Source organism: Colius striatus, chromosome 1 (genome assembly GCF_028858725.1).
Source record: "Colius striatus isolate bColStr4 chromosome 1, bColStr4.1.hap1, whole genome shotgun sequence".
NCBI lineage: Eukaryota > Metazoa > Chordata > Aves > Coliiformes > Coliidae > Colius > Colius striatus.
Window position 1 is genome coordinate 181,005,361 of NC_084759.1, and position 119,830 is coordinate 181,125,190.

At 40.5% G+C, this 119,830-nt stretch overlaps 1 protein-coding gene across 7 annotated transcripts; it reads left to right on the top strand.

The window, feature by feature from the left end:
• The first annotated feature begins 27,199 nt into the window (after window positions 1–27,199).
• MET (MET proto-oncogene, receptor tyrosine kinase) lies at window positions 27,200–119,385 on the top strand. 7 transcript variants are annotated; one of them, XM_062017643.1, is made up of 22 exons: window positions 27,223–27,297; window positions 28,694–28,829; window positions 46,771–47,985; window positions 61,865–62,056; window positions 74,895–75,029; window positions 76,440–76,613; window positions 81,852–82,012; window positions 83,161–83,263; window positions 83,633–83,769; window positions 86,413–86,577; window positions 87,435–87,534; window positions 96,112–96,330; window positions 102,049–102,195; window positions 104,170–104,326; window positions 105,143–105,283; window positions 107,401–107,631; window positions 110,017–110,097; window positions 110,747–110,928; window positions 112,462–112,571; window positions 115,727–115,892; window positions 116,774–116,910; window positions 117,049–119,385. In XM_062017643.1, the coding sequence occupies exons 3-22, from the start codon at window positions 46,786–46,788 to the stop codon at window positions 117,257–117,259; spliced, it is 4,149 nt and encodes a 1,382-aa protein (XP_061873627.1). In that variant the 5' UTR covers window positions 27,223–27,297; window positions 28,694–28,829; window positions 46,771–46,785; the 3' UTR covers window positions 117,260–119,385. The 7 variants fall into 7 exon arrangements, with proteins under 7 accessions (XP_061873677.1, XP_061873652.1, XP_061873627.1 ...); XM_062017652.1 differs by lacking the exon at window positions 27,223–27,297 and adding an exon at window positions 27,495–27,584; XM_062017693.1 differs by lacking the exon at window positions 28,694–28,829 and having other exon boundaries at window positions 27,200–27,297.
• Window positions 119,386–119,830: the final 445 nt, after the last annotated feature.

The following is a 119,830-nucleotide window of genomic DNA, read 5'->3' on the forward strand; positions in this document are numbered from 1 at the left end:
GAAGGAAACTTCCTCCCGACTTGTTCTTTTTAGCATTCCAAAACCTGATGAGGTAGCCCTTTGCAATAAAAAGAGGAGAAAAGTCATCAGAGATGAACTCAGACAATTTGGAGACCTGTGTTGTGACAAAGTGCACAAATGCACGAGAAAGCTCCACTTGTACAAACAGCAACATGGGGGACCTGAAGAGGCAGCTAAAATAGCAAGAGGAAGGTGTCTAGGAATATAGCATCAGGACCTACCTACTGCCATAGGGCAGCCCAAAAAACATGGAAAGTTCTGAGTTGAAAAGACTTTTAAAAACACCCCAAACTTAAGACTAGATGGCAGTAATGAGAATAGATGAAAATAGATGAGGTTCAAGAGGCTCTCATGACAAACCGCAACAAAATAATACCCCAGCAAGTTAAAAAACTGCCAAAATGTGAAAAAAAAAGAGGACAACTTGGTTAGGAATGCTGTAAGAACAGTGATTACACTTGAAACAATTCACTATTGTGTATGCATGTCAAAAGCAGAAAACTGGATAGGATTAATGGGAAGTAGAGTTGAGAGACTGCAACCAACCACCTGTATCTGCAAAACGATGAAGAAACTAGTTGGAAGTTAATTCCCTCATGGGGAGATGAAGACCACTGACTCACAAAGGATCAACATAAACCACTGAAGGACTTCTTAGAGCATGAGTAGAAGACAGTTAGAATGACACAGCAATATTATAATTGTATGCAAATTACTAACCACTTATTTTAAATGGGATTGGATAATCTTGTAACTGTTTTTGTATAGATACAGCACAGAGTTGCATCAGGTGTGCTTGATGTGTGGAGTTACCACCAAGCACCTGGGCTTGTGCAAACCTGAAATAAATCAGCATTTTCTCCTCTTCTGGCTTCTTCTTAAAAAGTGATCATGGAGGCATCTAATTGGCTCAGCCCTAGAAGTGGGTCTGGCTCAGAGCTGGTGGGACTTGTGAGCAACTTCCTACTGAAGCCATCTTTACAGACCCTTCCCCATTACCAGAAATGGCTGTCATGTCAAATCATGACAGTCTCTCCTGAGTGTGTGATCACTGGTAAGTTGCACATCAGGTAACAAATCTACTTTTCAGACAACACTCCCATGCAAGACCTTCTGATCCAAATATAAGGAAAATCAGCCTGAAATTGTATGAAAACAGTCGTAGTTAATGTAAAATGCTTGGTATTTTCTGGCAGTAACGTGCTTATCCTACAGGCTCGTTACACAGCAGAAGAGTTTGATAACCCTAGTGCAGGTGGCCAGTTCACGTTTTCCAGTTTCCATTGTGTTCAGCACTTTCTATGTGCAGCCATTTATGCTTTCATCAAGTGTGAGTCTTATAAACCTTCTTTTGGTGCAGCACAAATCATCTCTCTGACAGAATTATTATTATGCCTTAAAAAAACAAAGCCAGCTAATGACATGAAAACTCTTTCTATCAAGTCATTTTCTGACGAGTTTTCAGCCAAATTCACTTCTGGGTGAGAACTATCCATTTACTGGGCAAAATCTCATGTTTTTCAAAAAGCAGATTACCAGAAATCTAAACTTTATTTTTTTTCCTTAAAAACCCAAAACATTTCAGGATTGTCCCCATGGTGGTTTATGAAAGCTGTAGCTGTCTGCAGTCCCCTCTGCTGCCAGGTTTTCTAGCTGGACTAGATATCCTATAATGAGTCCTACAGACGGGAACTCATACAGCAGGTCAAGGGAGGAGCGGTTTGTTTAAGCCCACACAGCTGAAGGCTTTGGAGTATGAGGCATGCAGACTACTGCTCCCATGAGACACTTGAGGTATCAAAACAAAACCATTTTCAACTGAAAACATGAGCTTCATTTTTCATCATAAGGCATAATTTTCATTAAGAAAAATAATTTCCGAGCAGCTCCAAAAACAACAGTCCAGTGGCATACACAGTTCAATGGCTTATTAAAACTGAAGTGGGGAATTTGCATCTTATGAAACTGGGGCACGGCCAGGATATTCCCGGAAAAAAAGAACCAAGGGACCTTTGCTAATCATTAACAGTCACAGATGCCAGTGATAACACCTCGTCCAAAACCTGTTACCTCCAAAGTGCTGCATCTCCCTAAGACCCTGTGAAGGAGGTAATCAGGAAGGTTTCAGGGGAAACTTAGCAAGGGATAAATGCCTGTTTTTGACAAAGATGAGCAGAACTCCCAAAACCTGTTACCTCCAAAGTGCTGCATCTCCCTAAGACCCTGTGAAGGAGGTAATCAGGAAGGTTTCAGGGGAAACTTAGCAAGGGATAAATGCCTGTTTTTGACAAAGATGAGCAGAACTCCTTTCGTTTGCCAACAGCAAATGATTCAACATGTCTTTCTCCCACTATATTAAGATGGAACAGTCATCCCTACATTTAATTGCTGGTATTATTAGAAATACTGAATCAACAGACAAGATGCATATTAGCAAGAAAAGCATTCAACATTTTCAGCACAAACCGGAGCAACTTGTCCAGGTGCGCGTTTGAAAATGCAACTGAGTGTGCCACAGTAAGCCAATACACTTCAAGATTACAAAAAAAGCCCTTGTTCCCTCAACATCAGGCAGCTGGGGTCATTTACCACTGAGGGATTTATTGGTAGCCATGAATTTGTAAAAGCTCTCAGAAAGTAGGCACTACTTATTTACTGCAGCACCTTAAGGAAGGTTTTCCAGCAAAATATCTGCTGTCCAATGGCTCTAACAGTCAGGCCCTTTCTTTTCTCTCAGTGATTTTTCAACATTCTCAGAGACTGTGTCACAAAGAGAATCAGCACAGCCCTGAAGTGCATCACCAGAAGGTGGATGATTGTCTCAAGAGCAACCCCCAGCCCCATAGGCTGCACTCTGCCCAAGCACAAAGGATGAGTGACTATGAAGGACAGGCAGTCAGAGAGCAACCAGCAAGTCTGTCTGTAACTGCTACAACAGTCTGAATGTTTCAGCAGCCCTGGGATGGAGAAAGGCTGGCCAAGATGATCAGACACAAGCTTTCCTGCCCAGGTATATCCATCTGAGCACACAACAAAGCATATACATACCTGCTCATAGTGTGGAGGCTGGGCTTCAGCAAGAACTTGAATCTAAAATAGCAGGTTAGACACATCAATGATGCTGCTTCTACACACAGCTGCAGCAGTGTATCGTACGTCACTTGTCCATGCCCACAATTATTTCCTTAGGAAGGAGCAGGACTCTGTAAAATTCACTTTACTTGCGAATGTATACAAAGATGATCAGTCAGGCACAGAAGGGAAAAGTATTACTTGGATGCAAGCTGTGGTGCTTGTGTCTGCCTGTGATAACAATAAAAAAACAACACTTAGGTGAAATTGCTGACTCCCTAGTCTTTTGGTTTTAAAATATAATATTGATATTGACTTTAGATCTTGTCTGATTTACTTTAATTTGAGACAGGCCTCTACAGAAAGCTGTTGCCTAGGTAACAAATGTTGTGCACCATAATAAGGCAAATTACTATTGAAATAAATAGTAATTATGGCCATGGTTTCAAAAGTATTATCTTTTTTTTAAGCTATCCTTGGGTAAGGTTGTAAGAACTGGCTTTGTTAACTCAGATTGTTTCATTGCACAGTGGCTAAGGGAAGGGAGAGTGTCCTCCCTCTGCTCCCCTAGCAACTCTAATCATGTATGTATAGATATTTTCAAACAGTATTTATTCCCTCAAAGGTGCATCAAAACAAAGTGTAAAATTCCTGTCAGGAAAGAGAAGGGGTTGACAATATTCCCATTCAGCACCTCTTACAAGAATTGCTTACAGATGAGCACCGTAACTAAGCCCTAGTTCACCCAAGGGCTCACAGCCTTTGCCATACACCCTGCAGAATCCTGCCCTAACCTGAGGCCTTGGGTACCCATTTGCATCCATTGGACATAGGATTGGTTCAGCATATATGGCTCTTCATCTAATAGTTTGGTGATGCACTGACAAGCATGAGCTTGGAGGAGTGGATGATAATGTCATGCCTAACATTCATTTATTTGTACTCAGAAAGTATTTGCATTGGAAAACCAAATGTGGCAGGGAACATGCATGGCTGGTTTAATTTATTTCATCTTTGTGAGTTTCTAGTCAGTGTGGCAGTCTCAGGTCTCAGCATGTACCACAGCCAGCTGTAGCACAGCTGTGCTGGAGGTGCCCTAGGCTGGCTGTAATGGAGCCATGGGGACTTCTTGTTCACACACATCCAGGGCTTGTCACAGCCCACCACAGCATGCAGCAAGCCAAAGTCCCATACCCACCTTTCTCCATAGTAGTCAGACTCCAGAGCAAGGGAAACTATTGCCAAGCCGATATGTGAGTAAACTGCAGTGAGACCACTCAAGAGATTCTCTAAGCCCATCACACATCTGTGGGAAACAGTGTACGGGCTCCCTTCTTGGACACATCACCCACACCATGCAAGAAGGATGCTCAGATTATATCTCCACCCAACAGCTTCTCTGCAGTGGAGCAGAGGTTACTAGCTGCAGAGGTGGGAACTGATGCTCCCCACATTTTCCTCTGCAGGGAATGGGTTGTGTAAGGCAAATTTACTCTGTCTTGAGAAAGTGACAGTGAGTCTGTCCCTAGACATACTTTCTACTGACACCAGATTTAGTGGTTGTAATGGACTAAAAAAGCTAAGCTGTGGTCCTCCCAGGCTAACAGACTTCTGGAATGGTGGCACTGTCTTTAAAACATTCTTCACCTTAATGATTTTCTTGTGATTTCCCTAGTGTTCCTACCTCCGTCATATGTTCTCTTCCCAGAGCTTTCAGGCATTGTGCCTGACAAACTACTATAGATTACGATTTAATAATACTGATGTGACAGCAGACAGGGAAGTGAGAGGATATGAATAAAAGAAATGCTCAAAATGCCACTTTCCTCAAGAAGTCTTCTTTCTGTTATGAGGAGGTAAGTCCTGGGGAGAGGATAGACAACAGACTTCGTGTCATGCAGAAGGGCCAGTCCTCCCCCTGTCTCCTCCTCCAGGCTTGAAAAGAGCTGCAAGGGACTCACTCTTGCATAATCACGTCCTCTCATCAGTTTTTTACAGCATGGCTCAGATTTGGTCAAGCCTCCTTTCAAATGGGGCCAGCAGTACACTCTGGGCACCTTTATATGCCTCTTCCTGGTAAGCTTTGCACAACTTTCAGGAAATTTACTTTTGAAAGTAAACTGAGATGAAGCAGCAGTTGCTGTGGTATAAGTCCTGGGGCACTGACCAGGCAATGGGTGCTTAGTCAAGCTTTAAAAGCTCCATGTTGAGAATAAAAGAATCAGCCATGTAAAATGAATTTTCACCTACTTTGGCTACTTTTTGAGACTTCCAAAAATGTGCAGAGCATGACTTCACTGCTCCATTGAGAAAGACTGACATTTTCTAGAGCTATCAGCATGGTTTATTTAATGAGGCCTGAAACCACTTAACAAGTGTGTGTGCATGCATGTATACTGGAAGGCAGGGAGGCAGAGGGAATCTGAGACACTTTATCAGAAAACATGATCTGTTTTTTACGGAGTTTTGACACAGACAATCTTATCTAATTATTCAGAACATTTAACATCACCTAACTCCAGATAAAAATCTCTTTCCTCCTCCCCTTCCCCCTCTTTGCTGAAACTTAATACACAGAGACTAATACGGCACAAAACCATCTCATTGAGCTTTAAGATGTAAGACGACAACTTGTGACCTTTGCCATTGATTGCCAGCCAAGTTACATACATCTCAGAGTCTCAGCGGGCCACCATTTGTCACCACACTGACAGTGAAATACGGCTCAGCCCATTGTTCTGCAGAAGTAACCTCCGCCGGGGCGGGCGGTGACGGGGGGCAGTTTGCAGGACGTTGTGCTGTGTTCCCCAGGAGACCCTGTGCTGTGTACTCTGGATAATCTGTGGGGTTTGGGAGAGGCCACAGTCATCGAGGCAATGAGAGAGCTATTCCTTGCAATAGCTTTGGAAACCAGAAGTGCCAGCATTGCCAGCCCAGGAAGGGTGAACAAACATCATGCTTTGAGAAAGACTGTTACAGCTTGGTTGAAAGTTTTTTGTTGTTTTGTTTGTTTTGTTTTGTTTTTAAAAAGGGGGGAAAAACAAAACAAAGCAAAACAAACCCCAACAAATCCTTCCTCACCAGCACAGTGAATTTCTGCAGTTAGCTTCTGTTTGTAAGTCCCGTGCTCTCCAACCTGGGGATTGCAGAGGCCCTCCCACGTACACTTCATTTAGAAAGCAACTCTGAATCAGACTGTTTACTTGGGTGTAGCTGCTCTCCCACTGTGCAGGCCAAATTTGCCTTTTAGGCTTAGAAAAACAGCTAAAGGCCAAGCAGGCTGTCAGACAGCTATTCTTTATCATTTAGTGCCCACAACTGAACAGGTACAATAGCCAGGATGCTTTGTGTTATGTGAAGCAGGCATGCACACAGTCTAAGCAATTGGGTGCTTCATCTAACTTAAGCTGTGTGGGAAAGTTCTTTGTCTCCAATTACTATCTTCACAACTGGGACTGAGTTTTCTAACTGACTCCTGAAGTCCCAATTTAATATCCTTCAAAACTTCCATTTAACACTAGAGATACACATAAAAAATCCTCCTGCCCTTCTGCATTTCTGCAGATATCAGAAACATTTGCATTTTGGCAACACTTAACTGTTTGAGCACACATCTTTCATTTAAGTCCCAGTAGCACTGCTTCATACTTAGCACTACAATACTGTGGTCTTTGCCCATCCTTTGAGAACTATGGCTCGATAACTAGAAATGCATTTAATCCAATAGAAACCATGCTGTGAGTATGGTATGGTATCCTAGTTAAACATGCTATGGTATCCTAGTTAATGTTCTGATTAAGGACTTGTTGGCACACATTGGGAATGGCAGAAGAGCTTTTCTGTCATGCAAGAAAGCCATACACAGCCAGATCAATGGCCCAGTGCCACTGGTGTTCTCCTCAGCAATATCAGGCTCTGACCTTCCAGCTCTTTCAATGGGGTTGCTGGGTCATCTGAATAAAGGTGCTCCCAGTTCCTACCTGAGGACTTTTCTGATCACATTTAAAATACTCAGAAGTAACTGCCTCTCCTACAGCCTATGTAAAGGTTCTAATTGCTGCTCTTACAATGCTAAATATTTGTACAATGCTGAACAGAAGCAAAAGCATAAGAGAAAAATGGCCAGAAACACCTTGGAAATGGGAGATCTAGAATCCCATCTCACCAGGCAGTGGAAAGATCTGCATGCTGATTCCCCCTCACTTTAGATGAGTCCTCAGACTGCCAAGCTACTAAACAAAAAGAGAAGGAAAGCTCTCTGGATTGGTTATGAGAGATGCAATAGGAAGACCCCGGCTCTTAACTTAGCCAAGATTTTCAGGCTTTCAGCCCACACAGTGGCACCCTGGACATGGTACTTTCTTATCTTCTAGTATCTTAGACTGCCAGGTTTATCTCATATGTGATTCTATATTTAAAAATATACAAGCACATATGCTTTGGTAAAAGAATAAAAGCCTTAATTCTAAGTGCAAATATTTGTACTTCTGCTTCTAAGCACTATGGTATTTGACACTGCTCAAATTAAAGCCCCAAATGTTAATCCGAGGCTCTAGTAGCAGCAGTATGAATACAAGCTTTCTTTTGTTTTCCCAATGACCTTAACCATTCTCTCTAGAAACAAAAATTCTTCCCTAGGATGATTTCTGGCTCATGGAAAGAGTATTGCTGTGATAAATACAGTAGGAACTCTCTTGTCACATGTGAAGAGACGGACCATTTCTCTTTCTTGTGTTCACCCATATATCATTGCAGAGTAAGGAGGAAGGGAGTTTGTTGTGGTTTTTTTCTATGTTGGACATTGGTCTTTAACTAGCTGGGTTTTGTTATTCATGTTAGTATTTTAAAACTCTAAAAAATAGATTAATTCGATTAGTCCGTCTAAGAGAGGGCTCAAATGACTTAACAGCAGAGTAGAAATCAGAAGAGGCTGGTAAATAAAGGCTGTACCATGTCAGACAGATAGGTCCACCTAGTCCAGTACTCTATCTGACAACCAGCTAACATCAGAGACCTATAAAAGGATGTTGAAATAGGGTTAGCCCCACGTAGTACCCCTTCAGTCTCCAACAATTTGCAAATACTGAGCTTCAGTTTGCATATAATAAACCTTAGTGGATTTTTCTTCCTTGGGTTTTTCCTGAGAGAAAAGTAATGCATAAGACTGGAAAATACACTGAGGAAATGAGATAAATATCAGAACTCTCCTAAAGTCAATAGCTCTACATTTGAATAAAGCTGGTATTTGAGAAAAAATAAAGGTACATTTTAAAGCAGACTATGGATAGAAGAAATTATCTTAAGTGGAACCAACAGAAATGTGTCATCCATCTTCCAACTGACTCCTAGCTTCAGAATGTAAACTCCTGGCACTCTATAATTTTCCTACATACTGATGAATATTTGCACTCTTCCATGTGATTTCATTTCAGCACATTTGATGTGTTTTATTACATAAATAGTAAGATCTATAGCAGTATAATTTGCCTTTTGATTTCTGTTTGAAATCAAGCTAATACCTCTTGGGTACAATGCACACCCTACCAAAAAAAAAAAAAAGACAAATAATCATAGAATCATAGAATGGTAGGGGTTGGAAAGGACCTTTAGAGACCTAGCCCAACCTCCCTGCAGAAGCAGGTTCACCTAGATCAGGTCACATAGGAATAATACAGCCATTCATGTGCATTGTAGGTAGAGGTTATAGTAGGACAGTCAAACTATCTCAAAGAAGGTAGTCGACTGACTTCTGCCTCCCCTATGCATGCAGATGCACCACTGGTGTGTAACACCTCTAACCAGGTGTGCTAGACACTGCTGAAAGAGAGTGTGATGCTCCTACCATCTCCACCCCTCATTCCCCAATCCCGGAAAGCAGGGAAATAGTGAGTGTGCATGGCTTGTAACTCAGCCTTGGGTGTGTTGCAGAAGTTCAGAGGAGCAGACAGGAAGCCTGGCAACCAGGAATGGGACAATCTGGAAAGTGGTTGAACAGTACTGGCTAGGTATCTGCCAACTCTTGTGCCAGAAGTCTCTGGAGGATTATCTACCATCTGTCATCTTCTGATGACATTACTGATTATTATTTTATGCTTTCTCTTGAGAATCATCCAAAGCAAAGCTATGCTGGCAAAAATAGAAGATAGTGTTATGATGGATATGATGTATATTTTTACTGTCACAATACAAAACCAAACTGTAATATCCTACTAAAAGTCTTTATATATGGAGGTAATCAAGCTAAAAAGAACACCCTGAGAAAGGAAAAGGTTTGAATTCTGAATGTCTTGGAGATATTCTAAACCTAGGATAGGTGTTTCCACTCCTGAGATGTTTCCAAGCCAGTTTTAGCTTGGTTAAGCTGATAACAAAAGAACAAAGGAGCAAAGACTGTAACAGGTCAAAATACTTCAGGCTCCTGGCAATTTTACAGTTCATAATGAAGGACATTACAATCAGGGCAGTTCCTTATTGCTGAGAATACTGATCATTAAGTTGTGTAAAATGTTAAGCAGGGGTTCAGTCCTGGGTATAACCATCCATCAACTTCTATCTTCTGGAACCATTTCAAAAGTCTTAGCTCAGTTTCAAGTGAACATGTTCAGACCACACAAACACTGTTACACCTTGTACCTTCTCACTTCTCCCTTGAGCAGTTCCAGACGGGACATCGTTTTGCTCTGAGAAATAATTCCTTCGTCAGAGCACCACAGTTCATTGGGGCAACAGTTCTAGGGAGAATGTAATTATCTTATTCTTCAGAAAGAAAAATTCCTACAGTGACATTGCTTTAGGGAGTAAAATTTTAAACAACCTCGCCCTATTTCAAGACTATACATAACTCAAACCTCTAAACTTCTTATGCCACAACTGCCTAAAATAATACATATTCATCTCCCATATTTCTTGAAGTAACAAGAACAGTGTGTATGTAAAAAGCAAGACAGGATAGTCAGTAGTAGATAAAGCCTCATGCATGAACTTCATTGCATCTTTGCAGCTGAAAAGTGATCAAAACTTTAGCTATACAAATGTCAACAAATAGAAGGGTTAAATCACATACCTAAATAACATAAGAGGTTCTCTACTCCTCACATTCAAGGTAAGTCAGAGTTCTTAAGCAAACATCTAGTAAAATCCATTCCCTTCATCAGGAAATAAAAAAAAGGCATATGTGTATCTATGGGGGGGGGAGGGGGGTGTATATTTGGAGAATAAAGCATAAAGGAAGCACTGACACATTAATATGCTCATGACAGTCCCTCTAGTCCCAAGCTGTGTTTTCCAACACCGCCTGTGAACCTTTTTATGGAATACTTATGTACAGGTCCCAGTGCTGTTTCAAAGGAACTCCTGAAAAAAAACCAAAATGAGGTTCTGTTTAAACTGTGGTGTCTGTCCTGTGTTAAAGGAAAGGTTCGATTCAGTCATAAGTATAGAAGTGGCTCTTCATGCAGGCACATTGAAAAAGAAGATCTGCAGATAATTGTGTCTGATTGTATAGACCAGTTACAACTCATACTGCATCATTTTATAATGTGTGTATTTTCCTGTGTTTCTGGAGTAGAACTTGTGTCGTGGAAAGTGTCAGTTATAAATGTGTAGGTATTACCCGGAGCTTCTTTCTAAAACAGAACATCAAAATGGCAAGTTCAGACTTGAGATGACGGTAATCACTCCTGTTCTCATACTATAATGTTTATTTCAAGTAATAAAAATCAACTAATAATTATACTAATTAAAAAATGAGCAGTGGTAAGCTCAAGGTATCCATCTTAATAATATTTGCGTCATCCTTGCAGAAAAGAACATTCTTTTGGGGAAATCAGGAAAGTTTACTTGGGAGACAGTATATTTTCCTCCAGAAAACATTTATTTCTATGTGAATAACTAATTCCTCAAAACTTACTTTAAAAAATATTCTATTTATCCAGATTTATAAACCTTCCTTTCTAAAATTGTGTTACAATGTGTAACAAAACCCATACAGCTGACCTCCATGAAGTAAAGCAATGCACTCTTTCTAATGCACTTCTGAAATTCCTTCCAACTAGCAGATTTCTCCAAAATACTGTTTAAAGCCCAGTTATCAGTCATTAAATGTTTCTTTACCAAAGTCTGCAACAAACCAGTTTTACAGTTGTTTAATAATTTATCTTCCCTGCTTTCATAAACAAACAAACAAACAAACAAAGATTGTACCTCCTCAAATAGTTAATTACAGTTCTAAGATTCCAAATATTCTTGCTGTTACTGCAGTTTGGTTTGGCTTTCACTTTTGTCTGTAGTGCTTTATTTCTTCTCTTTGTTTCTTTCTGTATTTTTGTCCTGTAAGGTTCTTTCTGGAATGTATGGTGTCATCTTGCCTCCAAACAGACATTCATAGTACCTTTCCACTCTCTGAAGTGTTATGGTAGTTTCTTTAGCTGATGTGAAATGTTGCGCTAACCAGCGTGTTTCTGGTTTGCAGTGTTAGCAGTCAGCCTTGAGATGAGAGCCACTGCCCTAAGGAGAAATTAGCCCCACATGGACTATATCTATCAATATATCAATGATATGTTGATTATTGATGTAGCAATATATCGATATTGATATATTGATATATCAATATATCAATTAAATGATTGTGAAGAGGCACCTTGCAGGACAGTCACGCAGCCTCTAAGTACCCTGGACCAAACCTCCTTCTTGAGAGGTAAGGTGTGCCACTAGGGGAAGGTAATGAAGGTAAAGAGTTGAAGAGTCTTGAAGGTGCTGCTAGTGGTGCCTCACTTCATCCTGTCTCTGAACTCTGCCATGCCAGAGCACACATCCACACATTCACTCACACTGCTGCTGCGAAGTAAATATCTATCAGTTCTGAAGAGACAAGCTGAGGTTGCAAGATCTATGTAATGATATCTGCTCTTCCAGAATCATTGCTGACCTATCTTTTAAATATACATATTTCTGGGCTGTACCTTTTTTTAAGACTTTGAGTAATGACCATTCTTCCATTCCCAGACTTTGCACTTTGAGTGGGAAGCACAGTTACGAGCTGACTTCAGCTGCCTTGAGAATAATGGAGCTGGCTAGGTTGTGTGTCTGATTCCCCCTTACATTTCCCATTTGCTGAAGTAGGTTTTTCCCCTTTAAAAGTAAGTTTGTTTTCTATTTCAGTATCAGTCCACAATGGTTCTCAGGAAGAGATTCACCTAGCATCCATGCTAACTTTCTAAGAAGTCAGCTCTACAGTTTTTGTCGAGGCTGCTGAGGGCATGCTACATTGAAGTCTGAAGTAGGTAGAATGGTTGCTCTCCAGATTAATCCATCTCTGTTGACTACAGATAGGATTCGACTAGTTTACATTACATACCAGGCTTCCTCACTCTCAAAATTAGGTGAAGAGAATCTCATTTTCAGTAATTACAGGAGCTTGAGCTTTATGTTTTGAATTCTGAGGTGACAAGCTCTGTGAAAAGCAGCTCATGAGCAAAATCTGGAGGTCTATGTCAGTTTAACATTGCTGGTGGGTATCAACAAGAGGAAGATCCAAGCACTTGGTTTCTGCTGAGCCTCCTGCTCTGTTCATAGGTGTTGATCAGCATCTTTTGTCTTTACCTCAGGTTTTAATCCAAATGTGCTCTGGGCAATCTTCTCACTGTAACTATTTCAGCAAATACAAAGCACAGGAAAGGTAATAACATTTTCAAAAGGTTGGTAAAAGTCTTCACCAGAATAGCCTGTGAAGACACAGCAATACAATACAAAGTTCTTATTCAAATTTTAACCCTAAAGTCCACCTACACACACAAACAAAAAAATGTTAACCTACTTTGGAAGTACCTTGAGAGCAAGTAAATTATCCCACTGCAGACTATGGTTAGACCTGTATTTTTTTTTTGTCCTGGTATTTTCCAGCAAGGATGCTGACTAACTCAGTTGAAAGCCGATAGTCTGCTAGCACTTTCCCATAATTTCCCTTGAGGGATAAACAGATTCTCCCCAAATTGACTGAGAAAGCACAAGGACTAGGAATTATGCAGCCAGATATACGCAATAAATTGTAAAAACAATGAAGAAACAATTGTGCACATGTGGGTGTGCAGTTCACACCCAGCTTGCATTAATTTGACTTCTGAGACTTGACCAACTCTTGGGCTAACTCTGAATGAAAGCATAGTCCAAGAGAAACCTGCATATTCTCAAAATATGAAACATTATGCTTTCATTAAGAAAAGTTCATTGGTTCATTTTCATCGGTCCTTCTGGGACTGATGTTAAAACATCATGAGATTAGAAAAAGGTTTTGAAAATAGTGGTAAAGACAATGTTGGAAAAAGAGACTAAATTGATTAGGATTTGTCAGCTTGGAAAAGTGACAATGAAGGATGGTAAGAGGTACAAAGAAATGACCGTATCACAGAGAAAAAAAAACATGTAAGGAAAAAATTTGTAGTAGTTAGAAAAGATCAAACAAAATGACAAGGCAGTGGGGTAAAAACATACAGATAGAAGTGTTAGGGGTTTTTTTCCTCATGGTTTCTAGATAAAAGGTGGAACTCATTGTCAGAGGACACTGAAGGACAGAAGTGTATAGTAGTAGAAAATGTGATAGCAAAAATGGATAGACATCCATCAAGAGCAATGAAACAAAAGCCTCAGGAATCAGCAGCTGGCTCAGGAAGGCCTCCAGAAACAGACTGTCAGAAACCAGGCAGGAAAACACCCCTGTATGATTGTCTTGTTCCTGTATTTCTTCCCCAAACATATGCTGTGGGTGACTGTCAAAAGTGTGATGGATTTTTTTTTTAATTTTGTCCAGATTCAATGCAGCATTTTTTCTATACTAACATAGTCAATGTCTCTCCCTGGATCTCTCCTTCGTTGCTATGGATATAAAGGCTTTCTGAAGTTTCCCAGTGTAACCATACCTTCAAAGTGCATTTTGTCAAAGCTGGTGAATTTTCTAATGTTTCCCAGATACATTCTTCTCAAGTCATCTATCGGGCCTTTGTCTCCACAAATTCCATAACTTTGTCATATTGAGGACTTTGATCTATATTTCTTGATACAAACTTTTGGATATAATGAGACTTCCTCTTCACATGTGTTCTTAAACCTTATCTAACCAAAATCAATATTTTTTTTGTAAGAGCAACAGTAAAGTATATTTAGTGATATTCCTGCCAATATTAAACAATCAGACTGCAGTAATTCATAAGCATGTTATGAATAATAAGTAAGACGAAAGCAATGATTAAAATAAATAAACAGAAAACTCCTTTCAGCAATTTGAGGACCATATTTGATGCAATGCATTTTTTTAACCACCCAGCAGAAGTGTGAGCATGAGTAAGACGCAAGAGCTAAAACCAAAACAATAAGCCAGTGTTCAGAATTACAGAAGAAGGAAGTATGAGCAACCTAAAAAGCAACTGAGAATTGGTAAATAGAAAAAATAATAAATGCAAGTAAATCACAGCTGTAGTGGGAATTATAGAAAGTTAAATGTTTGATGATGTGAAATCTAAGTAGTTTAATTCTAAGTGTTAATTATTTCAAGTGCCTTTTGCAGCATGCTGAGCCTAGTGAAACAGAATGAATCACTGTCTAGCCTTAAATACGAAGCACAATGGAGTTTATTTCAGTGATGGTGTCTGTTTTCCCATTTTTCTACCAAAGTAGTCTTCAGGCATTGTTTATTTAAGGCGTTTAAGGCTCTTTCTCTAGCTTCTGCTTTGTATAGCACAATGGCTTTTCTTTCATAAATGTCTTCATAGCTGATTTTAAATCTGCAGAAGTGTTATTTTCATTCCCCTAAAGGGAAAAGCTGTCTTGATACAAATATTGATATCACTGGTTTATTACAGCTGCCAATAGTTTGGTCTCAGAACAGATTCATGCTGCACATCAAGCTGCATCAATGTTTTACAAGAAGCTCTGTTTCTGATATTGGCACCCATACGTATGGGATTTGATCATCCCACTGCTCTTCTCAGTGAAGTCAAAGAACAAGGACAACACTGAAGTTGCCATAAAATGTGGAGGGGTTTTTTTCTCATGTCTCAGTTCATTAGGCAGTCATTGATGATGTGCTGAAGGAATGGTTCAGATCCTTCAGGAAAAAAAGATATTTTGTTGCTTTTTCACTTTTGTTTTGTTTTGTTTTCATTTTGATTTGGTCAAATAGAATAGAGAACTTCTCAGTTCATGTTATTTCTATAATAGAAGACCAGAGGTGAAAGGATTCCTCAGATTAACATACTCCAGACTTTCTCAGAAGCACATTTTGAAATTCAGTTTATATTAAAATGAACAATTACACATGGAGAAGACTTTTTCTTCCTTATGTTAACAACCATCAATAATTTTAGAAGAATTAAATCCCAGTTGCAATTTGCAAGAATCACTACATCTGAATGCAACATTAGCTTTTGTGGATACCACAGAGGAACTAATTGACAGGATTAGACTACTATGGCTTTTTAAAGCACTCCATATGTGAGAATATGTCTTCTAACTTTCAAGCAAAAGGGAAGTGTTAAGAACTTAACTTGTGGAATTGCTGACATAAATCATAGTGAGATGGTAATCTATGTCATTAGAAGCTTAAATATTTAGAAAGATGGATTATACAGTTCAGAATTCTGTGAGTAAGAAATGAGCTACGATTTGGCCATGAAGTGTGACACACATTTATGCCACTATGTAAATAATGATGGTAAAATATGATCTAGATATTATCTCAGAATCCACGAGGTGGCAGTGTCATAGTTTACTTAGTATCACACCTTTAAACATTATTTTTTTGTTTAAAATAGCTACATGTTATTGTGATATTTTTCCCTTCAGCTTTGAAAAAAATGGGGAAGTATTTGAGACATTGCCTTCATTTCCAAAACCTGACAATGAAAAATATTCTCCCTAAGAAAAGGCAGAAACGGTCATGTGAAGATGAGGAGCTGGTTTCCCGTGAAGCATCTGTCCTGTTCCTGGGTGTTCAGCAGTGAGGTGCCTACAGAGGGTTGTGAAGGGTGCTGAATTCAGATGTGATCACACCTTGCACATCAGAAAATCACATCCTGAAATCAGCCAGTCCTCAAAACCTACTTTCACTTACAGTAGTAAAAGTGAAATAAAAAATTAATGGCAATTTCTCCCTGTTTCATTTTTATTTAGAAAGTTCTGACTTTGTTATTTACAAAAATACTGAATGTTATGTTTGTTTCTATCAGATCTCTTTAATAAAACCTCCTTAGTTAGAAAGTGGAATACAGGCTGCCCAGGTGGGTTGTTGAGTATCCTTCTCTGGGGACATTTAAAACCCACCTGGATGAGTTCCTGCATGACCTTCTCTAGGTGGTCCTGCTCTGGCAGGGGGGTTGGACTGGATGATCTTTCAAGGTCACTTCCAGCCCTTGAGATTCTGTGACTCTGTGGAATACGAAATATGTCCCTGTGTTCACAAAAATATATTTGCATTACATTTTCAAAAGGACTAAGAATGCAGAACTACTAATATCTAAAGGACAGATACCCTTATCCTATCCTGGTCTTCCCCAGGAAACACAACATCCCTGTTGCAAATGAAGGAAAAGGTCATGCTGGATTTAATAAGTGTTTTCATTTGAAATCTCTGGCTGCCGTTGCCTTCGCACCCTCAGCAAGGCTGCTGGTGGGCTGCTTTGCTCTGTCCCAAGGGCTGGAGTGGTGGACGTGGCCCTGACTGCTGGCTCGCTGCCAAGGTGTGGCTCAGTGGCCCACACAGAGTGGCCATCACGTTGAGATTAATAGGACTGGATGGGCCACATCTGTCAGGATCTGCCCAATTCCCAGGGTGATGATTAATTAATGTAATTTTAGTTAAACGGAGTATATCCATTCCAATCTTTCCTACATCCAATGTGAGATTTCCTCCTGTACTCTAGCAAGCCCTTCGATAAAATATGGGACCAGGAGTGCACAAATGGAGTTGTTCTCAGCAGAGATGGCACTGAGGTTTCCTAGACAGCTCTCAGAGCAAAAGCTGCACAGTTGGCTAGCTTGACTTGTCATCCCCTTCCAAAACAACCAGTTAGACTCCCTGGCAGCTACAGTCCTCTTCTAAAAAACTTACACCTATAATAATACATCTTTCTTCTCTCCTGACTGCAGCTCCACATGATCCCTCCTCCAGTTCTCCACATGGCTCTGCCTCTTAATCACCTTCTCTGATCTCTCTCCTGGTGTAATCTCACCCATAGGTAACATCTCAGGCACGGTCCCAGCTCTTTTGCCAATCCAGACTAAGCTGGCTGATGAAGGCACCCATCTGGAGGTGCCTACTGTCTGTCAACTAGGTGCTGAGGCCACATACCATCAGCAAGTTCAGGAAAAATGCAGACATCTAAATTGAGTCTCAGGATCCACAAGATGTTTCACTCCTCTGTCCAAGTCAGACTTTCAGCTTCTCTGTGAACATCTTCCATTGCAGCAGCTCAGGTAAAAGCTCATGAAGAAACAGCTTATAGTCTTCCTCAAAGCTTTGCCATCTGTGTTGCGCTGCAAACTTGAGGCACGCTGCCACCTCAGACCTACCTCCAGATACTTACATCTAGCTTGTCTCTAAATCACATTTTCTGTCCAAGTAAGACTTCTGTAGCCTTTGAAATGCATCCGTGGGTATTCAGAACAGTGGCACTAGGCTCTAAGACCAGGCAGGGGTATCAGGAAGGCAGAACCAGTTCTGAAGCCCCGCAGAAGGCACAAAGGCAGATTCCCACCCAGGAAAGAGGCTTATGCTCAAACTGGTGACAAAAAATCACGGTTTGATTAGGAAATCCCTCACTGAGAAAGTTTCAAATTTAAAACCAGCCACCTGCTTCACCAGAGTATGAGCACCAGAAGCCAAACAAGGTGGTCCATGAGCCAAAATCTGTGCCATCTCTTGGTGTCTAAGAACTATCTCCAAAACTACTGTGAGTAAATCAGTACTCCAAAGGTATCTCATTAGTCACACCTTTAATTAAACTTTAATTAAACTATTAACACAGCTACTGAAATTGGCCCTATATACTTTACTGTATCTTTAATAAAGGCAGAAATCTACAGTGATGTCTAATCTTACTTTTCATAATAAGAAAAAAATCAGCAGTCTCAAGTTAAGAATTTTAGAAATTTAGGAGCTGTGGAAGTGTTGGGGTGTTGCCTTTTTATCTATGGATCTTGTCTGCTTTCTCTGTCAAAACCAAAATTACCTGCTTCGAAATCTCTTGGACAACACTGGAGACAACAAAACTTAGCAAATATTTCCAATGAGACTTGGTCTAAATTAATTGATTTTGAAACCTCCATCTCTTGCATTTGCCTGGGTGCTTCCCTCATAGTACCCCTAGCAAAAATCTGGAATTTTCTTGTCTAACTACCCTTCTGTAACTGACAACTAGATTGGAAGCATTGGATATCCTGTATCTTGAATGTAGTATATGAAGAAAAACAAAAGCAGTCCATATATTAGATGCACTGATTTACATTATCAGGTGAGGTTTTTTTCTGTGCTGCTGTTTACTATAAAAGAAAACCAGACTGATAAGGTGATAAGTGAGGTGGGTTTGGCCCAGGTGAGGAGAGAGGCTGGGAGCAGGGGCAGACCCATATGGAGGCCACCCCACAATGAGCTGATGAGGCTGGAGACCTTCCTTTCCTTCCTAGAAAAGAGCAGCCTTTCCTTTTTATCTTCAGCCACAACTCCACCCCAGCCACTCCCCAGACATGTTTGGGTTGAGATAGGCCTCTTGCCTAATTAATGCCAATAGGATACTGCAATGATACATATCGCAGCCTTCTAAGTTAATGTTAACAGTTATTACATCATTGTTGTCATTAAAGAGCACTAACACATACCAGCAAAGTGTTTGCAATACGTTTTAGTGCTGAGAAAAACATTAAAAACTACTTTAAGATGTAAAAAGTCTGTCTAGGCTTGCAAACTCAGAGGAAATTGAAAAAACCCCAACAAATGGCCAATCTTCCCACATTTCCTACAGCATAGCTTCTGAGAATTACACAGAACTGACCCTTTATTTTTCAGAGACCTGAGAGGACAGGATCAAGGGATCTGGGTGCTTCAAAGTGGCCAACTGAACTCACAGGCTGACTCGACCAAGATGATCCAAGTGAAATCCTCGATCTGGTAACCAGGATGCTTGAGGCAGATGAGCCAAATAACTCTGATTTCTTCCCGGTTTCTCAACAAATGGTTGCAGACAAAAATCCCTGGATTTCTCAAACTAGCACTTCTGTGAGCAGCCAAATAAGCAAATAAGTTTCCAATGTATGGATTAACAACATATCATGGGCAAAAGGAATATTTTCAGAATTAGCATCATAACTGGAGGTCTCAATTTCAAAGTTGCCTTTTTATTTTTATTTTCACATGAGACTTACCTTTCTGTCCTGTTTAGGCATCAAAAAATGTTCTTTTAGGATTTTTGGACCTTCAGAAAGATAATACTATATTAGCCATATTTTCCTCCCTCCACTTCTCTAGAGGTTACTTCTTGTCTTACCTTAGCAAAACAGTGGTTTTCTCTGTTCCTCGATCCCTTGCCAGTAAAGTGAAGCTAATAACACCTCTCAGCAGTGGTTTTTTGGGAGGATTAAAACATTAGAGTTTGAGATGTTCGTCAGCATGGGAGACAGCTAGAAGAGGGAAGAGCATAAGTAGGAAGGAAGAAAAAAAGGGTAAAATCTTTCTTGTCTCTTAGTTGGGAGTCAAACTTTGGGAGCTAATGTGGGAGTCAATCAGAGCTGGATTTGTCCTGATGGTAATTGCAGCTTTTATAGGATCATTTAAATTGTCTGTCAAATGAAAATATTTCTGTATAATGAGCATGCTATTAAAAACGCCCCTGCCAAATCGAGGGCAGACACAGTCACCATATCTATGAGGGACTGGTACAGACACATAGCTAACACCAAGCCAGGTGAAGTGCAGCGCACGGCACCAGAGCCTTCCCCAGCCCTCTGCTGCAGGATGGGCAGGTAGGCAGGGTAAGTACCATGACTGAATTTGGGAAAAAGTATCACCTTCCAGTTCCTCACTTCTGATGTACTCATTATATGCCTGAATCTCCTGAGCTGGAGAGTTTTTGTCCTACTGATCTCCTCTTTCCTGCTGCCCAGTCCTTGATGGGGTACTTTTGTTCCTTCTTAGAGATAAAATTAAATCTATGAAAGTGACCAAAATCAGGAAGGTGTTCTTACAAAACCCACATTTTTACTTTGAATTTTGCCTTTGTTAAAACCTCTCAGCAGACAGAGGAAGAGAAACATGAAATTACAATGCTGAAGTAATCGCTTTTGGTTTGGCTCAGTATTACCTAGAAACTCCTTGTTTCCTTTGATTTGAAAATGTTCCCAAACTCAAAGTTAAACTTTAAACTCACCTGAGTTCTTGCTGGTATGTTAAATGTGCTTTCTCTCTGGATGTCATGCAGCAGTGTTACTAGTTCCCAAAGGAATACAAGTGGTAACATTTTAATAATAGCACGAGAACACTCTGATTTTTCCTTCTTTTTAAAAAAAGTGAAGAAAGATATTGCTATCAGTATAGATGTATTGTCAAGGACACAAATATTTCCTGGCTACGCATTATGGGTGTGCTCCTGCCTAATGCAATGTAATGGGATTTTAACATTGACTTCATACATCCTTAGTATTAGATTCATAAGCAGCACATGTGTCTAATTAAACTATGAAAGTTATTGAAAGGAATAATCTCCTATCAAGATTCTTATGAGTTGGGCTGGAACCTAAACCAGCCTTATGAAATACAGCTTTTGGCAAATATCATGTACTTATGTCATTACAGATTCAATAATATTACTCTAAAGTTAACTTAAACGTGCAGATTTTTTAATGATAATGAACCAAATCCAGACCTGACTTAGAGTAAACTGGGTGGATCACAGAACATATTTCTTAATCTTTAAAAATGGATCAGAATAAGTGTAGTACATAAAACGCAACACATTCTAAACCACATCTGGGAAACAGTTCATCCTTAACGACATTAAGCAAAAAGCCACTATGGGTTCTTAGAATTGTGTTCTTCATGACCGTTTTGAAGACAAATTTGATACACTCATATGTGCATAAAGGACTATGTTTTCCAATTCAACAATTCTGTGCATAAGGTCTTAGAGGTTAAGGAAAAATGATGTTGAAACTTAGATGCAGTTCTCCAAAACTAAATATGCCAGATAAATTCCCACCATAAACTACATCGGTCCAAGGTTTTGCCAAAGACTTCCACTTTGGTAGTTACAGAGAGCTAAGATGCAAACTCTCAAGTTTGAAAACACTTGTTTATGTAATTGATTTCATTACCAAACACATTCTATCATGCCTCTCCTGTCTTCTAACTTGACACTTGGTCAAATTATGCCAAAGAAATATAGGTCAGTACAGGACATATTTTTTCCTGAATTCTTTGGCATTTTATGGAATTTTTACAGTTGTAATTTTTGTTTTTCAAAGTGCTTTCCTCCCTCATGCATTGAAAAAATTATTGAAGAGAAATCTTTGAATTAATCTGATAATAGGCAAAGTTCTGTAAGTGCCAGATATAAGTAAGTAGAAAATAAAAAGACCTTTTTTTTCCCTCAAATCTCTCCGTTTCAGTCCTCTGAGATAGTGCTTACAGCAGCATTACGTTAGGCAGTAGCATTCTGAGATGCTTTCAGACAAAAGAGAAATCTGAAGACGATTCTCCTTCAACCTGGAGGAGCTCACCGATGGTAACACTTGTGCAAAGGGCACACTGCAGACTGTACCATGGCCTACAATGAAGAGCACAACCACAGAAACCAGGCTGCGAATGCCCGTAACAATTGTCATCACAAAACTTAGGTACATGCTTCCCTTTAAGGCATCCTATTATCTCCAGTGAAGATTATGTCCTCCAAAAGCAGTCTGATAGGCTGAATCAGGACTGTGTTTGTTCACGCGTGCTCACACGTGTGTCAGTGCAGTCACACCCTTCCCCTGCTCACCAGCTGCACACATGGCTGGAGGCAGGATTTGTCCACGTGCTTTTAAATGGGTAGATTTTCTGTTTCCAGTGATTTGGCTGCTGTGACTTTTGTAAACACAAACATCAAACTGAAAGGATAAAAAAGGCTGCACCTGAGTCAAAGGAATGAGACTGAAAAGAGACTTCTGTAAACTTTCTGGTAGTCAATCAAAAGATAATCCCAGAAATATCATAGAGTGATTTTTACAAGACAAATGCAATGTATTTGCAGTTAAAATAAGGAGGGAAGTGCATTTAAAAGGTATTGAAAAGAATGTCAAGAAACAGTTACACTTATCAGTCCATTTAAAGACAACTAAACGTGCAATACCAGTGAATGTATGAATACAATACGCAGCAAATTCCTTACTTTGTAAATATCTGACTTTTCAATGTCAAGTTATGCAAACAGATCTACTGTGCCAAAGTGGCATGTGTCTGACAATACTGGGTTTGGGTTTTGCCACTGTGCTTTGCCTGAAGTGGTTCTTGATGAGCTACACTAGAAGAGTTCTCAGCACTGTGTGCTGGAAAGACCTTTGCTGCTGTGTTAGCTCAATGAATGCACCAAGGGCTACTGCACTTGTATCCATTTCAAGGATATGAGCATAAAATTATAAAGAGCATTCAGCTTTCCATGCCTAAATTATTTCTTGGGTTTGTACACTCAGAAATACTCGTTCAGGGATTTAACATATTTCAACACTACTAGGATGGGAGGCAAGGCTAAGGTGGGGAGCAGCGCTGCAATCCACACCATCTCCCCCCAGCTCCCCTGCTGCTTTCCGCAGAGTGAAGTGCCTACTCAGTTTAAAGTAACGTAAATCTCGGCTGCTGCAAGCCTACCCTCATCCTCCTTGGTCTCTAACCTCATCTTTTTGCAGGCACTAGCACTCATGTTACTGCGTAGCAGATGGATTTGAAGAGCTGATTTGTCTGTAAACTAATCTTTCTTTTTTTGAGTGATTAATTTTTGCTGGATTCCTGAACTGCATGTACCAGCTTCCCATGTGTCACCAAAGCTTTGGGGCTGGCTTGACAGGGACACAGACCCATGGCAATCCAGACTTTAGATGCACTAATCCTATCAAATTTTTCTTCCATTCTGAAGCAATCCAGATTTAGGTTCTCAGTGTAGAGTTAATTTACAACCAGAAAGACAAATAAGGAGGAAAACCTCATGCAGTTAAACAAAAGATTTCCTTCTGTTTAATAGGGAAAAGAAATCTCCTGTGATCCACAGCGCTAGAAGTGGAAACACCTTTGGTTACAACTGGGTGTTTTTCATACAAATGGAGAACTGTCCAGGATTTTTAACTGTGCACTTCTATTTCTGGCTTTGTAAGGGACATTTGCAACCTTCAGACACAGGCTGAAATTTGGTGCCACTGTTGACCCTCTTACAAACAAACAGAAAGTACTTATTTAGCTTGCAGAATCTCTGGGCTTACTTAATAAATGGTTAGATAATTAATAAATAGCCATAAAGCACAGTGATGATCAAATCTTGGAGCCTACAGATTTAAGAAGCAATTGTGATATTTAGCCTGGTTTCTAGAGAGGCAGAAAAACCATCATGGGCATGCTTTCTCCAGAGCCTAATCCCCCACTCAATAATGCCTGTCCCTGCCCGCCTCCCCGGGCTTCTTAAACCCAGGAAAGACAGTGAAGATAGATTACGTCAAGAGTGACTTGAAGGCACAAAGCAGACATGGGGAAACACGCCTCAGGCATAATCGCTTCCCTGAGCTGCCCCTGGCATTTGCAGCCAGGCTGCCTGCCAGTAAACAAGGATCTACAGGAATTGCAGTTACATGGGACCCCAGCAGGATGCTGTACTGATGTTTTACCTTTGGATCACTGATCTGTAAGCCAGTTGGGTTGGGTGGAGTCATCTAAGGCTCTTTTTTCATATATCACTCTCCAAGGAGAATCAGACTGACCTACATTGCAGGGTACTGTGGCAGGAGGGTACCTGATACTCTACACTACTGAGCTTAGGTCTAGTGATCTTTGTCTCCTGTGCTCTTAAGCATTAAATTAATTCCTTTTCTCTGTCTTGCTCCTTGTGAAATCATTTACTCCTGAGTAAGCCCCACTAAGTCAGAAGCCTCTTGAGTCTCACAATAACATTTGGATTTTGTATCTGCTCCCATAGATGTGAAATGACTGCAGCAGAGGACAAAGAGCAAATCCATTGGTGGTAACATATAGCTATGTTGCTATACAAGTAGTGTAGTGTGGTCCTTCCGAAATGTATAGTAGATTCATGTTTGATTCTGCAGGCTTACAAAAAGTGGTTAAATCCAGATTTATGGAGATGTTTAAATATCACCTCATTACCAAAATTAAGTAGAAGTTGGGTATCTAGGTAAATCTGGCCTTTGGGCTTCATTTTTCTACCTGTAGTTACAATAAACAATTTCTTAATTCTTTGAACACAAGTCACAAACAAACCCACGTGACTGAATGAGGCCTCTTAGTGTTGGAGATGCACTACTGCCAATGCATGGAAATACAAATTGTCGTGTATTTCCATTCCTCATCTTTACATTTGAAAGTTTAACTTACACATAGCCTTGGGATTCATTATTTTAACTGCATGTTTGTATCCTTGCAAAAAAGATAGTGTTTGCTCATCAGCTCCCTATCTTGAAACACGTCAGGGTTGGGAAGCACGTGCCAATACTCTCCTGAGTGCATTCCAGCTCTCTTGCTGAATAGATCACCCTGACAGACTCTCCTTTACACTTCTGAATCGTTTTTTCCAGCGCTGTCAGCTTTCTAAAATGTGCCACGTTGTCATACTTATGCCAGATCCCTTAACAGAGTGCCCAGGACAAGAGAGGGAAGTAAGGAAAAGTTATAAGAGAAACAGGATAATAAATAAGAAGGTTGTAGTTGGTTTTTCACCAGTTCCTGCATGTTAAAGGTGCTTCAGGTCTCTGAGAAACTGTTTGTGATGAATACACATCATCGCAAGCACAGTGAAGGGAGTATCCGAGGATTATCAAAGCCCTGCTGCAGTGTAGTTGTCTCATGCAGCTAACCTAAAATAACATGGCATCGGCAATGGTCAAAATGGAAAGGAAACATCTGTTTCTCCTTTTTCTGTTGGTGACAATCCATTTGTTAGCTTTAGAATAGCACAGCCTGTCCCACTGATAACAGCTCAGGCGCTCGCTGTTCAACCCAGGCAGGTGCATGGGGAACTGAGGAGTGGATTAAGAACAGATAACATGTGGGGCTGTCCTTTAGGAGGATGAATGCCAGTCTGAAATATTATTCTTTTTCACTTTCTTTCAAAACTAATGAGGAAAATTCTTCCAAATCTGGTGTAACTGTATGGATTCACACTGGTTAACTGATCACTAGCTGAAGCCCAGGGAGTAGTATAATCTAACCATAACCCTGCTTTTCCCTCTATGAGCTGGCACTGCATGTGTTGCTTCTCAGTCTTCTCTTTCAAACTATTGCTGAGTATTAACTGAAGTAAAGGTCATTGGAGTGAATGGACAGATTTCCAGAGGCTCCAGAGAAATTAGATTGGATCACTCAGAACACCTGGTTAGATTTTAGCAATTTTATCTATCAGATAAAGCAGGAGAAGGGACTGGTTTTATTTTCACTTGTAATTTTTACCATGTTGCTAAACATGAAATGAGGAGGCAGCAGATATCATGTCACTGGTAGCCCTTTTCTTACTTAAATGGGCAGTCTTTCTTGCGAGCTGTTGTCAGTAAAAAGTACTGTGGAGTAAGAGTTTCACAAGTTAAACACATAAAAGGTTACATACTGCCTCGATCATGCATTTGTTTTTTGTGGGGAATTGGCTTGTAGCTAGGTTAGATGTCTTTATCACTCGTGCCAAAAGCCCGTAGGAAAGAGGAGACAGATAAACAGGTTGTGAAAGCGCTGCTGTTACAGATTCGTGGAAGACTGGCAAACTGCTTTTTAAAAGTGTTTTGTTCTGATGTACAGCTTTGTCTATTTACACATCATGGTGACATCTCAGGCCTACATCAAATATATACAATACTTTATTTAATTTTCCTTTCGAAGTGTTTTGAGGTAAGGTCTGACATTTTTCCCATGGTTAATCATGAAACTGGGCAATGTTTCTTACAGTTCCTTGTACTTTACTCATGCAAAACATTCATCTGTTTCAACGGTATGATTAAGGGGAGCAGAGCTGGGGCCAAAAAAGGAAGTAAGCTAAAGGAAAAGAGATGTCTCCAATAACTTCTATTGGTCTATGGAGCCTTTCACTTAAAATCTGTTTTAAATCAGTAGCTGCTGAAACTCATTACCATAAAAAAAAAGATGGGTCCCGTGGTGCAGGCCCTAGTGTTGAGACTTGCAGTCTCTCAGCAGCTCCACAGGTGTACATGGCATTGCCTGTATCTCAGTTTCTCAGGCTCTCTGAAAGACAAAGACATCATCCGCTTTTTAAACCTGGTGAGGGAAAGACACCAACCCATGCTGCTTAGTACCCTATAGGAAGCAAATATGAGGGGAGGCAGCTATTCGACGGTCTGTGCGAACTGAGGTCATAGACTCCGAATTACACTTGGACAGGCATTCAGAGCACAGCCAGCACTGATGCTGTGACAGCGGTGATACAGGCTGAATTTCTTGGCAACTACACAACCTGCGAGTCCAGGGACAAGCCTGGAGGTGTCCAAGTCTTGCCCTCTCAGGGTTAGGCTTTAGCATCACTCCCCCGCAGTCGAAAGCGCAGAGGGGGGCTGTGCCTGCACAAGCCTAAAAACGCCTTAGTGCAGGGTAAGGGCCACCAAGAGACCCCCGTGGCTTTGCCTGTCAGGGGAGAGTGATAGCCATTCCTCTTGCCCAGAGGCTGAGAGAGCCTGGCCGGGAGAGACGGGGGGGAAAGGAGGGAGGGGAGAGGAAGGGAAGGAGGCGCCCCCTCCCTCCCGCCCTTCTTCCCCCTGCCGCGCACCCTGGCTCCTGCGATGTGGTGAGTCACAGGCAGGTCAGGACCGAGCCGGAGGGGCGGAGGGAGCCGAGGGGACCGGCAGCGTTACCGCTGGGAGCCGCCACCAGCGCGGTGGAGGCGCTGGAGGGAGTGCGCGCAGAGCCGCCCCGCAGCCCAGGTGCCGGGCGGGAGGCCACAGCCCGCCGGGGCGCGCAGCCCCCGCCGCCACCAGGTAGGGCCAGCAGCGCTGGACAGGCGCTCCAGCCGCCACGGAGCTGAGACCGAGGACAGCGGGAGGGGAGGGGAGGGGAGCGGACGGCGCGGCGCGGGTCGCGGAGGTGCGCCGGTCTGTGCCCCGCTCCGCCCCGCCCCGCCGTGCTGGGCCGGGCTGCACTGTGCCGGGTGCCTGGGCGAGGACCGCGGGAGCCAGCCCAGCCCGCCGGGGTGCAGCGCTCGCCCCTCCGGCGGCGGCGTCCGGTGCGCAACCCGCTCCGTACCGCACCGCTCCGCCCCGCCTCGGTAAGGATCGGCAACCGCGGGGAGGACGGGGCGAACCGCGGGGCGCAGGGAGCGGAATGAATGCCTGGAGTTGGAGGAAGAACGGCGAGGCGGCCCGCGTTGCCGCGCCGTGCCCCGCCCGGGAACTTGTCGGGAACGCGGCGGCCGGGGCTGCGCTGCCCTCCCCGGGGCGGGCACCCTCCGCGCCGGGCGGGCGCCGCGGGGCAGGTGAGCGCGGAGCGGGGCCACCGCTGCCCGGCCGCGCACCGCAGGGCGCCTGGAGAGGGGGACGCCCGCGATGTCTACGGCGGGCGGGGCGGGGCCGGGCCGGCGGGCAGCGCTCCCCGGGCAGCGCTCCGCAGCGGCCCCGCGCTCGGTGGCTTCCGCGGCCGCGCAGGCTGAGCGCGCCGCCCGCCGCCCTTCCCGCATCGCGGCCGCCGTGGGAGCGCAAAGCGCAGCCGGCGGCAGCGGCGCCCGCGGCTGCTGGGCTATCTGCGAGCGCCGCGGGGAAGTTGCAACTCGGGAAGGGTGGTTCCGAGGTGCGGGCTTGTGGCCAGCCGAACGTCGAGCCGGTGAGACTGAGGTGTCGGGGTGAACTCGAAGGGTTTCCCAAGTTGAGGGTTTGTACTTCATGGTTGTATGGCACCCACGGTGTTCCTTGCACTCATATTGTGGTTTGGGGTTTTTTTTTTTCTTGTTTTTTCAATTTTTAGAAAGAGAATGTTCTTAAAATGGTTCAGTTTTTAGAAAGAGAATGTTCTTAAAATGGTCAATAATTTGTGGCATCATATAGTGGCATTCCATCACTGTTTCTATGTCAGCTTTAAATTAGGTGGTGTTTTGCTTTATAAATACTTGGTGCACTCCTAAGGAATTCTAAGTTCTACACATCCACCTTAAAATAGGGATTAATAATCGAGTACAGTGATGGTTAACAAACTGTGCGTTTGTAACCTGTGGGAGATTATTCAAGCTGCAATGCATGCTTTTCCCAAAGAACCTGTGCTATGTGTGGTAGTTCATATGCTTTCATCCTACAGGTGCTTTTTGCATTGTCCACTAGCAAAAAGATGATGGTGGCTTTAGGGATTTTTTTCCCTTCTTTTTTTGTTCTTTTTTTTTTTTTTTAGATCTGAGAGGTTTGGATTCATAATCAGAGAAGATTGTGTCTCACATGTTTCTCTGAGAGATGGTTAAGTGTTTACAGATCATACACTGCAAGAGCAAAAAGCTAGCCTTTGGCAGGAGCTGCATGTTGAAAACAAAGTAAGTTAGAGAATGACCGTGTCACTTGTTCATTGTGTGCCCTAATCCTTCTTCAGCACTGTAGCATTCTTTTTCTGACTGTTTTCTAATACAAACTGAATCACTTAGAAAAAGGAATATTTTATAAAACATTCATTTCTATTTACAGAAGAAGAGAGACAGCTTCTTTGCCTTTTTGGTGGGAAGGGAATGAATTGTCTTTATTATCCTATAGAGCTTTCTTTTTTTCCTTTCCTTTTTTTTTTTTTTCTTACAAAGGATAACCACTGCATAGCAGTTCTTTACTGTTAAAACAGATTACACATATTGTGGCTATAGAGTGGTTTGTGGAGATGTCATTTGGTCAGGAGAGATGGCAGTGCAGCCTATAGATGGATGGGAGCACACTGAGTCAGGGCAAGCCAACCAGAAAGCCAAAACTGCAGAGGTTCAATGGACAGCTCATGAATGCAAAACTGAGTGGCAGACATTGTCCTTCCAGGGCTGCCTTTTCCATCCTGATTCTCCTGTATTTATAGTTTTCTGGTACTTTAGCTGATGACCTGTAACCCCCTCCTGCTGGCCCAATGAAATTGAAGGGGCCAACCCACCTACTCTCATTCTTCTGTGATCTGCAAGTGACTGCTCTGTATTTTTCAACTCAGAGGAGAAATTCAAAGCCTGCTGCCTCCCAAATCTGGTTTCCAGGGCTCCAGACAGTAAATGGCACAGCTGTCTGCAGTGCAAGAGCAGCAGCCTTGCCTTCACAGCCACAAAGGGAACCTGATGCTGCGCTGGGGTAGCCAAAGAGCCAGAGCTGCAGCAGTGGGAGTCCCAGACCACTGGGTGATCTGCTTTGTGCCACGATTGCTTTGTGGTGGGGATGTGTCTAGACTTTATTCACTTCAGGCAGAAAGAAAGGAGAGGTTCCTCATCTCAATGTGTCTGTGAAATATCTAGTGTAAGGGAAATCCTGCTTGGGCTGTCTCAGCACTGTAGAAACACACATTATTTCTTGAATGAGAGAGCAAGAGAGTAGATGAACAGTGTTCTCTGGAACTACAGGAACATGAAACCCAAAAGGGAGTTACGGGGTCTATTTGGTACAAAAGAGGAGTGCATTGCTCTGTGTGATCCTTCAAATAAACCTTCCTAAGATTTTGGGTGACAGCCTTGGTGGCAATTCCTGTGAAATCCTCATGTCCCAGCTTCCCACCTCTCCATTGCTGCCTTACTGCCTGCACTTTCAGCCAGGGGCACAATTTCATGTTTCATTAGGCTGTTACCCTCAGCTGAGCCATCAGCCTGTGTCTTGTCTGCCCTGGCCGCAGCCTGTGATTTTGCCTCCCACATAAAGGTTGTAGCTGGCAGTTAAAGCCATGCAGCTTGCCACCACCGGTCACACTGCATGGTCCCAAGCAGCGTGCCATCACCAAGGAGGCAGGACCGCCACTCCCGGGGCCCTCCAACGATAGCAGCTCTTTGCCACAGCCAAGCCACAAAGGTTTCTGTTGTTCTCTCCTTGTAAAACTCTTGTGTATTTCTTGGCAATGACTTCAATGAATGTGTATCTCATGCATAGTGACCGATGCAAGCAGGTTGGCAGAAGCCATTTTTTAAATCAGTTTCTTTACCCCGGGGAAATGTAGTATAGACAGGGCCTTCAGGAAACGAATAATTAGGTGACCTTTTTCCCCCCAGAATATCAGCTCTGTTTTATGTAGAGCTGTTTGAAGTAACACAAATTCTCATTACGCTCCAAATCTCTAACCTTGCCTTGTTTAAGATACCTTTTAGGAAATCAAATCAGTGTTTCAATCTAATTTCCAAAGGCATTCAAACACATGGTATGTGTACTAACTTGTTTCTTCTAGCATTAACAAATCCAGCAAATTGCCAAGCTATTTGCCTTCAGGAAAATGATGATGTTGTACATGATGATAAAGTTTTTTCCTCCTCCAATTTTGAATATTAGAAAAATAAAGGAGAGGTAAAGTTATCAGACCAGATTGGTCTAGGATACAACTCCTTTGAAAGAAACAGTGTTCCCAAGTAAAGTGACCTTTTTTGATCTGTTCTGAGACATTTTATTTGCCCTGTAATCTCTCTCAGTCACTTGATGTGGCTGGATGGTGATTGAATCCTCTTGGCTCCGATGGATCTTCCTTGAATTAGTTGCCATTGAGTACACCAAATATCAGAGTGGAAAACAGAAGTGGAGACAAAGAATTTGAGGGGTTTCCGCCCCTCATGTTTTAAGGAGAGGATGTGTTATGCACACAGGCACAGGGTGCACATGGTGCAAACAGGGAGGCAGTGGATACCCTGAAACCTTCTCCTCCACCTTTCCCCTGGGTGTGCCGGTCTCCAGGGAAGCAAAGATCTCAGAACATTTTTTAAGCAGGTGGCAATAAGAGTTTCTGTACTGTTGAGGTGTTTAGTAAGCTCAAAAAAACTACAACAAGTCCCCCTTTTTCCATATCCTACAGTTCCATGATAGTCTCTCCTTCTTATCCCAAGAAAATGAACATGCAGTTGCCCTTTTGTATGGAAGGCAGTGGAAGGGGTCTTGTTTGAACTCATGATGAATTTGGTTGCAAATGAGTGTGGAAGGAAAATTGCTGAATGCTTTCAGAAGATTTTCATTTTGCTCAAGTGTTCACACCACAGCCATCACCGTGGTATTTGATAGCTATCCATTTTGTTGTGTACGTTGCAGCTTTAACCTCTCTTTGAAGGGTCACATTGGCATATCTTTTTTCCTGTAGTCGCAGAGCAATAACAGTTTTAATGTAAGCTGCTTTCTTCTACCATAGCTCCTTTATTTTGATGTTTATCCAATGAAACAGTATCAGAATCTTTTTGACATGTATAGGTATCCTTTCAGCAAAGGATCAGTGACCTAGCTTGATAAATTTAAAAAATCAGCCAAATAACGAAATATATGACATTTACTGAAATTCATTCTTTGCCACGGAGCTACTTTCTTTCAAAAATATTGAGAATAGTAAGGGATTGCAGCTGCAATTTGATTAAATCTACAGTTGTTACCATTTGCCTTCTGAAAATTGATTCCCTCCCCTCCCGGTCCCCCAGCTTGACATGCTTATTGATTAAAAACTCTGCACTGGCCTAAGACAGCATATATTTGTTAGTGTGTGTGCTTCCCATGCAAGTTTGGACAGGCTTTCAACAGTGGAAGCCGATTCTATTCCTAAGCTATTGGAAATGGTAAAGTCCCTTAGCAATTGTTTTAAACTATATGATGACACATCTTTGAACCTCATTGTATGAAGGAAAAATACCTTCTCAGTGGAGAGAGGTTTCCTGTTTATGTGTGTGTTTGCTGGAATGAAGCCTTCCCCTGTGTGCTGGCTGAGTATTTTATTTTTTTTTTTGTAATCCAAAATGGCAACATGGCAAGTCACCTCCAGAGTTTATGTTTTGGACAGGATACAGGTCTTTTATTTTCAGAATAGCATGGCTCTGAGTTGATGATGAAGCATAGGGGCCTCTCAGTTACACTTCTACAAGCAGACTCAGTTAATTGAGGCGGCACAGTTATAAAGACATCTAGATTTAGGCAATAAGTAATTAACTTTTATTGACAATTTTATATAATGCTAGCTGTTCACTTCCCACACAGGAAGTTTTTGACTTCAGGCAGATGTTCTTTCAGCATAAGGATATGAAATTTGCCAAATTTTATTTTTTTAATATAAAATGTCTAGAATCATAGCTTTGGCTGTGACTGAATAGAGTCCTATAAAATCTTCTGAATGTCTTCATAAAGCAGAGAGTAGCCCAACAAGTGGCCTTCAGGCAAGAGCCCAGCTGCAGGAGGATTGTATGCATTACCTGAAGGGCTTTCAACTCTCTAGATATGAGGCAGGTGACCAAAAATAAAGCCTGTGTAATACTTATGCCTCTCAGTATCTGGGGTGCCTAGGTTTGTGACCTTGTAGAGTGCCTCTGGACCCTACGTGCCGTCACTGAACCCCTTTCAGAGGGGATAGTTGGTGTTACGAGTCTCTAAAAGGTATTTTGCCTATAAAAGTAACGAGGCTGGACCACCCTGAATTTAAGCAGTAAAGTTATAGTTATTTATTAAATACAGTGTTAAGGTTTCTGGTTTGCTTCAAATGATGCTCACGTTAAACAACTGTCTGGGACTGGGAGAGACCTGGACTAATGGACTGATTACACCGAGCATTTGTTAGGGCTGAGAGCCACATGGCCCTGGAGGGGGATGTCCGTGCCCAGCCCCAGCTGTGCCAGCAGCTACCCCTGCCTTCATCTGACAGAATGTTGCACTTAGAGGAATTCCAGTCCATCTATCACGCACAATGGCCGGGACCTACAACACATGTAGGTCTTAAAGCAACTTACTTTTTCTACCTCCTTCTGTGGTTGTGCTGGTTGCCTGGTAGGAAGAGAGAGCAAGACTGTGGCCTCATGGTTGCCCCTGGGAGTTTTGCCACTGACTCTCCATGGACACTGGGTTTAGCTCCACTTTTGTGTGTTTGCACAGTATTTGCAAAATGGATTTTTTTCCCCTTCAAATTGAATAGAAGATTGAGATATCTTTTTCCACATGATTTTTTTTTCACATTAATATTTATAGAAATTGATAATTCCTGCAGGAACTATTTATTTTTGTCTAATTTTTTTTAAACAATCTTTTCTGTGCATGTCTAATGAGCAGATGAAAGCAATTACCAGCTACAGTTAGAATTCCAAACTTATTTTCCTCTTATTTTAGGAGATATATTTCTTTTGTTTGTTTTTTAGTTTGCTTGAGCTGGATACTGAAGCTCACCTTTTGTTTACTTTGTTTTTTCCATATTGAAACTGTTCTTGCTGGCATGGTTTCAAGCTTGGCAGAGGTCTGTTGTGCCATGTGAAATGCCTAGAGGCATACGAGGGGTTTTTACTGTTTTGTCTTTATTGTGAATGCTTTTTGGATTGGTTGGCCCAAACTAAATCATCAAAATATAGGGACCATTAGAGATATTTATTAAGATATTAGGGTTTGCTTCTCGCCACACCTTCCCCCTCTGCCAATCCCCCATGCATGATCCTGTGAGAATAAAGGTAGTAGGTTTCTGTATAACCCAGTTACTGAAAATATTTGCAAATCTGTGGATTGTCCCAAATGCATGACTAGAAAAGAACATGTTTTGTTCTGTAAAATTGGTGTAACTTCACAAGCTTCACCTGTCTTCAGACATATACTGGGGTAACTGAGGCTTGGATTTCTCTCTAAGACTGTTATATGGCCAAAATTGTATTCAAATTTCTGCTATGGGAATTATGTATTCTTTAATCTGTTATCATATATCCCCATGTCTGTTATGGGTATTATATCATTCTTGTATGTCTTCATGGCATGTGTTTTCTCATCCAAAAATACCAGATTCTATTAGTTAGGTCTGAGAAAGCAGGATGAAGCAGAGAGAGGCAGCTTTGCTGAAGATAGTGAAAGGTGTTGGTAGTTGAATTCATGTCAAAAGTTGATTAATTCCTCTTTCCTAATGTCATTGAAATGTTAAATGAATTACTGGAGTTATATTCAGTTTTCCTGTCTACTTCTAGAAAATGGGTACTAATTTTAAATGTTAGGTATTACTGTCCTGCAAAACCTTTGCTTAAACTCTTTAGGTTTATTGCTTTTGCTCTTTGGATTAGAGGGCAATATCTTTCCCAGGGACAAATGTTTCTTGTTAAGGCTTGGTATTTGGTATCATTCTTACAAATGCTCAAAGCTGTAGAAAAAAAAAAAAAATCCCTAAACAATCACAGTATTAATAATGCTTTAAAGAGTAAGATAGAATCAAACAGTATTGGACTCCAATGAAGCAATGAGCCAGTGTGGAGCTCCTTAAGTACTTCTGCACCAGAGAATATAGTCCAAATTTCACCCTGAAAACTGTGCTCACCAACTACTCAAATCAGTGGAAAATGTTGTGCGTGTTTGAGCACACAGTAGATGATTGAAAACTATGTCTTAACTGTTGTTTAACCCTTCTGATGAGAAAAACTTTGGCATCCACTTGGCTGTTGCCTTCCCGTATGTGTTCAAGGACAGAGTGCTGCATGATAACGAGTTTTATCCTTGTTTGTGTTTGTAGTGCTTCCAATTAGTAAATGTGGTTTTTCCCCTAGCCAGGATGTAGGTGCCTTTAGTTGAACTCAGAGTGTCTGAGCATAAGTGAATTCTGTCACTTTTCACTGGAAACTATGCAGATACTGATAACAGGTAGAGAACCTGCACTTGTACTATGGCTTTATTGCCTATGCTTTGCTTTGTTTTCCTTATTTCCTAGTATTTAGTGCTTATTAAGTACACTGTAGGCAAAACTTGAAGTCCCCAAATGTCTGTTTTCCTAGTATTGCAAATTCTATAAGACTTTTGTCCTTATACCCTGACCTTATGTATACAAAAGACATGGATTGCAAGGCATGTTCATTTGTGAGAAAAGGGATAATTCCCTCCCCCTCCTGGTTATAGTCAGAAAGATCTGATCAACTAGTTACCTGTTGTTTTGGGGTGTTTTTTTTCCTGTATGCCTATGGCAGGCTGCATGAGAGGAAGAGCTCTGAATGGAGAGTGTGATGATAGAAGCTGGGAGAGATGAGAGCCAGACGGGGGGTAGGTAAAGTCAGCACAGAGTGTACGAAATTACAAAAAAAATAATGACCTTCTAACTGCAGAACTAAATCCCATGATTTTCCTGCAAGACTGAAAAGAAAACATCACACGTGGTCATTATCAGCCAGAGGAACTGTTTATGAGTTCTCTGGAGTTTTCTTTCTTTCTGAAAGCACATTTACAAAAATAAGTGTGTTTGTTCTTCAGATGTAAGCAGCCATGATAAGATCAGCTGGAGGAGAGCTCAGAGACATCTTTGCTGCTTCCTGAAAATTGCTGCATGGTTTTTTGTTTGTTTATTTTCAAATTGAGAGGTTTTCATATAACATGCTTTAAAAGAACTCCTTTTATGCAAATAATACCACATTTCTCTCATAAACTAAACACAAGCTGGGCCGACCTCTGCTGCACATAAGCACGTGTAGCTTCCAGAGTTCAACTGACTGTAGCAGGAGAGCTTCCTGCTTATCTGAGGAGAGTAAGCCCCAAAATCCCTGCAGGGCACAAAAGTAAGGTAACAACCAGTGAATTGTTTTCACAGTACAAAAAGCCTTTTGGGAAGCAGCAAGGAGCAGTAAGAAGTGGCTAAAGAATAAGGAAGTATTCCTTTGCCTCTGGAACACGCAAACCTTAAGGTAGGTTATTTACCGAGACCTCCATCTCATGCTATTAATAGGGGTAAAAGCCCATCAGTCAAATATTTGACTAGGTATGGTTTGCAGGGATTTCAAAGACATATGAAAAGATAATGCCCATGTCCATTAGCTAGTTACTTGGAAATGCAGTGTAGTTTAATTCAGTCTTTCTTTAATGATTGTCTTCATTAACAATATATAAGATTTTAAAAGATTTACTCTTCTGCACCTATCATTCCGCGTAAGTTATGCCTTCTGCATCTCAGTATTTACCCTGTATCATCTATTGCTCATTTTAAATGAGGTAATATTGAGATTCTGTCATGTCAACAGATCTTCTGCCTTTCAGGCTGTTTTAAGCATGCTGTTTTCTAGTCCTTAGTCAGCTCAACTATCACAGGAATCAATGAGAATACTGTTTGCATAAGGACTTGTGGAGTCAAGTCTTGGAAAAGGTGGCAGCTTCACATGTAACTTATCCTGACAGGTCTAAAACCAGACTTTTGTGTGAAAGTCCAGGTGCATGAGAGTTTAGATCTGTCCCATCATCACCCCCAACAGCTGGATCTTATTCAATTTAAAATTATTTGAGTAATTATTAATCACACAGTCCAATTTTTTATCTCAACGTGACGTACATGGTGCTAATAAGCAATACAACATAATTTGAGTATTTTAGGTAGGAGCAGAGATATAAAAGAAAATGTTCTCGTTAAATGACAATGATCTTTGTTCAGTGTCTGAAATATTAAATTTGGTGGTATCAACTTCTTAGGAAAACCTCACGCTCAGAAACAATTGTTGTTAAATAAAGTCCTAAATTAAAAACATACATTAACTGACATTTCCAATTTTACCACTGCCATTTTTCCTTTTGGATAAGAAGACCAAGCTTAAAATTATGGGTAAGATCCAGAGAGGCTATTTTGGCATCTAAAATGGAGTTTAGAGTGAGTTCAGGGCATAAGTCCAAGAAGTGGATCCAGAAAGCTAACACTTGCTGGCCACAAAGCTCTCAGGTGCTTAGATTAACTGATGTCTGCACTTTGCAGAATTTTCCCTGGATCTCACCTCAGCTTCAGCACTGCATGAGGAGAAATCGCATGGAGCAGTAAGAGGCCCAAGGTCCTGGCCAGTTTACATCTCTCAGCCAAACTCATTTGCGGTCCCCAGCCAAGATGGAGCTGGGCACTGCAGATGACTCCTGCTGCTGACAGGCAGGACCCTATCCCACACTCAGTCCCCTCACTTCCTGCCATCCTGCTTGCCTCCCAGGCATGAGGACCTCATTGCCTAGCAGGATCCACATCCATGCCTTCCACTGTCTGCATCTTCCCTGGAATAGGAGGAGGGGAGTGAGGAAGGGCCATCCTGCCTGTGCCCAGGGAAGAGCAGTGGGCAAGCACCATCCTGCAGCTCAGTCTTGCTGTGCTGTTCCTGCTGTAAACACCAGCAGTAAGCCCTTCATAGTTTGGAGGTGTTTTGCAAGAATGAGCTAATTTATCCTCGTGTCACCCCTATGAGAAAGGTAAATACTCTCTGAAGTCTGGAAAAAGCCTCTTTGCTTATCTCAGACTCCTTGAATCTGGCTCCAGATTTCCAAAGGAGACACTTCAGTGTCTGAACAATTCCAAAACCTGGTATTGGGCCCTTGAGAGCAGCAGTTGCACATTTAAGCTTCTCCTGTCTCCCCAAAGTGAGGAGAGGGACAGGCTGAAAGAAAGTAAATGAAGCAGATGAAAAATCTGTTCAGAAGAAAAAGAAAAAAATAAAAAGATCCCCATCATCATGAAAAAACCTCAAACTGGTCAGCCATCCCTGAACACCTTCTTCAAGCTATTGAGTTTTTCAGCATGTTCTGAAGGTCAGCACAATATTTCAGAATAAAAGCTGTGGCTGACGACTCTCACTGAGGGACATCTGCCAAAAAACAGGAGCTGCGGCTGCTCCAGATCAGCCACTCTACTGATTGCAGCTGTGACACTGTTGCCTCTGGTGAGAGCCAGGATGTCAGATAGGCTGGTCTCAGGCCATTTTGGGATTTATTAACACCAGTACTGTAAAGTCCTTGGAAGCAGATCATGAATCACAGGTTCACAGCAAGGGAGCAGTCATGCCAATGAGCCATCATTAACTCTGTTTCTAAACTGAGTGAAAGTAGGACATCAGTTAAAGTGCATTGCAATAACATAAACTTGCAGTGACAAAAGTGAGGTCAGCATTAAAAAGAAAAGGTCATAACCTCCTAACCAAACACAGATGGGAAATGAACACTATCTTTGACATTGCTCCTGTTTGATTATCAAAAAGCTGCTATGAGGCTAAGTAGACCATCAGGTTATTAACTTTGGTATCCGATAAAGGATGTGTTCTGCTAAGCTAAGGCATAAATATAGACTTCATTAGTTTCAGTAGCTGGTTTACAAATACAGCCAACTCAGTTTTATTTGTAGCTATTCTGAGCGTTTGCACCACATTTTTACCTGGGGCAAACGCCAGCAAGTTAATTTTGCATAGAGGCAGTTAGTGTTTGGCTGGGCTAGTTGTCTCAAACATTACACACTCATAGACTGCATGTGGAGCCAGCTTGGGCTTGGAAGGAGTGAAGTTTACTTTCCAGCACTAAGTAGAGTACATGTGTCCAAATCACAGTATCGTCCCAGTGTGCTGTGCCAGGCCAGACCAGTTCATGTGCCTCACAAAAGCTCCCAAATGCAAGGAGAAGGGTTGGAGGTGACCTAGAGACCTCTGTGCAGTGCTGGCACAGGTACCCCGAACAGAGCTTTTTCCTGGTTTCTCCTTTCCTTGTATGAGCTGCCACCAGCAAGCTGGTTAAAGGAGAGCTAACAGTTTCATTCCAGCCCTTCATCTCTCCAAATCTGGGAGCACAGCTCACTCTTACAGATGTGCTGATCTTGCTGGGACCCTGTGCAAAGTTTGACCGTGACGTCTTGACTTGATGAGCTATGTATCAAGCAAGGCGTCAGCAACCTATTAGAAATCCTTGACCCTAGGTTTTGTCACTAATTTGCCTTGTGGCTCTTGGAGACACATTGACTGAGAAGGGTGAAGTCATGGCACCCAGTGGCATGCTTTATGTGCACCCGTGGAGCAGAAAAGCTACTGTCTGACACTGTTCTGCCAATTCTTTCAGAGGAAAGAACAGAGCCAGTGCAATTTCTTTTGCATGGTATCCTAGGTATTTGTACCACACCTTGGAGGAATTCAGAGACTTGTCAAGTTTTAGTTACTGTTAGTATTGTATTTATTATATTATTTGCTATGACATCAAAAGGAAATTTGATAATCTAATATGCATGTACAGTTCTTATACACTTTATCATCACTGCTGATGTACAGAACTTTTTTTTCTTTTAAAAAAAAAGAGGTTAATGTTTGGACATGAAGAGTTATTGTCTCAGGGACTCCTAAGAACCATTAGCACCAAATGACAATTAAACTGCAGGAAATGTCCTGCATCAAGATCATTCATAATTGCTGTCAGGACATTTAGATCAAATCTGTATGCTGTCTTGGTTAACTCATAGCTATCTGCCTTTTAATCTTTTTCATTTTACGACTCGTGACATTCCTTTAATTATCACAATATGGAAGGCTGTTAGCTTTACAAGACAGGAAAGGCTTCCAAAATCTGCTCTGCATTTCAATTCAAGAACTCAGGTACATAGATGTTATAACCATAAAGCATAAAGTAGAAAATCTAAGTAAGTGCTGACAGTAGTTAAGGGAATCAAGCTAAAACTATACTTGCAGACAGGTTTGCCAACTTGGCTCTTTAAAAACAAGGAACTGCATTCCAAGGAAATTACACTGTCCCGTTCTGTACAGATAACCACAAAATGCTCAGACTCATGCAAAAAGTTAATCAACAGGAGCGACTCATAAATATAAGAAAACTGCTTTCTCCTACTGTAAGGTGTTTTCATACACACCAGAAAGGGCCTGCATCTTTATCTCAGCGTGGTGACTTCCTCAGTGAACCAGGACATATGTCTGCACTTATCTCAACTGTCTAGAATCAGCAAAGGCCTTTGCATATGCAGGGAAAACATATTGATATGAGTTGATTTGTCCAAACAAACATATGAAAAATTTGGAGCTAAACCCAAATATCTCCATATTCATTCATCTGAAACAGAAGACCAACCTTACACTGTATTATCTGTCATGACATGTACAATAACAAGCACAACATTATTCTACCCCACACATAGCTCTTTTTCTACTCAGAACACTTGGACTGAATAAGTTGTTCACATGTCTGTTATCAGGCTGCATTGGTTGCTGCAGATACTGAGTTTAATTCCGTGCTAGAACTGCGTATGTGTTACTGCCAATATAGTGGTAAAGACCTTCAATAGCACACAGGTATTTTCTTACTACACAGTTGTTGACTCCACAGAAGCTCCACAGTTGCTGACTTGCATTTCAGATGAATGGCGTGGAGCAATAGTGTTGTAGTGTTTGAAGTTTACTTTCTGGCTTTCTGCTATTGCCAAATAGTGTCATATTTTTGAGAAAAAAATCCTCCCATCCTTTTACACCCGGATGCTGAAAGCTCTCCTCATATATTTGAAGATCCAAATTCACTTGGAAATAGAAAAGTGAATACACAACATGTTATTGGAGGTATTCCTCCCCCTTTTTCAATTATTATTTGTATATTTTGAATTTATTTTTCGGTTCTTGTTCTTTGTGGAATCAATTCCTCATACCGTAGAATGAGTAGCACTTCCTCACATGAGAAATTTCCCTGAATGCTGACAAATGTTGTATACTGCTTTTAAAATTAGTCTTTATAACCAATGTATAGCTCTCGATCTGCTGCATTCGTTCATAATACATCAGTGAGTGTTTGCCAAGGTTGGTTATGGAAGAACCTGTGATGCCATTCTAGCCCATTACAACAAAAAAAAGATTAAATAAATCCAGTTGTTGTACAGAATCAAGGCACGAGTTGGCTTTAGGATGTTAAGACTTGAAGCAAGTTTCGAAGAAAACATTCTACATTTTACTGCACTGCAGGACACCTACAAAAAATAATGCTAAATGAATGTAAGAGTAACATTTTCTCCACTGCAAAGGATAGTGTTCTTGTGTTTTAATGCTTGTTAAAAACAAACATGGTAGACAATAAAAAAGCTTCTGTTGATAGCTGCTGTGAATTACAATGGCATATTGGATGCAGTAATGGACCATGTATATTAAAGAGTATATTTTATGCAGGAAGAATTTGGATTCTTTTCTGTATTTGAATATTGTAGGGAAAGGCTTTACAGGTCAGTTGAACACGCTAATGAAAGCAATTTCTTCTGACACACATGACTGCACTGGATATATAGTGGATTTAGTTAATGGTAGATCCTCCAGCAATTGCCTAGGCAGTTGTCTCCTGCCCACAAGTTCTTCACCATCAGCCATCTGCATGCACACACACCTCTTGGGTACTGTAGAAACCTTCCAGCTCTGCTGTGAATTAATTGATGACCTAAATCACTGCTACTAAATCCTGTGACTCTATGCGGTGAGAAAATGCGTCGTGTTAGTGTACATACCGTGCGGCAGGAACGTTATGTTCCCATCCTAGTCTGGATGAGTAACCTAAACTAGAGTTGATTAGTGCTAAAGACAAGTGAATATGGATTTTAACTCAAATTAGCCGTTTCAATTCAACTCAGGGATCATTTGTATGCTGACTTACTCTCAAATTTCCTTGTTCTCTCTGTTATTTTAATTCAAGGTAGCTAATTCAGGTTAGCAATTCTGATTTAAGAACATATTTAATCTGTGGAAATGAGAAGACGTTAACCTAAATAAGTTTTTACATATAACCAATCTTGTCTATGGGTGCAATCCATTAATTGGAAAGTCTGATGCAGACACTAGTCTGTTCTATGCTTAGTCTGTCGAAGCTGATGCCAGTGCTGTGACAGATTTGCAACGACAGATTAAAGTTGGATGAATGGAGCTGTTACCATCTCCCCCTGTCATTTGCCCTGTTCTTTTAAATGGTGCTCAAGTCTCCATGGCAGAGCTCCTGATCCTCAGGCAATCAGGTCCTGAACTGGTACAGATTTCGGTCCAGGAGACCAAAGCAAACTGAACTCTGGGGAATAGTAATCACTAGGGCTATTCTATATAAATTTACTACCACAAGCCTGTCAGAACCCAAAGTAACAAGATGTACTATCCCGTTGGAAAAAATATAAAACTTTATTATCAAATGTTTCCTTACTGGGAAAAAGACTACCATTTGCTGACAATACAATTTTTGAAATACGAATTAACATGTCTCTGCTGTTACCTAACCTGAAATGACCTGAGGACTCACTGTGTTGTACAAACACAGTCTAGGTTGGATATGCAGGACCCTGTCATTCCTTTTCTGTAATAAACTAAGGAAAAATGAGATGCTCTGAACCACCTACCAAACACTTTAGTTTTAATGTGTTACCTTAGCTTCTGCAGATCCGTGTAGAGCTTTGTGATCAGAGTTAAATGGGACCCGAGCTGTTGACATGAGGACTGGGAAAACAAGCATGATTCTGTTTTCTGGCTTCCTTGCATATGACAGCTTGAACATCATTCCACAATAAGGCCAGGCCTGACTTGTCAGTACTGTGGCAAACAGTGTGAAAGAGAGACATGATGTTCAATATTTACAAATTATCACCCAGGCCATAATTAGGGAGAATAAAACTTGTAGGAAGAAGATTGCCATTGGGAAGCCGTTAATGGTACACAAACACTCAAGACCAAGCCTGGTGGGAAGCATCAGCCATAGCACTTGAGGTTGCCAAGCACGCTAATATGACACGTCATTACTAGCCACTTGCAACAGTTGACCAAAATCCATTTTCTCATCTGTTACACAAGCTACTGTCTGCTGAGGGATGGAAAAATGAGCACATCATGACACAAGCTTTGAAAATATCTCTTACAAAAAGAATTATCCATCCAGGGCTATTGCTTGCTGATAGTTATCGCAGGCCAAAGCTTACAAGTCTTCTGTAGACACATGAAAGACACACTGACACACAAGTCACGGGAAGGTCACAAAAGAACGAACAGCATCCATCATTCAAACCAAGTAGAGAAACAAAGGGATTACTTGTTTTCCTTCTGCAAGTGATAGACAGCAGCTAGTTCTTTGACCTGTACTCAAAAAGTGTATCTCTAGCCCAAGTATTTTGGTTCTAATGCAGCAAAATGGTTCTAATGCAGTTCAACTGAAAATACGCTTGAGCATGTGCTAAGGAGAAATTAGACTACTGAACCTTTGAGGAGAAGTGAGACAGAATTTTGAATCCTCCAAAGTTTCTCTGCTTCTTCAGGCTGTATTCCAGTGAAGCATGTTTACAATGACTGCCTCTGAAGATTACAAAAAAGCATCTCTGTGCTGTGAGTTGCAGCAGTGGAATAGAGCAAGACTCTGGTAAAATGCCGATAAAGAGACAACAAATACCGTGAGAGTCTTACTGAGCAACAGCAGAGTATAGATGATGTGAGGACTGTGACAAAACAAACACCTAAAAAAAAAGGAAATGCATCTTGTACTCTTGACATAACTCCTTTGTCCTCCTTAAACTATAAATGTCTCACAGTAGAGGATGTGCCTTCTGATTTCAGGCACCTTGAGGAAAGATTGACAGTGTACTAGAGACATGCATTGTGGGGATCCATCTTCCCTAGACCTGCCTATAAATCTGAGCCTGAGCTTTCCATAGGTGGGGATAAGCAGATTTCTGGCTTAGTAGAATGCTTGAAACACCTCAAAGACATACAAAGGAAACATAAATATGAGAGTGAAGATTACTTGTTTTTTCATTTATTGCTCATATTTTCCTTCCTGTAGTGGTGAAATATGGTACCTATTATTCCTGGCATCCTTTGCGTTACACTGACTCCCGCCCTTGCTCTTGCTGTTAAGCTTTTCAGTTCCAATCTCACTTGCTAAAGGAGTCTGAGGAGGAGTTTTCTGTCTCCAGAGCACAGATTCAAACCAGTGCTGGTTTGAATTCATCGGGTATGGGCAGAGTAGCCTACCCAAGGATACTCATCCCAAGATGTGGTTTGAGGGAAAGAATAAGTCAGACAGTATTTATGGCTCTTAATCCCTCTACAGTACACACTGGTATTTAGCATTGGAGAGCTAGGGATCCTCTTTTTCAGGCACTAAAAGAACAAGGAGCACTGTAAACTGAAGACTGAGGGGCATACTGGTTGGGAAATCTATTTGTGAACATACCAAAATAAGAGCATAACAGAGAATATAGTGCAACAAAGTAGGTGCCTGTCAAGTAACCTTGCATCATTATTTCCTCTATTGGTGCTTGATCAACCTTATCCTCATCCAACTATTGTCCCACCTATTGTTTTCTGTTTCCACTGCAGTGCCACCTCTGTTAAGTTTAAACTCAGTTTATATACCTGCTTCAGCCTTGTGTCAGAAATCAACCACTTCAGGAATTTTCTGCTTAATCTAGTATCTGTCAGAACATGTTGAGTCGTCAGAAGTGAATCTGCAGGAATGTATCAGTTTTAGCAATTTCTGGGGTGGAAGTGCTGGCTGAAGGGAGGCAGGCAGTCAGGCCTGGCTCCCACTCTCCGCATTGCGGGGGCCTTTGCTCAGCACTGGCGAAGCAGGGCCATGAACACGGTTGTTCTTGGATCGCCTGTGAATTCTGGGTGTTTCACACAAACTTTGAAAGCTCTTGGTTTCATCCCAGCACAGAGCAGGAAAAAAATCTGCAATAACAAAAAGTTTCAGAGGATGAAAAAGCTGTTGCCTGCCTTGTACAATATAGAAGTCTGTGCTCTGTGTGCTGGGGCTATTCTCTAGTATCCCTGCTCCTTTTTCCTTTATTTTTCTTTTAAACTTAAATACAGGTTTGATTTGTTTCCAGGATTCTGTTATCAGTAATTAATATTAGAAAACGTTGTTAATTTGAAGGAAGATCTTAATTTCACAACACCAGAAGTGTGGCTTGTTCTTACCAGCTAATACTTGAAAATAGCCTGTGTTTCTGATTTTCAACCCCAGCTCTCGACCATGATTCTTATCAAATAACAGGGAGGAAGAACAATTCTTTGTTACCAAAACCTATTGTTTTGTGTAATTAATGAGGTAAGCCACAGAAAGAGTTCAGTGGACGCTGAAATAAAATGTCACAAGGAACGCAGGAGGATTATTGATGGATTGTTTTAACCGATCTAGTGAAAATGCTGAATTTATACACTGCTGAAACAGCTCTGGTCTATAGTCATCTTTTAATTTTGCTTGAAGGCTTAATGAAATGAAAAGTTAGTACAGATTCCTATCATTAGCTTGTGAATTTCAACGTTGTCTACTTTAAATCCTTTCAGTGATCATAAGCATTTCTTGATGAACAACAATTGCTTAACTATAGCCAAACTAGAATTATTTTTCCCCAAAGTATGTAATAATCTTGCTGAATGCATAATTGTTTTCTCCAAGTTCTTCATGTTAAGCTAAATTTGGCTTAACAACTGTGTCATGACATTAACAGAAAATGTCTGGTGTGACAGGGCATAGTGCGGACATTGCACTGAAACACTCATAACCACAGTTCATTTAATTGATCTTCCAAGGGGGTGAAATATCACAGTAGTCATCTGCCTTTCAGGCCACATCAAACAATTATGTGGAGAAGTAAAAAAAAAAAAAAAAAAAAAAGGAAAGAAAAAAGAAAAGTGCTAGGTTGTTTGATTTCATCAGTTAATGGCTTTAGGTCATTTGATACCCCTTTGTTTACAATACAGTGATATGCTTGTATCTTGTAAAGGTTCACCAGAGTGACTTACTCCTGTGGTACAAGGCCTAAAATAAAACTTGCATATGCCAGACATCATATGATGCATAAAATATTCTAACAATATATTATAAAACCTTGTCCACACTAGGGAAAATGACTATGCCAAGAAGTAGAGATGACTGAAAAATAAAACCCCATTATTTTTTCCAAACTGGGCCCTTATGAAAGACAGTGATTTTGGAAGCTGGAGAGAGAGAGATGGGGTTCTTCCTTTTGTCTGATGAAGAAAAATCTCTTCCTTGATCAATTGAAAATGTCAACAGAATAAAAGAGAAGCCCACTTCCAGCTCAGATCTTCATGTTATTTCATGTCTTTTGTATTTCTCATTTTTGAGCAGCTGTGCTAAGAATCAGCTCAGCCCCTTGAAGAACTTGCCAAATATATCCACAGACTAAAGTGCTACAACTGCTTTGTAGGCAGTTGTGTCCTGAGCATCCTAAGCAGATTTGCTTTCAGCTACCTGTGTACCATCTTGTTCTAAACCGTATCATTCAGCTGCTTTAATGTCAATGTGGAAACTGTCATCTCTCTTCTGCTGCTGTACAACACACTGAACAGTCTTGCAAAATTAATCATAAGAAAATTCCTTTGTGAATTGTTCTAAAAGCAGTGAAATGGTTACCCAGAAAGATTACCCAGTAATCATAGCAGCTTCTAGCATGAGACTATTAGTGACACTAGGCAAGATTGTGACACTTCTTTAACTGAAATAGTTCAGCTAATGCATGCAGCCTAGAGACAGGTTTCTGTTCACTGGTAAACTGATGGTTTAGTATATGAAATATAACCACTCTTTCCTTTAAATATATTTTGACAGATTAAATCTCTGACAATGAAGCCTTTTACTTCATATCCTTCTGGGTTTCTCGTATTCCTATTTGCCTTGCTGCAGAGGAGCCACGGACAATGCAAAGAAGCAGCTAAAAAATCAGACATGAATTTGAGTGTAAAATACGATCTTCCTAACTTTGTTGCAGAAACACCGATTCAGAATGTAGTTCTATACAAGCATCATGTTTATATTGGAGCAGTCAACAAGATTTATGTACTAAATGAAACTCTACAGAACATTTCTGTGTACAAGACTGGTCCCATTTTGGAGAACCCAGACTGTGCTCCATGCGAAGACTGCAAAGATAAAGCCAATTTATCTAACAGTGTATGGAAGGATAATGTCAACATGGCACTGCTCGTGGAAACTTATTATGATGATCAGCTTATCAGCTGTGGTAGTGTGTCCAGAGGCGTCTGCCACCGTCACATCATTCACCCTGACAACCCTGCTGACATTGAAAGCGAGGTGCACTGTATGTATTCACCCCGGGTGGACGGAGAAGCAGATAATTGTCCCGACTGTGTTGTAAGCACTTTAGGAACCAAAGTTTTGGTGACTGAGAAGGACAGATTTGTCAACTTCTTTGTTGGAAATACTGTGGCATCTACATTTCAAGCTCCCCATGTGCTGCATTCAATATCGGTTAGAAGGTTAAAAGAAACACAGGATGGTTTTGAGTTTCTCACAGATCAATCCTATATAGATATCCTCCCTCAGTTCCGTGACTCGTATCCCATTAGGTATGTCCATGCCTTTGAAAATGATCACTTTATCTATTTTCTGACTGTCCAGAGGGAATCTCTCGACTCCCAAGCTTTTCACACTAGAATTATCCGCTTCTGCACTTTAGACTCAGAGATGCGTTCTTACATGGAAATGCCTCTTGAGTGTATTTTTACCGAAAAGCGGAGAAGGAGGTCCATCCGAAAGGAGGTATTCAACATTTTGCAAGCTGCCTACGTAAGCAAGCCAGGTGCGGCTCTAGCCCACGAAATGGGCCTTGGCTTGAACGACGATATTCTCTACGGTGTTTTTGCACAAAGCAAACCAGACTCTTCTGAACCAACCAACAGATCTGCGGTTTGCGCTGTCTCTGTGCGAACCATCAATGAGTTCTTCAACAAGATTGTCGACAAGCAGAACATGAAATGTCTGCAGCACTTTTATGGGAAAGAGAGCAAGTACTGCTTGAACAGGGTAAGTGACAATTATTTTATTACATTTTGGGACTCCTTTCCTCTCTGCCTACTCCGTTGCCAGGTAGCTGTTCCTTCAGTTTTGGTTTCAAAATATAAGTCTCTTGATTGTTTCAGATTACTTAGCATTGCTGATGATTTATCTATGTAAGGATTAGTTCCTGTAAAATGGGTATGAAAATCACTGAAGTCCTTATGGTGATAAGAAAGTATTAGTGGAACTGGGGTAAAAAAATCCTTTTTTTAAAGTTTTTTTTTTCTTGACAGACTGTGATACAGATAAACAGAACATAAAAAGTTATTATTTCTTTTAATAGTTAAAAAAGTGTTCATTAACATTCATATCCCTGTGCAGTGAGGAGCCCCTGAAAATATCACTCTTACTTTAAACTATGTTAATGCTGAATCACTACCCTCCTTAGAAAAAATGAAAGAGCTGGTTCAGATCGTGCCACAAGAACCAGATTGTAATGCAGTTACTCATACTTGATACAGAAATGGTCACACTGAAATCAGTTCTCTTAGTGAAAGAAGTGTCTATGAAAAGTGCATCTGAATGAGGATACCTGTAGTCTTGGATGGGAGGGTTGCCTTTCAGTACGCTGTGTGTTCAGGTGGTGAACACTGTAGTTATTTCTTCCTCTCTGGCCAGTATCTGTCAACTCTTGGAAAGGAAGTTTAGAATCTGGGAATTGGATACTTTTTATTGTGAAACCTGAAACATTAGAACTTTGAATTGTACTTGCTTAAGCAACAGGGCCTTAAATGTCTTCCCTGTGAAGCTTTCGTTTCTCAAATATAAAAAAAATTGAGCTCAGAGTTGACATGCTGTCACTTCTACCAGAGGCCAGGGCCAGAGCCATTATGATGGAGCACTGCTCAGCCTCCTATGCCAGGATAAGGCCTGTATCAAGACGGAGCAACAGCTCAGCCTGCCTTTGGAGACAAATGGAATCTATTGTGTCCCATTGTTGGAACAGCTGGAGGTGAGAGTGGGAAACACAGATCTTCATCACCCGCTTCATCTGAGTGTGCTCAGAGGTGGGCTCTGAGCAGCAGCATGACAGCCTTAGCATTTAGGGGACAAATGGTTATTGCAGGCTTCAGGTGTTCAACGTAGACCTAGGCACAGTGGGTGCTGATATAGCAACTACAACATACGTAGCATTTTATTCCTTTTTTCTGGGGAGAAAGATGATTTTCAAGAACTAAAAGCAAGTCAGCAAACATTCAGCACAGTAACTTTTTATCTTTCTTCACCATGTTGCTGCTGTCCTAATTTTTCATCTCAGATCTTAATTTTTTTTCTTCCTTTTTCCATTCGTTTTCAACAATGAACAATTGTTCTTCTTTGAAGGTACATTTTTTTCTTTATTCCTGGGGCATTTTATTTATGAGTGACTGTCTTTAAAGCTTGTGGCCTTTAACTTATCTCATTCTACACTTGCCTATATACCCGTTTCATAAGGTGGTCTTTTCACAGCAAAGTATACCATTAAAATATTGACAGAGTAATTTGCCACTTTTCACATGCTGGGAAGTACTTTCCTGTTTCAAAAGCTTTTCGTGAGTCTGCTGCTGCTTTGCATATCAGAACTGAATGTCTTATACTGCAGACAGTTTATTATAGTTGCCCATTTTCAAGAAATGTCATCAGAACTCTGATTTCTGCTATATTAAATTGATAAAGGAAGAAAATGTTTCTATGATTTCTTGTGGTTCCTTTAAATGGCATAAAGGCAGTCAGATTTTTCTTTTTTGTGATTGCTTGCTTAACACTGAAATATCAAGACTGTGAAGGTTTGCCATTCTATTCCCTTCGCTTTATTCCAAAGGACTTACTAAGGTTCCCACAAAAAATGTCTTGTGAGTCTTTTCAGGTTTCAGTTGGCCAAAAGGATTGGCAAGAATTTGCCAAGTATCCTTTATACACCTGTTTATCTCAGGTGTGTAAAATAGACCTGCAAGGTTGGAAGGTGAAGGAAGGGAAGGAGCAGGTGGAAGAAGGAAAGCACATTATTTCTTATGCTTGTGTCAGGAATGTCAAATCCGTTCTTCCTTGATTTTGCTAGAGATAAAATAAGAGACAAAAAAAGAGTCCCATAACCTCCTAATTCTTTTTAGACCCTTTCTTGTACATTATAAAAACGTGCATGAGGGCATAAACTATTTTTTTCCCTTTTGTAAGTCACCTTCAACTTAAAAGAAAGCTTTCCTAAACAGTGAGGGTTTGTGACAGTTTAGTTTGGCTAAATTCAAAACTTGCTTTTCGTAACATAGCCTGGATGATCTTTCTCTTTGATGTTGAGAGAATGAAACCACAGACCACTGATGCAAGTGAAAGGCACTGACCACTGTGAGATTAAGTCATAGGACAGTGAAAACAGCACAGCAGTGGATGTGGCATACCACTAACTTCAACATTAAAAAGAAAAATGAGCCTTTAGCAATGTTTGCAAGGGAGTGCTATCTGATAATTTATCGTTAGAGTCTGATTGATGAAGGCCATTTCATGTTACCAAAAGAAGTCCCAAAAGACAATTGTACATAATTTTGTTGGACTTTGGGTAGTCCATCTTTTTAAGTGCCTATCCCTCAGGACTATTTAGTCTGAGGCTGCTAAAGGTAGAATTAGACCAAAAAAGCCATAAATAAACATCCAAAACACTTCCTCAACTTATTCTCACATTTTAAGCGTTTATAAAGAAAAAAAAAAAAAAAACCAGCAAACTTCAACTCATCTTGATGTTGTTGACAAAATTTGACCTTTTTTTAGCTTTGTTTCCTAAAGGAATGAAACATATGTGGCCATGCTATCATAGGCCTTTTTTTCTGTTAGTTGTCCTGACAACCTCAACAAAAAGAAATCTTAAAGACGTGAATGCAGAGACAGATCCAATATATGAATTCAGGCTATGAAAACTGATGAGGTTTAAGGAGCCCTTTTATAAACATCAGAAGGACTCCCAGGGACCAAAGCAGATATTGCTCACCTATGGGAAAAATCTCTGTCAGAGCTTAGTTGGACAGCAAAATCAACCCACCACAAGATATAAATCCGGACACAACTGTGCTTCACTTATTCCAGTGTTCATGGAAAACTTTCTAAAATAAAAATAAAACATTTCCAGTTGTGTTTAAGTGAAATACATATTAAGCCAAAGCCTGGGCTCACTGAAGTCGGGGTTAGGAAAAGTGAATTCTTTGGTGCATCTGATTGATATCAGATGTACCTCAGCGGAGCTGTGACCAGTTAGCACTTCCTAGTAATTTCCTTGAATGAAGAGCTGGCTGTCACTTCAATGACAGCAAGGAGGAAACAGAATTGGATTTGAATTAAAAGAAAAATTTGGAGTCATGGTAAAGAGGTTTTATTGCCTGAGTCAGGACAAAGATATCTGAGAGGTAGCTGCTGTGGAGGGGTTTGAATCACTGTTCAGGAATCTTCTCACCCACAAGAAAGAGAAAGCTGGATGTAGGCTTTTAGCAGAGTTTATTTGGTCAGATTTAGTCACTATCAGGCCTAGTATGGCTCTTCTTAAAGCAGAGGAGCGCTTAAAAGAGGAAACAAATGTTCCTTGCTTCGTTTGCAGACAGTCCAGTACTGTGCACCTCTGTCATGGATTAACTGTGTTTCTCCAAGGGAGGAAGATGGGTTGAGTTTAGCCTTGACAATCTCAACTATACATTTCAACTTTCAAATTAGTTAGATCATGGTCTTACGGCCTTTATTTATCCTTTCTTTGTCTCTTATGCACTAAACAATGGTGATTCCAATTGTCCTCTGAGACCTAACTTCAATCACTATTGACTTCCATTAAAAAGCACCTCTAAAAATTATATCTAAATTCAGCTCTTTAAAGATTCTGTGGCTTTATTTCTTCAACAGCTAAGTTCAGGTGAAAGCCTGAAGTACTCCATTCACCTTACAGGAAATGAGAAACTACAGATGGGCTTTTGCCACCATGTTCCCTACAAGTGTCCTAAGTAAGACAAACTGGTTGCAACTCCTGTCAAATGAAAGACACAAACAGTTGGAAGAATGTAAAATGAAAACAGAAGATCATCAAAACAAAAGATAAAGTGACAGTAAAATAAACACACGGTGATGCTTCTTTATTACCATTTCCCACATGATAGATGAGTAAAATTGGGTTATGCTTATATTGTAATGGAAGAAAATAATTTCTGCCTTCTATCAGGAAACCACAAAGGCAGTTATTGATCTGTCATCCTAAGGGTATGCCTGGGAATATATAATAAAATAAGCAGAGATAAATAACTCTTTTGAGACTCAGTAACCATAATATCCTACATCATTTGGCTTTAAATTTTTTGGCATGTTTAAAAATAACACCACATCTCTCTGATGAGAAAGGGTTGATGTGGCTTATGTAGATAATCTCGCAGCATGGAGGAAATAGTATTTTATATTGTGAGTAGAATGTGCCTGAATATTTTCCAAAAAGTCAAGCCCCAGAATCTGTCAGCTTGGTTCAGTCATTTATTCCTCTGGAAATGCTGTATCAAATGACGTACAGCATTCAGCACAAAGCCTGCTCCCATCCGTACAGATTTTTGCAAGCTTCTCTATGGACTTCTGATGTCTCAGAAGAAAAAAATGGAGAGGCACTGGATAATGGGTAATGTGCATAGTAGAAATAATAATAATAGTTATTATTGTTATTATTATTATTACTAAAACCCCAATAATAATAATTCCATTGTAATAAGGTGACAGGCTTCATCCATGTTCCTTCTGTGCACTCACTGTCTGCTGAAAGCCCAAGTGGTAGCCTAAGGGTCCCGTTGTACCCTGTACAGTGGAGTGCAAGGCAGGATGTGCACGTCATCCCAGCTCCTCTTCAACATTGAGTACATGACTGTCTACCCACTGGCCATGCAAGATCTGACTGGGGCAAATAGCATGACGTGAGGGATTGTAGGGAGAGTTCGAACACCATTTAACCTGCATGTGAGCGAGGCATTGGTGCAGGCAGAGATATGGGTATTAGTGTTGTAGTGGTTTTGCCTGGGTCAGGTTTTGGTAGTGAGGGGGCTGCAGGGGGTGCTTCTTTAAACAAAGAGCTGCCAGAAGCTTCCCCTGTGGCTTACAGGGCTAATGCCAGTCAATTCTAAGCTGGACCCACAGCTGACCAAGGCCAGGCCAGTTAGTGATTGAGGTAACGCCTCTGTGAATAACGTATTTTAGAAGGGGAAGAAGTTGCTGCGCAGTTGCTGAACAGCAGCAGCAGAAGTGAGAATGTGAGAACATCTCTGCAGACACCAAGGTCGGTGGAGAAGGAGGGGGAGGAGGATGCTTAGGCCCTGGAAGAAAGACTCCCCTGTAACCTGTGGTGAAGCCCATGATGAGGCAGCTGTGCCCCTGCAGTTCATGGAGGCCACTGGGGAGCAGAGACCCACTCGCAGCACATGGAGGAACCTACGCAGGAGTTGGTGGATTCCCAAAGGAGGCTGTGACTCTGTTGGAAGCCCATGGTGGAGGGGGAGTGATAGAATGACTTGGTGGGCATCTGGCACCCAGTCAGGGCTAAACCACCACAAGTGTATAGTGGGTATGATATGAGTATGGTTATCTCAGGCTGGGCGAGATCCAGCAGACATACATGACTACAGCGGTAAGGGCTGTTCTGTCCCTGGGACCAGCCACGTGGACACGATCACAAAGGATTTCCAAGGAAAAAGGCAAGTCAGGGAGTTTCTTTGGAAAGTACCACACCACCCCAAGTAGTAAATATCTTTGCAGACTCTTTCTAGACCCAGGAACAATGGAGATTAGGGGCAGTCTGCAGAATCTGCAGTTTTCCTCCTCCTGATGTCTAATTAGAGGCCTGTCTCTGTTTGTCTCCCAGTGCTGCTGCTTGGTGTTTTATCATCTTGCTGAAAGCTGAACTTCTCTGTGAAGAAGTGGTATCTGCTAAACTACCATTTTCTGCAAAGGGCACTGCTTTATCCACCAGATTTACTAATAATGTTTAATTTCCAGACTTTTTAATCAAATTCTTCCACTGAAGGCAGGGTTCTCTATTGGTTATTAGTGGGGAAAAGTGACTGATTTTTTCTCTGAAACTGCACAGGAATCATTTCAGGCAGAAAGTTTTTGTTTTTTTTTTTTTAACATGGATATCTAATTGTGTGGTTTTTATGTTTCAGAATTTCTGAAGGCCCTTAAGTAGCTATAAAGACAAAGGCAAAGAATAACTTTCTCATCCCATGTAACCTTGCAAATTTTAAAGCTTTTACAGTCCAAAATGGAGACTAACAGGCATGTTACATTAAGGACATTAGCTAGAGATGTGTAATATTGAGATCTAAGCTTCTTTTCCTGGGTTCAGACCAAATTCTAAGTCTCCTTTGCCCCAGATTAAGTTCCTGTCTAGTCTGCTGATAGCTGTTCTGCAGTGGGACTTTGTCAGCCTGAAAACTCTGCTTGGATTTCCTTATAAACAATTTCCAGAGAAAGAGAAGCTGATTCTGCAGTGCATTGCATGCAGATCTAAGTCCTGGATTCATCCCACCTGGCTGTAGTGGGTAGTTGAGACATCTAAGTAAGCAATGAATTTTCCTCAGGTTCTGCTGCCAAACAGTGGAGAGACACATAAATCCTGACAAAGCAGACATCTGCCTTTAAGCTCACTCAGCACCAACCTTACCTCAGCAGTTTCCCTACTTTACTTGTTCTGACTCAGGACCGCATATTGCCATCATTATTGCTCACTAAAGCAACAGGAGGTAATAATTACCCAGGAGAGTGTTGTGTTACTTAAACTTTCTAGGTGGCATGTGGGTTTCAGGTCTTGGACAGCTTTTGCATCAGAATGGAATTAAACCTCATTTCCAGACATACAAGTAAAACCAGAGTCAAATCTCACCGTAAATTTAAAAACAAGAAAATACTGCTGAGGAAAGTCTGTGACAGAAATGGTTCAGAAAGCAAGTAAGTGTAGGTCACGAACTACTGCTTGCACTGTCTATGGAGTGGGTGAAAACAATGAAATGTTAGAGGAGGGATGATCTTGGGGGAAGTGGCAGTGAGAGCTTCATCTTCTTTTATACACAGCCTGTGAAAATTAGGGCAAATTACATTGTTTTCTCTTGCTTTCTAAGCTTCTTTCTGTCCCACACATCTCTTGCACCACTATTTTGGCTAGGCATGCAGATGTTGTGCAATGTTATCTTGTAGTAAGAGTCTCCACACTCAGCAATTATCTTAGGATAGCAGGTCAACTTGGAATTCATAGATTTTCTGTTTCATCACAGCTTCCATGTAAATAAGGACTTCTGTGAAATATGCACCTGATGTACACTAGAGTGTACAGCATAGCTGCTTTTATCAGCATAATGTCTCAGATACATTATTTTATTCCATCAAAATGTGAAATTAGTCAACACCTCTCATTTGATAATCTGTATACTGACTTGAATGTTAAATTAATATAAGGGAAATCAGCAAAATACAAAGATTACTTAGGTCCATTTTATCTGCTGAATCAATAGGATTTACTTAGTGCTAATGCACTAACCAGATTATGAGAACTAATGCAGCACTGTTCAATGACAAAAGCAAATAACTCTTTGAATGATCTTGACAATAGAACATGTAATCATCTTAATTTGTATTAACCAATTACATTTAACATGCATGTCTTTTTACCTATAACCTTAAGTGGAGCATCAGTACAGTAACTTCCTTCCCGTTTCTCATTTTAGCAGTATAGCAGATCAAAGCAACAAGTATTAAGAGTAAGTGGAGTGATAAAGTAAAATATTACATCAATTGAGTTCTTTAAAAAATTTCTCTTTCTCTAGGAGTCATAAAAATTTGTGTAACCTTCTCATTGACTTCAGTGAATTGAAGATCGAGTTGTGAAGTTGAAAGTGTAGCTTGAAGATAATTAGTCATTCAGTAATTCCCTCTAAATTGTTCCTTATTTTGCAACAAGTAACATTATGAAGGGTTGGTTTCCGGTGGAACTCCGACCCTCTCCAGACAGTGGTAACACTAGTAGTGCTGCCACTGTGTAGTTAGGATTGCTTCATTGTTTCCATCTTAAAAGACTGTTTTCCAGTTGCTTGCCTTTTCTTCAAGTCTTCTACTTCACAGTTGAGATTTGAAAAGTTTATTCTCATAAAGGGAACATATTTCTCCTAAATTTGCGTCCACTGGCGAAACAGAGCTGTTTCATTTGTTACTTGTTTCTGCCTTCCTCAGGATTACAAGAATTGCTTGATAATGCTGTCTCATGTGACTGTGTAGAAATCTGCTTTAGAAAGCACATAGCATTTAGAATACCGTGTATGAGCAATTCAGTATACCTACTACCTGTCACTGCCACATTAACATGGAAATTATCTGCCTTTCTGTGCTATGAGAGCAGCAGGAGGAATACACACTGTGTATCCCCAGCAGACTGCCCTAGTCTGACTTCTGTGCAGTCCCTACTGCAAATAATAGCTGACTCGTCCATTTGGGATAGCTCTTTCCGAGAACTTACTGGCCCTGTCAATACAAATATGTGCAACAGTTCAATACGAAAGACCCGGTCTCTTAATTGATATTTTTTGATAAAGGAAATTAAATGAGAGAATATGAATGTGATGTAATCTTGATGCCAATAAGGAACACTATTCACATGCCTCTGGCCTGCAGTTGAGCAGTACATATAAATAGTACTAATGTACGACCAAACCTACTTTGTTACCCACAGTTGCTTCTCTTGGAAATCCAGCAGCAAACTTTGGGAACTCCCACTGCAGTTGCACTGGCCTAGTGGGTGAAGAGCTTCACAGCTGGACTTCACAAGTGGACTTGCAGCTGATCATGTTGTCAAAAGCCAACATGCTATGTCCAAAGAATTTTTGTTTGTCGTGTTCCTCAGTTCTGGCTGGCTTCTATTCTGCCCATTGTACAACACTGGAGTTTGTTCACAAGAGATTCTTTTCTGGTCAATTACTTCCAAAAACTAAATGTGTCCATATTTTTTCCATGTATCATCATCAAATGTATTCATAACCGTAAAGAATTCAGACGCTGTGACAGTTTTGTAGGGTGAGAACACTAAGTGTGACTATGATTTTTTAGAATTGCTAGTAGCACAATTTTGTCCGTTTCACGATCTTTCTGTCTTGCAAAGTGCAGAGGAAAAATATTCCTTTGTGATAGCATAGTAGAAAACTATTTAGATATTTTTCCTCTTCTCCATATGCTTTATTCACTCTGACCAGCTATGACATGAAACCACATGGGAAATAAGGAGAGAGACAGTCCCCTTGACAGAACTGACAGAAGAAGGCATGAAGTGAACAGAGCCTGTAAATGTGCCAGAAGCCAGAACATTTGTCCTGGTTGTTTTTCTTCTCTCCCCGTTTTGTCAAAGAGCTCTAAGTACAAGGATCTTAGTAGTCATCTCTGAGTCCAGAATCAAAAGATTTGGTATGTGACAGATGGGAAGATTTATGAAGTTTATGAAATTTAAGGAATAATTTCTTTCAAAGATAACAGTGATAGACTGGCCAAATCTATAATGTCTCTCACTTTCATTTTACATGGGACTAGGAAACAGGCTCTAACTCCACCCTCTAACAGACTTCCAACATGGTGATGATGAAGTCACTCATCCTCTTCAGGCTTCTCTGAATCATTGAGACCAGAATTTCACATGAATAGAAACAGTGATCAAATGCAGTTCTCATATGAAAAGGAATACTGCAAACTACCCAGAAAATCCAAATGTGTTACAGGACTACAAAACTGTGCTGTCTGAAAATAAACAAAAAAAATATAGAAGAAAATCTAATAAGGTTTTTCTGTGTTCTTCACAGTTACTCTTCCTGTTCAGAGTCTGCTGTACATGTTAATTCATAGACTCATAGAATTGTTATAGTTGGAAAAGACCTTTAAGATCATCAAGTCCAATTCTTCACCATTATGTGCTTGATTCCAATAGGATAAACTCCTAGAAACTGTAGTTTTATTATTCGTCTTAATTCACTGGCCTCCACAACAGAAGAGATAAGCAACTAACACACCCTCTCTGTTTTTAATCATCTTGGTGAACAATTTGTTACGTAGAATCACCTATTCATTCACTCTACAGAAGTTTATTTGAGAAAAGGGTTTTTGACATTTGCAGGATCCAGCTTGTTTAGCACTAGCTCATTTCTCCCTGATTCACATTATGCCATAGAAATGCTCAAAGGAGAAACACTGTTGGCACTTGTGGGTGCTCACTTCTCTTGAGGAAGACTCCGAGGAGCCGTAAAGAAAACAAAAAATTGATATTTCCTTGATGCCTGGCAGCCAACAAGTTAAAAGTCACATTAAAAAAATCAGGAAATAAGACTGGGGCTTACTCCTACTTTCACTTGAGTTCTTTATAACTGTAGTGTTTTACAGTTGACACTAGAAAATTTTAACTGGTTACTTTCATGCCATTTATCTAATTTGTCAAATTAAATTTTCATTTTAATGATGTCCCCTAAATTGCTCACAAGATAATATGAGATGTTCTGCAGTGATTAAGTCCTTAATTTGTAGTTTATCCAAGACATTAAACATAAGATCAAGAAATTACGCATAATGTCACCTTCTACTGAGACTGCACTTAACTAAGAAGAAAGATTTCAGCCAATTTTAGAGGGACAAGCCTGGAGGAGTGTTTCTCCAAATTGCATTCGCAGCAAATAACAGAAAAGCTCACAAAAATCTTTGGTTAAATTTGAGGGTTCTGGATTTTTTTTCTCCCGAGTCTAGTATTCAGAGACTAGATTCCATGATCAGTTCTGACTCTGTCTAACTGAGCTTTTCTCTTTTTTAAGGTATTCAGTAGTGTCTTGCATGCTTTGCACTTATGGATTCAAATGTGAAACTTCATCCAAAATATTATTTTTGTGCTCCCTGAATATGATCCATAAATCTGCCAAACAGTGACAAGTGACAGCCCCTGATAGCCCAGCTCAGTGATGTCTAGAGACTTTTTTGGCACATTCATCTTCTGTGGATGAAATCCAAGGTAAATTCTGAAACATCACATCTTCTCCTGTAAAAAAATAAGATAGTCTTGGTTATCTCTTGGCCTCTGGACATGGCTGAAAGGCAGGGCTTGCCAACACCTCATTATGTTCCAGTGGCACACCTACACCAGCTTCACAAAGCCCTTATTATGAATCACTTGCACAATTGGCACCTCTCATCTTACAAGAGAAGTAGCCCAACCCAAGCACTTACCCCATGCTCTAATCGTCCATTTCAATAGTTGTGTGATTTGTCACTGGAACTTGGCATAGTATTCAGAGTGCATCATCTGACATCAGTTATTTTTCCACATTGACAGCCAAATGGATACTTATGTGTATACTGAGAAGGAGGGAGAGATTTGGGCTTCAAAGAGTTAATCCAAAGCAGCATCTTTGACCTAGTTGTCCATGTTATCAATCTCCCTTTAATTTTCTAAATAGCCTTTTAAACTCTGCTTTTCTACTCAAAGATCAAAGCCTTCCTATTTCTTAAACAGCTAACCTTATATTATGGTTAATCCATGAAATGCCAAGTTTGGTAAGAGAGCCTTATGTGGAACAATCTGCAGGTTCATGGGCAGATACCCAAAGTTACAACATCTCTGAGGAAGTCTGAGCTGACTTTGTGGCTGAACTGACTTCAGGGAAGCTAGGAAAGGTGTCAGGACAAGCAGCAAAATCTAGCCACTTGTTAAAAACAGATTGAACAGAGTTTCATGAGGCATGTCAGCAAGTTCAAATTGCTTTGAGATGACTACATAGGAGGACATATTTTTTTAAGGTTAGCACAGGAACATCTCTCCCTAAAGTAATTTGCTGTGGAAGAAAAAGGAGTTACAGCAAAGGGCAGAGATCTCAAGTTGGGGGAGGGTAAATTCAGAAATCTGCCTTATTTCAAAAAGCAGGAAAACTGTACATCTTTCTGCACTTGAGCTATTCATACTCATTGTATGAGTAATCTTTGCACAGATGTTTCAGAAATACTTTTAGACTGGATAGGATATGAGTGCAAAAGAATAAAGCTTGTTTGGTGGCCAAAACAAAGTTTGGCCATTGGTGATTTATTCCAGTCAAATACTGGGTTAAAAAATAATTAAAGTGTATTCAATGTTCCTAGTGCAGAGTATTAGTTCAGTTCCAGATGAGCAAAATACACCATACAGTAACAGTTAATACCAAAACTAACACAGTAAACCCTTTAGCATGTGGATAACAAAAACTGTTAAGTCACTGCTGTATCAGTTCTAATCTAGGAGCCCTCATTCTGTATCATTAAGGGACTGCACAGAGATTTCATTTGCTCTTGTTTGATCTTGCAAAGTTTTTTACCTAATTGATACAGTAAATTGAGAGGGCACCTGGAGAAAGCTGGCACCAGTGCTGGCTACAACTCCTAGGGATCATAGAAAACTTCACTTGCCATTGCTGTTGCTGTACACAGTTCAGAAATGTTGCAATTCAAAGCAAAGGACTGAGTTATTACGTTGAACATCTTGTTAATAGCATTTTCAATGACTTGGGTTTTGTTCCAGAATTCACCGAAGTTAAGCCAGCAAAAAGTTCTTGATTCATTGCTTGCTTTCTCACAGTACTTTGAGGGAAAAACATCTGAATTTAGAAAACAAGAAAATAAAGTTTTACTTCTATGTGTTCTTCAAAAGCATAATCCAGATATATTTAGTGGAAATACTCTGATTGTCTTTGAAAGGCTTAATTGAAGCTTTTAAAATTGTTATTTTAAAATATGTTTTAACAACAACAAATCTATAAAAAATAGGCAGAAACAAAGCTGGTGATTTCAACAGAACCACAATAAGGTCCTTTATAATCTCCCTAAATGTTTACTCATAAAGTCACAGTGAGAGGATGCTAGATGACTTCCAAATTTAAACCGGTTAGAGATCCTTTAGAGGATTCCCAGTCATTATCTGTACAATCTCACCAAAACAGTTGATGTAGTATCAATAGTAATGGAATTATCAGTTAATAGATTACTATTGAATTGTCAGGACAGCAGGTTATATTCTTCTCAAGAGATAACTTAAAGTGTATTGTTCAAGAATTTTTCCAATGAAAATTAAAAACATGTAATATCTATTCCCAAACTGAAAGAGAAAATCCTGCAAATGCAGCAACTATTACAGTATACTCAAGACATACAGAGATTGGAAAAAAATAGTGCATAAGCTACAGATAATCAATACAATGGCCTAAGTAATGTAAAAATCTGTAGCTTCATTTAAAAAAAATCCCCATAGTTTCATTTAAATATACAATCAGAAGCATGTTTTTCCTGGCTTATCTCCCTTTTCTCTTTCTTTTTCTTCCCTTTTCTGTCTTGTCATTAAAAAGATGGTGAAAAGAGGATGGAAGGGGAAGAATACTGGAAACTGTTATTTTAATGCAAAAAAAAAAAACAAGTGAAAAATACTGCAATGTTTTTAGAGAATCATTTTCTAGGAATCACTGTTTTAGAAGCAGATGTGTCTCTGGGCAGGCTCTGCAGTTACAGAGTTCTGAGACCTTTGGAGAAGCAGCATTACAGAAGTAGCTAAGAGAAGGGATACCTTCATATATGTGCTTATTCAGCTATCAACTGGTTAAGTAAAGACCCTATGTCTTATTCCCAATGGAGAGGATGAAAAAAAAGTTAAAAGAAACATTTCCATAACATTAAGAAGTCGTTACCTTCCTCGTGGAACATCAGAACTGATGAAGCAATTAAGTTTGAAACGTTTTAAAATACTTTTGGTCAAATGCATTTGTGCTAAATGAGTTCACTCTGACAAAGATGTATTCCTACTCGTAAAGACAGTACTCATCTGTACTTCATTTTCAAACAGGCTTTTTCAAGAAATGCTTCATACTGCAGAGCACAAGATGATGAATATCGCTTAGAAGTTACGACTCCTTTGCAGAGGGTTGACTTGTTCATGGGCCAGTTCAACAGTGTCCTGTTAACTTCGATATCTGTCTTCACCAAAGGCAACCTTACCGTTGCTAATCTGGGGACTTCGGAGGGCCGCTTCATGCAGGTAACTGTTAGTGCTTCACCTTCACAATAAAAAGTGGTAAAAAGTGAGCAGTATTACCCTGGTTTAACAGGGCATTAGAAAATTGAAATTGCTGAGTAAAATACAGTTGGAATATAAACAAAGTGCCTAATAGAGCATTCAGCATTTTAAGTGTCTAAATGAGCTTTGTGGTTTGGAGCAACAGGTTTGGTGCAAATTCTACAATGATCTCCGCTTAGTCCAGCTGGCTCAATTCAGAGAACACTTTTGGTCCATACAGACTAGATTTCTTTCAAAAGAAACTAAACTGAAAACTCTGTCTTGGATACACATCAAATATGCTCTAACCCTAGCTGGGGCAGAAAAGTCCAAAACAGTGACTGATTCTTCAAACAACTTCACATATACGCTTTGTATGGTCATTTGGCCTAGAGGATCAGATTAAACCTAGTTCAATGTAAAATGCCAAGACAGTTTATAATGTGGAAGCAGGAGCCTCAGAATTAATTGTTTCTATATACTGATCTACTCCTCTGGCACTGAATTACTTGCTCATGTACCCACAGGCCATGACTCACATTTGTAGAATTAAGATTAGCTCCTTGTCCACCTACTTTCAAAATTTTCAAGCTCTTGCTCATTCCTGTCTCACTGTTCTTCTGGACAGCAATTCCTCCTGTCCTAAAACAAGTTTTCCATAATAAGTGGTAAATCATCCTCCTGAGAGGTCTATCTCCCTCCACCGAGTACGTAAGTAATCTAGACAGGTAGATTATGCTTACGTGTCTTCTTTGTAAGTGACTAATGAAATAAATAAATGAAATAAACCCATAGAGCCAACAGTTAAAAACTTGGCAGTCAAAATCAAATATTGGAAGACAGAATACTCTGAAAGCACCAAGGATTCCCTCTGTTCACTCATTTTATTTCAAGCACTGCCATCCTTCGGTGACCGCTTTGGAGAGTTTGGCTTCTCCAGCTGACACAGAGTGCAGCTTCGATGTGCATCTTAGCCTGGATCTCTCTGGCACCTGAAGACCTATGTCCTTTTACGCTGCCAGTATAATTTGTCTTCTAGTGCGCCTTCTGGACTCTTCAGCTCCTCTTACTCTGTAGGATGCAGAGAGTCATTAAAGTTAGTTGTAACATTGTCTCCCAATCATCAATGGCTGAACCCTGATGATAAGGCTGTTAGTTGCTGTGTCCTTCCAGTTTCCCATTTCCCATAACCTTCCATTAGAAAATACTTGGGCACATGTAACTTTTCGTAAAAACAAGCTTTCCCTTTCTGCTTTCCCTTTCTTCTTTCCCTTCCCCTCATTCTGTGTCCTTGCCACATGCGGTAAGTTAGGTTATATATTTTCCCCAGTAGATGTGTCCTTTCTGGGCAAATACCTCCACTTCTGTCTTCTGCACAAACTGGAGAAAGACCTGCCCCATAATGCAAAGTCCATAATGCTCCTGCAGGGAAAGATGTCAGTGATTTACTGCAAAGGATAGACGAAAAATTGGAGAAAAGCATGTTTCTCTTTCTATCTAAAATGGAGCAATTTAACAACACGTTCAATGACAACCCTACCAGTTTTACCTGAACTTCCCGTGATGACTTTGGTAGCTTTAAGCTGCAGTTTGTCTTCAATGCATGAAAGGCAAATGCTTGGAGCTTTACACTGAGCACAGAACGGACCTGTACTCTGTTCTTAAATGTAGCTACTGCCTCACACAAGTGTGAGCAATTTGCTTAACCTTTCTGAAGCCACTTCCTTGACTACAAAATACAGTTAATAATAACTACTATCTTACGACATTTCTTTTGGGCTGTCACAAAGCTTTTAGGGAGATTTGGTGGAAAGCAGAAGGCAGCATTCTTTTTGTTAGTATTTACAAATGTCTAAATGGTGAGTGTCAGGAGGTTGGGACATCCCTTTTTTCTATGGTATCTAGCAACAGGACAAGGGGTAATGGGATGAAGCTGGAACACAAAAAGTTCCACTTAAACATACGAAAAAACTATTTCACTGTGAGGGTGATGGAGCCCTGGCACAGGCTGTCCAGAGGGGTTGTGGAGTCTCCTTCCTTGGAGGTCTTTAAGACCCGCCTGGACATGTTCCTAAGCGACCTGATCTAGGTGAACCTGCTTCTGTAGGGGGGTTGGACTAGACGATCTCTAAAAGTCCCTTACAACCCCACCATTCTATGGTTCTATAATTCTTTAAATTAATTAATTCAAGTCCTGTACCACATGCTTCATTCAGATGTTTGCCTAACTCAAGGAACAATTAAAATATTTGAAGAATACATTTCCTATTGCAGTTTCAGTTACAGATCAAAAGAAAGGCTATTGTGCAAACTGAACATTGCCATTAGCAGAAATATTTTCATAATTGAATTACATTGTCTTGAGCTACAGGTGGAAGTCAGCATTGGGTTCATAAGTGGGAGCCCTGTCTTTGAGGTTTTGGTGCAACTCGCAGGAGAATAAGCATACTCAATTCCTTTAATGATGCTACCTCCAAATAAAGAGATTAGTGTTTGTTTTGCCTATAGATAATCTTGGAAAGGATACTGTATCTGTAGGATACAGCAGACACAGCTTTTTTTCTGAATTTAATGTTCACTTACATAAAAATATTTTTCCTTTTTTTTTACTAATAGTTATCTAGGAAGTGCTTTCAAACGTTCATTTACAAATGCCCAACTACAGCAGGGTTGCAGTGTTTCTATGGAAATATAGCTATTAATTGTAATGAAGTGGAGATCATTAAAAATCAAACTATTAAATGACCATTACTGAAGTAAAATGAGTTAAAAAAAAATCTGGACAATCTAACAATGACTTAATTTATCAAAAAGATATCCCCAAACACTTCTCCACATTTTTTAGCAAAGAAATGTAATGATGTTATTTTTTTATTTAATTCACAAATCTGCTGGAACATAAGAAACCTCAGTTTTTAATATGTTACGGACATGATTTTTGCATAATCATTTGCACTCGTATTTTTAGCTTTTTCTACAGGCAAATATTGCATTTTCCCATGCAATCCCCTTCTAGCTATTCTGAGCTGACTGTGTTCCTTCAGAGATAGATATGCCTTTGGGGAAAATTAGTTGCAAAATTCTACCTATCAGGGAACCTGGTTTAAAGCTGAGTTTACTGTATTAATATTTTGTGAACATATTTCCATGCCAACTATTTAAAAGCAAAAGAAAAAATATTCATATATAGGTTTCTAAAATTAGAAAATCATCTCATCCCTTCCAGTGGATCCAGTTCATCTTGTATCCTCTTTGAAATACCAAGCCTTACCATATTTAGACAATTTAGTTTGTGACACAAATTTCAGCACTAGCAGTCATCTACGAGATTAAAAGTAGTCATACAGTACCTCTGTCTCTGACAACTGCACCCTGAAGTGCCCAAATTTGAAACAGCTTGGTGAAAATGATGGACACTGAATTCACATTTTGGCTGAATTAATTTAGAGTTTCCTTTAATTGCTGTGAAACATTTTGTGGGAAATGAAAATGAGATGTTTAAAACATAATGATCATGTCAACTAATTGAAGCTTAAAGCCTATGCTATGGAAGCTGGTAGGTGCAGCAGCAAGCTACTGATACTCAGGCTGAGAGGAGTTTAATTGAAAATGTTTATCATATTCTCCCACTTGTTTACACTTTATCAGCAGCCAACCATTTGCTTCTCCTTCTTTCCTTTCTTTTTTCATGCCATCTTTTCATCTCCTTTTGTATTTCTTCTGCCATCCTGCTGCCCCCTCATAGAATCACAGAATGGCAGGGGTTGGAAAGGACCTCTAGGAATCATCCCATCCAAACCCCTGCTAAAGCAGGTCCACCTCAATCAAGTCACACAGGAACAGGTCCAGGCAGGTTCTGAAAACCTCCAGAAAAAGAGACTCCACAACCTCTCTCATTTCTGACTCTATTTCCATCTCCGTCCTTTTTTCTCTTTTTACCACACAACTGTAACACGTGTTGCTGCAAGAGGTGACAGAAGCTTTAACATGTAGTTTCTGAGAAGAAAGTTTTTCCTTCTGTAGGTGATGGCTACCTGATTCTGGGGTTTTAATGTCTTTAGAGACAAATCACAGTTATTAGTTCCTGTCTTTACAAGTGATCCTACTGAAGCTTATGGGCATTACCTATCAAAACTGTGCTAATGACCCAACTCAGAGTAGAGCCTGTATTTTGCTTGTTTAAAAAAAGTCATCTGAGGAACCAATAATATCCAGGATGCAGAAGCAAGTATGTTTTATCCAACCAAGGAATAGTCACCTATTGTTTTCTGCACGTGTTTTTAGTTCAATTAAATAGGATTACTCACTCAAACAGCTCTGGAAAGCACTAATATTGGAATGGAAATGCAGTCTCCTTCACTAAATGTTTTTTTTTTTTTTCAGTCAAAATCTAAAATGAAAATAAAATCGATCTGTATAGTCCAAATACAGAAGATTCATGAGTTCTTTTAAGGAGGATAATTAGGGCCAGGAGGTGAATTCCAAAGCTCTCCTGGAGAGTAATTGCAGCCCATTGACATACTAAGCGTGTTTTGGCTGCATCAGAAATGTTAAATCTGTATTTGGCCATGGATAGATTGGAGTTTGTAATCTACCAAATATTGTGAAGTTTCTGTTACAAAACAGAGCAGTAATAATTTTTCTAAGACAGCTGACATGCATGAGACGGAAAAGAAAAATGGTTTTACTTCCTTCCTAAGCTGGAGCCTGACAACAGGCTTTTTTTTTTCCCCCTTCTTTTTTTTTCTGTTGAGAAGTTGCAGCTGTTTCGGCCTTTCTTATTGTGCTTGTTTTCAGAGTGTGACTGGGAACATGGGCTGAAAGTACAGCTGTTGGGTGCAAAGTGAATCAGGTATTTCACAGTGGTTATTTGATTAGAAAACAGCATCCAGTCACACTGCTGCAGTTGAGGAACCAGATTTTCAGCTGGTGTAAAGCAGCCAAACAAGGCACACTGAGAATACAACTCACAACTGGAAAAGACCCTTTATTACCAGACAGTATTTTAGGAAATTATAGTTTGAAAAAGAAATACCCCCACGATATATTAGGATAACATGTCTTCTATTTTTGCTGAGTTCCAAGGTGGTTTGTTGTTTTGGAGGTTTTTTCCCCGCCTGAAGCTTGGTATTATTTCAGAGAGTGGCTTTTGAGTGATGAAGAAAAGAGCAGAGTTCTTCAGGAAGGGGAAATCTTTCTGATAGCTCTGGGGAAAGTGGGATATGGGAAAGTTTTACAAGATTTATACTGAAAAGTTCACATTAGGTCTGGCCTAAACAATGAACAAGAGACTGATGCCTTAGACATATGAAGAGGCTGGTTTTTAGCATAATGCTGTTTGGAAGGAGAATACTGCATGTGCTCCCTACACTTGAAACTGGCCTCACTGAGGTAAAGCTCAAGCAAACACACTGTTGGTGACATTTTCAAGGAGAGAGAAATAGAGAAGTTTTCACTGTATGTTTTACAACTACTATGAGCGACCATCCTCTTGAGATGCAACCTGAGCAGCAGGACCATCTCATCCTTCTGATTATGCCAGTGAAACTCAGTGCACAGTGGGACAGCACTGTGTTGTATGTGAAGTGAGATGCTTCCTCATGTGCTTCCTCATGTGTAGGGATTGGAAGGAACCTTTAGAAATCATCTAGTCCAACCTCCCCTGCAGAAGCAGGTCCACATAGATCAGGTCACACAGGAACATGTCCAGGCAGGTCTTGAAGACCTCCAAGGAAGGAGACTCCACAACCCCTCTGGGCAGCCTGTGCCCAGAATACTAATGATATGCCCCCAAGTCTCCTCTTCTCTAGACTAAACAGCCCCAGTTCCCACAGCCTTTCCTCATAAGGAAGATGCTCTAGTGCCCTGATCATCTTGGTGGCCCTGTGCTGGACTCTCTCCAGAAGTTCTGTGTCCCTCTTGAGCTGAGGAGCCCAGAACTGGACACAGGACTCCAGATGAGGCCTCACCAGGGTACAGTAGAGGTGAGAGCAGAACCTCCCTTGACCTCCTGGCCATACTCGTCTTGATGCATCCCAGAATGCCATTGGCCTTCTTGGCCATGAGGACACAATGCTGGCTCATGTTTAGTTTACTGTCAACCAGGAATCCCATTTCTCTCTCCACAGGGCTGCTGTAGGCCTCATTGGAGTGCAGCATGTCACACAACAGGCCACTCATCCTCCTCAGGGCCTCTCTGTGCCTGTTAGACACAAAACAAAACAGAGTAATAATAAGAAGCCATATTCTAGGGACTCATTATATTCCTGTATTTTTAACCAGATTTGTAGCTAAGAAAGGATGTATGGGGTTAAAGTAAAAATTCAAGGAACAGCTTCCTGTCTCTGGTAGTCTAAGATAGATAAGCGAGAGGTATGACACAAGTGAAAGCACATAGTGCTACTTCTACCAGTACCCTCCTACTTCTGGCACTCAGTGGCCCAGATTCCCTGAGCTGGAAATTGCACCCATAACTGGTATTTAGTTGTCCTTTATGGACTTCTGTTTCATCAATTTTACATGTTGGTTTTGGAAATTATTCTCTTTTTTTCTTCCACGTTATGCCATGTCAATGGCTTGATGAATGATGAAGAGCCTCCTTCGGGCTTTCCTTAACCTGCTGCTTTGTCATTTTGTGTGGTGCCTCTGATTCTGTCTGATGAGGAATAGAGGTTGAGCTCTCACAGATCAATGGTTTGGGAAATTTTCACATGCTGAGCATGAACCTGCTGGCTTTCACATCCAAGTAGTCAGAACACTTGATAGTCACATTCATTTCCCAGGAATACTTATGATTAAAAACAAACATCATCACCATCACCACCAAACTTTAACACATATCTCATTTCCCTGAAAAGAGAGAGATTAGCATGTGTCATAGCTGCTTTCATAGATTACATGCCAGGGAACATAATGCATGCTACAGAAATTATTATAGACAATAGTAATCACATCTGCTTTTTATTTGTAACTACAGTCAAAGCCTAGAAAAATTTGTCCCTGAATTCAGCAAGAAGAGAGACAAGCCTTCAGCATTGCTCTCCTCTTGCAAACAGCAAAGTGTCAAGGCCTCTCTGCTTCAGGAATTGAGACTCAAAGGTACAGTGTCTATCAGCAAAATGAGTTGACACAGAGTAAAGAAGTGCAGAGCTTTGCATCTTTCAGCATGGTCATTCAAATCTGGTTTATACTATAGTACACTGGAAGCCATTTCCACCTTGGAATTGATCAGACTTCATTTGATCTAGGTTCCTGTCCCACTAGACAAATGTAGTTGTTACAAAAGCCACAAGTGCAAGTGCCAACCCATATAAGGAGCAAGTGCAAGGAGGTAAAGAAATACATGAGCATGGACCTGAAACTTCACAGAGCCAGAAGGAGAAGTGGTGGGATGCCCATAGAGTCATTGCAAAGGGTTGTCCTCAGGGCCTACTAATCTCCTGCCTCTGTGGTCCAGCAATTCAAGAATGCATCAAGAAGAGTGTGGCCAGCAGGTCAATAGAGGTTCTCCTCCCCTTTTACTGTACCCTGGTGAGGCTTCATCTGGAGTACTGTGTCCGGTTCTGAGCTCTTCAGCTCAAGTGGGACACAGAACTTCTGGAGAAAGTCCAGCACAGGGCCACCAAGATGATCAGGGCACTGGAGCATCTTCCTTATGAGGAAAGGCTGTGGGAACTGGGGCTGTTTAGTCTAGAGAAGAGGAGACTCAGGGGGGGTATCATTAATATTTATAAGTATATAAAAGGTGGGTGTCAGGAGGTTGGAGCTTCCCTTTTTTCTATGGTATCTAGCAACAGGACAAGGGGTAATAGGAGGAAACTGGAACACAGAAAGTTCCATTTAAACATAAGAAAAAACTATTTCACTGTGAGGGTGAGGGAGCCCTGGCACAGGCTGCCCAGGGAGGTTGTGGAGTCTCCTTCCTTGGACGTCTTCAAGACCTTCCTGGACATGTTCCTGTGTGACCTGATCTATATGGACCTGCTTCTGCAGGGGAGGTTGGACTAGATGATCTCTAAAAGTCCCTTCCGACCCTACCATTCTATGATTCTGTGAATTCACCTGGCTTTTCCATACTGACCTATTTAAGACTAAATACAAACTATGCACACGTGCATTTGTAGGAATGTGAATAGTTCCATTTCTCACTTTATCATTTTAAACCAACAGAAAGCTGTGACAAACTCTTGATAAGTAACATTTTCATATCTATAGCTCATCTTTTAACAGTTTTAGAATAGCATTTCTTTCTGTGGTAAAGAGTGTATCTTGATGCTCCCAGAAAAAAAAGAATTAAATATTGTATAGTGCAAAATCCGTATAGTCAAATTAAAATTTTAAATATTGTATAGTGCAAAATCTGTATAGTCAAATTAAAATTAACACCCAGTGCCAAATAACTGTTATGAGAGCACACATGTTTTAATAGTCAGTTTGAGTAGAAAAGCTTACACTCTTCAGAGGAGATCCATTAAAGTCTCCACGGATTAGAATGATATACAGCATTTAGAGAGCTACATATGTGCCCTTTGCAAGGCTATGCTGCATATCCCAGGGCATTTGAGGCATTACACAATAAAGTTAACCCTGAACCTATCTCTGCTGGGTAATGGCCTACACCTGCCAGACATCTAGGGAAAAAATAACAATGTGATACTTAGATAGGATTGCTTTTAGAAGGCCTTTTATTTTTGCAGAAGATATTTCAACATGTAGATAGTAACATTTTGTAATTCGATCCTGCTGACTAGTGGAACTGATTGTTAAAAGAAGCTGTTGCATGCTGTTTTTCAACTCAAGTTAATAGAGTCTTAATTTGCCATATTATGTATAAATGAAACTAGAATCAAGTCTTCTTATTTAACATTAATGCTAATGACAGCAATGAAAGAATATTTAAATTAATTATTTTAACATTCATGGGCCTAAGTGATCACTTGACTTCCAGTATAAAGGGTGTATTAATTAATACATTCATTAATTAATCAGCTGTTGCTGTTATCTTCATGAAAGTACTTTGAGCTATGCTGAAAGACCACCTACTCTTTTGTTTTTCTCTTAGAGGGACATAAATATTGTATTTCCTTTGAAAAGGGTGTCTAGGGTTGTAGCTATTGTTAATAAATGTGATTATCAGACGGGTTATTTGTAAGAACATCAGAAGACCGACATGGGTTTAAATGAGGGGTACATCTAGTTCAGTGCTCTGTCGCCATCAGCGGTGACAAGTGGATGCCCAGAGACCCAGACAACATACATAATGCCTTTGGCTTCAAGCCTCCAACTATTTTCTGTTCTGGGGGTTTCCCGAGCTATTGGGTTTTGTTTATTTAGCTCTTTCCATCTTTGAATGTGTGTTCCTCTTGCATTCACATCCTCTGGCAAGGAGTCTCATAGGTCATCACGTATTGCTAGCAACTCTTACTCTTTTGTTTACTTTGAACCCGAGACTCACTTTCGTCTCTTGCTGGTTTTAAGTACTTTCATTAGAAGAGAGTAAATGATCAGTCTCTACCCATCTATTTTTCTGTATACCTTTTTCATAGCATTTCCACACCCATCTTTCTCAGTTTTTGTTCATTACAGCCTTTTTATCATCTTTGCTACCCTTCTCTGAACCTTTTTGCATTTTAACGTACTTTTTTTGTCATGAGACAACCAGAAGAGAAAAATCGAGGTTTGGGCAAGCCATGAATTTGTACGATGTCAGGTCCTACTCTGATTTGCTCTCTAGTCCTTTTCTAATAATTCCAAAGTTTTTATTTGGTTTTTTGATGGCTACTGAGCAGCTAGATGACATTTTCATGGAACTATCTGTCATATACTGCTTTAAATTCATCTTCTATCTTCTATTTCACCTGCCATTTTATTGCCTTGACATGCTGTCTTGTAAAGTCTTTCTGCCATCCTTCATAGTCTGTCCTCATCCTTATCACCTTGACTGCCTTCAGATCATCAGAAAACTTTGTCCCTGGACTGCACAACCACTTTTCTAGCTCATTTATGGGTATATTGGACAGTATGGAACCCTGCACGGACACCTTGCAGAACATGTCTGATGACTTCTCATTATTGCAGGAACTGTCCATTTACTCCTAACATCTGTTGCTTCTCTTTTAGTCAAATATTTATCTGTACAAGACCTTCCCTCTCTCCTGACTGTTTGATTGCAGGCACGTAAACGTATTTTCATTTCCCTCGTGCTCTGGAGAAATGCTTGATTATTAAATTGATTATTAAATATAAAAGAAATCCACCACCACCATCCCCCGAAATAAAACAAAAACACCCCAAAAAGAAAGCAGCACTTTATGGTCTTTGTAAGGAGAAATCATTCTGAATGACTGAACCATTCCCATGGTAGAAGTAGTCCCTATATAGTGGTTTGTCCACAGTGGATTAAAGCCACACTGAACACATACTAGCCTAGACCCAAGCAATAAAAATCAGAGGTTACTGAGAACGACACTGGAGTCCAAAGTAGCGTCTTCTTCCTGCTATAGAAACTGTCTTCGAATTGCCTTTCTCTTCAGGATTATGTTGGATAAAAGGTAAGATAGAATTTCAAGGACTTGGCTGATACTTGCAGTAACTGCACAGTTGTATAGACCAAAACGTGCATTTTTGCATCTAGTATCTGTTACAGCAGCACTGTAGGCAGGCAGATTAGTTCTAAGCAAACTTCAAACTTTTATTCTATAGTCCCAAATGAGTTAGGAAGTGTAATTTGAGCTCTCTGTGTGCCATGAGGTCAAAGTCTATTCACTTGGGCTTTGAGCAGGTGATTTGACTATCAGCCTCAGTAAAATAAAGGTCAGTCAGTGTTTAAAATACCGAATACTTTTTCCAAGACTGTAGGGATGGGATGCAAATTTACATGTATTGCTCTGAGGCTGCAGCACAGATGTGTTTAAAGGGTTAACACTGTGGCTTAATCAGAAAGAATGCTTGGCAATAAGAAGAAGCCTGGATTAATGATAGAAAAGAATTCTTAGCATTTTATAGCAGTGGGTATTCGAGATGAGACATGGCTAATGATCAACTAAAAAGGTATTTGCAGCTGTGGTGCTACCTCTCCTCATAATGCCAACATTAATCAAGCTTTTTCATGCAGCTTTGCAATCCATTCTATTTTTCATTGTCTTGAATATAAAAACATAGCTCTTGCCCTAATACACTGAGTCAGAGACCATACTTCTGTGTCACTAAAAATTATCAGACCTTATTGATTTCTAAAAGCTGCACTGTCTGTACCGTGAAACAGACCCATAGCAAAGTCCTTAACACAGCCAGCTTCATTTTAAAGAAAAAAAAAAAAAGCCTCTTGTAACCCCAAACTGTAAACACCTCTGGGATGTGAAGCACTGATTGCCATGAATGAACTGCTCATGTATTTTATTTAAGTCTTGAATTACAACAGAACATCATCTGTAATTGCAGCATCTCTAAGCCTAGTTTTGGAGTCAGCCATCTTGTTGAAAGGCCTTGGCAATGCGAAAAGCCAGTGAAATCGTGTAAGTCAATGTCCTAGCTGTTCTGATGGTGCCTTCAGAGTCAAAAGAAAAGCTTCATTATACTGAAAAATTAAACATTTGACATACAAGTTCTTTCCAGAATGGCTTCAATCTTTTAAAATAATGAACCCCATTGAATCGCAGCTTCTCAGCGAATGTTGATTATCTAAATTCCTTAAGTAAACTACACGTGATGCAGCTTTTGAACCATGAACATGATCTTCCCTCATGTAAACAATCCTCTGCCTTTGTTGCCTGATCCTATCACATTTTGGGCACACATCCTTCTGGATTGCAGGCCCAAGCCTATAAAATCCCACCCCAATCTGCAGATGCTTTATGCCTCTGCTTAACAGCCATGACTCATCCCATTAAAGTCAACAAAGTTACAGTAGTAAAGTTAAGCGTGTGTTTGCAGGAATAGGCACAGATTCTCAGAACTATGTAGGTAACTCAAGATGCAGAGAGATGACTAGTGGGGGAATTTAATACTGGTGTGACTAATCTCCCTAAGATCTCCTGAAATCAAGAAAGAGGGGTCTTGCAAAGGGACTTCGGTACAACTAAATTAGGCTCCTGTTTTGATGCATCTCCCAAAGAAGCCTCTGACTCTCTCTATCTTTTAAGAAGTGCTTTGGTGCTCTGTCCTGGGTATTCCATTCCCGCAGAACTCATCAGGAGCCAGACCTCAGGGTGCCCAGCCACATCTGCTTGCGGGCAGCGATAGCCAACTGGCTGCTTTAGGAGTCGAGCTCTGCATGCTTGTAGCTCTGTAGTGCTACTCGCAGCACTGACCTGTGCCTGCACTCTAATGGCCTCACGTGCATCAAGACCAGATGCTGTTGACACAGGGTAAAGTTTACTTTTCAAACTGAAGGACCAAAGGGAAAATAAAGGGAAATATCTTTGACTTTTGAGAGCCTGAAGTTTTCAGATTCTTTTAAATAGACATTGTAGATAAAATTCTTCTTTCTAAAATGTACAGGGATGACTGAATGATCCACCTTCATTTTTTACAATTGATTTATAAAAAATACCAGAAATTAAAGTTCAAGAAAACATACAATGACTCCTTCATATATTAATAAATATGTTGTATTTTGAGGATCCTCCAACTGCCATGATTTTGCTGTGTTAAATAAAGTAGATTTTATGGTGCTTTAATCAGAACATGATGGAACATTATGCAAAATATTATGCAATGTAATTAATGCAAGCAGAGAAGTGGTAGGAACATGGGACTGCTGAGCAGCATGCATTTGTGTCACATGATGCCTGCTGATTTTCCCCATTTCTTTCTTTCATAGATAGTGGTTTCCCGTTCAGAACCCACTGCTCCACATGTCAACTTTCAGCTAGACTCTTACCCTGTCTCTCCCCAAGTTGTTGTCGAGAATTCAGTAGCAGATGATGGCTATACCCTAGTTGTGACTGGGAAAAAGGTGAGTGGTTCATGATCTAATTCTCCTGTCCACTGCATAAACCTGCCTTTGAAGCAGCAACTTTCCATAAGAGCAACTGTTTCCACTGCTGCTTTATGCTCTGCATCCTCCCAGCCTTGCCATTTCCTTGGGACCATCCAAGGGGCAAGTTTCATCCAAGATTTTTTTCCCCACTACTAAACAGACAGCCTAATATTGAGAAATGTTTAAATAATGTTAAGAACTGTGATAAAAACCAAGGGAAGCCAAGTAATGCAAATTTTAAGGCTCAAATCCTGTCCTTAATTCAAGTGCTTGCAAAGAAAAAAAGCACACAATGGCTTAACAAAAGAATAGTGCTCGCAGTTTCCTGGCTTTTGTTGGTTTTTGTCATAAGATTTTAACTTTTTAAGGAGGGGATGTGTGCAAGAGCTACATGGATTTGTTTAAAACTGGAAGACAGTGTTCATAGTAAGATCAGAAAACTACTTTAGCGTGTAGTCTACAAAGGGTTAGTAAAAGATGAAGAGCTGTCATAAATATGCTACGGTCATAAGGATATATGCATTGTAGAATACGTTTAAAACATCAGCAGATACTGTTACGGACAATCCTAAACCATAACGGTAAGCAATAATTTGACTCCTTGACTTCTATAAGAATTCTAACAGAAATACATCAGCCATTAGTAAAGATGGTTATTAATCATTTACTAGAAATGTATGAGATATTTATAGGAATAATATTGAAGAAAATGCCCAAAAGAAGTTTTAAGGAAGATACTGAAGTATAAAATAGGGTGTACTTATGTAGTAATGTAATTATATAATGCTTTTAATATTTTGATTAAAAATCATTCTTGTATATTTAGAGTCACTATTACAATTACTATCCTGATATTTGAAATAATATAAATTTTAATTGATATATTCAGTATAGGATAGATTTTTCGATGATAGATGTTAAAAAAACAAGTACACGGGCAGTCACATGCCGTAAGTGTGTACAGATAGTAATACAGCCTTGCCAAAGTTGAAATAGCCATCATGCCTATTTTTGCAAATGTATGAACTAAGACATACTGAGATACACTATTTTTTCCAAGAAGTAGTGTAGAACTAGGAGGAGCACACTGCTGTTTTCTTTTTCCATCAGAAAAAAAAAAAAGCTATCTTGCTGTAAACACCAGATGCTGATAGTAACTGTATATAACATTAAGATGCCTTTAGGGTTTCTCCCAAGCGAATTTAAAATCATGTCAGTTAAATTACTTATAAGATCCTATAATTACTGAGCTAAAGAGAAGTCGAACCGCAGCTTGCACATCTGAAATCTGAGTAGCACCACAACGCACTGCATAAATAGACTCTCCTTGCCACTTAGCATGTGTATTAAAAGGATCTGTGCATCATCACGTCTTTCCATCGACAGGTAACGAAGATCCCACTGATGGGACCAGGCTGCCAGCACTTCAGGTCCTGCAGCCAGTGCCTGCAGGCACCTCCCTTCATGCAGTGTGGCTGGTGCAGCCAGCAGTGCCTCAGGTCTCTCGAGTGCTCCGCCAGCACCTGGACACAGGAGACCTGCTTGCCTAATGTTTATGAGGTAAAATGATGGCTTTCTCACATTCATCTCTGAGAGAAAAACATGGTCTGCATTCTGCAGGCATTTTCTGCTTATTTTCGTGCAATTATGATAAATGAAATGTCTGCTTTCCTCAGTTTTCCCTCAACCCCACTGTCCATAAAGCCTCTGGCTGGATGCACATACTGTCCCTGAATGCTGTGGGCTCAGGTGCTCACCATGGACAAGTCTGTCTGACCATCTTGGCCCCGCAAAGCACTTGTGGTGGAGAAACAACATGAGCCAGCCTGACAGGAGTCTGACAGGAAAGGCCAGTCACAGAAAGTAGCACCCCTCCTCTCGGACCTCTCTCAAAGGGAGGAGGTGGAGGAAAGCACTTCCTGTTCATTGCTGCTACAGCCTGACCTGATGTAGGAGGTCTGCAGCCCCCACTCCTCACCCATCCCTGTACTGGTTCCAGTCTTCAAGGAAAGGCTGTGGGGAAGAGTCCCTCTCTCCCCTACCTAATCTCTGCAACAGATCTGTCCGACAGTCTTAAGGGAGATGGGTTTTCCTGTCCCTGTGGAGAAGAATTTGTCTCTGCCCTACCTAAGCTTTGCAACAGAGTTGTCAGTCAACCCTGGGGAAATAGTTTTTCCTAACATCCCTCCCCGGGTCCTTGTTCCCATGTGTCCTCTCACCACCAAGGGAGCAAGGACCAGGACAAGCCTCTGTAGCTGCACCCCTCCGTGGGGCAGGGGACAGCCTGAGGCTGCTGCCAGCTGGACAAAGCCCATCAAGAGTGTGCAAGAAGGGAATGGCACGGACAAGCAGAGCCATGCTGGTGCATTCCTGTTTTAATTTAGCTATGGTTAACGCAGGATTCGGACTGGCCGGCTGTACGTGTAACCGGATCATCCCATGTGAAGTGTGACACAGCTGTGAAGGAGAAGGTTTATAGGGCAGTTAACAGACTAGAAAACTGACGGAAGGACAAGCATAAAAATTTCTGGTAGCAGTTATAGCCATTTTGTTAGTGCATTTAAACTACACCGTGTTGTTAAAAACACATTTTATTTCATGGAGATACAGCTTATAAACAGAGATGAAAATTTGACATGTTAAACTGCCAGAAAGAAAAGGAGACAAAAGACTTTTTTTTAAAAAATAAATAATGTATTTCTTTCAGCCAGGCAGATGTTTTCATGTACGACAACTTTTTAAAGAGTAGACAGGCAAAACTGCTAGGATAAATACAACAGGGTGGATTGTTTTAGTTTTTCTTTTCCATTTTCACCTATCAGATACAACATCTAACACTAACACAGGAAAAATTCAATGAACAAACAACAAAGCATTATAGGAATCAAACCCAATATAGAGGAAAGGGAGGTGGGTGTTTGCCTTGCCTTCTGTTGCTGCTTACCTGTGGGCAAAGGAGATGTAAAAACCTTGCTAATGCAGAATGTGAAGAGTTTACTCTACTTTGATAGAAGAACACATTTCCAGAATCACAGAATCTTCAAAAACACTATGCTAGATGTCCAAATAGTCTCTCTGGCCTTGGTTTGTATGAGACTATGAATCACCAGTTGGAAGGGACATGCTGAGAGTTAGTCCTGACACACTTTTATACACCTCTGCAAGCCCAAGCTGCTCACCTGTCCTGCACAGCTTGTTTTGTCTTTCCTAGAGCTCAAGCATGAGTAGTTTTTTTTCTTGGCAAAACTTTCCAATGGTGCCATGCCCCAAAAAAGATTTCCAAGGCTCTGAACTGCTTAGTTTCTGATTTTTTGAGGTGCTGAACTCATATAGCCCTTTTTAATTTCAATGATGACTGTGTGCACTTAGCAGATTTAAGAACCAAATGCCTGGAGCCAATGCAGGGATGCTTAGACTTGAGAGGCACTTCCCCAAGGCCATCTCTGTAATCCCTATGAGGTTATTGGGAAGACTTGTCCAGGGGAGCACACCTTGGATGTGGGGCAGTGGGAGCAGGCATGAGACTGGCCAGGTGCTCCCCTTCCCCACAGGGCTCAGCTCTGCCTGCTCAGCACAAGCCCAGTCTACCCCTGTAATGAATATGGATCTGTGGCACTGATGGATCTTAAAGTAAATCTCAAATTACAATGTGCTCACATTGGCAGAAGTTGCTTCTAGAGGGCTTGTAAGGAAAAAAATGCAGCCGAGTGCTTAAATCTCTTCGGATTGCTAGCTGTTAAGACAGATTTCATGCTCTACTGGACCATGACATTTAACATTATTACTGAAAAAATTATAAACCAGATTATTCATCATCTTCGGGTCCGTCTTTAAACCCATATGCATAAAATATGAGAAACAAGCTTGTTTTGTTCCTAACAAACAGAGGATGACCTGCTTTGCATAGAATCTGAAATGCAGTCCAATCCCCCCGCCCCTAATATCTTGCTGCTTTCAGAGGGACAGATTGTTTGAGATGGGTCATACAATAGCTGTAAATGCAGGGCAACACCAAGCTTCTCTGAGAGTCTAATCCAGTGGGTGTTAGCTGGCTGTCTTCAACAAGAGTTATCCCAGGTTGTTACACAGAGTGGTGTGCAATGGGAAAAAAAAGTTTGTCATCTGGACAAGCGGTGCTCGAGGAAAGCCGGGAGACTCAAGAGAGGCTCCTTGGAGATCACTCCATGCTGGAACAAATTGCAGGCATCTGCGTGCGGCCTTCAGGTCGCGCCAAAAGGTGAAGGGCATAAAAGAAGAAATAAATTGGTCTCCCTTTCCATTCTTTGTTGTGGTTAAAACCTGACATGGTTTGTTGTTGTTTTTAAAGTGAGTCATTTTAGTTGGCTTTCATCTCAGGCGTATCGAGAACATCAGGCCTTCTGCTGCCTGTTTAGGTTGGAGGTTCTGCTGGAAATTTCACATGTGGCCTGTACATGTTCTTGCCTCTTAATTAAAACGAATGGGCCATTGAAACTTTAATAAATAGATACTTTCTTCCAACAATTCATAAAGTATGTGTGTGGATAGTAGCATAATGTCTGTCAACAAATCCAAAAGGAAAACACAATACTTCAATTTCTTTTCCAAAAGGTAAAAGAAAAGTTAACTTTCTTTTGCTTAACCCACAGTCCAAAGAGCAGCAGGGACAAACAGAAAGGCAGGCCTTGCAGTGGGAATTGCTTCCTGTTATCAGTGGTGTTGCCTTGCTATGGAGAACTTTCGAGTCCTGTATTTCATAGCATTTATAACTGGTTTGGGTTTTGCTTACTTTTTTGTTACTACCTGCACGATGTAAGCACATAGGAAATGCCTATGTATGCCTCAGTTCAAAGTCCAGGAAGTTCACTATTCATTCCTGTCAAGTGTTCCCAGGGACAAGTCTGTGAAACCACATTAGACTTTCAGAGGTTTCATCACACAGACTGAATGGAACAAAAATTAAAGAAATGTGAACAAAAACATTATAGGGGAATTTCTGCAGAACTTAAATACAAAAATTTAAGAACAGATTTATTTTTTGCTATCTGCTTAGAGGTCCAAAATTTACTGGCATAATGTCATAAATACTTTTACTCTCCCTCAATTAAAGCACATGGGCTGCTATCACAAGTCTCTTTTAGCAGATAAGATCATGCAAAACCAGTTAAGCACCTTAAATTTTTATTCTGTGTGGCTTTGTGAAGCCTGCTTTTAACGCCCTGATTTTGCTAACTTATGGATTACATTTCAAACTCTTCAAATGCTACACGTCAATGCATTCTTGTACAAATAATTGAGACATCCTGTACCCCCACAGAGCAATTTCAGTTTCTGCTAGGGTTTTGTTACTCCAAAAATAGATAGTGTGCTGAGATATTAAGTACAGTGGAACACTAGGATCTGAAGTCAATCCAGATTTTTCAGAAAAAATACCCCAAAGAAATAAGGGAAAGTTAAACTTGGGAACAGCACAGACTCCACAGGGTATAGTAGTGCTCCACGCTCTTAGCTGCAGTGTTGTTTGTCAGGGGGCTGTGTGAGCATCACTCCTTTTTTTATGGGATTTGTGCAAAAGTCTGGTTCCTGCATAGGTTTCCTCTTCTTTGCTCATTGAGAGCTAATTCAAAGCTCATTAAAACGGGAAAGATTCATGCTGGCTTCAGTGCATTTTAGATCAGACTCTTTGTCTGGTTTCTAATGGGGGCAGTAAATTTCCCCATATAGAGTATATGGTGTAATTCTTTTGAAATATTCTTCAGCTGCTTTTCTAGCTACAATAGTTCACTTGTGAGAATCTTGAAGTATAGCTACAAGAGAGATGAAAAGAAATGTGCTGTCTTATTGCATTTCCAGATGAAATAATAGCCAAGTATCTCTCAAACACTTTCTTCTCAGCTTGGAGATTAAGTCAGGTCCTTTGAAAGGCACAGCTGTATTGCATTTTAGGGCAAAAATTGCTACCACTAAAGCATTAAGTTTAAGACATTTAGGCACTATGACCACAAGTATAAATTTATTCTTTCATCCTCTGTAGTTTGCCAAGTGGTACTGATATCTTTGCAAAATTATGCAGTATTGTTAAAAGTCCCCATAAACCTTGAACCAATGTCTTTTTTTTTTTTTTTCTACTGGCAATACCAACCAGTACTTTTACTGAGTTTTGTAAGACTTCTATAGTGTTTCTACATTTTTCCCACCATTGTTATATTTTACAGGACAATTTACAATATACAGAAAAAAAAAAAAAGCATTTCCTTTTTAGATTGTCTCTGTGTTTCTGAGAGGTAGTTTATTTTTAACTTGGAATTAGAGGTGACCAAATGTAAAAGAATTAAGGCAAAAATAGCAGAAGTCACATTAACTTTATCACAGCCGACGCAATATCAGATTATGGTGTCTTTGAAGCTACTTCACTCTGAACCTGACTTTCATCAAGCCAACAAAAAATGGACATTTTGGGACTCTTTTTGTGTTCAGTGTTCAGCTTCTAGCAAAATAAGTACATTGTGTGTTTTACACTCCAGAAATAAGATGTGAAAGACAAGAACAGCAGGATTTAAAAGACTTTTACAATGCACAGCTTGTTCAGTGCCCCTAAACACTATCCTTCAAAGCTTTCTAGTATAGGTTTTGTTATTTATTGCTGCTGTCAGGGAAAGCTCATAATGTGACAAATGAAAGGTGAAGAACAATTAAGATGAATAGTAGGACATAGTCTACCAGAAGAAATGCTTTTCTAAAATTGTTCCTTTGCACATTCTGTAACTCCATTTGAAGTTCAGGGAAACCAGATGTAACTAGCACAATATTTTTTAACAGATTCTCCCGAGCAGCGCTCCCTTAGAAGGCGGGACAAAACTGACACTGTGTGGATGGGACTTTGGATTCAGCAAAAGTAGTAGATTTGATTTGAAAAATACAGTAGTCCATATCGGAGGTCAAATTTGTGCCCTGGAAGCAAAATCTAGCAACAAAAACAAGTAAGAAACCTAAAATATTAATTTCCTTTTATACAGATGTTCTTTATGTGGTGTGGATTTTTTTACGGTATAAACACCTCCAAATCAGAGATTTCAAACAGGAAACAATCCCTTGGTTTGATAAGCTAAGAAAAAAGTGCTCAAAGTGGACATCAAATGAATCTAGTTAATGCTGATGGCTCCTCCAGCAGCTTTTTGTGGTTTGCCTGAGAAATGCTGTTCAACATCTGTGGGAGCTGGCAAGAACAAAACTATTCAAAGGTTTGAAAAGAGGGCAGGTTCCTTTGGCCAGGATCCTGCTGGGCTTGGTTATGTCACCTCCATCTTCCTGATCTGTGAAGCTGCTAGGGAGAAGTGTGAGAAGATGCAGGTATTTTATCATCCAGAGGCTTGCAACCCTCAGCTCTACCTCCCTTCCTCCTCTGAAATAAGTATTTTAGATACTGGGATAAGTTTAAGACAGAGGTTATTCCAGACGTTATCTCAAAGAAGTAGAAAGTTCAACAAATACCCTCTCTTAGTTCAAAGCATATGACTACTACCAAAGCAATGTGCAAATCTTCCCAATTCATACATATAACAGCAAAAAGATCACCCTGCAGAAGTACTGAGCACTCTCCTTATTGCTGTTCTGAGCAGTCTTAACACAAGCAAAGTGATTTAAGGAGACTAGCTCATAAACAAGGCTGTGTAAATGTAATGTAATACATTGGCACATGCTGCCACAAAAGTTTAAATCTTTGGTAATACTTAAATTTATACAACAAACTTGTGTGTACGATACATTTTTTCTAACCTTGTTGTCTGCCAAAATTTGTCACTAAAGGAAAATTCCAAAAACCAACTCAGCCATAGAATGAGAGGTATTTGTTTTCTCTTGCATGCTTCTTCATTTCTGAAATGTAATTGATATACTAAAATTATTTTCTCTGGCCAAGTTTAAACCCCACAGTGTTTATTAAAGAAGATGACCACAGTTCTTTTAGCAGTTATTGCTGAAATGTCACTGACACACATAGATTGATGATTTGTTTAGTATGGTTCCTTCATTTTTATGAGTTTGAAGTGGCTCTATTTTAATGCAAAGAAAAAAGGTCAAGCCAGAAAAAAAAATGTAATCCCATCTCTTTTTTTCTTGTTTTCCAAAGGCTGGAATGCATAGTTCCTGCTGCAAAAAATCCAAGTTTTAATATATCCAGTAGTGTTTCTGTTGGACTTGGCAAAACACTATTCACTACATTTTCGTATGTGGTAAGCATTGTGATTAAAACTATATTGTGAAAATTAACTTCAAGATTCAATATGGAACTAACTGCCCAGGGAGGGTGTGGAGTCTCCTTCTCTGGAGGTTTCCAAAACCTGCCTGGACGTGTTGCTGTGTGACCTGACCTAGGTGGACCTGCTTGAGCAGGCGGGTTGGACTAGATGACCTTCAGAGGTCCCTTCCAACCCCTACTGTTCTGTGGTTCAAGTGATTCTGTGGTTAACTGGAAGGAGACTTATGAGTCCAATCCAGTATGGTAACTCTGTATTCCTTTTTGCTTTATTATTATTTCATGGAAACACCACAATTTGAAAATAATTTAGCAATCCACTGTTCTTATTTTTACCTCCCTTCAGAATCCTGTAATAACAAGTATCTCTCCCACCTACGGCCCCAAATCTGGAGGAACATTGCTAACTGTAGCTGGAAAATACCTAAACAGTGGGAAATCCAGAAGAATTTTTGTTGGTGAGAAACCATGCACCTTGAAAAGGTAGTGTACTTACCAAAAAAGTGATCCTTTAATATTGAAATGGCTTGATTAAGGAAAAATTTCTTCACCATGAAGGTGACGGAGTACTGGAATAGGCTGCCCAGATAGATTTTGGAGTCTCTTTCTCTGGAGATTTTCAAAACCTACCTGGATGAGTTCCTGTATGACCTACTCTAGGTGGTCCTGCTCTGGCAGGGGGGTTGGACTAGATGATCTTTCAAGGTCCCTTCCAACCCTTAAGATTCTGTGATTCTGTGGTTAAAGTGTCTTGGAGTAAAAATAAACCACAAATATGCATTGCTCTCTCCTCCCCATGTTATGTATCAGAGAACTGATGCTACAGTAAGCATCCAGTTCTCCATTGCATTCTGAGTTTGGGATGTGTGAAAGCTCCTTAGAAGGGACTACAGTTTTCTAGAAGACTTATTTATTCCATTATGCCTTCATTAACCTCATTAAAGGGTTGCATAGGGAAGTAGCAAATTAGCTTCTAATGGACTGGCAAGTGCCATTTCCCATCACTTTTGTCACCCCAACTGCCACACGCTCACCCCTCTCTCTTGTGTCAACAAGAGCTACTGTTCATCCAGCTGCTCCCAGTGAGCATCCAAGTGGGTGCAGGTTAACATTTCCTACTGATTTCTTCAGTGGAAACCTGAGCAGCATGGGAATGTGCATCCTGTGCAGAGGAGCAGCTATTTCTGCGCTACCATCAGTGAATAGCCTCCACATCAGAGGCAGCATCAGTTTGAGACTTTCCCTGAAATATATAAAAAATTGGTTTGAGAATTAAGCCAGAATTTATTGTGTCTCTGTACTGGATCCTGTAGGAGCTGAGTCAAGAATCTTTGACGTGCTTCATGTGCCTTGAATCCCATCAGATTATGGGCAGACAAGCATTCTGAATTTGGTAGCCATTCTACCATGGCACAAATCCTGTTTGGTCCTGTTTTCAGGTTCAGCATGGTGGCTCCAGAATTGTCAACTCTGCAGCCAGGGGCAGAATCTGGCCCTCTGTGTTCCAGCAACATAATGTTCAGCAATTCCTATAAATTTTGAGTCTCTCCTAATGTTTGTGGAAAGTCTTAGTGGAGAATGTGGGGGAGCAATAATCTATTAGTTAACATCAAAGTCAGGACAGCTAATTTTTTTTCTTTGATGCTAAATGATTTATTGTATGCTCTTGGTCAAATGATCTAAGTCTGACTAAATCAAGTCAGGGATTTAGGTATTCAAGTCTGATATTTAATCACTACCAAGATCTTCAGCACATCTGTTCAGTGACTGCTTAATAGTTTACAGTGGCATTTATTGATGTCATCACCTCAGCTGGCCAAGTAATGGACAAATAAATGAACTTTTTGGCAATGATTGGTCTAATCCATTTGAGAGACATCTCCTTGCGGGGGGGTTAAAGATGACAGCCAGCTCAGAGATAGATCCCTTCTTCAGTCAGGTGAACCTCTAGATACTGAACTGTAGTTGAAGCTTATGCACTAAGCATCCCCAGAACCACTCCTTCTTACCAGCCAGATTGTTGGAGACTTTTACACAGCTCTAAGCCAGTTTCTCAGGGCACATATTTTCTTACCTACACTGGCAGCTTTCCCCGGTTCTGAAAGCAGGTAGATCAATGTTTTTTTGTTTGAGTTTTGTTTTTTTTTCCCCTATAAAAGATGATAAAAAGTTTCCAGATACATTTAAACAAATCACTAACCCCTGCAGGACATGGTGAACCCCACCTTCCTGGAAAGCTTCATAAGTGTCAGCAAATGCCCCTTTTGTCTAATTTGGAGACAAACCTTTGAGAATGGTATCACTTGCAGGGGTCCTGAATGTGGTTGGGCCCAAGTTCCTGAAACCATCTGGCAGCATCACATTTGCTTCTCCAATCATTTATTACCCTTGCCTCAGATGTTCCCTGATCCCTATGGCCACACTTTGTGTGCTTTGAGCTTCAAGATCTTTCACCCATCTGCTGCCTTAACATCCACGGAGTTCAGTGTAGGAGGAAAACTTCCAAGGTCAAACATGAAAGAGCAAGGGAAAGGTGAATATCCCTGATAATCTGCTCTTGTGCTGAATTCAGCCAGCTCTTCCTGAATTTTCACCTTCTCCTCTCTTCTCCTTGCCCTTCTTGCATGCCCCTCAGCAGCACCTGGAGTCAGCAGGTGCCCCCAGGGAAGGACATCTCTGAAATGCTGGTGCATCACCCATCTTTTCTTGAGGTTATAAATGCAGGATAAATCATTTGGATTGGAAAGAAAAAGACATTATCCCTTGGTTACAGCAGAACAAGTCATTGTCCCCAAACCTGGAGTGTGCTGTCACTTTCCAGGCTGGAAGTTGCCTTTGTGGAGTGCAGGGGCCAGCGTGGCTGTTGACAGCACTAGGAAAACACTTTCCAGCAGGCAAGGTGCAAGTCAATCAGATAAAGATGAATCTTGAGCCTAAGCAGCGGTGTTGCTGTTTCTACCACACTCCATGCTTATTTGTTGCAATATGATCATCCAGCGTGGGCATCAATGATGGTTTTGCACAAGTGGATACTTTGGCGGGGTTGGGGCTCCCTAGAGGACAGTGTTTTAAAACCAAGTGCGTGTTTTATAACACTGACAAACAGGCCTTATTCTGTCCTTGCAGCCTCTCCGTGAGCACTGTGGAGTGCTACACGCCGGCGCAGCAGATCCCCCAGGAGTACCGTGTGAGGGTGGGGATTGACGAGGCCACGCGAGACGCGAGCAGTCATTTCACATACAGAGAAGACCCCGTTGTTTTAAAAATTCATCCGGCCAAATCTTTTCTTAGGTGAGCAGAAGTTCTATGCAGAAATAAGAAGAGTAATGAATGGAAGAAGAATGGCTATGCTGCACAACAATCTATCAAAAGAAATTGCATTTTTATCTCTATCTGCCATGCCAATTGCTTCTATTATGGTGCAGTTGCAGAGGACAGATCATTTCCTTTCAGAGGTGGAGAAGGGGGAAGGGTGCCTCATTTCTTTATGTGCTTTAGCTCCCAGCTGCTGCTGAGCGTACCTGTGATGTCCGACTGAGATACCTAAATGTACAGCCAAGTGTGTCTCCTATACTGTGTCTGGGCATTACACTGAATAGTGAGGAAAATCATTTAATGTGACAAGTCAGCAGCACTCAGGAGACCAAATGGATTTTAAAACAATCTAAATCCAGCACTACATAAATATGATGAATATATATGTTTGGTAGTATTCATATGTTTTTAAGTGGCATATTTATAGTCTCAGTAACTCTAATCCAAGCCATTTGCCTTTGCCAAAAAAATGTCAGCAGTAAAAAAGACACCTTTTTCAGCACCACTGAAAGTAATAAGTTAGTGAATGCTAAGTACAAGTATACACCCTCTTTTAAAATGTACACATTTGTTTTATATCCTGGCATACCACAATGTTAAAAACTATTGTTCTTTTCTTCTATTTGATTAGTTGTTACAGCAAGTGTAAAATTTGTTTCCCAGGAAAATAGTCTCGCTGCTCAGAGCTATGTATTTGCATTCACCTCATATATCTCCAATTCTGGGTTTATGTTGTCTTTTATTCTAAAATATGATTTGTAATTAAGATTACCCTAGCAGATGTGCCATTATCCTACTCATCTTTTTTTTTCTTTTTTATTTTTTTTTCCTAGTGGTGGAAGTACTATCACAGCTCAGGGGATCAACTTGAACTCCGTGTGCTTTCCTCAGATGGTGATTACTGTACCTAAACTGGGAATGAACTTCTCTGTGGTGAGTCAGTCCTGGAGAAGGCAATCTGTTCTCTTGTCGTCTTCGTGTGGTGAATAGCACCGAATTTGCAGTCAAAATACTTAGATTTTTTTGCCTTGAAACTTTGGGGCTTCCACCGAAATCTTGGCGTTTTCTGTACAGACTGTTTTCGCTGCACAGGCAAAATTCAACAACAAATTTGAAGTTAAGCTGGGGGTGGAACAACAGTTGCCAAGGAACTTCTTCCAAAGAAATATGTCTTTTAGAGTATCTGATAACAGGATTTTTATATTACAATTTAACAATGCAAACTCAGTGACTAAACACAGAATACCGCAATACAGGTGTGTCAGATTATATGACAAGTTCAAGTACTACTGCGATAGGTAGGAAACATTCACATAGTTACCGTAGATATAACAGGAATATGGAACAATCATCAAAGAAAAGTAAATATAAAAAATCAAAAGTAAGTTATTTTGAAGGCTTTCTGGTTTGATAAATTAGGAAAGATTTGCCCCAATAGGCAATGTGACAACCAGAAAGCCTACAAAGTAAGGTTTGATATTTTGCAGATGGGTACCTCTGCCTGAACAGAGGATCAATGAGAGATCTGTGCCTTCTTTTGTTGCCTGAGTTAATAATATAGTGTCTAATCTAAATAAGGTGTTCAGATATGACCATGTCATCTACTTTAACTTTTCTAAGGCAAAGATTACACTAGCTATACGGGAACTGGCTAGCTGTATGGGAACTGTTTCTTTTAAGCTTTTGCCTACACATTTTTCATGCACCTACAATATTTTTTATATCCTGTAAGGTCTGTTTAGCCTAACTGAAGCTAAATTGACCTGCACTCCTTATGACATGCTATGCTGCTGTTCATATTCTCAGCTTATTTCTAATGATCATCATACACCGTTTCCTGTATTGAATTTTAAGTATTAGACTGAGGTTTGCTCAAAGCATTTTAAACATGATGTCTGCAAATTTACAGTCTCTTATAGCTTCAAGGTCATAATATTCTTCATGATCCTAATTTGTATAATGTTGTAAGTGTCAGGACCTGAATTTCATCTGAATGTAAATGTGGCTTGTAATTTAACAGGTTCAGATTTTAAGATGAAAATCAGTTCCTCTGCAATGTAACACAGTGTTCAATGTTATCAAAAAGACACCTTACCCATGAGTCAGAAAGCAAAATATTTCGGTGAAATCAACCAAACTCAAAATTTTTAGGTTTTGAGTCATGTGAACATGATGATTTCTAAGTATGAAAGATTTACAGAGAAAAGATCATTGCTGAAATCAACTCTTTAGCTTTTCCTTTGTGTGGATTCGAGGAGTCTTTCTTTAGAAGTAAGATCGAGCACTTACTTTCTCCCTTCCCCTGTGAGAATATGCAATATTGCTTCTCTTTGGGTACTGGTTCTATATACATTGCTTGTCAAATATTTGGGACTTCCTCAGAATTTCAACAGATTTTAAAGAATCTGAAGTTTTAAAGAACTAAATCCTCTCTCCATAAGTGACTGAGAACTCCAGGCAATGGACACTAGAGAGTTTACTCCAGATATTGGGGAGCAACCTCTCTTTTGAGCAGGAATTTGCTGCCATCCTGACGTTTAACCTGTTATTGAAGAAAGACATGGACACAGATAGTCAGAATTATCTCCCTTGTTCTTTTTCTTTTCCTACGTTGGGGTGTGCATGACATTTGCCAACACAGAAGAAGTGGGTCTGACCCCTCCTTTCCAATAAGGATATCTGTCCCCTGCCACCGTTGATCTCTTAAGAATCTGCCCCAGTGTAAAAGCTGCTGTACACAAAGGGTGAAATATAACCTCAAACAGATTATAATTCAGAGTTTTTATACTTTGACACTGCCCACACAATCTGTTTTCCTCTATTAAAATGAAAGGCTTCTGGCACTTGATAGCTTTCACTGCCTCTGTCGCAGCCCGTCAGCTTGCCATTTGTTCTGCCACTAGTCTTTACCTTGAGCTTATTTCACAAGGAAGGATATTAGTTCTTAGGGAGAAGAGGAAGATTTCTAACTGGCAAAACAAAGTTACTGGTGGAGGATGCCTATGGCTGCAGCCTGCCTCATCCTGCACTGGAGATTGTGGGCCGTATACATGAGCAATATTGTGAAAAAAACCACTTTTATCCAGTCATTACAAAAATAAGCAATGATGAGGACTTATTTCCAACAGGAATTCAGAGCACTGCAATGACCATCTATCCCATTTATAAAGGACAAAACAGGTTGCAGTCCTGAATAGACCAAACACAGGCAAACAGTACAATACAAACCAAAATGATCAAGAAACCCTCTAGCTGAGGTTATATATCTTTTAGCTTCCTTAACTAGGAAGAGAAGAGCTAACTGAGTCATTTTTTCTGATGGTTATTTAAGCCCTTTTCAGTTTTCTCTCATCAGTCTCCTCCAAGAAGCTGCTTTTGTCAGCATTCAGAAACTCTGGCTCTTGGGAAAACCAAAGCCGGCCCTGAAACACATCCCAAAGCATCAAAGGAAAGTGCAGCTGGGAGGGACCACAAAGACCTGGCCTGGCCCATGTCCCTGTGGCCAAAGCAAAGACCACTGCCTGATAGATATTTGTCTAGGCTGTTATTAAAGCTCCTTGTGAAAGAAATTTCACAACCTTGCGTAAACAAGCTTTGGAGAGAGCTGCTCTACCTGCTTACTTAGTGGTTTGGAAAGACTTCTTTCTAATAATTAACTCAAATCCTAGCTGCTAATTAGCTATCTTCTTCTTTAACCCTCAGTGGACACAAATAGCTTGCCAGCCTCTCTGGCTAATTTTACATATTTGCAATACATTGTGATTCAACCTTTCTCTTTTCCAATTAAAATAAACTGCTCCAAATTCTCCTGATAAGTGTTGTTTCCTAGAGCTCTGCTCATTTTTTCTGCGACCTCTCAGACCCACTCCCATTTGCCTAAAACTGATGGTACACAATTTAAAAGAGATCTCACCTTTTCCTGTCAGCTGTCTGTCCCCAGACCCTTAATTCACTCCTTCAGTCTTAATTGAAGCCTAGCACCCCACAGTGTGAGTAGAGGGTCACTACTTTAAGCAGCAGGAGCTGTTGGGGATGTTTTGCATCCCACAGCCTCAGGGAGCAGAAATAGCTGATGTGCCCTGAGATGTTCGGTTTTCTCTGCACATTTCTTTCTGTCCCAATGGAAGAGATGAGTGGTACAACTAGCAAAAGAGTTTTTCTGTAACAGCTCCTCATAAGAAATGTATTTTCACTGAGACTAAAAGGTTTTAGGGGCAATATGGCAGCCCCCTTTAGAAGTAACAATTGAGTCGAGCTTTTAAACTTTAGTTTCTGAAGTTCAGTATTTCTGAAACTTTTTCTTCTATAAGGGAAAAATTCCTTTCTTAAGCTTCAGCATTTTCATTTTATGTTTATTTATATTTCCTTAAAATTATTCAATACTGTATTCACACTACTTGTGTTTATATTACATTCTGTGTTAACACTGTCAAAATAATACATTTTGCCTTCTTTAGGTTTGGTATTTCAGCAAGTGAAAAAAATGTGCTAGGCTTATTGAACCATATTGAACCATATGTTTCAACACTTGCAACGTGTTACTTTTTAATTTCTATTTCACGAGTTCTCTTGACCATTTGTTATTTGTTAGCAACAAAACATAGGCATTTAGGCAGTGCTGCGTAAATTCTTGGCAGCTCTAGACAATGCATAAGGATGCACAAACCTTCTCACTCCTGCTCTAGTTTCTGTGTGAGGTGCACAAAGAGGGAAGCAGTTCGTTCCTTCCTTTCACTTCTCATTGTGCCTGTAAAAAGCTTTGCAAAGTTTGGAATGGTGTTTGATCAGCAGCCTATTTACAAACTAAGTGTCTTCTAACCTCTGCTGTAAGTTGTGCCAGATGATTCTTCTGCTTCTGAAGCACTTGAAGACAATATTTCTCTTTAAAAAGCCTGTACTTTGCATTGGTTCCCCAACAGTGAGCAAGTGGTCACTCAGGGATCCCTTGCTGTGGCATTTTTCATATTCCTTCCATTAACTATTTTGGATATATATCCCATGTATATGTCCCAAGATAGGCAAAGTTGAAAAACTAGGGAGAAACACTTTTTAATGCATGACCTGCAACAAGTGACCCTGTAGCTATGCAAGATCATCTCTTTCTACAGACTTTCAATTATTTCTTCAGTAAGTAGTCTCTTGAATGATCTTTAGCACTTCTAAATTGCTCACTGCTAGATGCCATTTCCTGCTGTATTACAGGAGAATTTTAAAATACTCTGAAGTTCCTTCAGTGTTTACAGATCTGTGAACAATTCATATTCATAATAATCCTCAAAATGTGTCTGCCTTAGATTTATTAAATAGTGATAGAAGAAATTCTCTGGAAACTGTGGATAGTGAGTGTGTGATTACTGAAGCTATTCCTGACTACCAATCTGAAGACACTAGAGATTGGATCCTGTGTCTGTGTTGACCCTGTGGAATAAAGCAGCACAGCAAAGAGTTTCTCTCACAAAGGGAAATCGTTGGCCTTTATTTTTGTGCTGCTTTTACATCTCATGCACATCTGCTGCCATGGAAAGAGTGCAACAGGGGTTGTCAGGGAAAAGCCCGTGCTCTGAAATCACCAGGATGCCGGAGATGTGGTGATAGCTGGTGCATTGACCATTCCAACCCCAGGGAGAAATTTAGACTCCCCATCAGTGTTTGTCATGTTGTGCAAAGGCACAGACCCAGGAGCAAGAGGTTTAACTCTACCTTCTGGTCCAATGATCTGATAGCCTGGAAGTATCATCTCCTATGCCTTCATCGAGAAGACTACTAGAATAAAAATACTACCAATCCATTAGGGCAGTTTGTCACACTACCTGCAATGGCAGCGAAAGGCAATGCATTCTCTGAAAGATCTTCAAGACACCCTGCTTGAGTGTCACTGCTTAGTTTCTCACCTAGATTGAAGGTTTCTGAATGGGCTTTCCTCAAGTTGGACCTGAATTCTCATCTTTCCATGGAGAAATCATCCTTTGGCAAAAACCACTGGAGATTCTCCTTGTCTGTCTTTACCTCATTCATCTTTCATCCCTCACTGTAACTCCAAAAGTTTACTTTTTATGAAAGGACAAATTGCCCTTTTTCTCCCTTCTAACTGCTACAGATCCTGTGATACACATTCAGCTGCTCCTCTTATCTGGGTCAGCTGCTGGGAGACCTCTGGAGCTCAGAGATTCCCCCTCATACTTTTTCTGTTGTTTTATCAGATGCAAAAAAAAAATGCATTGGGCACTTAAGTTCAGATTCTGTAGGTCAGGTTTGAATTAATTGCCTCAAGGGTCATATTTTACAAATGAAACAAGAATACATACCTTTAAGTGATGAGTCATACGCATTGTGCAATGGATTATTATTCCCTTTGGGGTATAGTATTTACTTATGCTTGTGAAATGCTCCATAATTTTTACATCTTTTCTTCCTTACTGTCTTCAGATGTAGATTGTAATCACAAGAAGAATGTAGGCTTAGCTTTTAAAGTGAATGTACTTTAAAGCCTAATTAAATAAAAGTTAAAGGTGCTGGGTGATAGGCAGTATCTTAACTGGGAAGGCAATAGATTGAATTAGGTTTTTTTTCTTATAGATCCTCAATCCAATATTTCTTGAAAACTAAACCATCATATTCTTCAATTGCTAAAACCAATTTCAAGGTAAAAATGTCATGTCAAATCATGCACCAATAAGGGCATTGCAAATAAGATTTTTCCTGACCTTACCAATCAGTCACATTGCATCCCCTCCAAAGAGTATTATTAGATTTTTATCATTTTCTGAAAGCTTCCTCTTCAGAGACCGGCCTGATAAAGTAAAGTATCTGATTCTAATAGATAGCCACAAACAAAGTTATGAATACCACTGCTATTCATTTAAGGGACATTACTACTCTACAGTAGATAAAAAGTCTAATGAATTTACATTAATCAAAAATATAATGATTACCTGGGACATATTTGGTTTTATAATTATATATATTTTAGTAATCCCTTTTTAGAATCGACACAATATGATAGATATCTTTACAAATATTCATATATCATGGAGAAGCATGGCTTGATCACCCATTATACTAATGATGCATCTTATTATCATACTGATTCAAATGAATTTCTAGATCCATGTGATGTAGCAAAGCCTGAAATATGGTCAATGGTGTATAACAAGGTATTCAAAAGAGGAAGAACAGTCTAATACTGTAAGAAAAGTGAGCTGAATTCTGCCTTTTCTTGTGCCCTGCAGATTACCTTGTTGTCATGAGATACTTCTGAATTTATGCTAGGAATCTAAATGGACCGTTAATTACATGGGAGCAAGTCCCATTGACATCACCGAGAGCTGCACCGGGTCACGTAACTGAGTGCCGAACTGACAGCTCACACACATGTAACCCATGTAACTCACAGACATGGAGCAGAGCTCTAAAACTAGAGCTTAGGTTTACAGCCTTGAAAATGTTTCCCTTGGCAGATTCAAGATTTCAGATATTATGCACAGAATCATGAATTGCTGTGGTGATAAGAAAAAGTGCTGATTTGTAGATAGCTAATTTAATCCCACTTTTCAAACTAATGTGAGTTTATAACTGATGTAGCTTGAACAGTTATGTCACTGATTTGAAACAGCAAAATTACATTGCATTAATTTAGCATATTAGAGACAAATGTAAACTAATTTTACAGATCCTTCAGGCAGCATTTTATAATGAGAACCAATTTAATTTGAAAAATAAAACAGAAAAATATCTGGGTTTTGGTTTTCTCAGTATGCACAAAGGTATCCAACAGCACTATTGGTTTTCCAGGGAAATTTCTTGTGGAACAAATCTAAGATTTATGATGCCTAGGAGCCAAGCCCCATTCTTACCAGGGCACATGTCAGCTACTCTATTTGTATTTTTTTTAAAAAGGCCAAACCTCTGCTGTCAGGGCTCAGTGTACAGGGAGCTACCTACAGAAGTTCTCTACAGCTGGAAGAGAAATACTTCAGTGGAGCTGAAGCAACTCTGTTTATGCCAGAAGTCCTTCAGCCTTATCCACTGCAGGCAGCATGAAAGGGAGGCACAGAGAAGGGAATATATGATACAATCACAAACAAGCCACTCTTCAACTGGCGTGATGCTGCCAAGCACCCACCCTGCCTCCCATCAATTCTTGTAGGTGTGCTGTTGACATTATAATCAGTCATATACAAATCTTGACAGTCAAGAGAAAGAAACTTTCCCTTCTGGAGCACTGTGAATCTAATTAAAGCTGTTGTATAAAATGGATCAGATGAATACCACTCTAGGTGAGCCTATTTTCCTCTGTTGACTCTAAAGGCAGTTCAGACAACTAACTCCAATACAGGTGTCCAGGTTCAGGTTGGATGAACCCCGTCAGCAAGGATTCATATCATCCTTGCAAACTTCCCAAACTCAGCTTCAGATCAGGCTGCCTATAAATCTCCTCTGTTCATGCTTGCAACTCAGCAATCCTTTTAGGAAGGCCCTGGGTCCGCCTCATCTCTCTCACGAGTCCCGTGTCAAGGCAGTGTGGGATAGAGGGAGGCACTCTGGCCAGACATTTCACACGGGCTCGCACCGCCATGGCACAAAGTATGCTCCAGCACGGCTCTTGGAGCGTGGGGTGCACCAGCAGCTTTCCCAGGGATGTACCTCCAGAGCAGGCCCTCCTGAGGAGTAACAGCAGAGTGAGGGACAATGTGGTTTTGTGCCTCTTCTCAGGCACCTCCTGCACTGCAGTGAGGGCAAGCGTCTCATCCCCACTGGTCTGAGATACTGCATGAGGCACATCCCGCAGTCAGTGCTCCCAGGAGGAACTCACGTGACCTCTGTGTACCTAGGCACTGAATGTCACACATCTGAGGCCTTACACACACATACACATGTTTAGAAAGAAGATGCGCTTTGCTGAGCTTTCATGGCGCAGAATCCCACAGTGGCTTTGGCTTTAAAATGCTTTCTCACAGAGTTCATAGTGCCTATCTGGAAACATGGGGACTTACACTGTGGGTAAACAGTGCTTTATCTCTGCTATCTGCTGTTTCAGAATTCACTGGCCTTGCTTTTACCTTCTCTGATCACTTGCTATTGCTTTAGTAGTAAAAAAAGGAAGAGAAATCCATGTGGTAGTCCCTCTGACACAGTCTGGGTAAGCTGAATTCCGACTGCTCAGTACCTCAGGCTAGCCTGCTGATGGTCCTTGGCTTTGGAAATAATTTTCCATTAATTATCTGCAAAATATTTACTTTAAAAGTGCTGTGAACAATCAGGCCAGGAAGCTTGTTTACTTGAACATTTCCTCAACAAGAGTGCAAACACCATTGACATGAAGTTTTTATACTTTTCTCCCAGCTCTAAATAAATGCCGTGTAGCACTGATCGGGATTTTGCTTTGGTTAAAGAAGAACAAGACCCCTGGTGTTTATTTTTTCAATATAAGTGTATTGTTAAAGAACGGTTATGTTCATCGGTGACTTCCTATGCACGTACTTACTGTAATTACCTCTTTTTTTATTATAGGCGTGTAGCCACCGCTCTAGCTCAGAGATTATCTGCTGTGCAACTCCTTCACTGAAAGACTTCAATCTCCAACCACCCTTTGTAACTAAAGTGTTCTTTATTTTTGATGGCGTCAGTTCCTTGTACTTTGATTTTGATTATGTAAATAACCCTGTATTTAGGCATTTTGAAAAGCCAGTCTTCATCTCAAGAGGCAACCAAAATGTTCTGGAAATTAAGGTAAGAAATGTTGAAATAAGATTTTTGATTTTTTGCAGGCACACATCAGCAGCATTAGCATGGAACAGACAGGATGAAATAAAAAAAGCCCCAAGGAAGCGAGGGCAGAGGGAGCAGGATGTTCAGTTCTGTGCTCACCCAAGCTCCTAGCTGTCATAACTGAAAAGTTGCAGAGCTGGAAAGAAAGATATATACCAGGGTAGCTGCTGGCATCAGATGGGGTGGAAGAGGGGCTTTCCTCACCCTCGTGGGAGGGCCACACTGCATCAGCTTCTGGTTGCAATGAGATGCCTCACCACTGCAGGATTAGACATGGTCAGCAGCCCAGAACCTGAAGTGTGGTCAGCATGCCAGTCCCAGCTCTTTCTGTCACAGGATTTTGTTCCCTTCTTCATGAAATATGTGGAGTTGCCTTTAGAAAGTGGCCTGGCAGCTGTGATGCTCTAGAGTTGAATGAAACTCTGGCCTGTGCACAAAGTCACTCGTGAGGATCAGTCACTGTTGTAGCCTAAATATTTACAGATCCATGAAAAACATAAAGCCAATGCTGAGTGCCTCTTGAAAGAGCGTTGAGAGAAACCTACACGGCACTGAGAAACATCTCTTAGGAATTCAGAGCCCTCGCAGGCACAGGCTGCTCTCTACTTCAGTGCTGTGGAGAATTTAGTGCTTTTCTGAGTTAGTATATCAAATAGAAACAGTGTAAATACAGATATTTGTATTTTACTATGAATGTTTATAAAAAATCATGCTTATATTTATGTAATTGATATAGAATATCTATAATGTATATAGAATATAATCTCTAAAAAATGCTTTATGGAAGAGAATTTGTTGTAATGTTGGGATTATCTCTTTGTGTAGCTTCTTCATGGCTCTGCTTAAGCTAAAACTCTTTTTCCCTGTAACAGTCATGAAATCTTGAAGCCCTGAGGTATTTGACTCCATGATGGTCCAGTGGGTCAGTTTCTAAGCTGCAGGAAATCAGAGGGGGTTGCTTCAGAGCTTCTGTCAACCATGCTGAGTTCCAGTCAAATTTGCTGAATATTGATCTGTCTTCACAAGGTCTTTTGGTCAAATTCTAAAGAATAATCAATCAATTTGGGGAGTTTTGTTTTGTTTTTCTACTGGGAACTCCTGGCCATACAATTATCCCTTCCTCAATGCAGAGTAATTCTCTTGTTCATCTGTGGAGAAAGGCTAGAAAGAGTTCTGGTGTGGGGGTCAACAGAGCGCTGGGAATGTAAAGCTGTTGCATGGCTCAGTGCCTCTGTGCAGTGACAGCAGTGTTTTCCAGTATTTTCCAGGTCATACATACCAACCAATTGGAAAGAAGACTGATATGAACATCATAGAATAACTTAGACTGGAAAGAACCTCTAGAGATCTTTGTTGTCTAACCCTCTTGCTCAAAGCAGTTAAAAATTAGGTCAAGTTCCTGTGGCCTTGTCTAGATGAGTTTTGAAAATCTCTAAGAATGGAGATTTTACAGCATCAAAAAACCCAGCCCCAGTAGCCTTGCATTGTGCATCCTGTGCTTCAGCTCCCTTCCCAGCTCAGTGGCCCTCTGCTGTACTTCATCCAGTTGTTCTGTGGGGTTCGTATCTTGACATGTTTGTCCAGCTGTGGCCTCACAGGTGCTGAGTAGAGTAGAACAATTGCCTGCGATCTACTGACTTTGCTGTTACTAAAGTATGTGCTGAGCCTTCATCACTATGATGGCACACTGCTGCCTCATTTCACCTTGTGCTCCAGTATATCACTCATTTTCCTAAATCTGATGTCATCTGAAAGTGCAAGGACAGTGCATCCTGTCCCTTGTGCAGGTTGTCAATGAAGGTTTTAAGAAGCATTGATTCCAGTATCCCAGCTGTTGACGAATGTTGCTTGTTAGTTTTCCAAGATTTCAGCTGATGGCCAGTAAGTTTTTCACTCATCTTATAGTCCATCCATCCAGTCCATATTCTCCCAATTTGATTTTGTTGTTAGGAGTGATTGTGTCGCAAACCTTGCTAAAATCGAGTAAACATTGTACGGTGCTATCCCTTGCTCTACAGAGCCCATCATCTCAGCACAGAAGGCACTCAGGCTACCCAAGCAAAGCCTGGCATTGAGAGACCTGTGCTGGTTGGTCCCAGTCATGTTCTTGTCCTTCCTGTGCCTTGGAAATGTTTCTGTGAGGACTTGCTCCATAGTCTTCCCATGGACTGAGGGTCAAAAATTAGCCATTTTTTAAAATCTCTTCTTTCTTTACCCTTGAACCTTTTATTCTCCGTAAAGGAGAGGTCGCTAGTGCTATTTATTGCTGGGAAGAAGCCATTCAGGTGAGAAAGGATGGCCGAGGACTGTCCCACTGACAACTCAACAAAGTCACAGTTTTGTTCTATTTATGTCACCTGTAGTCATGGCACCTAAGGCAGATGTCCACCTAAGCCTAATGCCCTGGTTATTTCCTGGCAACCAGCTGGAGTGTAACATTATCGAAAGCTGATCTCCTAGAGCAAGGCATGAATGAGCACCAATTTCACATCTTCCTCTAAATAGAATTAGTTATAGTGGGATGCTTCTATCCAAACAGTGGGACGACTTGTGGAAATTATAGTCAGGAGCCAAAAGATCATTACAAGCCATATTGGCCACTTTTCCCTCGCCCCGTACCCATATTCAAAAATACACACATACAAGTTTACATGCCTCATGGTCATATTTTGTGTGGTAATTAAGCAAGCTCAGCATGAAATTAAATGGCAGCTTGCTCCAGTGAACAGTCTGTTCTACCAAACCAAAGTTCTTTTATCTTTTTCTTAATTAGTTTCAGAGGAGTGGAGGGAGCTTTTATCACAAGTTTTTCAATCAAACTAATCTAGTGTGACATATCTGGCATTCATCAAATGGCAGTGGGTACCAATTGAAAAGTTCTGTTTGGTTTCCTTGATGACTGTAAGACGTTTTTGTAAGAAAATGTTACACACAAGAAAACGTTAAGTCTTCTGTCTAAAACACAGTCAGGGCACTGTGTGCCATGAATGCCAGCCTTTCTTGTCTTCGGTGCCAGCCTTTTTGTCTTCCACACTGCTGAGCCTGTCAAGGTCCCACATCATCACTGTCTTCCTCTGCCAAGTATGTGGCTCTTTGAAGTCTCTCAGTGCCCATCATGGCCCAGTCAGAGGGGTCATGGAGGCACTGCTCTGCTTGAACACCATGAAGACACCACTTCAGAAGTGGTCCTGTCTCATGCCAGCACAGGAAGCTCTCAGAGCAGGAGAAATTCTCGTGTTCTGCTGTTGGGACAGCTGAAGATCTGAGCGTGCTGAAGAGGATGAAGTCTACTTGCTGCATCCCACAGGAGCCACTGACCCAGACCTGTAAGCTGGGCTGTCAGCAGGCATGTCCTAGCTGTGAAAGAAAAAAAAAACAAAGCAAGCAACAGCTTCTTACCTCAGTCTGCCCAGAGACCTGGCCTAGTCTAGGGTTGTGCTTATGCACCAAGCTGGTGCAAGTACTCTGCTTGCTTCCAGAGCAGACCTAGGAATGGGCCACTAACTAAAATGTATTTAGAAGTATAAACTTTCCACTAGAGAAATACGTAGCACAATTGTCATTTAGTGTTACACATCACATCTGAGATCTTGGCTGTCCTCTGGCACATCTGTCCTAAAACTCAAGAGTCCAACAAGACTTAATAAATTGCCTACTCTATTCCTAAGCCAGTGCAACACATTTTTTAAGAGACAATCTTAAGGAACTCTTCTTATCTATTTATACATCACTGTATTTTTAATCTTCATCCACATGGCATGGAAAATTACATTTCTTTCAATGGCAATATGGAAACCCTGGAATTTCTGAGCAAGCTGAAGTGAAAGCTCTGCAGATGCAGCAACTTTTTGTTCTTTCCAAGTCAACCCACTCTGCTTAGAAAACTCAAAAATTTATCTGACACCAATCTGAAAATTTCCAAGCCTTAGTTTATGTTCCTACTGCTTCTGGATTTCACCTGAATTTTTCCCATCTCTCTGAAGCTGTACTGCCATTGATCTATCAGATTGATTTGCAACCGCTACTTACTGTTGTAACAAGCTTGTCCAGCTTGTGTGCAAGGTCCTTGCTCAGCAAAAATATCCGTTTTGAAATGTTTCCTAGTTCTCACAGGAGCTAGTTTCCTTATTTCCTTTAAATCATAGGCAAATTCTGTGGTTCCGAGATGAACAAAATCACTGAGAAACTCTCAAGATATTGGGAATATAGCAAATATATTTGAAACTATAATATATTAAAGCTAATATAATGGTAGCAAGTAAAAGCAACTGTCTTCATTGTAAATGTCTAAGGACTGCCTTAGGAAACATCAGTATGGGGTTTTTTTTTTTTCCTTGGTAAGTATTGGTTTTGGTGGAGAAAAAACTCTAAGATTTGGTGTAGAAGAAAAAGAAACTCACTCATACTCTCCAGGATAATGTTTATCCTGAAGATGGTAGACTCAAATTCAAATCTTTTGAGGCACATCATTCAAAGGAAAGATTGGAACATGAGTGGTTCACAATCTGCAGCAAGTGTCCATAGTAATCAGCAATAAGCAGTCAGTCCCATGCTTCCTGGCCCATTGGATATTTGATTAAGCCAAACTGAGTGGTTCCAAGAAGACAGAAGATAACAGTGTGAAATGTTGGGGTAGTTTTGCTAGCAATTAAAAAGCATTTAACTGGGGTCTGGCTTTGCTAGGCAAAATAGGATGTTGAACTGGCTCTCCTATATGTTTAGTAAAACTTTCCCAGGGTTCAGTCTCATTCTGCAGCAGACCTAAAACATATGTTAGTGTAAGATTTTTTTTTGCCCCCCTGAACAGGATTTTTGCTTTCTTTCCAGTACAGGAGACCTCATAGCAGTGTCACCTGTGACACCTTCCTCCCTTCTTAGAAAAACTCCCAGATCCAGCCCACATAAATAGCCAGTGTTAGTGTTACTCCCCATCCTCCTTTCTCCCCTTTTAATCCCACTGAATATGCCTGTTCTTTCATCATGACTGGATAGGGCAGATTCTTAAATACTGATGCACTCCTGAGCACAAAAGGCCCTGAACTTGGCCTTTAGACATTACTGTCACAATAGCAGAAGGAATAATATTTCATCCAGTGGGATGTGAAAGCAGGTTTTCTGAGCAGGTTTTCTGAAAGTGATTTCCATGCTGTCTTCTTTTGGTCTATGAAACCTGATTTTAACAGATTTGTGCATTTTTCTGATTATAATTAGTTAGTTCTTTTTGAAAGCTTCATTCCTGCTGCCATAAGCACTTGAGAAAGAAAGTGTTTGAGATGCCCTGAGATTGTGGGCATTGTAATGCCAGTTTTATATAAACAGCAGGGTCACAGGATGCATCCTTCCTTGTGTAAATTACGCAAAAATCTGAACGGGACCAACAGGATTTATCCCTCAGACATTTACATTTTTGGAAGTGTGAATGGTCTGTTTGAGAATTAGCAACAGCAGATGTTATCCATAAACTTTGTCATCCCAGCTCTGGCCTGTCTGTCAGACTCCTGTTTACATGAAAAAAAACTGATACATGCATATTGACTGGGCAATGTACAATTGCATTAATCTTTTATTTCACAGTTGTTTTTCCATTAAATACATTTTCCAAAGTAATAAAAGAACTTTCCTTAACTTTTATGAGATGATTATATAATATTAAATTGTTGTGTTTTTTTTCTTTCCAAGGGAAATTATATTGATTCAGAAGCTGTTAAAGGAGAGGTGCTAAAAGTTGGAAATAAAAGCTGCGAAAACCTCCTCTTGCAGTCAGAATCTATTTTGTGTACAGTTCCCAGCGATCTCCTGAAATCCAACAGCGAGCTAAATATAGAGGTGAGGCAGCTACACTGCACATGAGATATTAATGTCTTTTTATTATCATTCCCAGTGTCACTATTGAACCTATAAACTTCAAATTTAAGCCTGAGCCTGTGTTTACAGAGATAACTCTGTCCCTGTTTGTTTGTGATGGAAATTCAAATAATCTCATCTATTTAAAAATAAGTATAATCCTGGTTGTTGTTATTACCTGTTTGTATAGAGGCTTTCTGGAGCCTTAGGCATAAAGTAGCACTAACTAAGCACAGAAATGAAATTATAGTTACTAATCCAAACACAAGAGGAAACATGGGGAGGAATGGGAAGTTATAATGGAGTAGGTTTACTTTGGAGCTCACAAGCCCTTTTTTCAGCAAAAAAATTCTTCTGCAGTCAAGAGAATGAGATCCTTTCTGAAAGGGTTTTTTATCTGCTTTCTGTAATTTCATTGCATTTCTTTTTGTAAGATGCAGACACTTAGGACAAATGTTTGAGTTCTACTGTTGTTATAAGGATAGTCTCACTAGAGTGATTCAAACTGCTACTGCAAATTTAAATCGTAGTCAGTTTTGAACAAGACACAAATCTTTTGGTATCTTGGTATTATTTTAAATATTAAAAAAAAAAAAAGGAAAATCACAGCAGATTGGGATTACCTTTAAATTAAAGTCATGGACTTTGATCCACTGAAAACAGTAGAGATTTTGCTAGTTGTCTAAGTGCATGTAAGCTCTCTGAAGTAGGGACCATCTATTTTTTCTATGTCTTTATAGCAGTAATCTCAATGGGATTCTGGGCTGTTGATGGCATGCCTACATGCTACTGCAATCTAAGTAAATAGGAGTAACTCATTTTCTTTATTAGTGCAGGTAAACATTAATTTAATTTAACATTAATTTATTTTGAAAAGCACAAATTAAATTTCTTGGATATATCAGACAAACTATAAAATTAGATATGGCTCTTCTTTTGGTGTATCTGTTTCCCAGACCTGTTAGTGCTTAGTTTCACCTAATGCTTGTACATGTGTTGCATGCCTGTTCATATTTTTACATATGCAACTGGGACTGGCACTACATTCAGTCAGCTCTACTGCGTAATATTTCCTTCACTTCTAAGAAACAGATATAGATGATGTTCTGCACATAGACAAGAACACAACATAAAGGGGTTAAATAAGGTTTCTGCATGTTTACTGGCAAGGAACCTCAGAAATTGCACTCTGCCCAGTGAAGAAGAAAATTTGCTCTTTTGACGGGCAAATCCATCATTACAGTACCCAGAGGAATGAATTCCACAGGAGAACGAGAAAAGATGGCCAAATGCGTTCCAAGTGACTGAGCTAGTGCCGTGTGACCTAAAACAGTTTTTCTCTGTTTGCTGCTTGCTCTTCATTTGGTTGTTGATTTTAGAGTTGTTTTTTTGTTTTGTTTTGTTGTGTTTCTTTAAACTGTCAACAAGCTAGAAGCTGGCAAGAGATGGTTCACATGACCTTGGGAACTAAAATGCAGGCACACTGTCAACAGCAAGTTTGATGTTACAGGGTATTTATGCCAGAAGAACCCATATTAAAGACATTCAGGCGATTTTTTTTAACATACATCTTGACCTGTATACCCATAGGCATGTACATTTCTGTGCACCATTTGAGTAAAAGTGTGAATTTAGCATTTTGAGCTAACGTCTGGTAGCAGTAGGACCCTGTTATCCAGAGTGTGTGTGTGGGTGCATGCCATGTGTGTGGCATAGCACATACATAGCTGTGTCACTACCAGATCTCTTGAAGGCGTGTAATCAATAATAAATGTGTCTGTCTGCGTTCGCATATACCAACAGAATGATTTCTCCACTCCCAGTGTCTTATTGCAGTACAACATCGCAAAACCAAGATTTGATACATATGGGACATATCAGCTCATACTTTAGTGCTAGTAATACATTTGTCTTTTTAAATTATTACACTATTGGTTTTTTCTTTGCTTTTTTTAGTGGAAGCAAGAAGTTTTGTCAACAGTCATTGGAAAAGTGCTGATTCGGCAAGACCAGAATTTCACGGGACTAATTGCTGGAGTTGTTTCAACATCAGTTTTACTTTTTATCTTTTTGGTGTTTTTCCTCTGGAGAAGGAAGAAGAAACAAATTAAAGGTCCATCATAGTCAATTCCATCAAATATTTATGTTATTATATCTTATGTTTTTAAAACTTACAGAATTTTATGCTTTGCTTAACTGCCATGCAATGCCCTGTTGTGACCTATCAGCAGAGTTTTCACAATCAAGCCCAATGTTTAGTTGCATTTCAGCCCTTGGCTCTTGCCTGAGCTGGGTGAAGGGGCACAGTGTGTCTAAAGGAGAAGGATTTCAGAGGAACTCTGAACTATTAGGAAAACTTAGTAACCTCTCTTCCCTAATTAGCCCTTGGAAGAGGGGACGAGTAAATGACATGCATGGAATCACAAGCACTCCAGCTTCATCCAGTTGCTTTGTAGTCCTCCAGGCCATGCCTAAGTTGTGCAAGACACAGAGCAACTGCAGTGTCCCAGTCTTCTCTTCACCCAAATCAGGAACTTGGTCAGAGTGTGCTTCCTCACTGGTCCAAACATCTGGGTTTTCTTCAAGTAGAAACTGACACACTACATAAGGGAGGAGGAAGAAAAGAACTAGGTATATACCAGGTCTTGTTCTGACACAGTATCGCAGATAGATTATGAAGCTGGCCCCAGAGCATTTGAAGCTCTTTTGACTCTTCCAGTGTTGCCAAAAGTGGGGCTTTAACACAAGTTACAGCAAAGCTTGTGCTGTACAAGTAGCTCACATTCAGGTCCTGCTCGTCTGCCTCAGCAGCAACCCCAATCCTGTTCCCAGCGGAACAGAACATCTAAACTTGAATACATGCCTAAATGAATGTTGTCACGAGGTAAACACAAGGATTTGCTGATATTTATTTCTCCTCTCCCTTCAGATCTGGGAAGTGAGCTGGTGCGCTATGATGGCAGAGTGCACACTCCTCACCTGGACAGGCTGGTGAGTGCCAGGAGTGTGAGTCCAACAACAGAAATGGTTTCAAGTGAATCTGTAGACTACAGATCAACTTTCCTAGAAGGTGAGAATCCATACCCATGACGTTTTATACATCTTGCTTTTCATGTGTCTTCAGATGATAGCTATTCTGATCAATATCTTAATTTCAGTTTCTCATCTTTTGTCCATGCCTGTATTGTTTGGGACTTTCATGTGTACAGAGGCTTGCTAATTGAACTTAGCTTCTCTTACTTTTGCTCAAGTTGGGGGAATATATAAAATACTATAAGTAAAAACTCTCAACAAAAATGCTCATCTTAAGAATTAAGCTAAAGGGATGTGAAACTGTGACAAATTGAGCGGAGGCCCATGTGTGCCTACATGCCAGTCGCAGGAAACATGCTGCTGTTCATTTTCAGGCCTGTGGCCTTGAGGGAAGAATGACCTTATGCTGAATACATGTTTGTGCCTTATAACACGCTTTTAAGGTGGGTGTTCTCCAGAAGAGCACTCTGCTGCACTTATTGTAGCGTTTTAGGCTGAATATGTCCTTTAAGACATGTGGAGACCATGTTCTGTGATTTCCATTAAAGAGTCTCTGTGATTACCACTAAAGAATCTTTAACTATTGGGAGCTAATATATTACGATATCACAGATATTTGTTAGTCTTGGTATAGACATAAGCTTGTACTATTTCACGTGCTGCCTTATACAACTCAATAGAAATCACTTCGAATCCTTATTCTACCTTTGTAATCCCCAATTCTGGAGCTGTTTGAGAGCCAGGCCTGTTCCCAGCTTCCTTTATGATTCTTTAATTGCTGCCGCCAGCTTGCACAGGAAGTTTCTTGATTGAAAGATTCCCAAAGGAAAAGGAAAGCCTGTGCCACTGGTTAGAAGGGAAAGTGGTACACAATGCAGAGTGGTGCCCTTGGTGGCAGGTAAATCTGCAGTGGTCTTGGGGCCACTGTGCACTGCCAAAGCCCAGTGGAGAGCACACTCAAGGAGGAAGCATGTTCACTCAGTGTTCCTGTAGGAATGTTTACATTGAAGAACAAAACATCAGAAACACTAGGAAACATACAGATTTAAGGGTAGCTGCTGTAAGAAATATTTTGCAGCCATTGCTAGAGTATTTTACTGGGATTATTAAATAGATATCTGCCCTTGGTGGCATAAGTGTGGCTTTGTAAATGTAGGAGTTCATGGTTTTGCTTCTAGATAGAGCAGCGCTGAGTTTTTCTCAGCACCTGGAGTGATAACAGCAGTATATGAAATTTCCCAAGTTTTATACATAAATATGTAAAGCGTGTCTGTACAACATCTTTTACTCTGTGATCAAATACCTGATAATTTCTGATGTCAAATTTGTTTCCTTTTTTTTTCTTTCTGACTCTGAGTGAAATTCTGCTCATTGACTGCACTGGAATCATTCCAGATAGAAATTAGTGTCAAATAAATTTAGGTTTTTTATTCTATTATAAAAAAATACTAGAATATTTTAAATAAAAGCAATTTAAAATACTTGAACAACATGCTGTTGACAAATATCATTTTCTCAAGTAAATACTTCTTTCATGACTGAAGCATTTTAATTTCTGCTATTTTAAATCAGCTGGCTCATGTTATTTTCATGAGTAGCACCAACTGTATTATCTTCAGCAGTTACAGGATATGAATCACCTCTAGGCATTTCCCTGGTTGAATATTTACCATTGGATAAATATAGCTAGTCACCAGCAGTTTGGAAACCTTCATGAAATGTTAAGTTCCCTACCAAATTAGAACATGGCAATAATAAAAGGCTTCATGTTGTTAATTGTTCATGACTTCCTCTTCCCATGTCTCTGTCATTCTTCCATTTTACTCTTGTTACTCCCAATTACTAGAACTGCTATAACCCACACTTGGCAAGGAGAGACGAGGCTTCATTCCGTCCTCTCAGAAAAGTGGACGTTCTGCCATTTACTTTCATAAAAGTAGAGCTGAGACAAGCATAAGTTTCTAGTGACATGTTTTTCCTGGAGTTTGGCAGATTAGCAATGCATATTTTCATTTTCCCTTTGTGACCTGAACTTCTGCAAAGCCAAGCCACTTCCCAAACTGATAAATTCAAACCTTTGCTTACAAATGCAGTGAAACTCTTCATTTTCCAAGAAGTCTGAAAGGTTTATAACAGTTTCTGTTCCTCTTGCAGATCAGTTTCCAAGCATGTCTCAGAATGGATCGTGCAGACCTGCCCAGTATCCTCATTCTGACCTCTCCCCAATTCTGTCCAGCGGAGACTCAGATTTAGCCAGTCCACTTCTCCAAACTAACGTCCACATTGACATCAGTGCCCTAAATCCCGACCTGGTCAAAGAAGTGCAGCATGTAGTGATTGGTGCCGACAGCCTGATTGTGCACTTCAGTGAAGTAATAGGAAGAGGTGGGTACCGAGACTCTTACCTTTCAAACTGCTGCACATCCATTCATTACAAACCATTCTGAATAAGATGTCTGCCTGGAGGTGTTTCAGGCTTCTTACCTCTTAGAGCACTTCTTCCCTTGCACTGAACCACAAGGCTCTGCTTTGAAGTCAGATGAAGGGTTGGAAATTTGATCAGTTGGAGAAGACACCAGAGGGAGGAAGGAGTCTGCCAATTAATGGGGCTCCTTTGAGCTCAGACACTTGCTGGTTCCCTCTCAGCTGCCTCACTCTCACCCTTTTGCAGGCTACAGAAAAACTCAGTTAAGGCTTCTGATCCATGAGGCTGCGATGCAGGAGTGAGGCTGCCGTGGAATGCTGCAGGAGCCTGAGGCCCAGAGGCCTACGTGGCAGGGAGTGCTGAGGCAGGGGCACATGCCGCCTTAAACTAGGAGCTTGAGAGCAGGATTGCTAGGCGGCATCAAAAGCTCCTGCAGTCACTAGTGCACTCAGTGAAAGTCCCCCTGGGCCAGGTGAAATGCACATGCTCCTTCTCCCTTTGCAACTTACCCCAGCTCTGAGGAATTTGCTAATTGTTTCCTCGTGCTAAAGGCTCTCGATTCCCTCTCATTCCTCTCACCTCAGCTGCAGCAATGTGTAGCTCCTCATTCACTTCCCCTTATTTTTGTCCCTGATATAGCAAGTCCTCTGTTTTTCTGAATTTTTCCCATCAGTCCTACTCCTTTACATCTCTGTAAGCAGTTTCCCTCCTTCTTTCATAGCTCTGGTTCGGGATTTCTCCTAGGGGCATTTATTAAACTCAGTACTATTGAGTATCTATTAGTAACCCAAGTAGAAACTGGATTTTCAGTACTTCTGCAGATCGTGGATGAGAGGTCTCTTGTTGAGTATCAGAATACTGATAAAAATTTGGCTATAACTGATATTCCTAATGCCTCTTCTGCAGGAAAATAGCCACAAATCAAACAGACAGTGTGTTTCCCTTCCATGTATTACACTTCATCATCCCCAAAGCAAGGGTGGGCCTTTTCCCTTTCTATCTTGTTTCAGAAAAGTCCAAGTAATTCCCCATTTTTTTTAATGTTGAAAAATATCAGGAATGACACAGATATAATTAACCACTTTTAATTTTCTCCTCCATAACTAGAAATGAGCCAAACCCAAACATATTTTAGACACACCCGATCCAAGCTTTAGGATTTGTGCCCAGGCTCCAAACAATCTGTGGTCTGATGGGATTTTAGTTGCTTTTATAAAACAAACTTTTTATTAATTTTACCCCAAGCCAAAAGCAGAGCCAACTGGGCTCTGACCAGCACTTACGACTGGAACCTGGTAGAATTAATCAAATAATCTTGTTCTTTTCAGAATTGACACTTGACAAAAATGTATTTTGCTTTCTAACTGCAAATATTAATATTTTTGAAGTGTCCAGTAGAGAGTAGATTTGGGAATGAAAGCCACCATTACATCTACCAAATTTTATTTGGATGAATTAATGCATGTGCCTGGAGCTCAAAGTTTTCTGTTTCCCCAACAGGCCAACCTGACTTCTCATAGTAGGTTTCCATAGACTACCCCACTTGCTTGGCAGGAAAGCACAGGATCAGGAAGGATTTCTGTGTCCCTGGCAGTTTATTTCACTGCTTGTACTGTGAGAAAGAAGGCAAGTTTTGCTTGCCATCTTTTAGTGACATTTCCCACTCGGAATTAGGACATAGCAGAGACCACAGACTGTGGCCTCGTGGTGTGGTCAGTCTGTGATCAGTACAGCAACTCCCAAACCGTTGATAGCCCACACACCACATAACATTCAGCATTTTCCATGGAATAGGACGACCTGAGAAACTATAAGGCCGTAGTGACCCTCCTTATGGAACTTTCCACTGAAGACACATCAAGGCTGTACAATCCAGTGGACCACTTAGCAGGGGCTTGCAGACCACAGGGAACCAGTGATCCAGTGGTCGTGTCAGCTCGTAACTGCTCCCTTGTGCCTTGCCGTGCCCTCCTTTGACATGCGTCTCACAGGAGTGTATGGTGGGAAGGGGCTGACATGGTTTTTGTGTGCATAGTCAATGCAAGAACACGGAGCAGTTATAAGAACACAAAGCAGTTGTGGCACCAGCCTTGTCATTATTTATACTCTCCAGATAGGTCAAGAAATATCAGTTATGCTGCAAATAGAGATTTCGTCTTATGAAGTGATGGTTTTATGTAACGGTAGTTCCATGAACGTTAGTTATGAAGTACACATTACATATGTTGGGAATTGGACAGACACAGAGTGTGATCACTTTCTTAAAGCATAATTGCTACTCAGTGGAAGATACCAGAAAGTTAATTTTACTTATAAAAACTAATCTTGCTTATTTTTTTACACAGGACATTTTGGGTGTGTGTACCATGGGACATTGCTGGATAACGATGGCAGGAAAATTCATTGTGCTGTGAAGTCGCTGAATAGTGAGTTACACATTTAATAGTGAGACATCACCATAATTCGAAAGATGATCAGGGTGAACTAATTAATTAAAATGAAGTATACTTTCACAAATAGATTCTTAGTTGCAGCTACATCAGAGTTTTCTCTGGAGCAATGCAATAACTTCAGATTACCACAAGGCATTGGTGTATGTGTATATATATATATGTATGTATATATTTGTACTTCAAATTAAATGCCCAAATATTTCCTGTACAAATAAAAGGACATGGGAAAATGAGGGAAAGGCAATGTTTTTTTTTTATTATTCTACTAAATACTGAAGATTTGGTTTGGGAAGTTAAATTGCTAAAGAGTGGGCAAAGCTGCTGGAAAAACAGGAAGAGACTACAACAACATTTATTAAAGAAAGGCTTTACTCAAGTGGTGTTGTTTAATTCCAAATAATTCATAATAAGAAAAGGAGAAATGGAATTAAAATCATCAACAAATTGTATTTGGTCATTGTAAGAAAACCAGTGCAAATAACCTAGCTGGAATGTGGGAGGTTTTGAGCATGTTCGTAGCTTCTCATGATCACTTTGTTGTGCAATGACATGCTGTACAGAAATGAACTGCAGTTTGTTTGGGTTTCCTTTAATTAACTCATTTTATCACTGGATTTCTCAGGAATCACAGACCTGGAAGAAGTAGCTCAGTTTCTGAAAGAAGGAATAATCATGAAAGATTTCACTCATCCTAATGTTCTGTCGCTCCTGGGCATCTGTTTGCCCAGTGAAGGATCCCCCTTGGTCGTTCTTCCATACATGAAACACGGAGATCTTCGGAACTTCATTCGAAATGAGACTCACGTGAGTACGTGGTGAGGCCTACCAAAGGGTTCTGTGAGTCTAGCCACGGCCTGCTCCAGCACCAGGGCTTAGGAGCTCTGATAATTGTGTTACGTCTGAGGCCGGCTGCTTTTACTACACCTTCACCTTTAGCACTTGCGTAGGCTGGCACAGAGCCTGACCACAGCACTGCCACTCCTTCCCTTCCCCCTCAAATTCCTCTCTAGAATGTTTCCCAGAAATTATCAGCAATAAGTATTTCTCATTTCCCATCCATAAGCCTCTTTATAAACAAATGTGTTTATGAGATCTAAGTCAAGGGGCCCAACCATCTGCTGGTTTAAACTGGCATATCTCTGTTGACTTCAGCACAGCTGTGCCAGTCGCCACCATCTGCTCTTCCAGCTCCTCAGTAAGGGATCTCTGTGTCCAGTTACTGTCACAGTCCCGTTATTACCCATATTTCTAATTCTTATCATAACAAAGTAAAAGGGCCATTGTTATGCAAACCACAAGTACTCTTATTATCAGAGATATTCCCTGTTTCCAGTGAAAGATTGCAGGTTTCTCAAATGCGCCTCACTGCTTTCTCTCAAGTATAAGTCACAGTTCTTGCCTCAGGTAGTGTACGCCCACTTTATACTGTAGTGTTTCCCCCATTTCACAGTGGTAGAACAATATAAAGTGACTTCTGCCTCTATGGCAATCAAGAATAGCCAGGACAACTTCTAAGAAAAAGGCATCTTGTCACACTGTTGGGGACATTAAGCTTTCTCAGGTAGGGACTTCTTCCTTTTTCAGTTTCTTTCATTCTGCAAGCAGCAGAGCCCTCGCCTGTGAATCGTGCTGTGGTCCTGCCTGAAATAAGTAGAATAATGACCACAGTTGAACAAGATTGTTCCACAGAAGAAAGTGATATGGAGCAATGTTAACAACACAAAAATCTGTGGGACCTTACTGTTGCATAATGAGTCATGCTGTTGGATGAAAGAATTACAAGTTTATGTCTGTGCTTATTTTGATATTTAACATTTTCAGTAAGGTCTCACCTTTCAGACCAGCGCAAACGGTGACCGATTTTTGCAGAAAAATCTTCGTCTGGTAACTGCTGTGGTTTCATTTGCCTTTTCCATGGCATCATACTGCTGATAACTTAGGCTTTTTTCTCCTTCCTTGGTCATTTCTGGCTGGTGAGCCTCAAGTTCATAGTCGGCACCTCATGCTGAGTTACATGCTATTACTCTCAGTTCACAGATGTGAATTTTGTGTATGGGCTGTGATGCCCAGGTTTCAGCATACTGTTCCATTTCCCAGCCCAGGTCATGCTGCTTATGCCACAAACTCCACTCTGTCAGCCTTTTTGATTTCTTGAAGTGTGTTTATTCACTGGGAGTAAGAACTTGACGTAAACTGACAACAGTTTTAGTACAAGCACTAACCTGTCTTCATCATACTGGTGGCAAGATAGGTGTGTCAAAACCAGAGTGACAGCACAAAACAGTCTGTGCCTTGGACTTCTGCATTGATTGTATCACAAATGTTTGTATCTTACAGAATCCAACAGTAAAAGATTTAATTGGATTTGGCCTTCAAGTTGCAAAAGGGATGAAATACCTTGCAAGCAAAAAGTTTGTCCATAGAGACTTGGCAGCAAGAAACTGTATGTAAGTACAAACATCTAATTCCAGCCACGTTATCACATTCTTCTGTGCAAGACAATGAGACGAGTGAAAATTTCCAGGACTCTGCTTTTTTAGTCAAAATAGGATGTTTTTTTTCATTGTTCCATAATTACACTGATGTTTGTCTTGCATACTGATGAGCTACTCAACTTGCTAAGGGCTCACTTCTTATGCATAAGCTTTTTCTGAGTGTGGGAAATAAGAAGAGCTGAGGTGAAAGTGTAGCCTTTCAAAATCATTGGTTAGAGTTGAAAAGGCATCTCCTAAGGGAAGTTAAACTGCTGTTGTCTCAACTTGCTGTGTTTCCACCCAGCCTCTTCAGAAGCAGCACGTCTCTGCTGCCGCACCTAGCAGGAGGGAGAGGAACACAGGGCAACTTTGTGAGAAAAACAGGAACACAAACACCAGTGAGACCTCTTGACAGTAATCTTCTATTACATGACTGGGAGCTTACTTTGGCTCAGTAGCGCACACAAATTGACATTTAAAAATCAGAGTATGCAAAGAATCTTATGAGTATCTGGATAGGCAGACAGATCAGTTCAGAGAAGAGCTGATACAGGAGTTGCTGATACCATTACGCTGCTTCATCATCTGTGTTGTGAATTAATGAGGTACAGGATTAAACATTAGAGTTTGGGTTTAGTATGTCATAATCAAACTCAGGCTGCGAAAAGGTGACATCACCTGTGACGTCAGATTTCTTGTTCTTTTCTCAAAGGGTGCCACTCATGCAGCTGAAGAGCCTCTGAAAAAAAAAAAAACAAAAAAAACCCATTTTCTTACAGCTTTTGGTTTTTTAAGGGAGGAAGAAAGCCACAAGCAGCATGATTTTCAGGTTTCCTACAAAGGAAGGAGTGGAGTTACTGAATAAAAGTCCTGGTTCATCTAATCCAAGTCCAAATAGTGGCAATAGCACATTCCCTCTGGCCTACTGTCTCTTCCTTGGGTGAGGAGGGAACAGCTATCAGGTGGTCTCACATCACCAGCTGAATGGCTGCTCTTGTACTTCTGGAGAGCCTGGAGAGCTGCTGCCACATGGGAGGAAGGTGTAGAGTTGAAGACTCACATTCCCCAGTGGCCATGTGCAATCCAACACTTAGCACAGTCTCTGCCACGATATCAATGTCCATCAGAAAGGAAACCATGCAAATGCAAATACTGTCGCGTGAACTCTCAACTCTATTCTACTATCCTGGAAGACATGCAGGAAACTGCCATGGCATAAACTGTCCCCTGCTCACCCCTCCTGCTCCCTTCATTGATATTGGTTTAGTTATTGCAGCAGTAAATACAGCAGATGGTTGCATGCCATTTAGAGGGACTCAACAGACCAGAGAGTTGTCCAGACACAAACTTCATGAATTCAAGACAAGGAAATGCCACATGTAGAGGCTGATTTTTTTTTTTCTACCCTGGACAATAAGTAAGATCAGGAGGATCTTATCCACATGTGCAAATACCTGATGTGGTGGAGTACAGAAGATGAAGCCAGATTCTTCTTAGTGGTGCTCAGGGACAGGCCCAGAGGCAATGGGCAGAAATTCAAATAGAGAGAATTGCATTTAAACATTGGAAGAAATGCTGTCATTGTGAGGATGACTGAACATTGGCACAGATTGCCCAGACAGGTTGCAGAGTCTCTGTCCTTGCAGCTATTCAAAACCTACCTGATCATGGTCCTGGTCAACTTGCAGTAACTGTGTGCTTTAAGCTGGGAAGATGATGGTGAAGTAGGGGATCTTCAGAGGTCGCTTCCAAACTCACCCATTCTATGACTGTGTGATTCTGTAAAAAAGCCCAAAAGTGAGTGTTTGCTGTGACTGGGTCTGCACATATACCAAAGGACAGGCTTAAACATGCAAACACCCATGCTATGTTTGCTGACAATGATACTGCTTATCGGGACAAATACCAAGCTTAGGAGGAGCAAAGCCAGGGAGATCTGGTATGGCTGTTCTCTAACCCCAGCAGAATTATAGAATCATTTTGGTTGGAAAAGACCTTGAAGGTCATTGAGTCCAACCACTAACCTCACACTGCCAAGCTCACCACTAAACCGTGTCCCTCAGCAGCTCATCTATGCATCTTTTAAATATCTCCAGGGATGGTGGCTTCACCACCTCTCTGGGCAGCCTGTGGCAGTGTCTAGGAGCCCTCTCAGTGGACAAATTCTTGCCAATATCCAATCTAAACCTCCCCTGGCACAACTTGAGGCTATTTCCTCTTGTCCTGTTACTCATTCTGTAGGGGAAGAGACTGACCCCACTTTGCTACAACCTCCTGTCAGGTAGTCCTAGAGAGTGACCGTGTCTCCCCTCAGCCTCCTTTTCTCCAGACTAAACACCTCCAGTTTCCTCAGCCATTTCTCATCAGACTTGTTTTCCAGACCTTCACTGGTTTCCTTGCCCATCTCTGGACACGCTACAGCACTTCAATGCCCTTCTTGTAGTAAAGGGCCCAAAATCAAACACGGTATTTGAGGTGCAGCCTCAGAAGCACCGATTACAAGGGGACAATCACTTCCTTGGTCCTGCTGGCCACACTATTTCTGAGACAAGGCAGGATGCCATTGGCCTTCTTGGCCACCTGGGCAAGAACTTCTCTTATGCAATTCTTTCCCAGTACAGATACCAAACACATCCCTAGTTACAGGACTACATTATTGTGTACTGTCAGTCACTGAGATAATAATGCGTCCTTCCTTATCAAAGTTGAGAGTGAGTAGGAAATAGGAATATGAAAAGTGATGTCTTGATGTGGAAATAAAAGTGAGAGGTTTCAAAGGATACAAAAGAAGAAACAGCTGTGAAAAAAATGATGTAGCATTCAATCAGGATGTATAGGCTATTAGCAAAAATCTTTCTATAGAGAGCAATTGTTGTAAAAGAACTGTAATTCAAATTATAGAATCAAAACAATATCAGTAATTTCCTGAGTTCATTCACTGTGTTAAATGGGTATCAAATATACTTTGCTGCACTTTTTGTTTCACTGTTACATTAGTTAATAGATCCAAGATAAAGTACTGCCTACCAAAGACATGATCTCAAAAGTGCAAGTCAGTCACGATAATCTACCATCACTGTAAATCTCACCCGCTTAGTTGCAGGTAATACTTCTTGTCATTTCTCTAGGTTGGATGAAAAATTCACTGTCAAGGTTGCTGATTTTGGCCTTGCTAGAGATGTCTACGATAAAGAATACTACAGTGTGCACAATAAAACAGGAGCTAAACTACCAGTGAAATGGATGGCTTTAGAAAGTTTACAAACTCAGAAGTTCACAACAAAGTCAGATGTGGTAATGTACAAACATATTTGTATCACCTATTAAATTCTCTTATATTGCCTGAGGTGCCTCTGGTATTTAATGAATGGACTAACTCCAAACCAAAACTTGTCTTTGAATCTAACTTTCGTTCACATAAGAGTCTGTACATCCAGAAAGGGTATTTGTCCCAGTCACAAAGCAACAAGTTTGACCTGATTATCTGTTACCACTCAGGAAAGAATTAGTTTAATTCCACTCCAAGGGAAAGTTAAAGACATTCCAAAAAGCCAAGTTGGAGCTGAACCCTGCTGTAGGTGGGACTCAGGAAAGCTTGACAAAACAGGTTAACTTTGAGACTCGTACAATTTAATAGTTCTCAAAAACACTTTATTTGCTTTATAAATACTCACAGACTGCCTACAGCAATCTCAAGTATTACCTGGCTATTTATGAAGAAAAAATTATAAGATTAAGTCATCAGTTGGCTGGATCACTTTGTATTTTAGCTCTCCTTTCAATCCAGATTCAAATTAGCCTGTGATGCATAGAATTTTCACCACGTATATTCTCTCCAGTATGTATTTACACAGGGTTAGTCATATCATCAGCTCATGTAAATTGGCAGAGCTCCATTAACCTCAAAAGATGTCTGCCAATTTATACCAGCTAAGTAGCAAGACTATAGGCTTTTATTTTCTTTCATTTACTTAGTTGAGTTTTTCTGGCTCTAATTTAAGTGGCTCCTCAAGTCCCTGCAGCATTTATTAGCCCACTTAAAAGAAAGCTGAATGCAGTAAAATAACTTTTCAAAGGAAAAATCCATGCATTTGACTGCTTAAATCTGTCAAACCATCTTATAAAACTTGAGTGTAAAGCCCTCTAACTTATTATTTATTTCTTTGTTTTCTTAGTGGTCCTTTGGTGTGTTGTTATGGGAACTTATGACAAGAGGGGCACCACCATATCCTGATGTCAATTCTTTTGATATAACTGTTTACTTACTACAAGGAAGAAGGCTGCTGCAACCTGAATACTGCCCTGACCCACTGTAAGTAGTTTGCAAAGCCGTCTGCAAATGCTGTTGATTCTGATTCTAGTAAGTGAGACTGTGGGAGGAAAGAGGGTGGAGTTTTTTTTCCTTTTCACATAATTTCATAATTGAACTCTTCTTTGATTTGAATGGCAGGTATGAAGTCATGCTGAAGTGCTGGCATCCAAAACCGGAGATGCGTCCAGCATTTTCTGAACTTGTTTCAAAAATATCAACAATCTTCTCCACTTTTATTGGGGAACACTACGTTCACGTCAATGCTACTTACGTCAACGTCAAGTGCATTGCTCCCTATCCTTCTCTTTTATCATCGCAAGACAACACAGACACGGATGTTGACACATGACGAGTGTGTCTGAAACAAAGGAAAATCCAGTCGTAGTTGTATGAACAAAAAGCAAAACATTATGTCCGCTAGTTTTTACTGCCTGGTCTTTATGAGAACACCCTTGCACATGTTTATGTTGTTGCCCAGGTTGCACTAGTACAAGGACGTGATACCGTATGTTTTAAGGCTATGGGATCCTATAAACCGCCACGGTGATTTCCAAGTATTCGGACAACTGCATCAATTTACCAAATGGAAACGTTGTGTGCTACCATCCAGAGCTAGTTCCCACTAGCTGTCATTAATGTGTGCTCAGACCCAAGAACAAAGATTCATCATTAATGCCATGAAGGAGAAAGTAGCATACCAATCAGTACGGCTGGAAGGACTATTACTGTTGCATGTACTTCAGCATAATGAGCAGCGCAGAAATGGTTTTCACACAAAAGGCTGAGACAAACAATGAGAGTTAAAAGAGTTTAAAATGCAATTTTCCTCCCACACAGTCCAAACTTTGGATTTTTGCACCGCATCAACAAGGTTTCTTAGAAGGCAGGCAGACAGGAGAACCAACCCCACTGTCGATTTCTGTCCAAACAGAAATCAATGTCAAAAAATGGTTTGTAGTGAAATAAGTATGTCAGCCTTGCCAGCCCTCTGGTGTAGTCAGACGGTACATATAATGAAGGGGAAATCATCTAGCTTAAAGCATTCCTAGTGTCAACCTTATTCCAACACTCAGCCACTTCTTTGAGTCAAACAGCCTGTATCGACAGATCTCACTGAAAAATGCAAAGCCTCCGTTTCCCTCAATAAAGAATTAACCACTCTCGGAGAATAAAAACCTTAATGCACCCATATTAAATGCCAAGCTAATCCCTGGGAAGCAGTAATATGGGTGGCATTATTGTAGAGAGGAAGAGGAGGCAGGCAGGCTGGCAGCCTGGTGAGTCACAGCTGAGGCTCTGCCACCTACCCTGGGGTGGATCTGCTGCCAAAGGTGAGTCAAGAGCAGAGGCGTTGCAGCCAGCCCTGACCTAAAAAGACACTGCCATAGCAGGAATGTTGATAACTTCTTCCTGTCAGCCCTACAGAGCTGAGAAGGGGGAGTAAAAGAAGGCTAAGCTCCCGCTAGCCTCTTCCTGGATCACACAACCCAGAGAATTATGATACCTACTTTTACTTCTAAAGTACGACCCAAGAAACAATTTTGAAAGGAGATAGTAGAGAAAACTTTTAATTCATTAGGGAAGAGTACTATAGCTTTAGGGCAAGCATCACATGTCATTTCTGTTCCTGTGGAATTCTGTGCATACTACTGTATAGCTTGTTTAGTATAGGATAGAACTGGGTTTGTTGGTGGAAACACATAAAGTATTCTATTTTTATATTAAAAAAAAAAGTTTATTTTTAATGACATTTACAAAGTTTGGTTAGGCCACAAAATACTGCACTGTGAACATTTCAGAAGATGTATGTCAACGTACATGATTCATGAGTTGTAGCAACCTTAAGAAAATACTGTGTAAATATTGAAAAGGAAAAGAACTGGCTGTAAACACACTCCACCCGAAGTGTAGTATCTCCGTTGCTGCAAGCCAACCATTTTAAGATCTTCAAAGAGAGGTAGTGCAGATAAAGAACTGATAGACAGGAGATACATTGTTCTTGGGAGACAGTGTTATAACTGAAAGATTTATAATGAGGGCAGAGTGTGTAGGCAAACTTAGCGAGCAGATAATGTTGTGTTTCATCACCACTTTCATTTCAAAAATGAACTTTCATGTCTGCTGAGAGCAATACTAATTGTAGAGATTGCTCAAGGACAAAAGGTTTTGCTGCAGGCAAAAAAAAAATCATCTCTATGGTTGTTAAAAGAGCTAAGGAAGTTTATGACACATAGATTTGGAGAAGATACTCCAAACTTGTACATACATGCTTGAGGAGCGCTGCAATGTGAAACAGAGGACATTTTTACTATTTATGAACTTTTGCTTAATAAAGTTAATGTTGTGTCTGGGACACCTGTAAGAATACGTGATTCTGGTAAAGATTTGATGTTAGTAAGTTCATATATCTGCAGAGCTGAATGGTACTTATGTTTAGAGTTGTTGTTATGACCTAATAAACGTTATTAAAATGAATTCTTGTAATACTTTATGCTCCAAGTGCTGTAATTACTGTTAACACTTGACCGTTCAGCTGATAAAAGTCTGAATATTTTTTCTGACCAACATGAGAAGAGCAACTCAGAAACATAAAAATGTGAAGAGTGCACCAAAAAACTAAGCACAAAGTTCATCAGCTTTGTGTCCCTTAACAGATCAGAGAAAGGTGAGCAACATTTGTCATGAACAACTATGGCACAGATTGTTTGAGTAGGAAGTCTCTTCCCTAACCACAGGCTGTACCCATGCAAAGCCTTAAAATTCTTCATGCACTTAAGTGTTGGGGGTGACATTTGAAACTGGGAATTTAAGCATTGTGAGTACCTGCGTGGCCCAACAAGGATGCCAGCACTTGCCTTTAGCATCTAAGCTCCCATTTAGTCACTATCCATGAGGAACATCAAGCATCTGATTCTACATC

Excerpts from the sequence above, each read along its gene's own strand:
- MET (XM_062017693.1), top strand. The coding sequence starts at position 46,786 with ATGAAGCCTTTTACTTCATATCCTTCTGGGTTTCTCGTATTCCTATTT. Across the intron at positions 110,929-112,461 it reads TCATTCGAAATGAGACTCAC|AATCCAACAGTAAAAGATTT; the intron begins GTGAGTACGTGG and ends TGTATCTTACAG. Across the intron at positions 112,572-115,726 it reads TTGGCAGCAAGAAACTGTAT|GTTGGATGAAAAATTCACTG; the intron begins GTAAGTACAAAC and ends TCATTTCTCTAG.